This window comes from Mytilus edulis, chromosome 9 (genome assembly GCF_963676685.1).
Source record: "Mytilus edulis chromosome 9, xbMytEdul2.2, whole genome shotgun sequence".
Taxonomy (NCBI): Eukaryota; Metazoa; Mollusca; class Bivalvia; order Mytilida; family Mytilidae; genus Mytilus; species Mytilus edulis.
In genome coordinates, this window is record NC_092352.1 from 661,887 (window position 1) to 773,515 (window position 111,629).

At 33.8% G+C, this 111,629-nt stretch overlaps 1 protein-coding gene across 2 annotated transcripts; it reads left to right on the top strand.

Annotated features, from left to right (window-relative positions):
* Window positions 1-8,845: 8,845 nt before the first annotated feature.
* On the top strand, window positions 8,846-99,070 carry LOC139487452 (polycystin-1-like protein 2). Of its 2 annotated transcripts, XM_071272242.1 has the most exons (25): window positions 8,846-9,614; window positions 14,561-14,719; window positions 16,743-16,904; window positions 17,394-17,570; window positions 29,514-31,104; window positions 31,709-31,890; window positions 61,098-61,271; window positions 65,391-65,534; window positions 74,851-74,975; window positions 75,293-75,445; window positions 76,072-76,230; window positions 76,488-76,625; window positions 78,586-78,688; window positions 79,450-79,685; window positions 80,201-80,431; window positions 81,417-81,864; window positions 82,808-82,953; window positions 83,512-83,742; window positions 86,009-86,179; window positions 87,137-87,297; window positions 88,378-89,023; window positions 93,773-93,905; window positions 94,721-94,974; window positions 96,589-96,763; window positions 97,547-99,070. In XM_071272242.1, exons 1-25 carry the CDS (start codon window positions 9,350-9,352, stop codon window positions 98,965-98,967), a joined length of 7,785 nt encoding a protein of 2,594 aa, XP_071128343.1. In that variant the 5' UTR covers window positions 8,846-9,349; the 3' UTR covers window positions 98,968-99,070. The 2 variants fall into 2 exon arrangements, with proteins under 2 accessions (XP_071128343.1, XP_071128344.1); XM_071272243.1 differs by lacking the exons at window positions 8,846-9,614; window positions 14,561-14,719; window positions 16,743-16,904; window positions 17,394-17,570 and adding an exon at window positions 17,859-17,935.
* Window positions 99,071-111,629: the final 12,559 nt, after the last annotated feature.

The following is a 111,629-nucleotide window of genomic DNA, read 5'->3' on the forward strand; positions in this document are numbered from 1 at the left end:
CGTTTACCAAATTCTGATGAGCGTATAAATACCATAGTGATTTTTTTAGTGTTCAACATGTTAGTTTCTGTTTTCGAATGCCGCGGACATCTTTGTTTTTAATCAACATGCTTTTAAAAGATGAAAGTTAAATATTCATGGATAAAAAGTAATCCCTCTAGGTAAAAAACTGAATACATATTTTTCAAACTTGTCCAAAAATGACAGAGGGAAATGAGGCTAATTTTGTCGGTTTTAGCAGGCTCCAAATAGAAATATTGAGAACGACTTTTTGCTTGTAATCTATATCCGACCTGTACTTTTTATCAATTCTGCTTCAAGTTTTGCATTTGGTAATACTTTTTTTAAATGATAATGTCTTGTATTGCCCCTTTATTGGTACCCTTTAGACTTTTATAAGTTCCACTTTGTCGTTAGAACCGGGGACAATAGAGCGGGATTCCACTAACTTTCGGGCAAAAAAAGATATGAAAAATAAAATATGGAAACAAAAGAGGAAATTTTATCCTAGACTTCTAAGACTAAACAAAGGTTCTTTTTCTAGTCAACTCCTACGTCACTTTTTCAGTTTAATTTGTTGGTAAAAACAAAATGTTGTTGAGATGCTACAGCTCTTGAGCTTATAATTTGGTTTATATCCTAATTTTAATTTTTAGCATTGTCTTTCTCATAAATCTGGAACCACGTGGTTGACGTATTCTACATTACCAATAAGAAACTCAAAGATCAAATTTTTAGACACATTATGAAAGTGTCTGATAAATACTTTCATATTATTTTCTATATTCCATGATGGCTGTTTTAAGCTTGACCTGTATACACACAAATGTCTGACCTTAAGCCATGATGTTAATTATGTATGTCTACCTGTGATGAAAGTCGCAGAAAGCGCCGGGAGGAAGCGAGACATATAGGAATTGCGTTTACGGCGACAGTTATTTTGATAGGAACTACTTGCGAATGCTTAGTCCGCTTCTGTGTATGTTACATTTTAATGTTGTGTCGTGGTTCTCCTCTTATATTTAATGCGTTCCCCTCAGTTTTAGTTTGTTACCCCAATTTTGTTTTATGCCATAGATTTACGAGTTTTGAACAGCGGTATACTACTGTTGCCTTTATATAAAACTGTCTGTCAGTTTGTCGACCGCCATTTTTGACCCGGTCCACTAGATTATTGTCCAGCGACTGAATTGAAGCCATTTTGCTGTCCATTATGTTGCCTGTTTCTGATTTTTTTGCCGAAAGACGAGACATTTCTCTGTGTCAATTGTCTATTTTAATTTGTCATTGCGCTGTTATCTCAATTGTCCATGGCGTTGTCAGTTTATTTTCGATTTATGAGTTTGACTGTCCCTCTGGTATTTTTCGTCCCTCTTTTACATGCAAATATGGGTTGTAGAAATTCGGAACTATGTAAATATGTTTGGGTTATTTTATGAAAGCGTGCCCCATTTAAGTGTCCAAGGTTGTCAAAGAAATCAATTTGAATGATACGAAAATATTTTCTCATTTCTGTAACAAATAGATATAGGAAGATGTAGTATGAGTGCCAATAAGACAACTCTCCATCCAAGTCACACTTTATAAAAGTAAACCATTAGATCCTTGACTGACATCGAACATTAAGCTATAAAGGACACCCCAAAAAATACTAGTGCTTGTGAAACTATTCAAACGGGAAAATCAACAGTCTAATTTATATAAAAAACGAGAAACGAGAAACACTTATGAACCACTTCAACAAACGAAAACTACTGAACATGTATGTTTTGCCCGATAAATTTTAAAATCTAATATCGTAAAGCACCGTCAGTATAATATCATCCGTTATAAATGGAAATACGTAAACCACTGTTATATAAATGAAAAAGTCTTGTAATTAATGGATTCACGCACAAATTCTGCATGGAGTGACCCCTTAAATTTAATTAAACTCTATTCGGTAGCCATGGGTATTTCTTGTGGGCAAACAAAAAAATTAAATAAAGGTTTCGTTGAATTGTTTTATTGGAAGAACCCGTAAATTGCGGATTTACATGAATGGAATAATCGGTTACCCTGAAGTGTTTTAATTGTAAGCTATTGATCACCTAGGTTTTATCAATTTATTTTCCATGCTCGAATAAAAAAAAACAATTTCATAAACATTGGATTATAGTGGGGAAACTGTCATTTTGAATTGTTTCGCATTTTGTCATGACAGGGTCCTTTACACATGTTTCGGCTTACCTTACGGTATTGGGTTTGCTTATGGTAAAAGGCCATACGATGACCTAAAATTGTGTATTGTTGTCTCATTGGCTACCTGTACCTGGACAAACTGAGTAAGAACACTGACATCCAAAACTGAAATGTCAATTTGTAACATTTCTGTGTGTAATTTCATTTATCAAAACTAGGATTTTCCAAGTGAAAACGATATCATTGACTTTACCACATGTTATTTCACCTTGCCTCAATGGTGATACAACCCTGTGACTGTTCCCAGTTATCATGAGTTCGACCGCTGAAACTTTATTCCGTGTTCCAATTCATGCAGTCAAAATGTAGGTAACCGTATCATTAAACTTCCAATATACTGTCTCTGCATGCATGGTGTTTTCGTCTCGATGGCAATGGTTGAGGGTTCGATCTTTTCTCAGATCATGGAAGTATTATATTGTGATATCGGATCCATGCTCAGATTAAAACCAAAAACTTGAACACTGGTTATTGTTGCTTTTCTGATAAGCACATGACATTTAGGACTACACATCTTGTACAGGCACGTTAAAACAAGGCTCAGCATGTTGGTGTAGTACATAACAGGCCGGTTCATATTTGTTTATCACATTACTGAGCACGTTCTGGTCCCGAATATATGCCACCCATTGTCATCTTAAATATCAACGAGACAGCAACCGAGCAACACAGATATGGAAAGGACATAAAAGTACAATGGACCTGTATATAATTACATTTAACCTGATCATAATAATTTAAATCGAATGAAACTTGAAATCAGCGATCAATCAAGAATTAACCCTTTACGGTGCGTGAAACCATTACAATCGCCATGGTAATTGCATAATTATAAATGCAGTTAAAGAAATCGTATGATCTCGTATGGAGTTAATGTATTTCTCTAAGAAATATTTTGAAAACCTTTTAAATTGACTGACAATATATTGGACTGTGTATTTCAGAACATCACATTCTGAATAAATTGAAATTTCTCAGTAGGTTGCATTACAGACGACAAAAGTAACGACATGAGTTGCATTCAATTTCCTGTAAATGTAAATGTGAATTTAATTAGTCTATTTCAATTAATTCATTATTCAGTTTATCTCTAATGCACTTATATATATATCATCATATAACATCATTAAGAAAGCTACATGTTTTACAAAAATTGCTAAAGCAACCCTTTTAGACATGATTTTAATGAATCATGACTGTGATTTTAAAAAGATATTTAATTTTGGCACTGGAATTAGTGATGTGCACAACTTTATATCTGTGCAGTTAAATTGTGATTTACCTATAAGTTTACCAAAAAAGAAGATATGCAGAAGCTTTAAGAATTTTGATGCTTCAAATTTTTTAAATGATTTAGAAAATCAGCATTTTGATATATCTGAATTTGATAAGGTAAATACAGCATATGATAATTTTAGCAAAAGTTTCATTGAGGAAGCTGACAAACACGCACCTTTTAAGGAAAGGAAATGTTTTCCAAATCAGGTACCATATATGAATGCAGAGCTTAAAAGTGCCATTTATAAGAAAAAAATGTTGTATAATAAATTTAAAAATATACCTTTTCCTTTTCCCCTATTGATCAAGACTTTGTTGAGAAACGTATACGTAAAATTAATGTTTAAAAAGCCACTGGTATAGATGGTATCTCACCTAAATTACTGCATTTTGCTAAACCTGCTATTGTAAAACCCCTTACAGATATTGTTAATTTGTCATTATCATCATCGACCTTCCCTGACTGTCTTAAGGAAGCTCAAGTTGCACCTATTCACAAAAATAATAGTGTTTTAGAAAAGGGAAATTATAGACCGGTGAGTGTATTACCGGCTATTTCTAAAATTTTTGAAAATGCCATAGAAGTACAATTAGTACAGTACTTTGATAAAATCTTCAGTCTTTTTTTGGCAGCTTTTAGATCTGGTTTTGGATGTCAGTCAACTTTATTAAGAGTAATTGAAGATTGGAAATTAGCCTTACAGAGGCGGATTTAGGGGGGGGGGCCCAGGGGGCCCGCCCCCCCCCCCCCCCCTTTTTGGGAAAAAATTTGGTTGCTTATATAGGAAATCACTGAAGCGTGACTGGAGCGGGCCCCCTCTTAGGTCAGTCAGTGGGCCCCCACTTATGAAAATTTCTGGATCCGCCACTGCCTTAGATCAAAATAAATACCTTACTTCTAAATAAATTACTATATTGATAGGTCTTTCAATTCTCACGGTAATCTTTTTTCCCGATAGGTCAAATTGGTTGTGCAATGTTTTGAGTTATCCTTTGATATATACTTTTGGTGTGACTATAACTGAAATTTGCACAGCTGTATTGGCACATTTTTAATCTGATCTGTTAAGACTGAGTGTTAGGCTGAGTACTTTCAATATACCATCCCCTTTAGAAGATGATGTAACAGCGCAACGAAGCTACAAACTGTCGGCATAAAATCTAAGAACATAACTCGACTCTTCAAATTGACACGAAGCATGCTAAAAAAAGCTCAATTGACACGAAGCATGCTAAAAAAAACTCAAATGACACTAAGCATGCTAAAAAAAGCTCAAATCGTGTTCTTTGGTTGATTTAAGTTGCTACCTGTGAAACCTAGGGAAACTTGTACATATAGGCTCCAGATAAAATATAGTATAAACAGATTTACTTATTCGATTGAATTTGACAGAAAAAATAAAATCACAAAACAAATAACTAAATAAATACCCCCTCACCCAACACACACACTGTTCACTCTTAGAGGAGTTAGAATACAGTGGGTGCAGCCATTTTTAAAAGAGCATTGATCGTCAAAATGTAACGGGGGTTCAACCCCCGCACACTTGAATCGGCCACTGATACAACAATCTCTCAACTACCCACTTAACGGAAAAGAAAAATGTGTCCGATGACTTGCCAACCAACATAACCGAATCGAGCCACTGAAAATAGAAAATATTGTTAAAATACATGTTGTTCTCTACTATCTTGAAAACCGCTATGAAAAGAATAATCATACAGAGACAAAATTGTTGACAATGATGAGATCTACCTATTGTTAATTCACATCAAAACTGTCAGACGTCATCTTATAGGAGTAATTGCTCTTAAATAAATAACAGTTTTTTTTTTACCTCTGTTTTTTTTTTAATTTTGCTTGTTATCTTGAAAATGATAATTGATAGAAACTTTGAGTAACTAAAATAATTAACACGACAGGATCTACAAATAAATTATTATTTCCAAATCGTCGAACGAATCCTTATTGGAGAGATTGCCCTTAAATACAGATTTTATGATTTTATTCCGTGTGTTTTCCTTAAATATATATAAAAAAAACGATAAAAGATAGGTAGACGCTAAATATACGCAAAAATGGTCAGCAATATAATTTCTGCAAACAAGTCAACATATCAAAATCGTCTGACGACCTCTATAATTGGAGGTTTAGGCGTTAATGACAATTTTACAATATATTTGTGCTTTTTTTGCATTATATCAAGAAAAAACCCTATAATAGATAGTAAGAATTTGAATAAGTTTATAAGATCAGCAAGACAAGATCTACAAATAAGTTTCGGACCAAACGAGTCATTTTACTCCTATTTGGAGTCATTGCTCTTTGATAATGATATGTCCAGTTTCTCTTATCTTAATTGAAAGCTAGACTATTGTTACTGTAGATAGATAGCCACTTTAAATAACAAAAATTATCTTCTAGACTATAGATATAGGAAGATGTGTTATGAGTGCCAATGAGACAACTCTCCATCCAAATAAAAATTTATAAAAGTAAACCATTATAGGTCAATGTACGGCCTTCAACATGAGCTCACACCAAACAACAAGCTACAAAGGGCCCCACCAATTACTAGTGTAATACCATTCAAACAGGAAAACAAACGGTCTAATCTATATAAAAAAAACTGCAAATAAATCAAATGTTTCCGTAATCAGTCGACAACTTGAGTTATTACTCTTGACGATTTGGGCCAATATTTTACATGTTTTTTCTATTATCTTAAAAACTCTAACAAATAGATAGACACTTTAAATATCCAATATTATCACCAAGACAAGATCTACAGATAGGTGATTATTTTTGCAAAAATCGTTAGTAAACACTTTATAGGAGTTTAAATAACATTAACACCATGTTTTGTGTATTCACGGGGTGAAAAGTAAGATAGTGATATATTGATTGTTGGTTGTTTAACGTCCAGTAGCAAATATTTGATGCATGTTCAGGACGAAAATGAGATAGTGAGAAACTGCAAGATAAAGAAAGTATCAGCTTGTCAAGATCAACAAAAACATTGTTCTCATGGTTACATAGTGTCCATTGTTGAATATGCACGTTATAGATGCCTGTACCAAGCGAAATAATAAAAACTGACGTTAAGTTAAAGTTTGATCAAATATCTAAACTATCAAATATCAAAACGTAATTCAGAATTTGAAATTGTAACGGTTTGGTCAATTGGTGAAAATTTCAAAATTTCAAAATTTTTCAAATGTTTGATAAATAATTTCAAAAATCTAAAATTTGCAAACGTTTTTTAAAATATTGTTACATACCTTTTTTATGATTTAATTTAACACAAATCGTGTCACTCTGTATTGCTTTTTAGACAGTATCATCTGCAGTGTTGCTATTGTCTTGATTCGGAACCTTCCAATCCTTCTACCCAGCATTGTGTGGACAGTTAGTTTATTGACATCCGGTTTATGGTGGCACGGTAGTATTTCCTGGCCCATAAGGGATAGCCTTTTTAGAATTTTCACCACTTTCTAACACTGCAAAAAATTCTACATTCACGGTTAAGTGAAGAACTTTCATTTTACTATTCAGAAATAAATATGAATGTGTATCATGACCGTTTACTTTTTTTGCTATTTTTAAAAACCTACAGGTAAGGCCACTAGTACTTTTAGGTCTTTTATGTTGCAGTGAATACAAAATTTAAAAAAAATGTAGAAAATATCATGATACACATTCAAATTTATATTTAAATCAAATCAAACCTAAAATAAACATTTAAATACTAAATAATTCATCTGTCCAAATTAAGGGGAATTAACCTACACATCAAGGCACATCTATTACACAAGTCAGGAATACACATTATCGCTAATCCCGGCTTACCCGGCTGCTTGAACTTTTGACGTCAACAACAATTACTTTTCCATTGTCATGATTGTGGCGTCAGATATTTTGTTTTATGACGTTGACCAACATTTTACGGGAACATGTGTGATATCCAGCAATGGCGGACAAAAAGCGATAAGGTGTATATGACAGTTCTTGTCCATTGGTTTTTGATGCGTTTTGTTATTTGATTTTGCCATGTGATTATGGACTTTCCGAATTGGTTTTCCTCTAAGTTCAGTATTTTTGTGATTTTACTTTTTACTTTTTTTGCTATTTTTAAAAATCTAAGGCAACTATTAGTACTTTTATCATGCAGTGAATACACAATTTAAAAAAATTCTCAAAAATGCCTAAAAAACAAAGGATAAAATAAGAAAGTGTTATTTTGATTTATAAGACCCCTTGGCTTCCAGCCGATCATCAATTTGGGACATACATTCATAATAGACCATACCAGCTTCAAGAGAGCATACTAGATACATTTAATAGATTGACAGCTCAGAATATATAACATAAATTCCATTCTTTTTATTGTGCAATAAATCCAGTTACGTGCTGATAAGAGTTTAACTGCAGAGGCCACAGAGTTGGGAGGGGGGGAGGGCGTAATAGGTTTCCACACGCATTAGATTTAAATAGACCCTCTTCTTTATATGGCCATCAAATATTCCCCCTATGAACATGTCTGACATGTCTTTGTTACTCCACTGTACTGTCAATATTATTTAAGTAACATATTCATATGATATTAAGTAGCTTCACATTTATACATGTAACAAGTGTTTTGCTTCACATTTATACATGAAACAAGTGTTTTGCTTCACATTTATACATGTAACAAGTGTTTTGTTTCACATTTATACATGTAACAAGTGTTTTGTTTCACATTTATACATGTAACAAGTGTTTTGTTTCACATTTATACATGTAACAAGTGTTTTGCTTCACATTTATACATGTAACAAGTGTTTTGTTTCACATTTATACATGTAACAAGTGTTTTGTTTCACATTTATACATGTAACAAGTGTTTTGTTTCACATTTATACATGTAACAAGTGTTTTGCTTCACATTTATACATGAAACAAGTGTTTTGCTTCACATTTATACATGTAACAAGTGTTTTGTTTCACATTTATACATGTAACAAGTGTTTTGTTTCACATTTATACATGTAACAAGTGTTTTGCTTCACATTTATACATGTAACAAGTGTTTTGCTTCACATTTATACATGTAACAAGTGTTTTATGCTGTTTAATCATTAATTCTTGGTAGGATTCTTATTAGATTATTATTTGTATAATGCACACCCCCTTTTCCAAAATCAATATTACTAGGCTTGTTGCATGAAATCATGCCCAAATTTTCTGATAAGATTTTAAAAGGGATTTCGGGTCTCAGATTGCAAAAATCAGATGAAAAAGTAGTTGCTTAATTTTCAAGTTTTAATTTTATTTATAGATAAAAGTTATACAAGTATATCAACAAATATACATAGTACCACAAGAGAAGAAACCACTGAAAGCCACACATCTGAACTGACCAGTGCCACTGGTAGCTCATCAAAAGAAATATATGATACTACTGTTGCTGATAGCCTTATAAGTGAGTCTACAGTGACATATAGCATTAGCACAAGTGCAGACCATGCCACAAGTAGTCCTGATGAAGCAACCAGCAGTTATACTACAGATACGTACAGCATTAGCACAACTGAAGCCACAAGTAGTCCTGATAAAGCCACCAGCAGTTATACTACAGATACGTACAGCATTAGCACAAGTGAAGCCACAAGTAGTCCTGATGAAGCCACCAGCAGTTATACTACAGATACGTACAGCATTAGCACAAGTGAAGCCACAAGTAGTCCGGATGAAGCCACCAGCAGTTATACTACAGATACGTACAGCATTAGCACAAGTGAAGCCACAAGTAGTCCTGATGAAGCCACCAGCAGTTATACTACAGATATGTACAGCATTAGCACAAGTGAAGCCACAAATAGTCCTGATGAAGCCACCAGCAGTTATACTACAGATTTGTACAGCACTAGCACAAGTGAAGACCGTGCCACAGGTAGTACTAAGGATGCCACCAGCAGTTATACTACAGATACTTATAGTACTGTTGTTAGTGCAGATATTGCCATCAACTGCCCTACAACAACTGCCATCAACAGTTTTACTACAGATGTGTATCCCTCAACAACAGATGGTGTCAACACAACACACAATGGTAAGACATTCAAAGTTTAACCTTCCTTTTATGTGTATTTACATATGTTGACCTGTCCTATTTACATATCATATTCACTTCTTATTTGCATATAATCATCTACCCTGTTTCAGACATGGGGTTATCATAATCAGTAATCGTCATCAGCTGTAATCGATTATATTTTTCAATGTAATCCTATCTAATCAGTAATCATGCAATTTCTGATTACAAGTAATAGTTATGTAATCAATTACATTGCCAAAAACAGGTGTAATCATGATTACTTTCAGATTACTTTAAGATTACATTCATATGATAACGTGCTGATTACAAATCTTGTATACTGGTATATATGTAACACTCAGAAACGTGTCCTTCCCCCCAAACGTGTCCGATTCCCCCAAACGTGTCCACATTGACGTCACTGAACTGCAAAACATGTCTAGTTAAAAACATCGCCAAAGCGTGTGATTTCTATAAACGCCGAAACGTGTCCATTTCTCAACAAACCCCCAAACGTGTCCAATCCCAAAAACGTGTCCATATCAAGCGTTATTTGGTTATTGCTATTCCATTAACGTACACTAATTTTACCATTTCATTAAAAATATAGATAAGGTACTTTTTTAAACCGGCCGAAAAAAAAATGGGTAAAAGTTGGGGCGTCATTTCGGCTATGTCGTATGTAAATTGTAAGCAAACATGTTTAGTTAAACTGTACAGTTAACGGATGAAAGTGTCCCTTTCTCTGCACATTAAAATTTGTATGTTCTCTTTAAATATTGTCCCCCAAACGTGTCTATGTTGACGTCACTGAATTGCAAAAGATGTCTAGATCAAAACATCGCAAAAGCGTGTAATTTGTATAAACGCCCAAACGTGTCCATTTCTCAACTAACCCAAAACGGTAAACTGTACAGTTAACGGGTCAAAAAAGAGGGACGAAAGATACTAGAGGGACAGTCAAACTGATAAATCGAAAATTAACTGACAACGCCATGTCCCTTTCTCTGCACATTACAATTTATATCGTGAAACACCGGCAACTGGACAACCAACAGTCTCAAGTAAATTTGTACAGTACAAATGTAAACTGCAATTAAAAACTTGTAAACTTTGTTCTCTCTAAGATGCATGAAATACTGGCAACTGGACAATACGCAATCAACAATCTAAATATTAATTTAAACAGTATAGAACAGTAAAATCATTAAAACATGTATGTTCTCTCTAAATATGCATGAAATACTTGCAACTGGAAATACGCCACCAACAGTCTAAAGTTAATTTATACGACAAATGTAAAACTATTTCGCTCTAAATATGCATAGAGTACTTGCAACTGGAGAATACGCTATCAATAGTCCTGTAATCGTCAAAGTTGTGACTGAGTGCGGAAATATGAAGATAGATAGATAGTCTAGAAAGTTAATTTATACAGTACAAATTAAATTTGCAATTACGGTAATTACTAATAACCGGCGTTTTTTCATAACATTTATATTGATAAAAAGAATCTATAAAATCAATGCAAGAAATATTTGGCACTGGAAGTTATGTCTCTTGATCGTGTGTCTTTTATGATGCTGGAAACCTAAAATTTATGAAAAAACGGATAACCAGTTTATGATTTGATGAGTTTTTGAAATGCACACAAATTCAGATGGAGAACTAGTAACAAAAGTGAGAAAAAAAATGCTGCTTAACGCCCGCCATGCAATATTCGGATAAATATAAAAAGCATCATCGGAGTTTATAAGTACAAAATAATTTACAAAGTTACCGATTAATTCAACTCTATAATTATTCAGTGTAGGTTCGCTCTAAATGAGTATGAAATACTTGCAACTGAACAATAAGTAATTTCAGTCAAAAGATAATTAACAATTACAGATTAAATTTGGAATTATGATATTCATTTAAAACTTACATTCAATTAGCTAAAGCTAATAAATAAAAACTTTGTCACCTGTGTCCCCATCATAGAATTGCCGTAAAGTTAACGTTATCAGCGATTTTATTTAGGAGTTACATGTATTAACGCTAAAAGACGTGAGACGTTCTGGCTTAAATATTGGACACGTTTTGGCGAACAACATTTATCGGACACGTTTGGGGGTTGTGCATTTCGGACACGTTTGGGGAATATTGTACATTTCGGACACGTTTAGGGAGGAAAGACACGTTTGGGGGAATCGGACACGTTTGGGGGGAAGGACACGTTTGGGAGTGTTACATATATATAGGAAAATAGTATTTGATAGACAATATGAAAATGTAAAGCATGAATAAAAATATCATGGAACTAGTATTCACTATGATGGAACTTTGTTTAATGTGATAAATAGTAACATCTATAGAACAAGTTTTGTATAACCAAGTGTTTTATTTTGTTAACAGTTTACTAAAGGAATTTGCTTTCCAGTGTTTGTGAGATTGAGCTCTTATGATATAAGAGTATGTCTTGAAAGCATTTTTGTTCATTGATTGAACACTTCTGATAATAACTCCAATTTTAAATAAGTATGCCCAATATTTTTATAAAACTACAATGAAATTCAAAAGCAGAAAACATTTATTTCCAATTTGACTTTGAGGTTTGACATTCATGATCCCTTTTAATTCAAAATGGAATTTAAAATCATATTTCATTTTTTGACAATTTTAATAGATTTTGTTTTCCATGAATAATATATGTATTCAAAATTTTCAAACAAATTATGACAATTAACCAATTATAACTTTATTGATATTGCAATTAAGACAATAAAATTTTAATACCCAAGCTCACCTATTGTTTGTTAAAAAAATGAAAGTAGTGATTATCACCTGTAAAAACATTTATAGATGTGTCAATTATGTCCTCACAGACAATACAACTATACTTGACTGACTTGATTGATTTTTCATTATTTGTCCAGGTTTTTTGTGAATTGGGCAGTTGGTTAAATTTGTAGAAAAAACAAAATCTTTTACATAGAGAAAGGACACTTGTCTATAGCTATGTTATCAAATTACACATGTGCCACTGTACTTGTCTAAATTCTTTTAATTAAGAGTAATAAATTATGGCTTTAAAAAAAAACACCAAAATTTTCTTTTTCGTGAGGATAAAAAGTTATTAGATATTCTTCAATATTGCAATATACAATGTAATCATAAGTAATCACAAGTAATCATGATTACTTTAAAGAAAAGTAGTCTAATGTAATCAATTACATTGGAAATAAGGTGTAATACACCTTATCGCTATTTGTCAGCCATTACTGGATATTACACAGGTTCCCGTAAAAGTTTGACGTCATAAAACAAAATATCTGATGCCACAATGGAAAAGTGATTGTTGTTGACGTCATAAGTTCAAGTGGCCGGGTCAGCCGGGATTAGCGATAAGGTATATTGTAATGTAATCGATTACATTTTAAAGTAATCTACCCCATCCCTGCCCTGTTTACATATAATCATCTACCAAACGCCTAAAAAGTGTACAAAATAACACCAATAACAAAAAAAAAGGAAACATTAAATGTAAGCGACTCTATAAATTTTCAGATAACTAATATGCTCCATTAGCTTTATTGTGATGTAAAATGAATCATATCGATCTTTTCCGATTGTAAAATGAATCATATCGATCTTTTCCGATTGTAAAATGAATCATATCGATCTTTTCCGATTGTAAAATGAATCATATCAATCTTTTCCGATTGTAAAATGAATCATATCGATCTTTTCCGATTGTAAAATGTTGTAAAATAAATCATATAGATCTTTTCCGATTGTAAAATGAATCATATCAATCTTTTCCGATTGTAAAATGAATCATATCGATCTTTTCCGATTGTAAAATGAATCATATAGATCTTTTCCGATTGTAAAATGAATCATATCGATCTTTTCCGATTGTAAAATGAATCATATCGATCTTTTCCGATTGTAAAATGAATCATATCGATCTTTTCCGATTGTAAAATGAATCATATCAATCTTTTCCGATTGTAAAATGTTGTAAAATGAATCATATCGATCTTTTCCGATTGTAAAATGAATCATATCAATCTTTTCCGATTGTAAAATGAATCATATCGATCTTTTCCGATTGTAAAATGAATCATATAGATCTTTTCCGATTGTAAAATAAATCATATCAATCTTTTCCGATTGTAAAATGAATCATATCGATCTTTTCCGATTGTAAAATGAATCATATAGATCTTTTCCGATTGTAAAATGAATCATATCAATCTTTTCCGATTGTAAAATGAATCATATAGATCTTTTCCGATTGTAAAATGAATCATATCGATCTTTTCCGATTGTAAAATGAATCATATCAATCTTTTCCGATTGTAAAATGAATCATATCAATCTTTTCCGATTGTAAAATGTTGTAAAATGAATCATATAGATCTTTTCCGATTGTAAAATGAATCATATCGATCTTTTCCGATTGTAAAATGAATCATATCAATCTTTTCCGATTGTAAAATGAATCATATCGATCTTTTCCGATTGTAAAATGAATCATATCGATCTTTTCCGATTGTAAAATGAATCATATCGATCTTTTCCGATTATAAAACTATAACAATCTTGAAATTTATACAATAAAACAGTTAAAAATAACATCGTAGAGACGCTTGATATAATTCAAATATATATATATATATGAAATGCAATTTTTATTTGTAATCATGCAGCTTGTGTGTATCAGGGATATAAAGTTAGTGAAGGTATAAAAGAGGGACGAAAGATACCAGAGGGACAGTCAAACTCATAAATCAAAAATAAACTGACAATGCCATGGCTAAATAATAATAAAAAAAAAGACAAGAAAAGAGAAAGATATAAGTTTATATATTTTTGGAGTAAATTGAAAAAAAGTTGAGGTGTTGACTTTGTGTGTCACTTTGAATACATAATGTCTGAACAAAGTAACAGTTATTTGTAATTATTTTGTACAGGTGCAGTTGAAGGATATTGGCTAGAATGGAGTGTTTGGGGACCTTGTATGTACTATCCAGGATCAGTGGACTCTTGTGAGGGATATCGGTCTAGACAGAGACAGTTTAGTACAGGACACTGGACAGATGAAGAGTGTCAGACATGTTATTTTACAACTGGTAAACCTTTATTTATTTATGTCTGTCTAAGACGGGATGTATATTATGGTATACCCTTGTCCATCTGACGGTCCATCCGTAAACAGATCTTCATTTGTCTGTCTGTGATTTCTCTGTGTATTTTCAGTCCTAAATTATCAACTAAAAATCTTCAATTAATGTCATAAACTTGATTAAGTGACTGTTATTAATGTTCACACTTGTAATTTTGAAACAGTCTTTATCCTGTAGTGTTAAGAATTACAGTTGATGGTCAAAATTATGAAAAATCTGTCTAAATTCCTTCAGAAATTTACAATGAAATTTTGTCAGGAAGAATCTTAGGAAATTTCATGGAGGAATACACTATTTCATAATGATGTCTTGTCCTAGACATTATTTTATTATAAAATGTTGTTTGTGGACAATGTTTTACTATTGAAATTGTTCAGCAGATAATATTTCATGAGGGACGTTATTTTATGCTATGGTTCTGAACAAAGTTATTGTTAGTAGGATACAGGTACATACATTGTTTAACATGTTTAAGGTCAATTAAAACAGGTGCTTGATATTGTGAATAATTTATAGCTAAAAAAATCTCTTAATGTTATAAGACAAAATAGCATTTAAAACATTATATATAATGGAAGGACTTTATAGATTAGTGAGAAAACAATTGAGAGACTTATTGTTGAAAGGTATTTAAAAAGAGTGAGACTTTATCTAATAGACACTCCATGTGTAAAGCAAAATTATATTGGGGTGAAATTTGATCCGGTGGAAAAAATATCACAGTAGTTCTTGTTATTTTTTTATCCGGAGGAAAATATTTCCCAAGGATATTTTTTCCTTTGCCGTGAAATTCTATCTAAACTATTTAAACTATTGAATAGTTGTTAAAAAAATCTTAATCTTTACAAATACTATGAAATAATAATCATGATAATAATGTATTTGAATTAAAGCTAAATTGTTAAAAAAAAATGTATTATTATGGGAAATAATTTCACAAATTATCATTGAAAATAATATCCTGAAATTTTCAAGTAAATATCATTCTTTTAAAAAGACAATTATTATGAAACATATGAAAGAAAACCAGAAGTAATTTCAAAGATCATAATTGTGAAATAATATCATGATTAATTTAATATAAATAAAATAAGGTTAGTGAAATACAGGTAAAAGTGAGTTGTTTTCAGATCTCAATACAAATATAAATTAAAAAGTAAAGGTAAAAATATAGTTGCATTATTATTGTAAACAGTTATGGAAGAATTTGAGTATGATGATATTTTTAACTATATAAATAGTTTTGTCTGGAGACAAAGATAATAGTTTTGTCTGGGGACAAAGATGTAGTTGTTGATTATATTGAAATTAGATAAATCATAGCATAAAAATATATTGGAACACAAGCAATTTCAATAGCTGGATAGTATTTACCTGTGAAATATTATCTGTATTATTTAATCATACTTTAGGTCATCTTTTTATATAAATGAATATAAAAAATAAGATTCAAGGAAAAATTTCACTATGAAATAGATTCAGGAATATAATAATGTCTTTAAAATATAAATTACTCATTATTACCTCCCTTTGATTGATAAATAATACAAATTTGTTCTACCTTTGTGAAACATTTATAATTATAGTCGGGTATATATTGATTATGAGTAACTTACATAGTAGTCAATGGGACTTCATTTCACAAGGTTCTGTGAAATATGGAACGGAAAATATACACTGGTACATACTATCTGCATAACACAGATAGATTTTCACTCCTCTGGAAACAATCTACCTGTGAAATACCATGTCTGGAAACAAATTACTGTGACAAATTCTCCCCAGGATAAAATATGGTTCTGAACTAACTTGCAGCATATTACTTAGCTTTATCTAAACTTTTAATATTATTGTCTTGGTTGGTTGGCACTGAGAAGGATTTTACATTGTGATTTTAAGATTTCACTAGCAAGAACAATAGTTTACTTTGTGGAAAATCATCTAATATCTTTAATTTAATTCTTTGTAGAAAAAATAAATGGGAATTATTCGACCTGGACAGAATGGGAGGACTGTTCCATTAATTGTAAAGGGAAATCTAGTAGATACAGAACATGTGATAACCCTTCACCGTGTAATGGGGGCAGGAATTGCAGCGTTCTTGGTGTAGATACACTCACAAAGGACTGTGGTATGTTGATAGCCGACCATATTTACACTTCAATTATATGTTGCTAGTGTTTTGATTACTCTCCTCTATAGAATGGATACTATGCTGCCTACAAATTATAGATACATGTATAAGAAGATGTGGTATGTTTTGATATAAGAAGATTTGGTATGTTTTGATATTAGAAGATTTGGTATGTTTTGATATTAGAAGATTTGGTATGTTTTGATATAAGAAGATTTGGTATGTTTTGATATAAGAAGATATAAGAAGATTTGGTATGTTTTGATATAAGAAGATATAAAAAGATTTGGTATGTTTTGATATTAGTCCATATCAAAATTGTACTTTGTTGAACATTTAAATCATTGGTTCACTTGAAAAAAAAAGCAGTTGATCTTCTTTGAAAACAGAGTCCATGTAATGAGTGTATTTGTGGAGCATTGTTCAATTTGTAAATTGACTATTTAGGAAGCATGGTACAGTAATTCAATCACTGATATTTTTCAGGTCTAGTGGATGGTGGCTGGTCTACTTGGGGAGAATGGTCTACCTGTTTACCAGAGAATATTACATCTATTTACGGTATTGGGAATCATACAAGATCACGTAACTGTTCTGATCCTGAACCTGTCTGTTCCGGAGAACCTTGTGAGGGAACCGCAAATGAAACTGGTTTATGTACAGGTAACCTAGCTATTAGAGAGAACCTTGTGAGGGAAACGCTAATGAAACTGGTTTATGTACAGGTAACATAGCTATTAGAGAGAACCTTGTGAGGAAATCGCAAATGAAACTGGTTTATGTACAGGTAACATAGTTATTAGAGAGAACCTTGTGAGGGAATGGCTAATGAAACTGGTTTATATACAGGTAACATAGCTTTTAGAGAGAACCTTGTATGGGAATCGCTAATGAAACTGGTTTATGTACAGGTAACATAGCTATTAGAGAGAACCTTGTGAGGGAATCACGTAACTGTTCTGATCCTGAACCTGTCTGTTCCGGAGAACCTTGTGAGGGAACCGCAAATGAAACTGGTTTATGTACAGGTAACCTAGCTATTAGAGAGAACCTTGTGAGGGAAACGCTAATGAAACTGGTTTATGTACAGGTAACATAGCTATTAGAGAGAACCTTGTGAGGAAATCGCTAATGAAACTGGTTTATGTACAGGTAACATAGCTATTAGAGAGAACCTTGTGAGGGAATCGCTAATGAAACTGGTTTATGTACAGGTAACATAGCTATTAGAGAGAACCTTGTAAGGGAATCGCAAATGAAACTGGTTTATGTACAGGTAACATAGATATATGAGAGAACCTTGTGAGGGAATCGCTAATGAAACTGGTTTATGTACAGGTAACATAGCTATTAGAGAGAACCTTTTAAGGGAATGGCTAATGAAACTGGTTTATGTACAGGTAACATAGCTATTAGAGAAAACCTTGTGAGGGAATGGCTAATGAAACTGGTTTATGTACAGGTAACATAGCTATTAGAGAGAACCTTGTTAGGGAATCGCAAATGAAACTGGTTTATGTACAGGTAACATAGCTTTTAGAGAGAACCTTGTGAGGGAATCGCTAATGAAACTGGTTTATGTACAGGTAACATAGCTATTAGAGAGAACCTTGTGAGGGAATCGCAAATGAAACTGGTTTATGTACAGGTAACATAGCTATTAGAGAGAACCTTGTGAGGGAATGGCTAATGAAACTGGTTTATGTACAGGTAACATAGCTATTAGAGAAAACCTTGTGAGGGAATGGCTAATGAAACTGGTTTATGTACAGGTAACATAGCTATTAGAGAGAACCTTGTGAGGGAATCGCAAATGAAACTGGTTTATATACAGGTAACATAGCTTTTAGAGAGAACCTTGTATGGGAATCGCTAATGAAACTGGTGTATGTACAGGTAACATAGCTATTAGAGAGAACCTTGTGAAGGAATCGCAAATGAAACTGGTTTATGTACAGGTAACATAGATATTAGAGAGAACCTTGTGAGGGAATGGCTAATGAAACTGGTTTATGTACAGGTAACATAGCTATTAGAGAGAACCTTGTGAGGGAATTGCTAATGAAACTGGTTTATGTACAGGTAACATAGCTATTAGAGAAAACCTTGTGAGGGAATGGCTAATGAAACTGATTTATGTACAGGTAACATATCTATTAGAGAGAACCTTGTGAGGGAATCGCTAATGAAACTGGTTTATGTACAGGTAGCATAGCTATTAGAGAGAACCTTGTGAGGGAATTGCTAATGAAACTGGTTTATGTACAGGTAACATAGCTATTAGAGAGAACCTTGTGAGGGAATCGCTAATGAAACTGGTTTATGTACAGGTAACATAGCTATTAGAGAGAACCTTGTGAGGGAATCGCTAATGAAACTGGTTTATGTACAGGTAACATAGCTATTAGAGAGAACCTTGTGGGGGAATCGCTAATGAAACTGGTTTATGTACAGGTAACATAGCTTTTAGAGAGAACCTTGTGAGGGAATCGCTAATGAAACTGGTTTATGTACAGGTAACATAGCTATTAGAGAGAACCTTGTGAGGGAATTGCTAATGAAACTGGTTTATGTACAGGTAGCATAGCTATTAGAGAGAACCTTGTGAGGGAATGGCTAATGAAACTGGTTTATGTACAGGTAACATAGCTATTAGAGAAAACCTTGTATGGGAATGGCTAATGAAACTGGTTTATGTACAGGTAACATAGCTATTAGAGAGAACCTTGTGAGGGAATCGCTAATGAAACTGGTTTATGTACAGGTAACATAGATATTAGAGAAAACCTTGTATGGGAATGGCTAATGAAACTGGTTTATGTACAGGTAATATAGCTATAAGAGAGAACCTTGTGAGGGAATCGCTAATGAAACTGGTTTATGTACAGGTAACATAGCTATTAGAGAAAACCTTGTGAGGGAATGGCTAATGAAACTGGTTTATGTACAGGTAACATAGCTATTAGAGAGAACCTTGTGAGGGAATCGCAAATGAAACTGGTTTATATACAGGTAACATAGCTTTTAGAGAGAACCTTGTGAGGGAATCGCAAATGAAACTGGTTTATATACAGGTAACATAGCTTTTAGAGAGAACCTTGTGAGGGAATCGCTAATGAAACTGGTTTATGTACAGGTAACAGCTATTAGAGAGAACCTTGTGAGGGAATCGCTAATGAAACTGATTTATGTACAGGTAACATAGATATTAGAGAGAACCTTGTGAGGGAATTGCTAATGAAACTGGTTTATGTACAGGTAACATAGCTAATAGAGAGAACCTTGTGAGGGAATCGCTAATGAAACTGGTTTATGTACAGGTAACATAGCTATTAGAGAGAACCTTTTGAGGGAATGGCTAATGAAACTGGTTTATGTACAGGTAACATAGCTATTAGAGAAAATCTTGTGAGGGAATGGCTAATGAAACTGGTTTATGTACAGGTAACATAGCTATTAGAGAGAACCTTGTTAGGGAATTGCAAATGAAACTGGTTTATGTACAGGTAACATAGCTTTTAGAGAGAACCTTGTGAGGGAATCGCAAATGAAACTGGTTTATGTACAGGTAACATAGCTATTAGAGAGAACCTTGTGAGGGAATCGCAAATGAAACTGGTTTATGTACAGGTAACATAGCTATTAGAGAGAACCTTGCGAGGGAATGGCTAATGAAACTGGTTTATGTACAGGTAACATAGCTATTAGAGAAAACCTTGTGAGGGAATGGCTAATGAAACTGGTTTATGTACAGGTAACATAGCTATTAGAGAAAACCTTGTGAGGGAATCGCAAATGAAACTGGTTTATATACAGGTAACATAGCTTTTAGAGAGAACCTTGTGAGGGAATCGCTAATGAAACTGGTGTATGTACAGGTAACATAGCTATTAGAGAGAACCTTGTGAAGGAATCGCAAATGAAACTGGTTTATGTACAGGTAACATAGATATTAGAGAGAACCTTGTGAGGGAATTGCTAATGAAACTGGTTTATGTACAGGTAACATAGCTATTAGAGAGAACCTTTTGAGGGAATGGCTAATGAAACTGGTTTATGTACAGGTAACATAGCTATTAGAGAAAATCTTGTGAGGGAATGGCTAATGAAACTGGTTTATGTACAGGTAACATAGCTATTAGAGAGAACCTTGTTAGGGAATCGCAAATGAAACTGGTTTATGTACAGGTAACATAGCTATTAGAGAGAACCTTGTGAGGGAATCGCAAATGAAACTGGTTTATGTACAGGTAACATAGGTATTAGAGAGAACCATGTGAGGGAATCGCAAATGAAACTGGTTTATGTACAGGTAACATAGCTATTAGAGAGAACCTTGCGAGGGAATGGCTAATGAAACTGGTTTATGTACAGGTAACATAGCTATTAGAGAAAACCTTGTGAGGGAATGGCTAATGAAACTGGTTTATGTACAGGTAACATAGCTATTAGAGAGAACCTTGTGAGGGATCGCAAATGAAACTGGTTTATATACAGGTAACATAGCTTTTAGAGAGAACCTTGTGAGGGAATGGCTAATGAAACTGTTGTATGTACAGGTAACATAGCTATTAGAGAGAACCTTGTGAAGGAATCGCAAATGAAACTGGTTTATGTACAGGTAACATAGATATTAGAGAGAACCTTGTGAGGGAACGGCTAATGAAACTGGTTTATGTACAGGTAACATAGCTATTAGAGAGAACCTTGTGAGGGAATGGCTAATGCAATTGGTTTATGTACAGGTAACATAGCTATTAGAGAAAACCTTGTGAGGGAATGGCTAATGAAACTGATTTATGTACAGGTAACATAGCTATTAGAGAGAACCTTGTTAGGGAATCGCTAATGAAACTGGTTTATGTACAGGTAACATAGCTATTAGACAGAACCTTGTGAGGGAATGGCTAATGAAACTGATTTATGTACAGGTAACATAGCTATTAGAGAGAACCTTGTGAGGGAATCGCTAATGAAACTGGTTTATGTACAGGTAACATAGCTATTAGAGAGAACCTTGTGAGGGAATGGCTAATGAAACTGGTTTATGTACAGGTAACATAGCTATTAGAGAAAACCTTGTGAGGGAATGGCTAATGAAACTGGTTTATGTACAGGTAACATAGCTATTAGAGAAAACCTTGTGAGGGAATGGCTAATGAAACTGATTTATGTACAGGTAACATAGCTGTTAGAGAGAACCTTGTGAGGGAATCGCTAATGAAACTGGTTTATGTACAGGTAACATAGCTATTAGAGAGAACCTTGTGAGGGAATTGCTAATGAAACTGATTTATGTACAGGTAACATAGCTATTAGAGAGAACCTTGTGAGGGAATGGCTAATGAAACTGATTTATGTACAGGTAACATAGCTATTAGAGAGAACCTTGTGAGGGAATCGCTAATGAAACTGGTTTATGTACAGGTAACATAGCTATTAGAGAGAACCTTGTGAGGGAATCGCTAATGAAACTGGTTTATGTACAGGTAACATAGCTATTAGAGAAAACCTTGTGAGGGAATGGCTAATGAAACTGGTTTATGTACAGGTAACATAGCTATTAGAGAGAACCTTGTGGGGGAATTGCTAATGAAACTGGTTTATGTACAGGTAACATAGCTTTTAGAGAGAACCTTGTGAGGGAATCACAAATGAAACTGGTTTATGTACAGGTAACATAGGTATTAGAGAACACCATGTGAGGGAATCGCAAATGAAACTGGTTTATGTACAGGTAACATAGCTATTAGAGAGAACCTTGCGAGGGAATGGCTAATGAAACTGGTTTATGTACAGGTAACATAGCTATTAGAGAAAACCTTGTAAGGGAATGGCTAATGAAACTGGTTTATGTACAGGTAACATAGCTATTAGAGAGAACCTTGTGGGGGAATCGCAAATGAAACTGGTTTATATACAGGTAACATAGCTTTTAGAGAGAACCTTGTGAGGGAATGGCTAATGAAACTGGTGTATGTACAGGTAACATAGCTATTAGAGAGAACCTTGTGAAGGAATCGCAAATGAAACTGGTTTATGTACAGGTAACATAGATATTAGAGAGAACCTTGTGAGGGAACGGCTAATGAAACTGGTTTATGTACAGGTAACATAGCTATTAGAGAGAACCTTGTGAGGGAATGGCTAATGCAATTGGTTTATGTACAGGTAACATAGCTATTAGAGAAAACCTTGTGAGGGAATGGCTAATGAAACTGATTTATGTACAGGTAACATAGCTATTAGAGAGAACCTTGTTAGGGAATCGCTTATGAAACTGGTTTATGTACAGGTAACATAGCTATTAGACAGAACCTTGTGAGGGAATTGCTAATGAAACTGATTTATGTACAGGTAACATAGATATTAGAGAGAACCTTGTGAGGGAATGGCTAATGAAACTGATTTATGTACAGGTAACATAGCTATTAGAGAGAACCTTGTGAGGGAATCGCTAATGAAACTGGTTTATGTACAGGTAACATAGATATTAGAGAGAACCTTGTGAGGGAATCGCTTATGAAACTGGTTTATGTACAGGTAACATAGCTATTAGAGAAAACCTTGTGAGGGAATGGCTAATGAAACTGATTTATGTACAGGTAACATAGCTATTAGAGAGAACCTTGTGAGGGAATCGCTAATGAAACTGGTTTATGTACAGGTAACATAGCTATTAGAGAGAACCTTGTGAGGGAATTGCTAATGAAACTGATTTATGTACAGGTAACATAGATATTAGAGAGAACCTTGTGAGGGAATGGCTAATGAAACTGATTTATGTACAGGTAACATAGCTATTAGAGAGAACCTTGTGAGGGAATCGCTAATGAAACTGGTTTATGTACAGGTAACATAGCTATTAGAGAGAACCTTGTGAGGGAATGGCTAATGAAACTGGTTTATGTACAGGTAACATAGCTATTAGAGAAAACCTTGTGAGGGAATGGCTAATGAAACTGGTTTATGTACAGGTAACATAGCTATTAGAGAGAACCTTGTGAGGGAATCGCAAATGAAACTGGTTTATGTACAGGTAACATAGCTTTTAGAGAGAACCTTGTGAGGGAATCGCTAATGAAACTGGTTTATGTACAGGTAACAGCTATTAGAGAGAACCTTGTGAGGGAATCACTAATGAAACTGGTTTATGTACAGGTAACATAGATATTAGAGAGAACCTTGTGAGGGAATCACTAATGAAACTGGTTTATGTACAGGTAACATAGATATTAGAGAGAACCTTGTGAGGGAATCGCTAATGAAACTGGTTTATGTACAGGTAACATAGCTATTAGAGAGAACCTTGTGAGGGAATGGCTAATGAAACTGGTTTATGTACAGGTAACATAGCTATTAGAGAGAACCTTGTGGGGGAATGGCTAATGAAACTGGTTTATGTACAGGTAACATTGCTTTTAGAGAAAACCTTGTGAGGGAATCGCTAATGAAACTGGTTTATGTACAGGTAACATAGCTATTAGAGAGAACCTTGTGAGGGAATCGCTAATGAAACTGGTTTATGTACAGGTAGCATAGCTATTAGAGAGAACCTTGTGAGGGAATGGCTAATGAAACTGGTTTATGTACAGGTAACATAGCTATTAGAGAAAACCTTGTATGGGAATGGCTAATGAAACTGGTTTATGTACAGGTAACATAGCTATTAGAGAGAACCTTCTGAGGGAATCGCTAATGAAACTGGTTTATGTACAGGTAACATAGCTATTAGAGAGAACCTTGTGAGGGAATCGCTAATGAAACTGGTTTATGTACAGGTAACATAGATATTAGAGAGAACCTTGTGAGGGAATCGCTAATGAAACTGGTTTATGTACAGGTAACATAGCTATTAGAGAGAACCTTGTGAGGGAATCGCTAATGAAATTGGTTTATGTACAGGTAACATAGCTATTAAAGAGAACCTTGTAAGGGAATCGCAAATGAAACTGGTTTATGTACAGGTAACATAGATATTAGAGAGAACCTTGTGAGGGAATCGCTAATGAAACTGGTTTATGTACAGGTAACATAGCTATTAGAGAGAACCTTTTGAGGGAATGGCTAATGAAACTGGTTTATGTACAGGTAACATAGCTATTAGAGAAAACCTTGTGAGGGAATGGCTAATGAAACTGGTTTATGTACAGGTAACATAGCTATTAGAGAGAACCTTGTTAGGGAATCGCAAATGAAACTGGGTTATGTACAGGTAACATAGCTTTTAGAGAGAACCTTGTGAGGGAATCGCAAATGAAACTGGTTTATGTACAGGTAACATAGCTATTAGAGAGAACTTTGTGAGGGAATCGCAAATGAAACTGGTTTATGTACAGGTAACATAGCTATCAGAGAGAACCGTGCGAGGGAATGGCTAATGAAACTGGTTTATGTACAGGTAACATAGCTATTAGAGAAAACCTTGTGAGGGAATGGCTAATGAAACTGGTTTATGTACAGGTAACATAGCTATTAAAGAGAACCTTGTGAGGGAATGGCTAATGAAACTGGTTTATGTACAGGTAACATAGCTATTAGAGAGAACCTTGTGAGGGAATGGCTAATGAAACTGGTTTATGTACAGGTAACATAGCTATTAAAGAGAACCTTGTGAGGGAATGGCTGATGAAACTGGTGTATGTACAGGTAACATAGCTATTAGAGAGAACCTTGTGAGGGAATGGCTAATGAAACTGGTTTATGTACAGGTAACATAGCTATTAGAGAGAACCTTGTGAGGGAATGGCTAATGAAACTGGTTTATGTACAGGTAACATAGCTATTAAAGAGAACCTTGTGAGGGAATGGCTAATGAAACTGGTTTATGTACAGGTAACATAGCTATTAGAGAGAACCTTGTGAGGGAATGGCTAATGAAACTGGTTTATGTACAGGTAACATAGCTATTAAAGAGAACCTTGTGAGGGAATGGCTAATGAAACTGGTTTATGTACAGGTAACATAGCTATTAGAGAGAACCTTGTGAGGGAATGGTTAATGAAACTGGTTTATGTACAGGTGAGAGAACCTTGTGAGGGAGTAGCAAATGAAACTGGTTTATGTACAGGTAATATAGCTTTTAGAGAGAACCTTGTGAGGGAATGCCTAATGAAACTGGTTTATGTACAGGTAACATAGCTATTAGAGAGAACCTTGTGAGGGAGTCGCAAATGAAACTGGTTTATGTACAGGTAATATAGCTTTTAGAGAGAACCTTGTGAGGGAATGGCTAATGAAACTGGTTTATGTACAGGTAACATATCTATTAGAGAGAACCTTGTGAGGGAATAGCTAATGAAACTGGTTTATGTACAGGTAACATAGCTATTAGAGAGAACCTTGTCAGGGAATCGCTAATGAAACTGGTTTATGTACAGGTAACATAGCTATTAGAGAGAACCTTGTGAGGGAATGGCTAATGAAACTGGTTTATGTACAGGTAACATAGCTATAATAAAAGACATCAAACCAACAACACCTGTTATCCCAGAAAGACATATGTTACAGCTTATCACATGATATACACGTGCAAATCTCTCTATCTATAATTCTTTAAACTAACAAGTAGAATATCCAATATAATAGATAGAGGAGAAAAGAATCAAAACAATAAAACCAGGAGATTTCAGCTTGACAAATAGAACACCCTTTTTATTGGGAATTGTCTAGCCAGTGATGTTTTTGTTTGGTTTCATTTATGCCACCATGTGTAACTAGAAATACTTTTGTTTGATTTCATTTATGCCACCATATTTACCAGCAATGATTTTGTTTGATTTCATTTATGCCACCATATTTACCAGCAATGATTTTGCTTGATTTCATTTATGCCAACATGTTAAATCAGCAATTTTTATTGCAAAAATAAAAAAAAAAATTTGTAAAGGGGTATCACGTTGTCTTCATCAGCGTCGTCAGGAGACAGATGGTTTTGGTATAATAACTTTAGTATAAGCAAATAGAAATAAAAAAAAAATTTGACACAAGGTTTATAACCACTTAAGGAAGGTTTGGATTGATTTTGAGGGTCATGGTCCCAAATGTTTAGGAATTGGGGAAAAGGGGCTCAAATAAGTTTTTCTGTATTTTCCAGACAATACCTTGTGTTAAAGTGTATTAATCTGTGTGAAAGTGTATTAATCTGTCTTAAAGTATACCACAAGTGTCCAAACAACAAAGGGATGTTTAGGATTTACTATTTGGAGATATGGCTCAAACTATATAGGAATTAGAGGCAAAAATAGGGGGAAATAAGCTTTTTTCTGGTTAAAGGACAATTAAGAAGATGATTTAAAAGCAGTCTAAGGGAGGTAATCCAATCCCAATTAATATAATAAAACAACAATGTTTGATTACCTCCCGTACACTGGTTGTAAATTATGTATTAAACAATGATGATTGTCTTTAGTTGATTATGCTTTAGATGTCAATTTGTTTTTAAAAGTTACTATTTATTAATATTAATTTTAGCCATGACTATTTATGTTGTTTTGTATTTTAAGATGTATGATGTAGATTCAGATTCAATATTTTATTATAGTCTCACCACATACAAACATAAAATGAGATTCACATACATAGATTTAAAACATTAAAACATTTGCATTGCATGTACCAATCTTAAAAAGATTTATGAGAGACTTTTAAGATATACATTGTACTATATACATATAAGGGCGTTTTTCAATAAAAGCGTTCCTTTCAGACCTAAAAAAAATGGAAAATCAACTAGTCTAAAATTTATTTTCAAGAGTTATTTTAAATACCTCTATTATAGACCTGTTTGTAAACAAAAAGTGCAATCTTAAATACTTTTTAAAATTATATTATTTTCATAATTTGTGTACTGCTTCTAAACACACATATTTTTGTAATTTTAAATGTTTCCTATAGACATTCCAGTTTGTTTACTTTATATACTAGAAAAATCTCATTTTTTTCTGAATTTGAGAACCATTTTTTATCGATAAATATTAGACAGTACTTCACATATGAAGGTACAACTCATGTTACGTAGTGGACATTTTGATGCGTTTCGTAGTTGACAAAACTGTTTCGTAGTGGACAAAAAGTTTCGTAGTTGACATCAACCCTATTCTATGTTAATAAAAACATAATAAAAATTACATGAAACTAACCTTTGTTATTTGCTTTGCACGAATATAATTGAAAAAAGAGTAAAAAAAGACTGCATGGTAGTGGTAGTGTCCACTACGAAACGTTTTTCTCCCAAACTTGTTTCATAGGTGCCCGTTTCGTAGGGGACGTATTCACATGTTTTATTTTTTTCTCACAACCCCAATATTGCAATAGTAACAAGACTGACTGTATTCATCAAAGCGTTATTAAGCTGTACACTGAAATTTTTTTCATAATTTTAAAACCAGTTACTGAAGGAGATTTGACCCGTTTCATAGTGGACATTTACAAAAATACGGTATCACTCTAGTCCATTTGATGTGCTCAATTTTTCTTACCAACAGTTTAATTGCCGTTATAAAAGCATCACTTCTTTTGTAAGACCCTAATGTTTATATCTCTTGCAAACAAAAAATTACATTGATTTTATAAAACTGTTTATAAGCAAGTTTTAATGACTTCGTTTCGTAGTGGACATCGTGTTAGAGACACACCTTTTAAAATAAAAAATCCTATGTTAAAAGCTGTTTATTAAAATATGTTGGCTCTAAACATACTTTTGAATTATTAAAAAACTTACATTAAGTCAAATTAATATTTATTTCTACATTTTTTTACGATATTTGAGAGTATGAATGTTGAACAGGCGGTCTAGGGACATGCCATTTTGGTTGTTTTGGACCATTCAGGAATCAACATCTTATCAATCCCTCTAAAAAATAAACTGTTTCTTTGCTTAAAAATGTTAAAAAAATTCAATGTACTGACTGCACAAAAAATTACTTGCAAAGATCAAACACATTTTTTTTAAAGTGGCTGGGACAAGAAAGTACGTTTTTATTGAAAAACACAATATACATTTTTACTAAATGATAGTAAAACATTTGTATTTAAAAGGGTAGTTATGGTTGCTCACTATATTAGAAATTTGAATTTAAATTTGAATTTATCTCGAGGAAATGAGTTATTTTTTTGGAATAAGGAAAAGAGAAAGGTGGAAAAAAATGGGGGTACTATTTTTTCTCATTTTAAATTTCAGAAATTAAAAAAAGATATTTCTTTAAATATTTTTTTATGGGGGTTTATATTCAACAGCATAGTGCATTGCACAATAGCAAAATTTTTTAATACAAATTCAATTCATATTACCAATTATTAAGTTCTTTGACTACAGTTATTCTGTGGCAGAAACCTATATTATGTGTCAAATATTTTTAAGTTTCAAGCGTGAATATTGTTGGCATTTTGGCGCCAACTTTTTAGGGTTAGACTCATGCGGTCGTATTCAGCTGTGCTCAGCAAGGCAATTTATTTTCTTTGATTTCAATTATGCCACCATATTAAACCAGCAATGTTTTTGTTTGATTTCATTTATGCCACTATATTTAACCAGCGTTATTTTTTTGTTTGGTTTCATTTATGCCACCATATTTAATAATTTAACCAGCTATGTTTTCATTTCAGTGATACCTCCTTGTCTGACTAGTGAAGTGTTTGATCAGAATTATTTGTCCGAAGATTCCCCTATGGTTGTTTACACATCGGCTAAGGTTATTATTGAAGCACTGGCTCAGAACTTATGTTTTACCAATACATCAATATTCTATTCATGGGAGCTATTTAAAAGAATAACCGATAATAACAGTACAGTCACAGAGATCAAAGAAAATCGTACCAGTAGCTCTTTTTATTTTTCACTCCAGCCACATGACCTTAAACCCGGGTTATATCGTTTACATGTCAAGATCGGTTATCCTGAAGACTTCACACACTGGATGGGCGAATCTATGTATCTAAAAATAGAGCATCCACCACCAAACACGTTCATTAAAGGAGGAACAGGCAGATATATTGGTGAAGGTTCCGTGACCTTGGATGGAAAGTCAAGGTCATACAGTTTGAAGAATGGACCCGGGGATCCATCAGGTCTTGTTTTTGATTGGGCGTGCTTGAACTTTGTCACATACGACATTTACAAACTACTTAGTTTCAAGATTGATCCGTTGTTTGTATTTCTTGAACAGCAAAATGTGGAGAAATGGTACGACACAGATTTCTTACAAGAAGTTAATGAGAAATTAAACAAAATAAACGCTTCATCTTTATATACGCATGTACAATCCCTGGATAATGCTACTGGGAAGTTAGCTGATGATTACAATGTAACTATACGAGAAAGATATAAAACAAGTTACGTAGCAGGTCAGGACGATGGTTCATCAAGATATGATTCATATGTCAATGCTAACTATACAAATTATTATTACTATGTTATAGAAACCAGACCATTTCAGGATTTCTTCCATATTAAATATATGAAAGAACTGTACAAAGATGCTCAACCAAAGATATTCAAGGAGATAATTCTACCAGATGATAACGAGGTAGTTAGGGATGAGTATAGTGAGCTAGTAAATGACCTTTTCTATGAGGGGTCTTTATTTGTGGAACACTTAATGGATTTTCTTGACCTTCTTTCAGATAGTTATTTTACAATGTTAAGCCTTTACAACTTTGAAGGTGTACCTATAGAAGATTTGACAATTAATTCACCATTTCTTATAGTCCTAGATGATTGGTTAAGAACATTTAAAGATATTCGTGATGACCTTGAGCTGATGAATTCTTCCATTAATACGTATGCATCTCATGTTGATATAATGGAGAAGGGGTTACAACTAACAGATTATATCACAATGGACGACTTTCTTCAGTTGTATATAACGAAAACAGAGAACAAATTTGAACATTTCTACCTTGACTTTTTGAGGGACTTTTACAATATTATATTACGTATAAACCAAGTGGATTGGAATAGGTTAGAAATGATAGAGAAAAACTATACGAATTGGCTGTATGGTTTAGTGGATGACAATCGATGTTCCCAATTTAGTCCTAAGACTGATGGTTATGCTGAGTTACAGGTACAGAAACAGGACGTGATTAATGGAGTTGGTTATCTTATATACCTGCGAGCCTACTTTGAAGGATCATATGGATACTTTGTACAGCATGCTCAGACTATAGATGGAGATCCACCAGAGCTTGAATTAGAGTAAGTTCTTAAGGATTTAAAAATTTGATTAATTAATTATTCGTTTTTGGCTTTGAGATAGCTTTTAATTACTGCAAGTGCTTTAAGTTTTTAAGGCATAAGTTTTACCCTTGTCTGAATGTTTGTCTGTCTGTCTGTATGTCTTCATGTATGTACGTTCTAAGGTCCTAAAGTTGGTCTCTGTTCTCTTATTTAATTTGTATCAACCAAATGTTGTAAAACTTATACACAATGCTAACTACCACAAAACACAGATCAAGTATGAATTTTGGTGGTGTCATTTAAACTGTTTTAGAGTTATGTCTCTTTACCAATGGAACAATTGCTGAATTTTTCGTCTCTGTTCTCTAACTAAGTTAGCCTCAACCAAATGTTATGAAACTTATACACAATGCTAACTACCACAAAACACTGGTCAAGAGTCAATTTTGGTGGCGTCACTTTGACTGTACTAGACTTATGCCCCTTAACAAATGTCTTTTATGTATTCTAATTTTAGTTTGCCTCAACCAGGGATTTTCTTGGGTCTACTTATTTTGTATGTATATAGGTTGATTGTTGATTTTGAAAATATATTAATAAAAATTGTCTAATTAAATTTAAGATGTCGTCTAAACTGTATGAAGAAAACCGCAACAACTTCTATACTGTCTCTGGTAGCAGTTTGTCCATCTTGTACAATGTCAGAACTGACTGATGCCAAGTTCTTATGGAATTTTAAACATTTCCCGATTGATACAAGGAAAGTGGCAGATTATCCTAACTGGCAAGACATGATGTTATCAGGTTAGTGTGATAAGATGGAAGATCAGTGATCATTCATTTTAATAGGAAAGCTTGTCACATGTATAAATTCAGCTTATGTTCATTGTTGAAGGAGAAACATTGATCTTTAGCTGCCAACATTAAATTAAGAATGGAAATGGGGAATGTGTCAAAGAGACAACAACTGGACCATAGGAAAAACAACAAGAGAAGGTCACCAACAAGTCTTCAATGTAGCAAAAAATTCCTGCATCCAGAGGCGTCCTTCAGCTAGTCCCTAAACAAATATATACTAGTTCAGTGATAATGAACACCATACTAATTTCCAAATTGTACACAAGAAACTAAAATTAAAATAATACAAGACTAACAAAGGCCAGTCTGGCTCATGACTTGGGACAGGTGCAAAAATGCGGCGGGTTAAACATGTTATGAGATCTCAACCTTCCCCCTATACCTCTAGCCAATGTAGAAAAGTAAACGCACAACAATACGCACATTTGAAATTCAGTTCAAGAGAAGTCTGAGTCTGATGTCAGAAGATGTAACCAAAGAAAATAAACAAAATGATAATAATACATGAATAACAACAGACTACTAGCAATCAACTGACATGCCAGCTCCAGACCAATTAAACTGATTGAAAGATTATGATTTCATCATATGAATATCAGGCACAATCCTTCCCGTTAGGGGTTTAGTACCATACCATGTTAGGGGTTTAGTACCATACCATCATAACATATATGAGAAGAACATAACCCATGTCATGCCAACAACTGTTTTTTGAATAAATGTGTTTAGTTCGGATGCAAAGACCATATAAGTAAATCAATATTAACGCCAAAATTTGCAATCTTTAATGACCTGACAACAGTATCGTAACTATTTTCCTTCTTAATAAGTCTATTTAAAGGTTTTGTTAGTTTTTGAGGTGAATACTGACATTTTTGTGCTTTATAAAGAATATTTCCATAAAAAATTGGATTTGAAATACCTGAACGTATAAGAAGTCTGCATGTTGAGCTATATTTACGAATGATGTCCTTATACCGATGATAAAATTTAGAAAATGTTTTGACTAGTTTGTGATATCGAAAACCCTGGTGTAATAATTTTTCAGTAATACATAAATTTCTCTCGTTAAAATCTAAAACATTGTTACATACACAAGCGAATCGTACAAGTTGAGATATATAAACACCGTAAGATGGTGACAAGGGAACGTCACCATCTAAAAATGGATAATTAACGATAGGAAATGAAAAATCATCTCTTTTATCATAAATTTTAGTATAAAGCTTTCCGTTAGTGATATAGAGGAAAGGGCAGTGGTCATTGTTAGTATTAGCTTTATTTAAAGTAAGTTCAACAGGATATACAATTTCTTTAGTATACATACTGAAGTCGTCATTATGGAAGCCAAAATATCAAGTATTATTAAATTTGTTTATCAGATGTTGTTTTGGTGGGTCTTTGCTGATTTTTGTCATTAATTCATAGCAATACAAAAACAGGTCCGCTATAAGTGGTGCACAATTAGTCCTGATTTGAATTCCAATAACCTGACAATATACAGAATCTTCAAAGCGAACAAAAATGTTATCTAGTAAAAATTCAAGGGCATGCATATATAGTATCAAAACATGTCCAATTGACATAGTTTTTTTGTTTATTGCTACTAAAAAATTACCTAAAAGAGTTTGAACATATATATTCACATTCTGACTTTTTAAATGCCCAATTTAATTAGGTGTGTGATTTTTTTAATGAGAATGTTAGGCAATGTGGTATACAGGGTAGAAAAATCAAAACTTTGAACAGATTCAAGATCACATGTATTATTTGGTCCCTGGTCAATAGTAATGTCTCATTGTTAACAAGTATAAATATGTTACTAATATGTCTACAGTATCAGTATAATCTTTCTCACAGTTCCAGCATTAGAATTTAACAACATTTTTAAAGGATTGGCTTTTTAAATAATTTTCAACCAATATTCCCATTTTTGCCTATGAAAATAAAAGGCAATGACCAACACAGATGGACAGACAATTATGTGTTGTTACACCACTGTCCCATGTCTGGGGTGTTTCTGATGCCCACAAACATTTATAACTATATGTGCCTGTCCCAAGTCAGGAGACCAAATAACATACTGTACTTGTTTTTTTATTATTGTGTTTGAACAAAATAGGCTGTAAATTTTCTAGTTAAATTGTTTCACATTTTTTATGTTTGAAACTTTTGTAGCTAATGCATGGGGTATAGGTTTTGTTAATTGTTCAAAGCTGTATGGTGAACTTTAGGTGCTAATTGATTTCAACATCAGTTGGTTTGTGGTGGATAGTTGCTTTGCTGGCAATCATACTATACCTCCTTGTTTTATATAATTTGTCTAAATAACTGCCCAACACATATATATATATCCTTTACTATAGATAATTGAGCTGATCTGTAACAATAACATTTCCATGCCTTATATATCATGTACTGTATTACGACGCTAGATTAAAACTGACGAGGAAAGGTAACACCCGGCCACCGAAAGCTTTATTATTTGTGTAGCCAAGGTGGTTGTGTGGTCTAGCGCACCGTATACAGTGCAGGCGATTTGGTGTCACGATATCTCAGTAGCATGGGTTCGAATCCTGGTGTAGGAAGAACAAAAATTTTGCGAAAGCAGATTTACAGATCTAACATTGTTGGGTCGATGTTTAGACGAGTTGTATATACATAGTGTACACAGCCATGTATTACCATCATTGCTGGTGATCCGATGGATAAATCTGTTGTAGAGTTGTCACTGACTCAGACGTACTTATAAATATAATTATTTTCTGTGACTGTATCTTGCAATAATTTGTAGGATCCTTTACTTTTTCGGCCACCGAAAGCTTTATTATTTGTGAAGCCAAAGTGGCTGTGTGGTCTAGCGCACCGGACACAGTGCAGGCGATTTGGTGTCACGATATCTCATTAGCATGGGTTCGAATCCCGGCGAGGGAAGAACAAAAAATTTGCGAAAGTTTTACATGCACACGTATAAAAATTGCGGTTTTTATCCAACGCAATCATAGGTTTGAACGTAGTTTTCAATTTAGACTCGTTTATATTTTTTTCGTTTGGGCTTGTATCATATTTTCCCTCCGGTTTATATGATCTGTTCATCCTATATGGACTCTTAAAATTCAAGAGTCTATCTAAAAATGAGGGTACATTTTATATGGCCCTCCAAGTAACGTTTCGATCCCTAACATCACTGAAGAGACATTTATTGTCGAAATCCGGATCTGGTGTACAAAAAAGATATTAACACCTTATGTTTGTGGCATAACATCATGGCCACAAGTTAATTGTTTTCTGTTTAGTATTAAATTTATATTAAGATCCATTTTGTTACATCTTTTGATCAATTTTATTTGGCAATCGCCAATGGCAGTCAGCAGGGTTAAAGAACATCAGTTGTTCGACCTGTTTATAGTCAAATGTGTTTTGTTTAAATATACTTCTTCACTTTTTTGGTCTTTTGGAAAATGTTGTAAAATTGTGCTGTATTTAGACCCTTCTACAACAAAATTTGTTTTACATGCACACGTATAAAAATTGCGGTTTTTATCCAACACAATCATAGGTTTGAACGTAGTTTTCAATTTAGACTCGTATATATATATGTATATATATATAACAAGTCTAAAAGGTTACAACATCACCAAAAACACAATAAAACGAACAATATGTTAGATATTTCGGATAACAGATATCCTTCCTTGGTAATTGCACGATGACAAATGAATCATGTCAATTCAAATTAAGACTCTATCAAAATCTTGAAATTTATATAATTTAAGCGAACGCTGGAACAATTTTAAAATTTCCAAACACGGCGCAAAGACTACAAAGATATGCCAAAATAAAAATAGTTATTTACGATGTAATTGGCACAACTCTAAATTCCCAAAGGTGGTGACAGTTGAGATGTTAAACAACTGCGTGGAAATACAAGTCCCAATAAACAGTCCTGACCAATCTAAGCTGGTATAATATTTAAAATATGACAACGGTAGAGCAATTTCAACAGAGACTGCGTATTTAAACATCCCAAAAATATAGTAATTTGATGATAAGAAAAATGAGTAATAAATTTTTACTAAGGTATAAAGTAGTAGAACGTGGCTGCGTATTTACACATCCCTGCAAACTGTAATTAAAGCTAGTATAATTAAAAAATTCCTGAAAAGTGTAAGAGTCCAGTACGGAAGCTGGAGTTATTAGACACAAGTGATGGCAAGAATTAGTGATGGTAAGGAAAATGAGTGACTCTTCTATGTTTTTTCATTAATGCCCTCTGGGGAAACTGTCCTGAGCTTTCTTATCCAAAAACTTTCCCGAGCAAGTCTGTTGGCCTTTGACCAATCCTCGTTGTGATCTATGATGGTGATAGTAAGTTTTTTAAGATCAGCTTGGGCATGCCCATGTGATCTTAAAAGACGACTTACTGGGAGGTCGGGCTTGCAGGTGTAGTCACTATGATGACCATTCATGCGTTTGTTGAATGGCTGTTCTGTCTCGTCAACATACTGCATGCCACATTGACACTGAAAAATGTATACAACATTCTGGGTTTTGCAAGTTACATTACAAAATATTGTGTACACAGACCCAGTGGAGTGGCAAGTAAATGTTTGAGTATTACCGCAAACATTATAATTACCGAGGAAGGATATCTGTTATCCGAAATATCTAACATATTGTTCCTTTTATTGTGTTTTTGGTGATGTTGTACCCTTTTAGACTTGTTATATATTATATTTTGTAGTGTACTGAATCGTGTTTATATGATCCATCGCCCCGTAAGATTTATCATTGACTATTTATTCAGTCATTTAATATATATATATTAGTCAAATGCGTTTTGTTTAAATATACTTTTTCACTTTTTTGGTCTTTTGGAAAATGTTGTTTTTGCTGTATTTAGACCCTTCTACAAGGAAATTTGTTTTACATGCACAAGTATAAAAATTGCGATTTTTATCCAAAGCAATCATAGGTTTGAACGTAGTTTTCAATTTAGACTCGTTTATATATATATATATATATATATATATACAACTCGTCTAAACATCAACCCAACAATGTTAGATCTGTAAATTTGCTTTCGCAAATTTTTGGTTCTTCCCTCGCCGGGATTCGAACCCATGCTACTGTGATATCGTGACACCAAATCGCCTGCACTGCAGCCGTCCCGCTAGACCACACGACCACCTGGGCTCTAAAAAAGAGCTTTCGCTGGCCGTGTGTTACCTTTCCTCGTCAGTTTTAATCTAGCGGCGTACTACAGTACATGATATATAAGGCATGAAGATGTTATTGTTACAGATCAGCTAAATTATCTATAGTAAAGGATCCTACAAATTAATGTAATATACAGTCACAGAAAATAATTATATTTATAAGTACGTCTGAGTCAGTGACAACTCTACAACAGATGTATCCATCGGATCGCCATCAATGATGGTGATACATGGCTGTGTACATAATGTATATACAACTCGTCTAAACATCAACCCAACAATGTTAGATCTGTAAATTTGCTTTCGCAAATTTTTGGTTCTTCCCTCGCCGGGATTCGAACCCATGCTACTGTGATATCGTGACACCAAATCGCCTGCACTGCAGCCGTCCCGCTAGACCACACGACCACCTGGGCTCTAAAAAAGAGCTTTCGCTGGCCGTGTGTTACCTTTCCTCGTCAGTTTTAATCTAGCGGCGTACTACAGTACATGATATATAAGGCATGAAGATGTTATTGTTACAGATCAGCTAAATTATCTATAGTAAAGGATCCTACAAATTAATGTAATATACAGTCACAGAAAATAATTATATTTATAAGTACGTCTGAGTCAGTGACAACTCTACAACAGATGTATCCATCGGATCGCCATCAATGATGGTGATACATGGCTGTGTACATAATGTATATACAACTCGTCTAAACATCAACCCAACAATGTTAGATCTGTAAATTTGCTTTCGCAAATTTTTGGTTCTTCCCTCGCCGGGATTCGAACCCATGCTACTGTGATATCGTGACACCAAATCGCCTGCACTGCAGCCGTCCCGCTAGACTACACGACCACCTGGGCTCTAAAAAAGAGCTTTCGCTGGCCGTGTGTTACCTTTCCTCGTCAGTTTTAATCTAGCGGCGTACTACAGTACATGATATATAAGGCATGAAGATGTTATTGTTACAGATCAGCTAAATTATCTATAGTAAAGGATCCTACAAATTAATGTAATATACAGTCACAGAAAATAATTATATTTATAAGTACGTCTGAGTCAGTGACAACTCTACAACAGATGTATCCATCGGATCGCCATCAATGATGGTGATACATGGCTGTGTACATAATGTATATACAACTCGTCTAAACATCAACCCAACAATGTTAGATCTGTAAATTTGCTTTCGCAAATTTTTGGTTCTTCCCTCGCCGGGATTCGAACCCATGCTACTGTGATATCGTGACACCAAATCGCCTGCACTGCAGCCGTCCCGCTAGACCACACGACCACCTGGGCTCTAAAAAAGAGCTTTCGCTGGCCGTGTGTTACCTTTCCTCGTCAGTTTTAATCTAGCGGCGTACTACAGTACATGATATATAAGGCATGAAGATGTTATTGTTACAGATCAGCTAAATTATCTATAGTAAAGGATCCTACAAATTAATGTAATATACAGTCACAGAAAATAATTATATTTATAAGTACGTCTGAGTCAGTGACAACTCTACAACAGATGTATCCATCGGATCGCCATCAATGACTCAGACGTACTTATAAATATAATTATTTTCTGTGACTGTATCTTACATTAATTTGTAGGATCCTTTACTATAGATAATTTAGCTGATCTGTAACAATAACATCTCCATGCCTTATATATCATGTACTGCAGTACGCCGCTAGATTAAAACTGATGTGGAAAGGTAACACACGGCCAGCGAAAGCTCTTTTTTTGAGAGCCCAGGTGGTCGTGTGGTCTAGCGGGACGGCTGCAGTGCAGGCGATTTGGTGTCACGATATCACAGTAGCATGGGTTCGAATCCCGGCGAGGGAAGAACCAAAAATTTGCGAAAGCAAATTTACAGATCTAACATTGTTGGGTTGATGTTTAGACGAGTATATATATATATATATATATATATATATATATATATATATAGATTGCCTAACAATGTTATTTTAACACACTATTTAATATGTAAATATAAGAATGTTTAAAATATTTACAAAATGATGAAAATAAACGTAATATTTCGCTAGACCAACTAGCTTTATCAAGCGTGCATCTATCCAGGTGAAATCGGATGTAGATGATAAGAAACTTTTGCACCTCGACGTCTATGTTGCACTGAACTGCCTTCTAAATAAGAAAATTTTGCAGCTCAATGTCTATGACCTCTTGCATTAAGCTGCTTTGAAAATAAGAAAATTTTGCAGCTCAATGTACATGTTGCACTTGGATTTAGCTACCTTAAAAATACATAATTGGTAGTTGAAGTTAGCAACGTCCATTGGCCAATATTACGGGATAAAAAGGACGATGCTTTGTTTTAAATTATTCTTTATCTTTCCTGTATCTTTTTTCGTCTTTTTCGTTAAGACCATCAGGTTCTAAAGTGTGGAGTTGGTGGATCCATTCAAGATACAACTGATTATCTCAAGAAAATGGAAAGCCTCAATCCTTTACCAAGCAATACTATACTTGCATCCATGGACGTGTCTTCTTTATATACCAACATTCCACAAGACGAAGGAATAGCAGCCTGTGAAGAGTCATGGAACACTCGTAGTGAAAAAAATCCTCCTACTGAGTGCCTTGTTACACTTCTGAAACCAGTACTGGAGAATAACAACTTCTTTTTCAATGAAAAACACTATCTCCAGATAGACGGTACTAGTATGGGCACAAAAATGGCCCCATCATATGCCAACATATTTATGGGCCAACTTGAAAAACGCCTCTTGGCTAGTGCTCCATATCAGCCCTTATCATGGTTCCGATTCATTGACGGATATTGATTTCAAATGGACAGATTCACAAGAACATCTTAATGAATTTCTAGAACACTGCAACTCTTTCCACCATTCAATAGAATTAACATATGAATCATCTATGGAGAAAATAAACTTCCTCGATACTACGAGTTACATCAAGAACGGAACCATTATAACGGACCTCCATACCAAACAAACAGACAAACATCAATTCCTTTCTCCTAAAAGTTGCCATCCTAAACACTGCTCCCGTGGTATCCCATTCAGCCAGGCATTGCGAATCAAGAGAATATGCTCTACTGAAAATACGAAAAATACTAAACTTGGACAACTTCGGAAACATCTAGTTGTTCGAGGATACAATAACAACATCATTGATAGCGCTTTCGAAAGAGCAAACAAAACTAGTCGCCAAGAACTTCTTGAGTACAAAGATAAGAATAAAGCAGCTTACAGAACACCCCTGGTACTCACTTACCATCCTGATTTTAAAAATGTGTCATCCATTGTTCAGAAGCATTGGAAAATTATAGAAAATGATTTAAATCTAAAAAAAGTATTTTCTTCACCACCAGTGAGTCATGGCCTTCAGAAGACCTAAAAACATCCGTGACAAATTAGTGACATCTGTATTTGCAAAGCAGCCTAATCCATCGCCCGGTTGCTACAAACAATGTGGTCGAAGGAATTGTTTGTGTTGTAAAGCTGCCAATACAAGCAGTTCTTTCATCAGCTCCGTAACTAAACAAAATTATACCATCTACTCTAATTCCAACTGTAAAACAGAGAACTCAATTTATATATTAACATGTGACACTTGTGGCATTCAGTATGTTGGAGAAACAATGGACAAATTTAATATTCGGCTTAATAACCATCGTTCATCGTACAAAACCAACAAAAACTGTCCTCTCACAAGACATCTTCGTTCAACGAGACATCCTTTTGATAATGTCACTTTCCAAATTATAGAAGTCAACACCGAATGGGACACCACAGCGAGAAGGAGAAGAGAAAACTTTTGGATCCACCAACTCCACACTTTAGAACCTGATGGTCTTAACGAAAAAGACGAAAAAAGATACAGGAAAGATAAAGAATAATTTAAAACAAAGCATCGTCCTTTTTATCCCGTAATATTGGCCAATGGACGTTGCTAACTTCAACTACCAATTATGTATTTTTAAGGTAGCTAAATCCAAGTGCAACATGTACATTGAGCTGCAAAATTTTCTTATTTTCAAAGCAGCTAAATGCAAGAGGTCATAGACATTGAGCTGCAAAATTTTCTTATTTAAAAGGCAGTTCAGTGCAACATAGACGTTGAGCTGCAAAAGTTTCTTATCATCTACATCCGATTTCACCTGGATAGATGCACGCTTGATAAAGCTAGTTGGTCTAGCGAAATATTGCGTTTATTTTCATCATTTTGTAAATATTTTAAACATTCTTATATTTACATTCTAAATAGTGTGTTAAAATTACATTGTTAGGCAATCTATAATTTTATTTGTGTAATTGAATTAATCTCTGTACTGATTAATCCACACTCCCATAGATTTGTATGTCATGTGCTGCTATTTATAGGCACTTATATATATATATATATCAATAGTGTAATACAACATGCTTCCAATAATTTCATTCTGTATACAAAACTCATATATATTGAGGTTCATTGTCTTGTTGACAGAGTCCAAAAGCAAGACATAGGTATGCTGTTTCAGGCGGCGGCTTCAACAATGCATTAGCTTCTGATTAGGTCTAGTTTATGGTGAACCACTAGTAATAAGTCAATAATATTTGGTATGCAATTGTATTAGTATTGGCACATCTCTTTCTATGGAGATTACTTGTCTCCGCCACCTCATTTATGGTATATTGACTTTTGAACTTTAGCTTAGTTGTCATGTATTAGTTTACAAGTAGGTCAGTTTATGGGGAACCACTAGTGGTAAGTGTATGATAATTGCTATGCAGTTGTATAAGCATTAGCATATCTCATTTATGGTCTATTGACTTTGGAACTTTTGCTTAGTTTACATGTATTAGTTTGTGTTTAGGTTTGTTTTTAGGGAACTTTTTCTGATAAGTCAATGGTATTTGGTATGCAGTTGTATTAGCATTGGCACATCTCATTTCTATGGAGATTGTTTTAAAGCCATGTACCTTCAGTCATGGTTCATTGACTTTGAATATTTGCAAAACTTATATGTTATAGTGTTGCTATTTTAATTTCAATATTTGCATTTTTGAAATTACAAAAAAGCAAGACATCTCTGTGATAACAGTTTATTTTATATCTATCAATAGTTTAATACAACATGCTTCTAACAATTTCATTCACTATACAGTACAGGTAAAATATTTACAAATGTATTAATAAATGTAAATATACACAGCTTTAGACATTGATAAAGTATACCAAAGTTTACTACATTAACCTTAAATACAAGTCATCCAGAGTCTGTATATTAAAAAAAACCTTTGAAAACAAGAAAGTTACATCTTTATAGTAACTGACAGCTCATTCATGTACTACATCTATTTATTTTTTAATTACCTTGGTTTCGACAAATGAATTACTTTTACGTCAAAAGAAGAAGCCAGAACTTATTTAGATGACCCTACTCCCCAAGACATTATGTTCCTTTGTACTTTGCTTATTTAAAAGGGCATGGTCTTTTCACAATGCTAGTTAGGCCAATTAAAATTAATTGGTAGATTTTCATCCCCGCCCGCCCCAATTTTTTTTATTTTGAAAAATGTTCGATTTCCGGATTTGTTCATCTCCGTTTCCGGTAACCGTCAAAAAATGTGTTTCCTTCAAAACTTTCTGTTTCAAATTTCGAAATAAAAATTAAAAAATAAAATCCTCCCACCCGCCCCATTTTTTCAAAAATTTGGATGAAAATCTACTAATTAATTTTAGTTGGCCTTACAGTGGTCAAGGGGAGATAATTTTGATATCTATTAGAGTATTTAAGTTAACTAATTATCTGATTTTCCAAGTTGCAGGCCTTTATCGAGGTTTATCACATGATTACTTAAACATAGTTTTGAAACTAGAAAACAAAAAATTGCAAAATAAATTTACCAAATTGAAACCCCTAGATAAAGGTTTTTGTTCTTGTCTTTATATAGATTGGAGTTATCTCTCTTTCACCCAGCTAGCTCTCTCACAAATTGTTAAATATATACATAATATGTGGAAGCAGGACAAATCGCCCCACTGGCAAATCGCCCCACACTCAATCGCCCCACTTTTTCACCAACTCGCCCCACTTTAAAAAAACCGCCCCAAACTGATTCACCAAATCACCCCACATGTGACATATAATACAGATACATAACATCCCGCCCCCCAAAAAAAATTTCCCAAATTTTATAAAATGGTGTATGTGTTTGTTCCATATACAATTTACAGAAAAAGAGAAAATATAATATAAATTCAAACTTCATAATCACTTCCTTATAAGACTAAAATCATCGTTAACGGGATAACATCTTTTTCCATAAGTGGGGCGAGTTGGCATTACAAATTTCATCCTGGTTAATAATATATTTATCTAGATTTTACCGTTTTCTCTTAAGTAGGGCGAGTTTGCAGGAGTAATATTAACGGGATTTAACCCATATACAACGGGATAACATCTTTTTCCATAAGTGGGGCGAGTTGGCATTTCAAAATTCATCCTGGTTAATAATATATTTATCTAGATTTTACCGTTTTCCATTAAGTGGGGCGAGTTGGCAGGAGTAATATTAACGGGATTTAACACTTTTCACAAGTGGGGCGATTTTTTAACCCATATACAACGGGACAACATCTTTTTCCATAAGTGGGACGAGTTGGCATTTCAAAATTCATCCTGGTTAATAATATATTTATCTAGATTTTACCGTTTTCCATTAAGTGGGGCGAGTTGGCAGGAGTAATATTAATGGGATTTAACACATTTCACAAGTGGGGCGATTTTTTAACCCATATACAACGGGATAACATCTTTTTCCATAAGTGGGGTGAGTTGGCATTTCAAAATTCATCCTGGTTAATAATATATTTATCTAGATTTTACCGTTTTCCATTAAGTGGGGCGAGTTGGCAGGAGTAATATTAACGGGATTTAACACATTTCACAAGTAGGGCGATTTTTTAAAAAGTGGGGCGATTTGGTAAACCAGTTTGGGGCGTTTTTTTTTTAAGTGGGGCGAGTAGGTTAAAAAGTGGGGCAATTTGCCAGTGGGGCGATTTGCCAGTGGGGCGATTTGTCATGGATTCTAATATGTCATGTAATTTTAATCATAAAAATATGTATAATGAATGTGTTAGTCTAAAATCATGTATATACATGTTTGTGTACTATTTTTAACCGGATTTTTGTGACAAAAATGTTGGTTATTGATTTGGGGATGTATGGCGGGTGGCCGGGCAGTCGGGCAGGCGGTCAGTACAGCGCCAACCAAATGTCCGTGCATTTTTTCATGAACCGTTCAACCAAAGCTTTTAAAATTTAAATATGTTGTTACTGACAACAAAATGAAGGTCAAGTTTAATAAGGGTGCAATCAACAGTTTTTTTCTACAACGTCACATTTTAAGGGACCATGCATAAGTGACCCTTGGTTGTGGACTGATTAATAAAGATACTTGTATAAAACTAGATATCACTGGAATCAGAATGTTCTCTAGTTTATAATGAAATAAAAATAATGTGTACTTTTAATATATTAAAAATATTCCATCCAATGACCATGGGGGAAAAAAGGTCCAATTTGAACATAAAAAACTTGAAACCAGGCCATGTGCACACCCATGAAGACATGATCCATGCACATTTTACATAATCAAAACTGTATGAAATTTGTAGGTTTTTACCTGGCCTTTCAGAAAAATCTTGATTCAGAGTACGGTTTCCTGCTCCGAAAAGAGCTACAGTGGCTGCAAATAAGTTTTCAATTTTCACTGCCAAAAAAACAGGATGTTTACAGTGTTGTCTCCCCTCAAAACATGTAAAGTTAATACAATTTTTAAAATTATTTCAATCATTCAACCTGTTTTAATTGAAACCCTTACCAAAAAGTGCTAACATGTTGCACATAAGTTGCACATAAGATGCTCACGTTAGAAACTAACATGATTGCACACGAGTTTTTTAACATGCAAATTAGGTGAGCATTTTGTGAGCAAAAAAATTGCACATATGAAACTAACCTAATTTGCATGTTAAAAACCTCACGTGCAACTGCTCATATGAGCTTTTGTTTCACATGTGCATTTTATTAGATTGCTCATATGAGCAGTTGCTAACATGTTGCACACGTGAATACTATAGTTGACCAAAACAAAATGGCTGCTTTAAAAAAGGAATATTTTTCAAATTTAAATGAAAATCTTAAATAATTCAGTTGAAAATAAAATAACTGATACATCATGTTAAAAGAGTTATTCTTTAATTATTGTCAGTTAATTATGATTTTCATATCATTTTTTTTTTTTTTATTTAAACAATAATCATGATCATGACTAAAAACATAACATTACATTATAAAACTAATAGAGGGACTTGCAAGTTTAGTACACAATGATTGTCTTTGATTAATAAGTACTGTATTTCAAAAAGTTTAAAAGGAAAAATCTTTATACATGTAGTACTTATTTTGAAGCAACCTGTATATATATTCCCATAAAGGACTTTAAATTGTAATATATTTCAAAATCTGACACAAAAATGAAAATAATGAAATAGAAATGATAACTTACAAATAATTAACCACAGCCACACTGGTTTTATCAGATTTCAACAATGCCTTTCTTCAAATAGCACAATATAGGAGTTAACATTTTCCATTTCCATCTACCTTCATTTATTGCATGCTTTTCATGAATTTGAATTTACAGGAAGTACATTACTGGGCATGTCATTTTGAAAAAGCTCATATGAGCAATGATGTAGGTTTGTTTTGAATGGTTAGAAGAATGGAAAAACTTTTCAAAGTACAAAACTAACATTAAACTAACATGGATGATAAAAGCTCACCTGAGGTTTGAATTGCACCTGTGAGCATTATGTTAGATTTTTGTGGGCACATATGAACTACCAGACTGCACATATGAGCAACCTGATTAGCATACAATTCTTACTTGCATCTCATGTGAAACTTATGTGCTTTTGTTAGTAATTTCTGTACGGGAAGCTAATTAACTAATTTTTACAATCAAATACAAAAAACATGATACTTTTTCACCAATTGAGTAAATAAACAGGGGTTTCCCTCCATGGTTATTTTTAGTCGGGGCATAACCCCTAGTCTGTTTATAGCACCATAATGACGATTTTTACTTTTACCGTTCAGGAGTTATGGTTCTTGAAAGATTGAAAAATGGCATTTCCAGTCGTGTCCGTGCATTTATGCATGAACTGTTCTACCAAAACTTCCCAAATTTTAATATGTTGGTACTGATGACAAAATAGAGGTCAAGTTCAATAATGACAATTTTGACTTTTACCGTTCAGGAGTTATGGTTCTTGAAAGATTGAGAAATGGCGTTTCCATTCATGTTGTTGCATTTACTCATGAACCATTCAACCTAAGCATTTCAAATTTTAATATGCTGATACTGATTACAAAATGGAGGTCAAATTTGATATTGACTATTTTCACTTTCACCGTTCATCAGTTATGGTTCTTGTGATATTGGCAGGACACAAATAAATGTTAATAAATCTGGTTTGCTGTCGTTGTGACAGCCTCTTGTTCTTGTTTGTAATTGCTATGCCCTTATGAACCCTTTAATTAGGAAATAAAAGGATTTGAATAACGCCAATCAAAAAAGTAAATTCATGGACAAATCCTCTAACAGTTCATCTAATAGAATTGTCAAATAACTCTTGCATTATATATTATCTCTCTACAGAATACAAAGTTATAGTAATATTAAACAAAGTCAAATATTTACAAAACAGTAGAATTATATATTACAATGTGTCCTTGTATTTTAAATTTTTCAATTTTTAACCTTTGAAAGTATTGAAGATTATTATTCATAAGGCAAAAATGGGAGACACAATTAATTTATAAATCTAAGTTTTAAAAAATGTACTAATTTTAATAAAGTTTTTGAATACTTCAACAATTAAAAAAGAAAAATCCCAATAAGACAATATGCAAGGTTTTCTTACAAATTCAATGTTTATAAGTTATATGTTCAACACCTTACACCATGTTTTCGACTGTTTGAATTTGTCTTTGTGAAAATTAGTGTTCACGAACAGTTCTGTATTAAACATGTTAATTTTTACATACAAGATATATATATTATATAATCTCAAGTAAATCAAGTAAAAACATATCAAAGAAAAAGTAAAGATAGCCCTATTAACACAGGGGCAGACAACTCGTAATTTGTATATCTTCATCATTGCGTATGAACAATGGGTGATTTAAAGGGTGCATACACTTGCTTCCAACCTTAAGGATGCAGTGTTGTCGATTATTTTTTAGCATCTCAGGAACTCTTACCAAATTTCACATATTTTCACACTCGTAATTTTTTACCTGATTTTTCAGATCATTGTCAGATCTCATGCATGTTAAAATACAACACAATATATGAAAGAAACTCAAATCTAGCTTTAATGACAGACAAATATATGTAGGACTCTAAAGTGCGATGGGGACGCTAAAGTACGTTAGTCACGCTAAAGTGCCAGAATTTTAACCCATTTTAGCGAAAATTAAAATTGTCAAGGCCCATTTTAGCGAAATATTTTTAACCCTTTTTAAAAAAAAAATAATATATAATAAATTAAAAAATGTTTAATAGACTCAAGACAGCACAATATAAAACAATATAAAACATTTCCATTAAAATACAACACTAATAGACTCAAGACAGCATAACATAAAACAATATAAAACATGTCCATTAAAATACAGCACTAATAGACTCAAGACAGCACAACATAAAACAATATAAAACTTTTCAATTAAAATAAAGCACTGAAGGTCTAAAAGGTTAAATCAAATGTTAAAAGTTTGTTATAGACCTAGAGAATGTCTTTCAATACTTTGTCTATCCTATATTGGAATCTTTCAAATTAAACTTTTTTTTCCTTTGTTCGTTTCAACAACTTGTATTTCCATGATGAAAATATAAACAACTTAAGCATTAAACCAATATAAATTACTGTTCATGGTATATATAATAAGGTGAGCATTATTAAATGTATATATATATATTAAATGGGCTCTAATGTCGGCACTCAAATATCCCCTAGTAGTTTTATTTTTTCGCTCAAATGTCCTGCGCCCATTAATTTAAACCTAACCGTGCTTTTTCGGCTAAAGCAAAGGTGTTTTAGTTTGGTAGCTGGAAGAAGAACTTGTATCCTGCTGTCGACCGTTTTACTATAGGCCTATAGATACAAGTAGTATCTTATTGATATCCTTTATCCTGCTTTTATGGGAAGCGAAGGGATGCATTTGAATCATTGTTTATGCTGCAGTTTATTTTTCGGTTGCCGTTAAAATGTTGTTGATTTTATTGAAAAGTAACGTCGGCAAGGTACATGTTTTGATGCATGAATCATAACTTGTCGGCTAAAACATTTGACATGGATGTGTAGTCGCTACAAAAAAGGCGAAAATTAAGCTCGGCAAATAATGCCTTTTCTCTTGCATTTAAATTAAACTAATAATTGTTACATATTCTGACAATAATCAAATTTTTTCATCAGTAAATTAAAAACGACGAGTGTAAGGGGAGGTGTTCCAATAAGTGTGAACGGCAAAATACACCAACTATAACAATATTTAATACGGCCGAATTGTCAAAAATTCATTTACAAGAAATATAGTATTCTGTTGACACCTAAATTACCTTTTTTTTAAGCAAATATTACAGTCTTTTAAAATCATTCACTTAAAACTACTGTTAAATTATAATGCCTTTCATATATGGTATACTACCTTTGTTGAGAATATTATGCAAATGTTAACGTTATGTTTCCCGTATTTACGTCTTATGTTTATGACGTTACTTTGTACCTTTGTATGGGCGCCTTCGATATAGATTTTGAGCATAAAAGTAACACAACGCAAAGTATTGAGTTTTAGTCGTTTATTACAATACATTTTGGTGCCGTGACGCCATGGAAAGTAAACTGAAAGCGGTGAGAGCAGGCCATAAAAGTGCTGTAACAAGACTTTTGAGAAAAACGGAAGAAGAGCAGGATTTGGAGATAGAAGAAAGTACAGAATTATTAGAAACACTTTCGCAAAAACAGAAGATTATTAGTGCTTTGAATGAAGAAATTCTTAATTTAACAAAGGATGAGGATGTTGAGGATGAAATTCTACAGACAGATGAGTATAAATTCTTTCTGAATACAAAAATAAGACACATTCGTAAAAAATACTCAAATTCGCCAACTTCAAATATTACCACCTTACCTAATCTGAGTAATCAATCAACGGAAAATACAAATCAGCATAGTTCAGTAGAAAATACGTATAGCTCTGTTCAACAACAAATGTACCATGTTCCGCCCAACGTTACGCAAAATCACCAACTTCCGAAACTCACCTTACCTACATTTACAGGAGAAACACTCATGTGGCAAACTTTTTGGGACTCGTTCGAATCATCTGTACACTATAATCCCACACTCACTGACATACAGAAGTTCACATATTTGAAATCGCAACTTAGTAATGAAGCCGCTCGATGTATTGATGGACTACCGCTCACAAATAATAATTATACGGAAGCTATAAAATTGTTAAAAGAACGTTTTGGTCAGCCACACAAAATCACGAATGCCTACATGCAAGCCCTGTTAGACCTTCCCGCACCACAATACAACCTTATTAGCCTCCGTAATTATTACGACAAACAAGAAGCATATATAAGAGGCCTAGAATCGTTAGGCAGATCGGGAGATTCATATGGCGCACTGCTCATCCCAATCATCTTGAATAAGCTACCGTCAGCTGTAAGACAAAACTTAGCCAGAGGAAACGGAACCGATAATTGGGAATTAAAAGGATTAAGATATGGGATATTGAAAGAAATCACAATTTTAGAAGCCGGAGAGAAACGCACCGATGTATTTATTGACACCTTACCGTCTACAGCGTCATTTTTGACTATCGCCAATAATAGAGACTACACGCAAATACAAGATAGATTTGAAACCGATGAAGTAAATGAACATTTACCGTCTATAGCGTCATTATTGACAAGCGCCGATACGAGAGATTACCCGCGAACACAAGATAGATTAGATTACCGCCAAAGCACAAACATTCGTCATAAACCTTGTATTTATTGCAACGATATACACGACCCCGCAAAATGCTTAAAAGTTCCAGATTATGAACACCGGATAACAATTATTAAACACAAGCACTTATGCTTCAATTGCTTGGGATTGCACCGCGCATGTGAATGTAGATCTCAATTTCGTTGCAGATTCTGTAACAAGAATCACCATACTAGTATATGTACCCAAAATACCGACAGATCGTACTTTGATAAAACCGCTAATGTAAGTAGATATGATACGTCAGTTAACGCCGTAGTCAACAATGAAATTGTTGCCACTGCCACAAGTTTTCATTCGTCCACGATGCAATCCCGTTCTAGCATATTATTGAAAACCGCCGTAGCACCCGTTTGGAGTGAACATCAAGGAATGAACACGAATATATTTTTCGATGAAGGAGCACAGCGTTCTTTCGTTACCGAGGAATTAGCTTCAACACTAGATATTAAGACAGAAGGTACCGAAGTAATTAATCTTTCGACATTTGGAAATACAAGCACTAAAGTTCAAAACTTACCAAAAGCAATTATATATGTTGAACCAATAGAAGGAGAGAAAATACCCATTGAAGTTTTAGTAGTTCCTACTATAGCAAGTCCGATCACAAATTATAGTGCAAATAAAACACGAGATTGCAAACATCTAGAAGGATTAAGATTAGCACACCCAATCACGAACGACAACAATTTTAGTATATCTTTACTGATAGGTACTGATTTTTACTGGGATTTTATAGAAGATACCGTTATCAGAGGAAAAGGTCCGACAGCTGTTAAATCTAAACTTGGTTACCTGTTGTCTGGTTCGACATCACCAGATGTGAATCGTAAATCGGGAGCAGTAGGAATGGCCAGCATTTTAGCAAATCAGAAACCGGAAGAGTTTAAAGTAGAGTCACTAGGAGAAGTCGATACACAACATGATGAAGAAAATATGTACCAAAAAACATCAGTAGAATTTCATGAAAATAGATACGTACCAAAGTTGCCCTGGAAACATGATCACGATTCCTTACTAAAAAAAGTAATTACAAAACAGAGAACTGATAACGTTAGAGAGTTACATAAAAAGGGTAGAGACAACACAATCAACATCCGTTTCGGAGTTATTGGGCAAGTTCGTGAAGAAAAACCACGAACTCGGTGGAAAAAAGCAATTTTCCCAGATCGTCAAACTTTATCCGCTAGAGATCAACGAAGAGGAACTACCAAATACCGCAGATGAGACGAATGAAGTTGATACCAGAAGAACAGTGCCTCTGCGAAAGGCAGCTATGCGTGCAAAGGAGAACATTAAATCTTGGACAAATTCTTAGAAGACATTAATTGTGTGTCCGTTTTTCAAATCGTTATAGAGACTGTTAATTTTTAATTTTATCATAGTGACAGTAACTGCCCATCATATTTTAAATCATATTTTTTCGTTTCAATTTTGGACATTTAAAGATTATTTGAATTTTATACAAAGATATACTTTTGCGGCCCCCCAGTATGTTTAGAATATGTTTATGTTATCTCATACTAGTAGACAAATTAAATTTTACCAAGAATTTGCCCTCGTAATCACAAATGAAACCTGAAGACTCATTATGTTTAAGATAAAAACAATTTGAATGTTTCAGTCCATCATTTTCACTCATCAGTATCTTACTCTTCTGTCCATCTTTTGATATTACTATTATTCTATGATTGAAAGGGTCTGCTACAAAAATGTTACCATAAGTATCTGTACTGAGTCCTCTTAGTTCTGTTACCTCTAAATCCGGTGTATATCGCCAGATCTGTTTACCTGATTCATCATAGCAACATACTGCTTCACCAGCATTGTCACTATAGATTACTCTGTCATTACAGTAAACAAGGTTATGCAGGGTCGCATCACTCTCAACTTGTATTGTCTTCAGTTGTTTTCCTTCCAAGTCTATAATACGGATTTCATCTCTACCAAAACCTACAGCCAGAGAATTATTGCAGAATGATAAACCCTGGCATCCTTTGTCTAATGTGATAACCTTGGTAACTGTTTCTTTCTCCATATTGAAGAACTTAATGTATTTGTCATAATACATAGGATAAGTTAAGGCAATGGTATACTGATTAATCTGTGTAACACACCTCGCTTCACCAGGTATAGGTAATTGTTTCTGTAGTTTGCCATCAGACGAAAGTAGATGAACTTTACCATACCATTCCACTAGTATAACTCTTCCATCCATTAGACAAATTATGTCACTAGTCCTCCTATTTATGTTGATCTCAAACTTTGTCTCAATATTCATGGTCATGTTCTCTATGTTGGATTGTTCAGGTAATGGTACTAATTTTAGTTCCTTTCTCACACTAGTGTCTATATTAATGGCTACTTTTGTCTTTTTAACAGTGACTTCTCCCAAGGATTCTAATGATTCTAACTTGCTCAGTACCTTTTCTATCTCATCATTTTGCTTCATTTTGATGTCAACTTCTTTGGTCCTCTCATCATTTTCCAGATCTTCAACATATCTTTGACATTGATGTACTTGTTGTTCAATCTGATGTATACCAAGAAATGATTGTAGTTTAGAAGTATGTGTTGTGACAGTTTGTAAATGTTCTTTTAATTCTTTCAAGTTTTTCTTTTCCCTTTCAATTTCAGAAATGAAATCAGTTGCCTTAGATTTTTCCTGATTCCAAATAATATCTGTTTCTTGGCATAACTTCTTCTCCAGGTGGTCTAAATGTTTGTTTATTTCCTGTCTAATTCCTTTAATTGATTGCTTTATACTAACACACTGATTTTCTCCTCTTTTGATGTTTTTGGATTTGTTGTTGATTAATGTTCCCAATAGATTTAAGATAGAATTTATGTTTGTTTCTACAGATTCCTTGGAATTTTCAATTTTTGTTTTCTCCACGATACCTGCTAAACTTTTTATTCCCGTACATTTTGAATGGCTGGTGGAAATACATTCATCACAACAAGGCATTAAATGACCGGGGCAGTACAAAATGAGGTCTTGACCATGTTTGTCACATTCTGGTTTGATAGCTTGGCTAGGTTTACTGGATGCCATGACCTGAACAAATAAAAAAAAATAACATTCTTAGTATAGTCAACATTGGCCAGTTAGACCCAGAGTTGTAAAAACCACAAGTCATTTAACTTGCTTCAAGGTTCAGTTCACTCCATTGGGTCAGTTTAAAGACCTAAACATGTACAAATCACATGTTATAAATATAAAGAAAAGAAGATGTGGTATGATTTCCAATGAGACAACTCTCCACAAGAGACCAAAATGACACAGAAATTAGTAACTGTAGGTCACCGTACGGCCTTCAACAATGAGCAAAGCCCATACCGAATAGTCAACTATAAAAGGCATAAGCATAAGTTTGACAGAATAATCATAGACACAATTGGGCAAAATCCCCTTATTTAAGGCAAAAAGGGGGGTGGGGTGTAAGAAAAAAAGGTAAATTTTAAACGAAAAATATAGTTATCTTACTTGGCGAAAAAAATAATAAAGTGGCGAAAAATATATTGTTTTGGCGAAAGAGGTGGCGAAAAAAATAATTGACCCAGGGGAAACCCTGATTTTGGTACACTGTCCACATGGGTAAGTTAGCTAAATTATATTTGTGACACTTGATGATTGACCCCTCACAATCAATTACTGTAGAAAAGAAGACTTCTATTGTGTCAATAACTAGGTAACTAAGACAATTTACCTTGAATTATTATCTTGTTGTACATAATAATTAACTTAAAGTAAAGTAAATGTAAAATAGAGAATGGAAAGCTTGTCCAGCTTTAGTCAGTATGTTTGACCTCCACACCAGAATTCAATGTCACAGTATACCAGTGTATATGTAACAGCCACTATGTTCTGTCAGTTACTTTGTTCCGGCGGAACTTTTCAACTAGTTATTTTGTTCCGATGGAACTTTCCATCTAGTCGTTTTATTCCGAGTGCAGTTGAAAAGTTCCGGAAAAACGTACAGTACCTGGCCAAAAGTATTCGTCACCTTCATTTTTTTGCTATCTATTCATAAATAAACACATTTTAAAAAAAATTGTTTTGAGGGCATTTATGGTTTTGATTAACAAGGCCTTAAAAGACGTAGAATTGTCTAAATAGATATAGGAAGATGTGGTGTGAGTGCCAATGAGACAACTCTCCATACAAATAACAATTTAAAAAGTAAACAATTATAGGTTAAAGTACGGCCTTCAACACGGAGCCTTAGCTCACACCGAACAACAAGCATAAAGTATGTTTTTTTTAATTGGTAATAGTTTTGTCCTCAGGTGTTTTTGTTTTCTCATGATATCATATGAACACATACAATAAATTTTTATACGCCCGTCTTTTAGACGGGACGTAGTATGGTATACCGTTGTCCGTCCGTCCGTCTGTCCGTCCGTCCGTCTGTCCATCCGTCGTCCACACTTCAGACGATAACTCAAAAACACTTTCACCAATTTCCATGAAACTTTGGTGAATTGTTTATATCTATTGACGTAAGTTCCCTTTCGTGTAATTTTAATTTCAGATTTTAAGTTTTGGATTTATGGGCCTTTATTCATAAAAAAAGGGGGGATTTTCAACACTTCAGACAATAACTCAAAAAGGCTTTCACCAATGTCCATGAAACTTTGGTGAATTGTTTATATCTATTGATGTAAACTCCCTTTCAATTTTTATAAATTTCAGATTTTAAGTTTTGGATTAATGGGGCTTTATTCATAAAAAAAGGGGGATTTTTAACACTTCGGACAATATCTCAAAAAGGCTTTCACCAATGTCCATGAACCTTTGGTGAATTGTTTATATATATTGATGTAAGCTCCCTTTCAATTTTTATAAATTTCAGATTCTAAGTTTTGGATTTATTCATAAAAAAAGGGGGATTTTCAACACTTCGGACAATAACTCAAAAAGGCTTTCACCAATGTCCATGAAACTTTGGTGAATTGTTTATATCTATTGATGTAAGCTCCCTTTCAATTTTTATAAATTTCAGATTTTAAGTTTTGGATTTATGGGGCTTTATTCATAAAAAAAGGGGGATTTTTAACACTTCGGACAATAACTCAAAAAGGCTTTCACCAATGTCCATGAAACTTTGGTGAATTGTTTATATCTATTGATGTAAAAAATAATACTTAATAAAATCTGATGAAAACATAAAATTTGTAAAATCTTTAGTTCAATTTAAAACATTAAATTTCTTGTAAAAAATAGGTTCCATGAATGTCATATGTTTGTACTATTACTGAATGGTTGCAAGGATGAAAGCACATTAGCAGTCCCTGAGATATATCTAAGCTATGGATAAAAATAAAATACTGATTTTGCATATAGGATGTTTTACTCTTGTTAAAATTGGTTGCAATTGAAATCACAAATGATACCTTAGCATTGCAGCTTTTTTATAGAGTTCGGTTTCCGTGGAAGGGTTGAGCGCAATAAAAAATGTTATAAAACATAACTAGTCTACAATAGCACATAATAAGTAAACAAGTGACAACATGAAAATCCTAACATGTGACTAAATATTCCTTAAATGTTAAAGGGTGTCATTTTATGAAAAAAATAAGGAAATCAAGTCTCCTAAACATTTATCAATATGATCATCTTGTGAATATTCTAAACAATAAAAAGGTAATAATCATTATCCCCCATATTAAGCACCATTTGAACAACTTTTGCATACATCTTTGTATAATTTAGTATGGATTCCTCACTGTGTTCAACAGAATCTAACTATGAGCAATATACCCCAAGAAAATTACCTTCTTTCAAACTACTATAAAATTTGGAAATCAGCCATAGAATTACTAAAACCCATAATCATATATCACTTTCCTTATATTGCATTGAAGACTTCTATGTTATATGCCAATGTTAATGATATTTGTTTTTTATGCTAAATATTGAAAAGCTGAACTAGGTTTAATCATCAGTGTCTTCTTCACTGTAATCACTGTCCTCATCATCAGAAAAATCCTCATTTTCATTCTCAGAAGAGGCCTCCTCATCATCAATGAAATCTTTATCTTCATCATCAATGAAATCCTTACTTTCATCACCTACTTCCTCAATTAGATCATAACTTTCAGTAGAGTCACTTTCACCATCTTCACTCTCCCTGTTATCTTCTTGCTGCTCCTCATTGTCATTGTAGTCTTTTTTGCCATTTTTATACGCCCGTCGTCAATGAAATCCTTACTTTCATCACCTACTTCCTCATTTAGATCATAACTTTCAGTAGAGTCACTTTCACCATCTTCACTTTCCCTGTTATCTTCTTGCTGCTCCTCATTGTCATTGTAGTCTTTTTTGCCATTTTTATACGCCCGTCGTCTTTCAAACAACGGGCGTATTATGCGCTAAAGCGCAGCCCTTTATTATAATTTAATTTGGTAGAATATATTATAGCGAATTTCTGAACAGAAAATAATATTTTGTGTTTATCTTGTGAAAAAATAAAAATGATCGACAAAACAATATTTAACCAAATAAACAAATAAACCTCTGACAATTCTGCTTCTATTGGTACCAAGTTGCTTAAAATCAAACCAAAAATGACCCCAAAATGTTTTTTTTTTTTTTAAAGTAGTTTTATATACAATATATAGGAAAAAATCTCAAGTGACAAATACTTTGGCCACACTCTGTAGCTAGTTAAAAAGTCCCGGAACTATGTAGCTAGTTGAATAGTTCCGGCGGAACAGAACAACTAGTTACTTCATTCCGAATATACCATATTTCGTTCTTTTTGTAGAAAGAGGGGGTGAATGAGTATCAGTATATATAAGAGCAAATCATTAATTTACAAGAATACACAACACACTGAAAGGGGTTTCTTTGGGGACAAATATGAAAAAAGGGACATGGAACTTTATTTTTGGGTAAATAATGAAAATGTATTTAAATTTTGATGTACTGACGGGGCAGAACAAACTCACCCAGGAAAATTTTAGTTGTATTTCATAGCTCACATAAAACGGAATAAGTTGCATTATCATGCAAATATCTAGTATTCATAGTACACCCAAGAGAGGGAAGATAAGTTAACCCCCCTCCCCCCCCCCCTTTCCTTGTTTGTTAGTTCCAGTTTTGACCAAGATGAAGAACAAAGAAACTAGTTTATAAGTTACTCTGGAACTTAAAGACCAATCTATCAATCATTATTATGTGACTCGGATCTTTAAATTGATTGAGGGTTGTCAGTTTTCCTACTTAAGGTGGCTTCCTGGACACTCTGGCTTCTTCCACCTATAAAAACTGACCTCCACATCATAGCACAATAGTGTTAAAGACCAATCTATCAATCATTATTATGTGAACTGTTTAATAGATACATATATATGCCAGTAACATTATCTAAGGGAAATAATTATCATAGGAATATTACCCCTCATTTCACTTTGTACAATATTCTCCAATGATATTACATTAACAATATTAGATGTACAAACACTTAATACCCAAAATAAAAATATAAATTGTACCTGTTGATTTACAGCAGATTCCAACGAGTATGAAGCTACGGGTAGATTCTTTGGTTAGCTTCCTTGTTAGCTCAACCATGAAATGATTATTACCTCAAAGTTGGGAGGAGCATAGCACCAATTCATCACCCAATGAAAACACTCATATCAATGGCCTGTGTATAATATGTATGTTTCATACAAACAGGTTTCCCTAAACAACTTTGCAAATTAAATTTCATTTCTTATAGTTTTTCATTGAATTAAAAAATTCTATGTATTACAATAAATTAGAAGCGGAGTTACGGTTTATGTTTTGTTCAAGGATGATGTACCCTTGTGTTGATTCAATGCTAAACAAATGGAATTTTTATAGAAAATCCACAGCATTTCCTTTGCACTTTCATAGTTGACAATTTAGTACTTGATATATGGAGGATTTTTTGCAAGCAGTGCTAGCAATGATTTCATTAAAACAAGTTTATAAATTTAGATATTGGTTTAAACAAATATATATATATGGACCAATTCAAGTACACCTTCTAGGGTGCGCTCGAATTTCGTGACTTCGGACGATTTTTTTTAATTTACATTAACGGTTGTCTAGGACTTTTTGTAAACAATAAACGCTAGCACATCATAGAAAATCAAGTGTCTGAGTAATCTATGCTTAAAATTTTATAACAAAAATATCTGTGGATTTTCTACAAAAATCTTGGTTTATTTGCCACAAAATCCCGTTTAACTTTTAAATGCAATAAAACTACAAATAATATTGCTTGATCGAAGTTTCCTTATTGTAAATGTACAAAATGGCCCATCTCTATTATTCATTATCTTTGCTGTTTTTATATTATTGCAGTTTGAAACATTCGTAATTCAAAGGCTACAGAAGAGGTCATTAACCTTATACATACACATAACTGTATTTATAAATGAACTGAGTAATTTTTTTTGAAATAAAATTGACAAATCAAACACACCTAGAACATGCGTGTGAATTAGCTTATAATTACTACTACATTTTAAATTTAGATTGAAAACTTATTTTTAAACTGACTTGTAAAACTAGTTTTACACTATTTAATTATGTCACTAGTTCTGATTGGTTCTCTGCTTAACTATTAACTCCACCCAAATGATTGTTGTACCTTACCTTATAAGGTCTAATAATTATTTCATGGTTGAGCTAGCAAGGAAGCTAACCAAAGAATCTACCTATAGCTTCATACTCGTTGGAATCTGCTGTAAGTAGATATCACTTTATCTGTTTGTATTTAATTTTACTTTCTTTTCTGTGTCTGTTCCCATAAATGTCTCTGTACCAGGAAGTTAATTAAGACAGGTTTATACCTGATCTAGGTAACCAGTAAACATTTAAATGACTGAGTTATGTCAAAATATGATATCTGATTATAATCATAGTTTAAAATAGATTTAAACGTATTTGCTAATGTTGTTTTTTTTGCTTTACAATAATTAAAAGTTCAAAATTTTTTCTTTTCTATTTATGTATTTAATTACATTTGAAATTTCTATTTAATAAATTTTTATTTTATTTTTACGCAGCCAAATGTTCAAAGTTTACTTATAAATTAAAAATAACTTGAATAATTTCACATAAAGGCAGAAACAGCAAAATTGATTAGCATTGCAACAAATATGAAAAAGGTCATGGTCAGATTAAAATTATTTTTGTAATTGAATACATTTGTAATTTTGACATAACTGGATGATTATCTTCAAAACTGTTATAGACCAATATATGTAAACAAGTAAAAGGATTAGTATTATAGGATCTATACTGAGCCAAAAAAGTTTAGCAACAAAAATGAGAAATTTTATTTTATTACAAAATCATAGCAACATATAATTTTAATGATAACAAAATGGAATTAGGACATGTCAGAAGCAACATGAATGTTTATCACTCACATTCATGAGGATATTCTTTGTATGGAGCTCGGGAGGGTCAAAATGCTGAAATGAGTATAGTGTTATTTAAAATCAATTTCTCAACCATGCCCTATGTGTACCAATGAAGGATTGGTAGGCACACCAGTAGCTGCCCTTAGTCAGTGAACTACTTTTGTGGCTGGGAAAAAACACTTGTCACGTGTTGACGTAAAGCGAAGGTAGCGCTCCTCCCTTGTCCCTTGGCAATATTTTTTTTTGATCTACGAGATATCGGCCTATCTTGTGCAGTTGCAATTTGTCGATATCTGTTTGTTAGTCTCTAAACTGTTGCCTTATGCACATTAAATCGAGCCACGATGTCAGCAACGCTCATTCAGGCATCAACCATTCAAAGAGCTGTCTGACGGTCATTTTCGGGTAGGCCTGGTTGACGCCCCATGCATTTTTTTTTAAGTTGTATGTGTTATTCTTACCAATGGTGTGTTTCTGAACGCTAGTGAAAAGAACATTTTTAATATCGTTTTAAAAGTACAGGTACAGAAGGTAAAACATCAATTACACGTGCAAAGCTGAAATAGGGCGAAATCATTCACCAGGAAAAAAGTACGACTGTTTTAAATTACAGGTAAAACTAAGGATTATATCAATGATATAAATAAAAAAAAAATTCCAGAAAGAACAAAAATTAAAAAAAAAAAAGTGTTGATAAACTTTCTTGGCTCAGTATATAAACATGATTTTATGACTAAAAATCAGGGGTTTTATTTCAACAAAAGTTATTTTTTAACTGATTTCATCTAAGCTGTATCATGACATATTTGTTGTATTATGAATTAAACTTTTTTTATGTATTCAAACTTTCAAATAATACCTAGAAACAAATGATAACAAGCAAAAATCACAGCAAAGATAAACAAATTTTGAGTCTCCTGTACTCACAATGTTGTTGTCTCCTGTATTCACAATGTTGTTGAATAGTAACCAAGACAGTTTCATGATACAGTCAGGCTAAGGTAAAATGTTCTCACACAAAGTTGGCATCACATTAACAATAACTTATAAACAAAGAATTTTCCAACTGTTTTCATCAATATTTTCCTTCTCATTATACAGTTGTTTGAATTTTCTTCTTATTTATGTATTTCCATATATTTGAATGTTTATTATAAACCATTGTTTAAAAAACGTTCTAGAGTTGGTTTTCCCGTTTGAATGGTTTTACACTAGTAATTTTGGGGCCCTTTATAGCTTGTTGTTCGGTGTGAGCCAAGGCTCCGTGTTGAAGGCCTTACTTTAACCTATAATGGTTTACCTTTTTAAATTGTTATTTTTATGGAGAGTTGTCTCATTGGCACTCACACCACATCTTCCTATATCTATAGACAAGCTATGCAAGACCCAACCATTTGAATAACTGATTATTTATTTTATTTAATAGATACTAATAACAGACGGTTTGTGATGAAAGCAGGACTGGCACAGAACCAAGGTTATATTATAGAGGCTACTATTACCTTGCCGGGTGGAAGATTGAGTAAGAGTATGTGGATTGTAACCACCGATTATCTCCCTTATGGAGGGTCTTGTCGTGTGGAACATAGTACTCATTTTGGTGAGTGATTTAATGTGGATTGTAACCACCGATTATCTCCCTTATGGAGGGTCTTGTCGTGTGGAACGTAGTACTCATTTTGGTGAGTGATTTAATGTGGATTGTAACTACTGATTATCTCCCTTACGGAGGGTCTTGTCGTGTGGAACGTAGTACTCATTTCGGTGAGTATTTTTATGTTGGTTGTCACTACAGATTATCTCCTTTATGGAGGGTCTTGTCGTGTGGAACGTAGTACTCATTTTGGTGAGTACTTAAAACATTATCTCCCTTATGGAGGGTCTTGTCGTGTGGAACGTAGTACTCATTTTGGTGAGTGATTTAATGTGGATTGTAACTACAGATTATCTCCCTTATGGAGGGTCTTGTCATGTGGAACGTAGTACTCATTTTGTTGAGTGATTTAATGTGGATTGTAACCACCGATTATCTCCCTTATGGAGGGTCTTGTTGTGTACTGGAACGTAGTACTCATTTTGTTGAGTGATTTAATGTGGATTGTAACCACCGATTATCTCCTTTATGGAGGGTCTTGTCGTGTGGAATGTAGTTCTCATTTTGGTGAGTACTTTAATGTTGGTTGTCACTATAGATTATCTTCCTTATGGAGGGTCTTGTCGTGTGGAATGTAGTTCTCATTTTGGTGAGTACTTTAATGTTGGTTGTCACTATAGATTATCTTCCTTATGGAGGGTCTTGTCGTGTGGAATGTAGTTCTCATTTTGGTGAGTACTTTAATGTTGGTTGTCACTATAGATTATCTTCCTTATGGAGGGTCTTGTCGTGTGGAATGTAGTTCTCATTTTGGTGAGTACTTTAATGTTGGTTGTCACTATAGATTATCTTCCTTATGGAGGGTCTTGTCATGTGGAATGTAGTTCTCATTTTAGTGAGTACTTTAATGTTGGTTGTCACTATAGATGATCTCCCTTATGGAGGATCTTGTGACATTGAAAGGAACATAGTTATAATTTTGGTGAGTACTTTAGTCTTGTTTTTCATTTGTCTAGTGAGTTATTACTCCAGTGTATATTTCTTATGGAGGGTTATTTGAACACATTTTTGTTTGTTAATACGTAAACTTAAATTATATTTTTAATGACAGATTATCAGACTTGTTGAGGGTTATAATTTTTGGACTAATTCAGTACAATGTATTGATTTATGGACTGCATTTCTATTAATTTTCAGTGTTTATACTAATTTATGGCCTAATTAAGAGTATCCTATGATCTGATGAAGTTAAACAATTAGGGATAGGTACAATTTACCTGAGATTAAACCCAGTTTTTGTTGGGGTCCGTGTTGCTTATTTTTCAGTTTTCTATGTGTTATTTTCTATTATTTGTCTGTTTGTCTTTCTGAATATTTTGGTCAGTGAAATTTGGACATTTGTTTTTGGAAAGTTTGCTCTAGCTTGCTATTGCTACTTTCCTTTTGCGTCGGCCTCAAACTTCCGGTTGACAGATTATCGCAATATATTCTGCTCCGAGATAGTGTAGTACTAGTGTTTGAGTTCTGATTCTTGGAAGATTCTTTTAAAATTTTGAGTAACTACTGTTTTGACTGAAAAGATTACAGCTTGAATAAAAAGAAATGAATATTCACCGACGATTCAGATGAATTTAACTTCATTTTAAAAATGAGTATTACAAACACTACTTCGCGGATCTGCCATGCGCTGTAGAGAAAATCACAAGAAATCTACGCGAGATTGCGTTTTCATTCATTCATGAATATTTCATGAATGAACATTTCCCCGCTCTACTTTTACCTGTTTACTATATGTACGTACGTAAACGTGGTAAAATCCCAAGTGTATCGAAAGAATCGGGAATGACTGATTAAAATGCGAGAACAAGTTGACATTTTGACCAAGCCGTCGGATAATTGAAAAGTGATAATGGTTTGTTTAAACAAAACACAGGTGAAAGAATATAAAATACTCGATAATTATATTATATGTCTAACGTCTCACGCCAAGGACGAGTAAAGGTAAAAATGACCGGCTTTAATAAAAAAAAAAAAAAAAAAAAAAAAAATGCATTGTTTTTGTCTAAACATCGATCGGAAGATTTTGATGCCAAAAATCATTTGAAAACTTAATTCCGTTATTTAAATACTAATTGTTTCACATTCCAATGTGGATATAAGGAACTTTACTCATTCAGCATGCTTAAGTGGATCAAACTGACAGCACAAAAACATTGACCCAACGTCAGTTCTTCAGTCTTCTTCCAATAATTTACATCATACCACTTCTGGTGTGTTATTGTAAATTCGTATCATATAGCATCCGTATTAAAAGCAACCGAGTCAGCATCCACTTCTTCGAATATTATAGCTCAGGGTATTAAGACAAGTTCTATAGAAATGATTATAAGGTTCATGATGTGTACCCTTTGGCTAAAATGGCTACATTTTCACCTCAAAATTTAGATAGATTACAGACAAACAGCGGCCTGTGCATCTGGAAAAGTTTTAAGGCATACCATGCCCTATTTTAATAGATTTCAATTGCTTTGTCACCCAAACACAGAGGCAATGATTACCGTAATATATCAAATGAATGGCTTAATAAAACAAAAATTCTCAAATGTTCTTAACTCATAAGACAATGCTTAATTTCACAACAGCAACTAAATGTGTTACAGGTTATAAGCACCTCTATGAATCTAGTGTATATAAACTTTTTATTCCTGTGGTCATACTGCTGTTGTTATGCTCCCACCGTATTGAGTTTTATCCTTGTTCTGCTGTAAGTATGTATGTCCTTCCCTTACTTGTACGTACATGTACCTCCGTACATCCCAAAATTCGTTTCTGTTCTCTTACTTTAGTTTGCCTTAACCAAATTGTATGAAACTTATACGCAATGCTTATAACCACAATTCACAAGTCAAGTTTGAATTTTGGTGGCGATAGTTATACCATTTTAGAGTTATGCCCCTTTACATATGTAAAAAATTGCTGACTATTTTCGTTTCAGTTATCTAACTTAAGTTCGCTCAACCAAATGTTATGAAATTTATACATTGTTAATACTTTTAACAATAAAACAAAGATCAATCTTGAATTTTGGTGGAGTAATTTTTACTGTAGGGTTGTGCCTCGTTTCAAATTGAACCAGATGCTACGGTGGGCACATCTTTATACGACCACAAAGGTCGAAACCCTAAACAGTTGGGGCAAGTATGGACACAACATTCAAGCTTGATATAGCTCTGAATTTGGATTGCGATCAAATTTTTGACATAATATATAGGTTTCTGACACAAAACAAATGTCAAGATCTAACAAATATATTGCGCAATACTGTGTAATTAGAATGTATACACAATGCTTATTACCCCATAACTCAGATCAAGTACACATTTTGGTAGCGTCATGCACATTTACAGTTCTTGAGTTGTGACCCTTTATAACATTAATGCTAGCGGGGGCATCATTTGTGTCCATGGACACGTTCCCTATTTTAGATAAAAGCCTTTAATATAAATTCACTTTCATTACATTTGTATTGATTTAAGTTACTGTAACTGTCTTATTTATAAAAAAGGATGTGGTATTTTTTGCAAAGAACCAATGCTATCCAAAAGAGTTCAAAGGACGAAAATGTATTAATAACTATAGGTCACCATATGTTCGTCAATAATGAGAAATATATGTACCATATACATGCAGAAAGCTATAAAAGGCCCCGATAGGAAACATGTGGAGCAATTCAAACAAAAAAAACTTACGTGTTAATTTACTAAAAACAAAAATTAAGGATCTAAACCAATAGAAAAATACTAATTCACAGGCCCTTGATGTTGACATGGCATGGGTACTTAAAAAGAAATTATCAGAGCTTTCTGTATATTTCAATATTTTAGATCTACAGTTTTAGGTTGCAATAGAAAATATCAAAACTTTTTATGACAAACATGAAAAAAGTGATTTTTGATAATTACTGACAAGACAATGGATTAGTTTAAAACATCCAAGCTGTGATGAAATACATTTTTGAAATAATACACGTCTATAACCTTTTTGGAATAATACACAGCTACAGTTGCAAACTTTCCAGAGGTGCTATCCAGCACTTTGATTAACAGAGCATACCTTGTTTTTCAGCTGATCAATGGCAAGTGACAGCTAGTGGTTGGAAAGATGAAGGATTTAGAGACAGAAGAGATAAAAGGATAGATTGGAAAGAACACCTTAACTATCGAATAGATCAGGTCAACTCTGAGGACTCATCTTTACTGTATTATGGGTGTAAGTAAGAATAGATCAGGTCAACTCTGAGGACTTATCTTTACTGTATTATGGGTGTAAGTAAGAATAGATCAGGTCAACTCTGAGGACTTATCTTTACTGTATTATGGGTGTAAGTAGGAATAGATCAGGTCAACTCTAAGGACTCATCTTTACTGTATTATGGGTGTAAGTATCAATAGATCAGGTCAACTCTGAGGACTCATCTTTACTGTATTATGGATGTAAGTATAGGAATAGATCAGGTCAACTCTGAGGACTCATCTTTACTGTATTATGGGTGTAAGTAAGAATAGATCAGGTGAACTCTGAGGACTCATCTTTACTGTATTATGGGTGTAAGTAGGAATAGATCAGGTCAACTCTGAGGACTTATCTTTACTGTATTATGGGTGTAAGTAGGAATAGATCAGGTCAACTCTGAGGACTTATCTTTACTGTATTATGGGTGTAAGTAAGAATAGATCAGGTCAACTCTGAGGACTCATCTTTACTGTATTATGGGTGTAAGTAGGAATAGATCAGGTCAACTCTGAGGACTCATCTTTACTGTATTATGGGTGTAAGTATCAATAGATCAGGTCAACTCTGAGGACTTATCTTTACTGTATTATGGGTGTAAGTAGGAATAGATCAGGTCAACTCTGAGGACTTATCTTTACTGTATTATGGCTGTAAGTAAGAATAGATCAGGTCAACTGTGAGGACTTATCTTTACTGTATTATGGGTGTAAGTAAGAATAGATCAGGTCAACTCTAAGGACTCATCTTTACTGTATTATGGGTGTAAGTAGGAATAGATCAGGTCAACTCTGAGGACTTATCTTTACTGTATTATGGGTGTAAGTAAGAATAGATCAGGTCAACTCTGAGGACTCATCTTTACTGTATTATGGTTGTAAGTAAGAATAGATCAGGTCAACTCTGAGGACTCATCTTTACTGTATTATGGGTGTAAGTAGGAATAGATCAGGTCAACTCTGAGGACTCATCTTTACTGTATTATGGTTGTAAGTAAGAATAGATCAGGTCAACTCTGAGGACTCATCTTTACTGTATTATGGGTGTAAGTAGGAATAGATCAGGTCAACTCTAAGGACTCATCTTTACTGTATTATGGGTGTAAGTATAGGAATAGGTGAGGTCAACTCTGAGGACTCATCTTTACTGTATTATGGGTGTAAGTAAGAATAGATCAGGTCAACTCTGAGGACTCATCTTTACTGTATTATGGGTGTAAGTAGGAATAGATCAGGTCAACTCTGAGGACTCATCTTTACTGTATTATGGGTGTAAGTAAGAATAGATCAGGTCAACTCTGAAGACTCATCTTTACTGTATTATGGGTGTAAGTAGGAATAGATCAGGTCAACTCTGAGGACTTATCTTTACTGTATTATGGGTGTAAGTAAGAATAGATCAGGTCAACTCTGAGGACTCATCTTTACTGTATTATGGGTGTAAGTAGGAATAGATCAGGTCAACTCTGAGGACTCATCTTTACTGTATTATGGGTGTAAGTAAGAATAGATCAGGTCAACTCTGAAGACTCATCTTTACTGTATTATGGCTGTAAGTAAGTATAGATCAGGTCAACTCTGAGGACTCATCTTTACTGTATTATGGGTGTAAGTAGGAATAGATCAGGTCAACTCTGAGGACTCATCTTTACTGTATTATGGGTGTAAGTAAGAATAGATCAGGTCAACTCTGAAGACTCATCTTTACTGTATTATGGGTGTAAGTAGGAATAGATCAGGTCAACTCTGAGGACTTATCTTTACTGTATTATGGGTGTAAGTAAGAATAGATCAGGTCAACTCTGAGGACTCATCTTTACTGTATTATGGGTGTAAGTAAGAATAGATCAGGTCAACTCTGAAGACTCATCTTTACTGTATTATGGCTGTAAGTAAGTATAGATCAGGTCAACTCTGAGGACTCATCTTTACTGTATTATGGTTGTAAGTAAGAATAGATCAGGTCAACTCTGAGGACTCATCTTTACTGTATTATGGGTGTAAGTAAGAATAGATCAGGTCAACTCTGAAGACTCATCTTTACTGTATTATGGGTGTAAGTAGGAATAGATCAGGTCAACTCTGAGGACTTATCTTTACTGTATTATGGGTGTAAGTAAGAATAGATCAGGTCAACTCTGAAGACTCATCTTTACTGTATTATGGGTGTAAGTATCAATAGATCAGGTCAACTCTGAGGACTTATCTTTACTGTATTATGGGTGTAAGTAAGAATAGATCAGGTCAACTCTGAGGACTCATCTTTACTGTATTATGGGTGTAAGTAAGAATAGATCAGGTCAACTCTGAGGGCTTATCTTTACTGTATTATGGGTGTAAGTAAGAATAGATCAGGTCAACTCTGAGGACTCATCTTTACTGTATTACGGCTGTAAGTAAGTATAGATCAGGTCAACTCTGAGGACTCATCTTTACTGTATTATGGGTGTAAGTAAGTATAGATCAGGTCAACTCTAAGGACTTATCTTTACTGTATTATGGGTGTAAGTAAGAATAGATCAGGTCAACTCTGAGGACTCATCTTTACTGTATTATGGGTGTAAGTAGGAATAGATCAGGTCAACTCTGAGGACTCATCTTTACTGTATTATGGGTGTAAGTAGGAATAGATCAGGTCAACTCTGAGGACTCATCTTTACTGTATTATGGGTGTAAGTAGGAATAGATCAGGTCAACTCTGAGGACTTATCTTTACTGTATTATGGGTGTAAGTAGGTATAGATCAGGTCAACTCTGAGGACTTATCTTTACTGTATTATGGCTGTAAGTAAGAATAGATCAGGTCAACTCTGAGGACTCATCTTTACTGTATTATGGGTGTAAGTAAGAATAGATCAGGTCAACTCTGAGGGCTTATCTTTACTGTATTATGGGTGTAAGTAAGAATAGATCAGGTCAACTCTGAGGACTCATCTTTACTGTATTATGGGTGTAAGTATCAATAGATCAGGTCAACTCTGAGGACTTATCTTTACTGTATTATGGGTGTAAGTAAGAATAGATCAGGTCAACTCTGAAGACTCATCTTTACTGTATTATGGGTGTAAGTAAGAATAGATCAGGTCAACTCTAAGGACTTATCTTTACTGTATTATGGGTGTAAGTATCAATAGATCAGGTCAACTCTAAGGACCTATCTTTACTGTATTATGGGTGTAAGTAAGAATAGATCAGGTCAACTCTGAGGACTTATCTTTACTGTATTATGGGTGTAAGTATAGGAATAGATCAGGTCAACTCTGAGGACTTATCTTTACTGTATTATGGGTGTAAGTAAGAATAGATCAGGTCAACTCTAAGGACTTATCTTTACTGTATTATGGGTGTAAGTAAGAATAGATCAGGTCAACTCTGAGGACTCATCTTTACTGTATTATGGCTGTAAGTAAGAATAGATCAGGTCAACTCTGAGGACTTATCTTTACTGTATTATGGGTGTAAGTAGGAATAGATCAGGTCAACTCTGAGGACTCATCTTTACTGTATTATGGGTGTAAGTAAGAATAGATCAGGTCAACTCTGAGGACTTATCTTTACTGTATTATGGGTGTAAGTATCAATAGATCAGGTCAACTCTGAGGACTCATCTTTACTGTATTATGGGTGTAAGTAAGAATAGATCAGGTCAACTCTAAGGACTTATCTTTACTGTATTATGGGTGTAAGTAGGAATAGATCAGGTCAACTCTGAGGACTCATCTTTACTGTATTATGGGTGTAAGTAAGAATAGATCAGGTTAACTCTGAGGACTCATCTTTACTGTATAATGGGTGTAAGTAAGAATAGATCAGGTCAACTCTAAGGACTTATCTTTACTGTATTATGGGTGTAAGTATCAATAGATCAGGTCAACTCTGAGGACTCATCTTTACTGTATTATGGGTGTAAGTAGGAATAGATCAGGTCAACTCTGAGGACTCATCTTTACTGTATTATGGGTGTAAGTAGGAATAGATCAGGTCAACTCTGAGGACTTATCTTTACTGTATTATGGGTGTAAGTAAAAATAGATCAGGTCAACTCTGAGGACTCATCTTTACTGTATTATGGGTGTAAGTAAGAATAGATCAGGTCAACTCTGAGGGCTTATCTTTACTGTATTATGGGTGTAAGTAAGAATAGATCAGGTCAACTCTGAGGGCTTATCTTTACTGTATTATGGGTGTAAGTATCAATAGATCAGGTCAACTCTGAGGACTCATCTTTACTGTATTATGGGTGTAAGTAAGAATAGATCAGGTCAACTCTGAGGACTTATCTTTACTGTATTATGGGTGTAAGTAAGAATAGATCAGGTCAACTCTGAGGACTCATCTTTACTGTATTATGGGTGTAAGTAGGAATAGATCAGGTCAACTCTGAGGACTCATCTTTACTGTATTATGGGTGTAAGTAGGTATAGATCAGGTCAACTCTAAGGACTCATCTTTACTGTATTATGGGTGTAAGTAGGTATAGATCAGGTCAACTCTGAGGACTCATCTTTACTGTATTATGGGTGTAAGTAAGAATAGATCAGGTTAACTCTGAGGACTCATCTTTACTGTATTATGGGTGTAAGTAAGAATAGATCAGGTCAACTCTGAGGGCTCATCTTTACTGTATTATGGGTGTAAGTAGGTATAGATCAGGTCAACTCTGAGGACTCATCTTTACTGTATTATGGGTGAAAGTAGGTATAGATCAGGTCAACTCTGAGGACTCATCTTTACTGTATTATGGGTGTAAGTAAGTATAGATGAGGTCAACTCTGAGGACTTATCTTTACTGTATTATGGATGTAAGTATAGGAATAGATCAGGTCAACTCTGAGGACTCATCTTTACTGTATTATGGCTGTAAGTAAGAATAGATCAGGTCAACTCTGAGGACTCATCTTTACTGTATTATGGGTGTAAGTAAGAATAGATCAGGTCAACTCTGAGGACTCATCTTTACTGTATTATGGGTGTAAGTAAGAATAGATCAGGTCAACTCTGAGGACTTATCTTTACTGTATTATCGGTTTAAAGTAGGAATAGATCAGGTCAACTCTAAGGACTCATCTTTACTGTATTATGGGTGTAAGTAAGTATAGATCAGGTCAACTCTGAGGACTTATCTTTACTGTATTATGGGTGTAAGTAAGAATAGATCAGGTCAACTCTGAAGACTCATCTTTACTGTATTATGGGTGTAAGTAGGAATAGATCAGGTCAACTCTGAGGACTTATCTTTACTGTATTATGGGTGTAAGTAAGAATAGATCAGGTCAACTCTGAGGACTTATCTTTACTGTATTATGGCTGTAAGTAAGAATAGATCAGGTCAACTCTGAGGACTTATCTTTACTGTTTTATGGGTGTAAGTAAGAATAGATCAGGTCAACTCTGAGGACTCATCTTTACTGTATTATGGGTGTAAGTAAGTATAGATCAGGTCAACTCTGAGGACTCATCTTTACTGTTTTATGGGTGTAAGTAAGAATAGATCAGGTCAACTCTGAGGACTCATCTTTACTGTATTATGGGTGTAAGTAAGTATAGATCAGGTCAACTCTGAGGACTTATCTTTACTGTATTATGGGTGTAAGTAAGAATAGATCAGGTCAACTCTGAGGACTCATCTTTACTGTATTATGGCTGTAAGTAGGAATAGATCAGGTCAACTCTGAGGACTCATCTTTACTGTATTATGGCTGTAAGTAAGAATAGATCAGGTCAACTCTGAGGACTCATCTTTACTGTATTATGGGTGTAAGTAAGAATAGATCAGGTCAACTCTGAGGACTCATCTTTACTGTATTATGGGTGTAAGTAGGTATAGATCAGGTCAACTCTGAGGACTCATCTTTACTGTATTATGGGTGTAAGTAAGAATAGATCAGGTCAACTCTGAGGGCTTATCTTTACTGTATTATGGCTGTAAGTAAGAATAGATCAGGTCAACTCTGAGGACTCATCTTTACTGTATTATGGGTGTAAGTAAGAATAGATCAGGTCAACTCTGAGGACTCATATTTACTGTATTATGGGTGCAAGTAAGAATAGATCAGGTCAACTCTGAGGGCTTATCTTTACTGTATTATGGCTGTAAGTAAGAATAGATCAGGTTAACTCTGAAGACTCATCTTTACTGTATTATGGCTGTAAGTAAGAATAGATCAGGTCAACTCTGAGGACTCATCTTTACTGTATTATGGGTGTAAGTAAGAATAGATCAGGTTAACTCTGAGGACTCATCTTTACTGTATTATGGGTGTAAGTAAGAATAGATCAGGTCAACTCTGAGGACTCATCTTTACTGTATTATGGGTGTAAGTAGGAATAGATCAGGTCAACTCTGAGGATTCATCTTTACTGTATTATGGGTGTAAGTATCAATAGATCAGGTCAACTCTGAGGACTCATCTTTACTGTATTATGGGTGTAAGTAGGAATAGATCAGGTCAACTCTGAGGATTCATCTTTACTGTATTATGGGTGTAAGTAGGTATAGATCAGGTCAACTCTGAGGACTCATCTTTACTGTATTATGGCTGTAAGTAAGTATAGATCAGGTCAACTCTGAGGACTCATCTTTACTGTATTATGGGTGTAAGTAAGAATAGATCAGGTCAACTCTGAGGACTTATCTTTACTGTATTATGGGTGTAAGTATCAATAGATCAGGTCAACTCTGAGGATTCATCTTTACTGTATTATGGCTGTAAGTAAGTATAGATCAGGTCAACTCTGAGGACTCATCTTTACTGTATTATGGGTGTAAGTAAGTATAGATCAGGTCAACTCTGAGGACTCATCTTTACTGTATTATGGGTGTAAGTAAGTATAGATGAGGTCAACTCTGAGGACTTATCTTTACTGTATTATGGGTGTAAGTATCAATAGATCAGGTCAACTCTGAGGACTCATCTTTACTGTATTATGGGTGTAAGTAAGAATAGATCAGGTCAACTCTGAAGACTCATCTTTACTGTATTATGGGTGTAAGTAGGTATAGATCAGGTCAACTCTGAGGACTTATCTTTACTGTATTATGGGTGTAAGTAAGAATAGATCAGGTCAACTCTGAGGACTCATCTTTACTGTATTATGGGTGTAAGTAGGTATAGATCAGGTCAACTCTGAGGACTCATCTTTACTGTATTATGGCTGTAAGTAAGAATAGATCAGGTCAACTCTGAGGACTCATCTTTACTGTATTATGGGTGTAAGTAGGTATAGATCAGGTCAACTCTGAGGACTCATCTTTACTGTATTATGGGTGTAAGTAAGAATAGATCAGGTCAACTCTAAGGACTCATCTTTACTGTATTATGGGTGTAAGTAGGTATAGATCAGGTCAACTCTGAGGACTCATCTTTACTGTATTATGGATGTAAGTAAGAATAGATCAGGTCAACTCTGAGGACTTATCTTTACTGTATTATGGGTGTAAGTAGGAATAGATCAGGTCAACTCTGAGGACTCATCTTTACTGTATTATGGGTGTAAGTAAGAATAGATCAGGTCAACTCTGAGGACTTATCTTTACTGTATTATGGCTGTAAGTAAGAATAGATCAGGTCAACTCTGAGGACTCATCTTTACTGTATTATGGGTGTAAGTAAGAATAGATCAGGTCAACTCTGAGGACTCATCTTTACTGTATTATGGGTGTAAGTAAGAATAGATCAGGTCAACTCTGAGGACTTATCTTTACTGTATTACGGCTGTAAGTAAGTATAGATCAGGTCAACTCTGAGGACTCATCTTTACTGTATTATGGGTGTAAGTAAGAATAGATCAGGTCAACTCTGAGGACTCATCTTTACTGTATTATGGGTGTAAGTATCAATAGATCATGTCAACTCTGAGGACTCATCTTTACTGTATTATGGGTGTAAGTATCAATAGATCAGGTCAACTCTGAGGACTTATCTTTACTGTATTATGGGTGTAAGTATCAATAGATCAGGTCAACTCTGAGGACTTATCTTTACTGTATTATGGGTGTAAGTATCAATAGATCAGGTCAACTCTGAGGACTTATCTTTACTGTATTATGGGTGTAAGTATCAATAGATCAGGTCAACTCTGAGGACTTATCTTTACTGTATTATGGGTGTAAGTATCAATAGATCAGGTCAACTCTGAGGACTTATCTTTACTGTATTATGGGTGTAAGTAGGTATAGATCAGGTCAACTCTGAGGACTCATTTTTACTGTATTATGGGTGTAAGTAGGAATAGATCAGGTCAACTCTGAGGACTTATCTTTACTGTATTATGGGTGTAAGTAGCAAACACAGAGAACCCCAGTTCATTTACTGGAGCCCACAGAGGTGACTCCCAAGATCAACCAGAACACTTCCAAGAGTGCCTAAAATCCCTCCAAAGACCACATTAACAATGAGAAAGGAAATGGGGAATGTGTCAAAGCGACAACAACCCGACCATAGAGCAGACAACAGCTGAAGGCCACCAATGGGTCTTCAGTGTAGCGAGAAACTCCCGCATTCGTAGGCGTCTTTCAGCTGGCCTCTTAAAAAATATTAATACTAGTTCAGTGATAATGGACGTCATACTTAACTCCGAATTATACACAAGAAACTAAAATTAAAAATCATACAAGACTAACAAAGGCCGGAGGCTCCTGACTTTGGACAGGCGCAAAAATGAGGGAGGGTTAAACATGTTTATGAGATCTCAACCCTCCCCCTATACCTCTAGCCAATTTAGAAAAGTAAACACACAACATTACGCACATTAAAATTCAGTCCAAGAGAAGTCTGAGTCTGGTGTCAGAAGATGTAACAAAAGATAATAAACAAACTGACAATACATAAATAACAACAGACTACTAGCAGTTAACTGACATGCCAGCTCCAGACCTCAATTAAACTGATTGAAAGATTATGTCTTCATTATATGAATATCAGGCACAATCCCTCCTGTTAGGGGTTTAGTAATATAGATCATCCAAAGAGCATCAAAGTTCATTCCCAAGCTAAGATTACCTGAGACGACTTTGTTTATCACCTGAGATCACTGCAAAGAGCTCGAGAGATAACTCTTAAGATCATACAAGATGACTCCCAATATCAATCTAGTGACTCCAAAGACACTGAAGTTTGATTATTTCTGTGTTATGTGTTGTGTTTTGTAATTTGTATCTTCTTACATTTACATGCTCTGTCTTTCTTTTTAATGTTGTTTTTACTCCAAACTTCACTGGTATTTTCATTGTTTTCCTATTTTTGTGATATGTTTTGTGTTTTAAGCTCATGAGATCTATGATTTGATATTTCTAGATGAAGCAGTCAGCCATATAAAGATAAAACCTGGTTTAGAAGTTGACCTTTACACAGTTACGTTAGAAATACAGATTTACGATATATTTAAAGATTATGCTACATGTACTTTACAGATTTATAATGTAAGTAGAGCTACAAGGTGAAAAATGAAATTTAAAGAGATAAATTTCTAAATAGTTTAAAAAATTTAAGCTGCATAATTAAATAAGCATTATATGTTCCAAAATCAGGTTTGCCTCAACTCTGACATTCTCTTGTTATGACATTATTTATTATTAAAATGCTGATTAAGAGTAGAAATATAAAGGTGGACCTGTCAACATAGGTTTTTACTTAAGTCGACAAACCCAGGGACTTTCTATAGTATAGAAAGTCCCTGGGTTTCTACAATTATAGAATAATGACTCAGATTAATCTAAATAACTTCTTACTATTTCAGCTAAGACCTCCTGTTGCAGATGCAGGTAACATCGAGGATATTTCAGCTTACATCAAAGACTCAAATACGGATATAGAATATTATTACCAAACAGGAAGTTATAAACTGGTGGCAATGAATACTGAGGTGGCAGGGGCCACTGTTACTAATTTGGTTAGTATCTATACAGAAAAGGTAGCTATGGGTGGCAATGAATACTGAGGTGGCAGGGGCCACTGTTACTAATTCGGTTAGTATCTTTACAGAAAAGGTAGCTATGGGTGGCAAAGAATACTGAGGTGGCAGGGGCCACTGTTACTAATTTGGTTAGTATCTCCACAGAAAAGGTAGTTATAAACTGGTGGCAAGGAATACTGAAGTGGCGGGAGCCACTGTTACTAATTTGGTTAGTGTCACTACATAAAAGGCAGTTATAAACTAGAGGCAATGAATACTGAAGTGGCAGAAGCCACTGTTACTCATTTGGTTTGTGTCACTACAGAAAAATTAGTTGGCAATGAAACTGAAGTGGCTGAAGCCATCTTCAGATACTGTTAACAATTTACAACTGCATTACAATTTCTAAAATTCCTGAAATTCAATCTATATTATATATATAAAGGTTGATGTTAACAAATAATATAATGTCCATGCATACAACACAATTAGTGAAACAGTTTACCACATTTGATATTTGATAGGTTGATAAAATTTCCCCTGTTTCCCCACTGTTAGATAACAGTGATTTTGTCAAATTCAATCTATTTTAGCCTAAAGGTTGTAATATTCTATGTTTACAGCACGTCCCAGTCACAGCTGTAGATGTTTACCCCAGTGACTGGGTCAATCTTGGATACCAGGAACAGTCTGACGGTACCACAAGACAGTACAATTTTGATGAATTGTGGGAAATCTATCAGAATCCACCACAAGAAGACTCCACTGATGTTATACAACATGTGGGTAAAACAAATCATACTAAAAAGCTCTTATTTGGCTCAACATTGAAAGGACATTATAAAGTAACATACTTGATTGAAACATGGCTAGATGAAAAGCATTTCATTGAGCATTGTCAAAATGAATTACAGTCCTCCATTCTGTCAATAATTGTTTTTTTTCTGAAAGTTTACGACATTTTTTATTTTTTAAAATGTAAGAAATATAAAACTGGCTATAAATTATTGAATTCACAATACATACAAATATTTTACAGGCCTTGTATAATTTCTCTTATACACTTGATAAAGTATCAACTGAAATGGAGGCTAATTCTATAACCAACATACGACAAATAGTAACCAGTCTGGGAACAGTCATAGAAAACAAGGATTATGTCATCAACTCATCGGCCGTAAGTAGAAAATGTCTTACACTGTTAAATCATTCAAGTCACTATAGGTGCACTCTATTACCCATGTAAACCAACATACGACAAATAGTAACCAGTCTGGGAACAGTTATAGAAAACAAGGATTATGTCATCAACTCATAGGCTGTAAGTAGAAAATGTCTTACATTGTTAAATCCTTCAAGTCACTTTAGGTGCACTCTATTACCCATGTAAACCAACATACGACAAATAGTAACCAGCCTGGGACCAGTCATAGAAAACAAGGATTATGTTTTCAACTCATTGGTCGTAAGTAGAAAATGTCTTACACTGTTAATTCCGTCACTATAGGTGCACTCTATTACCCATGTAAACCAACATACGACAAATAGTTACCAGTCTGGGACCAGTCATAGAAAACAAGGATTATGTTTTCAACTCATCGGCTGTAAGTAGAAAATGTCTTACACTATTAAATCCTTTAAGTCACTATATGTGCACTCCATTACCCATGTAAACCAACATTTGACAAATAGTAACCAGTCTGGACCAGTCATAGAAAACAAGGATTATGTCATCAACTCTTTGGCCGTAAGTAGAAAATGTCTTACATTGTTAAATCCTTCAAGTCACTATATGTGCACTCTATTACCCATGTAAACCAACATTTGACAAATACTAACCAGTCTGGGACCAGTCATAGAAAACAAGGATTATGTCATCAACTCATCGGCTGTAAGTAGAAAATGTCTTACACTGTTAAATCCTTCAAGTCACAATAGGTGCACTCTATTACCCATGTAAACCAACATTTGACAAATAGTAACCAGTCTGGACCAGTCATAGAAAACAAGGATTATGTCATCAACTCTTTGGCCGTAAGTAGAAAATGTCTTACACTGTTAGATCCTTCAAGTCACTATAGGTGCACTCCATTACCCATGTAAACCAACATTTGACAAATAGTAACCAGTCTGGACCAGTCATAGAAAACAAGGATTATGTCATCAACACTTTGGCCGTAAGTAGAAAATGTCTTACACTGTTAAATCATTCAAGTCACTATAGGTGCACTCTATTACCCATGTAAACCAACATACGACAAATAGTAACCAGTCTGCGAACAGTCATAGAAAACAAGGATTATGTCATCAACTCATCGGCTGTAAGTAGAAAATGTCTTACACTGTTAGATCCTTCAAGTCACTATAGGTGCACTCCATTACCCATGTAAACCAACATTTGACAAATAGTAACCAGTCTGGACCAGTCATAGAAAACAAGGATTATGTCATCAACTCTTTGGCCGTAAGTAGAAAATGTCTTACACTGTTAAATCCTTCAAGTCACTATAGGTGCACTCTATTACCCATGTAAACCAACATACGACAAATAGTAACCAGTGTGCGAACAGTCATAGAAAACAAGGATTATGTCATCAACTCATCGGCTGTAAGTAGAAAATGTCTTACACTGTTAAATCCTTTAAGTCACAATAGGTGCACTCTATTACCCATGTAAACCAACATTTGACAAATACTAACCAGTCTGCGAACAGTCATAGAAAACAAGGATTATGTCATCAACTCATCAGCCGTAAGTAGAAAATGTCTTACACTGTTAAATCCCTCGAGTCACTATAGTTGCACTCTTTTACCACGTAAACCGACATTTGTCAAATACTACCGAAATAGTAAATCCTTCAAAACAATTATCGTAGGTTCACTCTATTTCTGGTGTTATTAAAAAAATGATGGTCATTCAGATCTTTGCAGTAAGTACAATTAAGGAAATCACTCAACAAAGGTGTGCTCTATTACACACTTATAAAATAGATAACAAAAGAGGAACTGTAAATGATTTATATCAATATTTGTTTACACCACACCAATAAGTAAACAAAATATATCATATGCTTAGACTTACCTTTTTTCTTTCATGAATGTTTTTTTTTCTCAAAAATCTGTTTGCTTTGTTTCAGTCCAAGGCCTTTGAGGGAAATAGAAGGTTAATTGATAAATTCATCAACTTAAGTTCGACTGACGCTTATCCAAAGTATGAAGATTATATCTCAACATCTGAAGGTATGTGGTTTGTTACAATATAAATTCCACTGATGCTTATCCAAAGTCTGAAGATTATATCTCAACATCTGAAGGTATGTAGGTTTGTTACAATATAAGTTCCACTGATGCTTATCCCATGCATGAAGATTATATTTCAACATCTGAAGGTATGTGGTTTTACACCCTAAATACAAACCATTTGTTTTAACATTTTTGGGATTGTAAACTGTTGTAAAAAATCTAGAAAGTTTTCAGACATTAAACAAGAAGCATGAGAAACATCATATGTTTAGCATCTATATTCTTGTATACATTGTTAAAGAGCCTTTTGGGTTAATTTCAGTTAACATCAAACCAAATATATAAAGGGGGTGGGGGATGTCAGAGGGGTTCTGATCCCGAAATCCCAGGCTTAAAAAACGGAAATCCTGACGTCTTGAAATTCGAAAAAAAGAAATCCCAGATCCCAAAAGGGTCAATCCCGAAATCCCAAGCTTAAAAACACGATCCTGACGTCCCAAAAAAAGATCCTACCCCCTCCCCATATATAGCTTTGTAAGAAATGTAATAATTACAATCAAATGTATTTTATTTATGCCCACATAAAACATGTCTAATATAACAGTTGCTTTTAGTTAACTAAAGGAAATGTTATTAAATTAGTTTATTATTCACTGTAAACTATTTTAGCTTTTGATGAAAGATTCAGAATCTCTGTCTAGAAAGGTCTTTACAAGTTGATTGATTTTTTAAAAGTATATAAAGCTCCTATGTTTCAGGAATAATAAGAGTATTAAGTAATGCTTTAAATGGAATCTTACCAGACTTGTCAGCAGACGTGCCATCGTCAATAGATATATATAGTCTACAACAGGATCTGTCCTTCAAACAACAGTTTGCTAAGAATGAAACAAATGGCACAGATATGGTTGACATGACAACGATGGAGAGAGCCTACATAGCAACACAAATAGCTCTGAAAAAACAACTTAAATTAGAGGACAAAAGTCAAGATGTAAGTTTTAAGATTATTGGTTTCCATGACAAAAAAGTAAAATAATACAAATACAAATTTCTGTAATCATATGGCAAAATCAAAAGTTCAAACACATCAAACCAATATAGATAACAACTGTCATATTGGTGACTTGGACAGGCATTTTCTTATGTAGAAAATGGTGGATTAAATCAGGTTTTATGGCTAGCTAAACCTCTAACTTATATGACAGTTGCATTAAATTCCATTATTTTGTAAACAGTGTGTAAACAAATCAAACAGACATAATATGTAAAAATCTCAAAAATTGGGGTACAGCAGTCAACATATAATGCTTTATAGATTTGGTATATTCAAACCACTTTTCTGGATTCACTTTTATCAGAAAGGCTCAAACTCAAATATTAGATAGGATGTATAATAACATACGTTTCAACAAATGAAAATATTAATTCGTAGGTACAAAATGAGACCCCAGTAATATTTCAATCCTTAACATCACCAAGGACTATATTAGAAATGTTATTTTGTAGGTACAAAATGAGACCCCAGGAATATTCCAATCGTTGACTTCCCTGGGGACTATATTAGAAATGTTGAATCACAGGAAACAGTTACCAGTCTATGTGAAGAAAGAGGGTATTAGTACCAGTATGGATAACAAGACTATTCCAGATATATTGAAGGATGGCATTTCTCAGGACTCAGTCGACTTACAATTCACTACATCTAGTATTGATATTGCTGAGGAACAGAAAGTTCAGGTTTGGGCAAATACACAATTGTCAAGTTATTTTCTTTTTATGTACCTCTCAAACAAATGTTGGCAATATGCAAATCAGTCTGTATATTTGTCCAAATTAATGCTTAATACATAAAACTTTGTATAAATAAAATCCTAAAATGAAGATGTTCAAGGAGAAGATTTATATTCAATAAGTACATAAGGGAGGCAACTCCTCCTACATGCTTAGTTAGACGTTCCTCAAACTTTTGTACATATGAATTTCTACCATGATGCGCAAATATATGTAGGGCATCAAAGAGTTATGACCTTTTGCACTAATAAGAATATTTATTACTATTTAAAAGTTGATACAACTCCTCTTACATGCTTGATTTTTCCCAATAGTTTGATATTTGTAGAACTTTGTACATTGTGAGCGACTCATTTGAGGATGTTCATACCAGAGTTTTGTCCCTTGTCACTTACATTTTTGGATATGTGGATACAAATAATCTAATACTCTATCAGGTGTTTATGAAAATTATACATTGTGATAATATGGAGTTGTAGAATAGCATTGAATGCATGTGAATAGATTTGTTTCTTAAAAAAATATAGAACTAACCTTTATGTTCATGAAAAGTAGAAAAAAGATGAATACAACGAAAGCTTTAAACATCATAGGTATTCATAGAGTTATTCCTTTAAGTTAGTTGTGCTTTACTTAGGTTTTCATCAGTGGATTAATCATTAAGAATTTTGAATACTTATCATAGTTGTCTCCCATTTTTTTTATTTTTTTTTTTTATCTTGGAAAGCAAATATTTTTAGAAGAAAAACTTACAAACACCAGCAGGATGTCACTTATATTGTCAGTAATTTACTTTTGAATTGTGTCTTGTTATAGTTTGAAGTCTATATCCAGTCGTACAGTAAACCAATCTGATCCTCCATTTCAATAACCAGATCTAGAGCCCCCCTATCAAATTATCTATTCTAACTTTAGATACTATCTATTACAGATAACAGTATTTGAGAACAATCCATTTTCCTGGGATAAAACAGAGTCTAAATTTATTTCCTCTAAGACCGTCTCTGTGTCAATAAGCAATGGTGAAAACATGGTCGTACCTTCTATACTCAAGTTCCAAAATTCTGTGGGGTCATCTAATGGTCTGACAGTCCAGATAGCCATCCCCTCCGATGGAGATTTTAGTCAGGAGATCATGTATAAGATGTATTGGAGGAACCCCGAGGACAGTATCATAGTGGGTATAGATAAAGCAGATAGTTCTCTCCAACATATTGTTTATGTACAGAAAGATGTACATCCCTCTGAGACGGTGTATGATTTAAAGAAGACGGTAGACTCTGGACATTGGGCGTCTACTGAATCATTTAGTGTGTTAATTAGTGGAGGAGTATACAATGAGGCAGCTCTAGTTTATATCGGGATATTTATAACCTCAGGTTTGTACACTTAATGGATGGAGGTTCAGTATCAGATAATTTATGGATGATTTTATAAGCTAATGGTAAACCTGAGCATTAGGTAAGGACTGGTATATGGCTTTACAAAAGGTCAATGTTTGGACTGGTATATGGCTTTACAAAAGGTCAATATTTGGACTGGTATATGGCTTTACAAAAGGTCAATATTTGGACTGGTATATGGCTTTACAAAAGGTCAATGTTTGGACTGGTATATGGCTTTACAAAAGGTCAATGTTTGGACTGGTATATGGCTTTACAAAACGTCAATGTTTGGACTGGTATATGGCTTTACAAAAGGTCAATATTTGGACTGGTATATGGCTTTACAAAAGGTCAATGTTTGGACTGGTATATGGCTTTACAAAACGTCAATGTTTGGACTGGTATATGGCTTTACAAAAGGTCAATATTTGGACTGATATATATAACTTCACAAAATGTTACGGTTTTGAAAATCTTTCAATGAAATGCAAATTGATAAGACAGTGATATATTATGTTTTATATCATAGATTGTAGATCATGTATGGTGTTAAATGTCAATTTCTACACTATTGTGCTATTTCATGGTGGTCATTATTTATTGGTGGAGAAAGCTTGAGTGCCCTGAGAAAACTACTGATCTTTTGTAGGAAAACTGACAATCCTAATCAATTAAGATTGGAGTTAAGTGCACCTGCCCCATGCATGATTCGAACTCACAGCCTCAGTGCTGACTGGCGAGTGATACAGTAGTTAGACTACTTATACCACTTGGCCACTGAAGCCCCATCTGATGTAAAAACATGCATCTGACATACAAAATTAAAAACCATGTTGTTTCATATTGTTCCTTGATTTTTTATTTTTAAAAATAATGATTCAATACACAACAACATAAGTCATTTGATTTAGGTTTTCCCCTTTCGTTCTATTTTTAGACAATAATTCTACTGCAACATCCAGAAAGAGAAGGTCAGCCCTGTTGCAAAATACTACTGTTATAGAATATTCTGTCTTGGCTACTACAACAGGGTGTCGTGTGTGGGACGATGTGGCACAACAATGGGAGAAAACATCTTGTCAGGTAGGTAGAGATAACTTATAACAGGGTGTCGTGTGTGGGACGATGTGGCACAACAATGGGAGAAAACATCTTGTCAGGTAGGTAGAGATAACTTATAACAGGGTGTCGTGTGTGGGACGATGTGGCACAACAATGGGAGAAAACATCTTGTCAGGTAGGTAGAGATAACTTATAACAGGGTGTCGTGTGTGGGACCATGTGGCACAGCAATGGGAGAAAACATCTTGTCAGGTAGGTAGCGATAAGACAAATATAAAAGAACACCTCATTTCAAGTAAGTAGGATACAGATCAACCATTTTATACTAGCTCTGAAAAAAATGGAATTTAATTCATCTACAAAACATCGATTAAAAAAAAAGGTGAATAGGTTATTCCTTTTGAACATCTATTAAATATTTACTCCCACAGAAGAAAATTAAGACATAAAATTATGGTTTCTGAAATATCCTTCATATTGGGATTTCATATAGTATGCTTGCATGGTTATATTTCAAGTTTTAACTAAATGCAATTTGTGAATATAATATAATATATTTTTTTCTGTCTGTAATTTCAGCCTTCACCAGAGTCAACAGTAAATGAGACTGTCTGTTTATGTAGTAATCCACCAGGGAATAACTTTGCCACAACGTTCTACGTGCCACCAAACACCATTGACTTCGGTTCAGTGTTCTCTAAGTTTGAAATCAGTAACTCAGCTGTATTGTTCACTGTAATCAGCATTATAGTCTTGTTTCTTCTGGTATCTATCTGGGCTGTCAGACAGGACAAAAAAGATCCAGAAAAGGTAAGGTATTCAAGGCTTTAACAATACTTAAATAATGATTTCAAAAGGAAACAAATCTTAGTAACATATTGCTGTTCCTAAAGATTGGCCAACTGTTGGCCAGGAGATTTTTTCTAAAAATGGGAGATTTGACCCAACTGTCTAGAGACTGTGGTATTTTAAGGGAAATTTCCTAAGTTAGAAAAAAAAGTTGGAGGAAGGTATCTGGAGTGCTGACACTTATCTTGAGAGTTGCCACTTATCTTGAGAGTTGACACATATCTTGAGAGTTGTCATGTATCTTGAGAGTTGATACATATCTGAAGTATTGACACTTGTCTTGAGAGTTGATACATATCTGAAGTATTGACACTTGTCTTGAGAGTTGACATGTATCTTGAGAGTTGACAAGTATCTTGAGAGTTGACACATATCTTGAGAGTTGACATGTACCTTGAGAATTGTCATATATCTTGAGAGTTGCCACTTATCTTGAGAGTTGCCACTTATCTTGAAAGTTGACACATGTCAGGAGTGATGTCACTTATCCTGAGAGTTGATACATATTTTGAGAGTTGTCATATATCTTAAGAGTTGACATCTATCTTAAGAGTTAACATGTATCTTGAGAGTTGACATGTACCTTGAGAATTGTCATATATCTTGAGAGTTGCCACTTATCTTGAGAGTTGCCACTTATCTTGAAAGTTGACACATATCTTGAGAGTTGATACATATCTGGAGTATAGATCTGTCTTAAGAGTTGACACTTATCTTGAGAGTTGACAAGTATCTTGAGAGTTGACACATATCTTGAGAGATGACACATAATTTGATAGTTGTCATATATGTTGAGAGTTGACACATGTCAGGAGTGATGACACTTATCTTGAGAGTTGTCATATATCTTAGGAGTTGACATGTATCTTGAGAGTTGTCATATATCTTGAGAGTTGACACATATCTTGAGAGTTGACATTTATCTTAAGAGTTGACATGTATCTTAAGAATTGACATGTACCTTGAGAGTTGTCATATATCTTGAGAGTTGAAACATATCTTGAGAGTTGTCATATATCTAAAGAGTTGACACATTTCTGGATTACAGACATGTATCTTAAGAGTTGACATGTATCTAGAGAGTTGACACATATCTTGAGAGTTGATACATATTTTGAGAGTTGATATATATCTGGAGTGTTGACACATATCTTGAGAGTTGATACATATTTTGAGAGTTGACATGTATCTTGAGATTTGATACATATCTGGAGTGTTGACACTTATCTTGAGAGTTGACACATATTTTGAGATTTGACATGTATCTTGAGAGTGGACATATTTTGAGAGTTGACATGTATATTGAGAGTTGATACATATTTTGAGTTGACACATAGTTTGATAGTTGTCATATATCTGGAGAGTTGACACATATCTGGAGTATTGACATCTGTCTTAAGAGTTGACACTTATCTTGAGAGTTGTCATATATCTTGAGAGTTGTCATATATTTTGAGAGTTGACACAGATCTTCAGAGTTGATATGTATCTTGAGAGTTGACACATATCTAAAAATATGACACATATCTTGAGAGTAGACATCTATTTTAAGAGTTGACATGTATCTTGAGAGTTGTCATGTACCTTGAAAGTTGTCATATATCTTGATAGTTGACACATATCTTGAGAGTTGTCATATATCTTGAGATTTAAATATTTCTAGAGTATTGACATGTATCTTAAGAGTTGACATGTATCTAGAGAATTGACACTTATCTTGAGAGTTGATACATATTTTGAGAGTTGATACTTATCTGGAGTGTTGACACTTATATTGAGAGTTGACACATATTTTGAGAGTTGACATGTATCTTGAGATTTGACATGTATCTTGAGAGTTGACACATGTATTGAGAGTTGACACATGTCTTGAGAGTTGACACATATCTTGAGAGTTGACACATATATCTGAAGAGTTGTCATACATATCAGGTATGTATCAGATATGACATTTATTTAGAAGGCTAAGGTTATATTGTCATTTATGTATGTGTTGCTCTGCATGCAGATTTTTGTGAAATCATAAATATAATTAGCATTGATGTCCATTTAAAAAAAGATCAATTTAACAAACGCATACAATAATTTCTGAATTCATAGTACATAAAAGTGATATGACAAGTAAAAGAAACATGAAAAATCTGCTTGTTAAAAACCAATAGCCCTTCAGGAGCTCATCAGGTACACAGTATTAAATAATTTTGCATTGTTTTTGTTTCTCTTGCAGTGGGCCATCTCCTATTTAGTTGACAATGCCCCGACAGATGAATATCTATATATGGTAACTGTATACACAGGATTGAATAGAAATGCATGGACTAAATCTAATGTCAGATTTGTGATTTCTGGGGAGAAAAAATCAACAGAGGTTAGATATCTGGATGATGGACAAAATAAGGTAATTTGTATGATATAATAGGGTTAAAAATAGAACATAGGGATAAAATGCAGTTTTTGGCTTATAACTCAAAAACTACAGCATTTAGAGCAAATCTGACATGGGGCAAAGTTGTTCAGGTCAACATCTATCTCCCCTGAAATTATCAGATGGATCGGACTACCTGTTGTGAGGTTGCTGCCCCTGAATTGGTAATTTTAAGAAAATTTTGCCATTTTTTTGTTATTATCTTGAATATTATTATAGATAGAGATAAACTGTAAACAGCAATAATGTACAGCAAAGTAAGACCTAAAATTAAGTCAACATGACCAAAATGGTCAATTGACCCCCTAAGGAGTTATTGTTCTTTATAGTCAATTTTTAACAATTTTCATAAAATTTGTAAATTTTTACTAACATTTTCCACTGAAACTACTGGGCCAAGTTCATTATAGATACAGATAATTGTAAGCAGCAAGAATGTTCAGTAAAGTAAGATGTACAAACACATCACCCTCACCAAAACACAATTTTGTCATAAATCCATCTGCGTCCTTTGTTTAATATTCACATAGACCAAGGTGAGCGACACAGGCTCTTTGTAGCCTCTAGTTTTATACATATTGTACCATAACCATAGTTTGCTTTATAATTGATTCATTGAAACCTTTACTTAATTGTTGGAATTTGTGAACATAAGATTAAATGCCCTCAAAATACCCCATTTTGCAACTGTTTACTTTCTGTATTGTTAGGTTTATTTCTCCATGATGTTTAAATCACATAAATTAGTGAAATATAAATTGTGTTGAGTATTTGAACGATTATTGTTTTTGGTTCTTATAGGATATTGCTGATAAATGTTCAGCTAAAGTAAAAGAAAGACTGTTTAGCATATAACTGGCTGATAATAATCAGATAAGTCATATATATTTACAAGGTTTGGACAAAGAACATAGTCATTTTATTTTACAGGGTTTTGGGATAGGCAGTACTAGGAGATTTGTAATGAGTGTTGCCCAACAAATACACAGTCCTGCATTCTTACAAATATGGCATGATAATTCCGGGAAAGGTGGTGCTGCGTCATGGTATCTAAATAAAGTCCTGTTAGAAGATGTACAGACAGAGGAAAGGTAATAATAAGACAGAAGTTGTTATTAGACTATTTTATAGGAATATATTGGTGAACAAATTCAACCAATTCACTCACAAACAAATAAAAGTGACTTGGTCCAGTTTATACACTAATAAATTCCTTTGAAAAGATGCCTAATCCTTATTATAATTCCTTTTAAATTGGAGACAACTCATGACCTCTATCACACGTAAATTGTATATTTTTGTCACTTAATTGACCTTGCAAAATGTAGTTCTGTCAACATTCTCTATTGAAAAATAAACAACATCAAGAGCCAAAACCAGAAGCCTTCTAGTCCAATTATTCCCTAATATGCAAATCATAAAACAATTATTGTTGTCATGACAACAGTAAAAATTTAAAGTGTGGTGTTGTGAGATGAGTTTTGGATATTCTAAATAGTAAACTTCCACTATGATGAGTTTTGGATATTCTAAATAGTAAACTTCCACTATGATGAGTTTTGGATATTCTAAATAGTAAACTTCCACTATGATGAGTTTTGGATATTCTAAATAGTAAACTTCCACTATGATGAGTTTTGGATATTCTAAATAGTAAACTTCCACTATGTGTTTGACACTTCATACTAATATATGCTTTAAGGAGAAAACAGTATTTATGTCTCCCATGCTTTAAAAGAAATTGTAACAAGACTTACCCTTAGGCCTTGTCTGTTTCCATGTAAGTTTGTGATTAGGCCACATATGGTTCAAAATTCCTGTTTTGGACATGTTACTTATTTTAACAAGTGACTGAACTTAAAACCATTAGGGTTGATTTGGAAAGTAGAGGACCATAGAATAAATATGCAATAACTAGGAAGTTATTAAATGTATTCAAAGTATTAAATTTTCAAAGAACTTATTGTGTGAAAAAAACATTTTTTTTTACCACAAAAGGATTTAAGGGGTGTGCTTATGGAAAAATGAATCTCACTTCATACCCTGAAAATTGAACCACATTTGTGAAAATGTCACAGCTTAATAATGAGCGTTGATAGTAAATGCTGACCCTTAGTTTGAATAAACAGATTATGTGAATAGACTATGATTATATAATAATTATATTTTAGATATCTGTTCCTGTGTAACGAGTGGCTGTCATTGGACCATGACGATGGTAAAATACAGATCATCATACCTGTGGTGGATACTAAAGACACCAAACAGTTTTCTTTTCTTTTCAACGAGCAGACACGAGAAAATACTACAGACAGCCATCTTTGGTTGTCAGTTGGACTCCGCCCAGAACCAAGTAATTTCTCTCGACTACAAAGATTGGCTTGCTGCCTGACACTCCTGTTCCTGACCATGATATCTAATGCTATGTTTTATGGCCAGGGTACAAAGTCCAGTCAGGTGTCATTAGGACCTTTGAACTTCAGTTTAGCTGGGATTTATATATCCTTCATCAGTTTGTTATTAACAATTCCAGTGATGTTGATGATAACATATTTATTTAGAAAATCTTGTCACTTGAGGAAAGACAAAGCCATGTCAGACATGGAGAGATTGACAATATCTAATGGAGGACATGATCGTACATTACCATGGGGATGTCAGATCATAGCCTGGGCTTTAGTTGTATCTGCTGTAGTCCTCTCTGGATTCTTTGTTATACTGTATAGTATGGAATGGGGCAAGACTAAGTCAGAAGAGTGGCTTCTGTGTTTCTTCCTCTCATTCTTTGAATCTATGTTTGTTATGGATCCATTAAAGGTAGGTCGTCATTGAATCTCAGACGTTGAATAAACAAGAGGCTCTCAAGAGCCTGAATCGCTCACCTGAATTTTTTTGGTTTAATCTCTCATCAATGATTATTTTGGCTTTTCAATTTATTTAAATGTTCTTTGAATCGTCCTATTTTCTTCAAAAGCAAAAAAAAATCATTTTCTCCTATGTTCTATTTTAGCCATAGGAGCTATGTTTCTTGACATACAAGGAAATGAAATATAAAATTTATACTAGATACTCTGAAACTCTGAAACTCATTTAGCCTAAGTTTGGCTGAAATTGATACAGCAGTTTCATAAGAGAAGATTTTTTAAAGTAAGTCAACATGATGAACAAATTGTGAAAAAAGTCTTTAAAGGGCAATAACTCCTAAAGAGGTCAATTGACAATTTTGGTCAAATTGACTTATTTGTAGATCTTACTTTGCTGATCATATTTGCTGTTTACAGTTTATCTTTATCTATAATAATATTCAAGATAATGACCAAAAACTGCAAAATTTCCTTAAAATTACCAATTAAGTGGCAGCAACCCAACAATTGGATGTTTGATTCATCTGAAAATTTCAGGGCTGATAGATATTGACCTAATGAACATTTTTACTCCATGTCAGATTTGCTCTTAATGCTTTCGTTTTTGAGATATAAGCCAAAAACTGCATTTGACCCCTATGTTCTATTTTAAGTAATGGCGGCCATGTTTTTTGACGGATCAAAAATCAAAGCACACACTTTGTGCAGGATAATCTAAGGAACAACCATGCTAAGTTTTAACCAAATCCATTCAGTAGTTTCAGAGGAGAAGATTTTTTAAAGTTAGCAAATATGATGAACAAATTGTGAAAAATTGTCATTAAAGGACAATAACCCCTTAAGGGGTCAATTGACAATTTTGGTCATATTAACTTATTTGTAGATCTTACTTTGCTGATCTTTTTTGCTGTTTACAGTTTATCTTTATCTATAATAATATTCAAGATAATGACCAAAAACTGCAAAATTTCCTTAAAATTACCAATTAAGTGGCAGCAACCCAACAATTGGATGTTTGATTCATCTGAAAATTTCAGGGCTGATAGATATTGACCTAATGAACATTTTTACTCCATGTCAGATTTGCTCTTAATGCTTTCGTTTTTGAGATATAAGCCAAAAACTGCATTTGACCCCTATGTTCTATTTTAAGTAACGGCGGCCATATTTTTTGACGGATCAAAAATCAAAGCACACACTTTGTGCAGGATAATCTAAGGAACAACCATGCTAAGTTTTAACCAAATCCATTCAGTAGTTTCAGAGGAGAAGATTTTTTAAAGTTAGCAAATATGATGAACAAATTGTGAAAAATTGTCATTAAAGGACAATAACCCCTTAAGGGGTCAATTGACAATTTTGGTCATATTAACTTATTTGTAGATCTTACTTTGCTGATCTTTTTTGCTGTTTACAGTTTATCTTTATCTATAATAATATTCAAGATAATGACCAAAAACTGCAAAATTTCCTTAAAATTACCAATTAAGTGGCAGCAACCCAACAATTGGATGTTTGATTCATCTGAAAATTTCAGGGCTGATAGATATTGACCTAATGAACATTTTTACTCCATGTCAGATTTGCTCTTAATGCTTTCGTTTTTGAGATATAAGCCAAAAACTGCATTTGACCCCTATGTTCTATTTTAAGTAACGGCGGCCATGTTTTTTGACGGATCAAAAATCAAAGCACACACTTTGTGCAGGATAATCTAAGGAACAACCATGCTAAGTTTTAACCAAATCCATTCAGTAGTTTCAGAGGAGAAGATTTTTTAAAGTTAGCAAATATGATGAACAAATTGTGAAAAATTGTCATTAAAGGACAATAACCCCTTAAGGGGTCAATTGACAATTTTGGTCATATTAACTTATTTGTAGATCTTACTTTGCTGATCTTTTTTGCTGTTTACAGTTTATCTTTATCTATAATAATATTCAAGATAATGACCAAAGACTGCAAAATTTCCTTAAAATTACCAATTAAGTGGCAGCAACCCAACAATTGGATGTTTGATTCATCTGAAAATTTCAGGGCTGATAGATATTGACCTAATGAACATTTTTACTCCATGTCAGATTTGCTCTTAATGCTTTCGTTTTTGAGATATAAGCCAAAAACTGCATTTGACCCCTATGTTCTATTTTAAGTAACGGCGGCCATGTTTTTTGACGGATCAAAAATCAAAGCACACACTTTGTGCAGGATAATCTAAGGAACAACCATGCTAAGTTTTAACCAAATCCATTCAGTAGTTTCAGAGGAGAAGATTTTTTAAAGTTAGCAAATATGATGAACAAATTGTGAAAAATTGTCATTAAAGGACAATAACCCCTTAAGGGGTCAATTGACAATTTTGGTCATATTAACTTATTTGTAGATCTTACTTTGCTGATCTTTTTTGCTGTTTACAGTTTATCTTTATCTATAATAATATTCAAGATAATGACCAAAAACTGCAAAATTTCCTTAAAATTACCAATTAAGTGGCAGCAACCCAACAATTGGATGTTTGATTCATCTGAAAATTTCAGGGCTGATAGATATTGACCTAATGAACATTTTTACTCCATGTCAGATTGCTCTTAATGCTTTCGTTTTTGAGATATAAGCCAAAAACTGCATTTGACCCCTATGTTCTATTTTAAGTAACGGCGGCCATGTTTTTTGACGGATCAAAAATCAAAGCACACACTTTGTGCAGGATAATCTAAGGAACAACCATGCTAAGTTTTAACCAAATCCATTCAGTAGTTTCAGAGGAGAAGATTTTTTAAAGTTAGCAAATATGATGAACAAATTGTGAAAAATTGTCATTAAAGGACAATAACCCCTTAAGGGGTCAATTGACAATTTTGGTCATATTAACTTATTTGTAGATCTTACTTTGCTGATCTTTTTTGCTGTTTACAGTTTATCTTTATCTATAATAATATTCAAGATAATGACCAAAAACTGCAAAATTTCCTTAAAATTACCAATTAAGTGGCAGCAACCCAACAATTGGATGTTTGATTCATCTGAAAATTTCAGGGCTGATAGATATTGACCTAATGAACATTTTTACTCCATGTCAGATTTGCTCTTAATGCTTTCGTTTTTGAGATATAAGCCAAAAACTGCATTTGACCCCTATGTTCTATTTTAAGTAACGGCGGCCATGTTTTTTGACGGATCAAAAATCAAAGCACACACTTTGTGCAGGATAATCTAAGGAACAACCATGCTAAGTTTTAACCAAATCCATTCAGTAGTTTCAGAGGAGAAGATTTTTTAAAGTTAGCAAATATGATGAACAAATTGTGAAAAATTGTCATTAAAGGACAATAACCCCTTAAGGGGTCAATTGACAATTTTGGTCATATTAACTTATTTGTAGATCTTACTTTGCTGATCTTTTTTGCTGTTTACAGTTTATCTTTATCTATAATAATATTCAAGATAATGACCAAAGACTGCAAAATTTCCTTAAAATTACCAATTAAGTGGCAGCAACCCAACAATTGGATGTTTGATTCATCTGAAAATTTCAGGGCTGATAGATATTGACCTAATGAACATTTTTACTACATGTCAGATTTGCTCTTAATGCTTTCGTTTTTGAGATATAAGCCAAAAACTGCATTTGACCCCTATGTTCTATTTTAAGTAACGGCGGCCATGTTTTTTGACGGATCAAAAATCAAAGCACACACTTTGTGCAGGATAATCTAAGGAACAACCATGCTAAGTTTTAACCAAATCCATTCAGTAGTTTCAGAGGAGAAGATTTTTTAAAGTTAGCAAATATGATGAACAAATTGTGAAAAATTGTCATTAAAGGACAATAACCCCTTAAGGGGTCAATTGACAATTTTGGTCATATTAACTTATTTGTAGATCTTACTTTGCTGATCTTTTTTGCTGTTTACAGTTTATCTTTATCTATAATAATATTCAAGATAATGACCAAAAACTGCAAAATTTCCTTAAAATTACCAATTAAGTGGCAGCAACCCAACAATGGTTTGTTTGATTCATTTGACGGATCAAAAATCGAAGCGCACATTTTGTGCAGGATATACTAAGGAACAATCATGTTAAGTTTCATTCAAATCCATTCAGTAGTTTCAGAGGAGAAGATGTTTGAAAAATTGTTAACGACGACAGACGACGACGACGACGTCGACGACGGCGGACGCCAAGTGATGAGAAAAGCTCACATGGCCTTTTAGGCCAGGTGAGCTAATAAAAGAGGGACGAAAGATACCAAAGGGACAGTCAAACTCATGAATCTAAAACAAACTGACAACGCCATGGCTAAATACTAAGGATTCATTTATTTTTGTGTGTACTGATTTTCATCGATTGAGAATAAATTGAATTTTTGTGGATGTCTTATTATGAGGTTTTGCCAAAGTCTGCAATTAAACCAACAGAAAATGTTCATTTTGTTGAACCTTTTAATTCTTTGTTCACATTTTAAACGCATTTAAATACATCAAAAACAACATTTTCCAAAAGACTAAAAAATAAAGTATATTTTGAACAAAACACATTTGACTAGCAGGTCAAACAACAGATGTTGTAGTTATTAAAATTTTGTTATAAAATCTGATAAAAAGTCTAATCCTTATGATACTATAATATGATCTTCAGAATTAAAAGTTAATCTTTCTGTTATGATTTGTTTTAAAACCTATTTCCCCCCTAATTTCAGATAATTGTGATAGCTACAGTTTTTGCCTACATCTCCAGAAGAGCAAAACCAGAGAAAAATGTTGTATACAACAAGGAATTATTACTGGAAGAAATCAAGAAGAAAGCATGTTCACCTGTGTCTTATTTTATTGGTATGGAAAAGTACTTTAACTGATAAAACATCCAATCTGGGTCTAATAGATAAATGTATTGAGTCCCAGATCTAATGCACTGCTTAATCTGGGGCTAATAGATAAATGTATTGAGTCCCAGATCTAATGCACTGCTTAACCTGGGGCTAATAGATAAATGTATTGAGTCCCAGATCTAATGCACTGCTTAATCTGGGGCTAATAGATAAATGTATTGAGTCCCAGATCTAATGCACTGCTTAATCTGGGGCTAATAGATAAATGTATTGAGTCCCAGATCTAATGCACTGCTTAATCTGGGGCTAATAGATAAATGTATTGAGTCCCAGATCTAATGCACTGCTTAATCTGAGGCTAATAGATAAATGTATTGAGTCCCAGATCTAATGCACTGCTTAATCTGGGGCTAATAGATAAATGTATTGAGTCCCAGATCTAATGCACTGCTTAATCTGGGGCTAATAGATAAATGTATTGAGTCCCAGATCTAATGCACTGCTTAAGTCTAGTAAAAATATTACAATATACGTTCTATAGAAGTGCTCCTTTACAAATCTAATTGTATATATGCAGTTTCAACAATTACTTATTATGCATAAATAAAAACTAACACTACAAAACAATAGACCGCTTTTGAGTTTGTTGCCTTTCCCTCCAAAACTTTGGTTTTAGTGAACATCATTTGTATGTTTATGAGCATCATCACATTCTTCACATTTTGAGAGAAAGGTGGAGAAAAAGTTACCTTTATTAAGTGTACACCTTTTTTATAAGTGGAAACCTGAAATGTTATGAATGTGAGCCTTTATTTGTAGATACCTTTAGGAAGGAGTCTTCTCCATTAAATCCAGAGATTGTTTCCAAACTGAAGGTACAGAGAAAGGCAGTATTAAAGGCCGAGCACATCTTTACAGAGTTAATACTGTATGCTGTATTTCTTACTGTCTTGTACCTGATCAGCTTCAGTAACCGTGATGTACAATGGTATTACTCCAAACAACATATTGAGCAACAATTGGTCATCAGTAACAAGGACGTTATATCATGGGACTCAATCAGGTTTGAAAATGTAAGATTTCTTAGTGTGTGGTAATAAAGTAACTGCTAAGCAAAAAGGATTTGTATACATATAAAATTCCTTTTTTATAACCACAATGTCGTCCTCTGTTCTTTGAGTTTGACTGTGACAACATCCAATGAAACTTATCACAGGCTTGTCACATAATTTGTACTTATGAAGAGCAATAAAATGAATACCACCAGTATATTTTGATCTGCTTACAAGTGAGAGATTTAGCTAGCTCTAAAACCATGTTCAATCCATCATTTTCTACTAAGAAAATGCCTGTACCAAGTCAGGATTTTGCCATTTGATTCGAGAATCTCCGTTTTGATTTTCTTTTGAGTTCAGTATTTTTGTGATTTTACTTTTACCCTCAAGACACCTGAGATCATCCTTAGTTTTTTGTGGGATTCACACGGTTCAGTCTTTAGTTTTCTTTATAGGTTGCACTTTGTAAATACAGCTGTTTCTCAAACAACGCCTCTTTTGGGGAGATATATGATATTCATAGAAAATTAATTTTGGTTACGTACTGGTTCCCAGTTATGATCTCTGTGTTTCATTTCATAGAGACATATCTTGGGAATGTTACCAGTAAATTACATATGCATATTGGTCATATTGAAATCTGTGGTAATCTTAAAGTCTGTTTAGAGGTAGTTAAGAAATTTAGTGTTCATTTAAACTCTTAGAAGTTCAGGGCATATAAACATTGAAAATATGCCACACATCCCTATATTTTGACCTTTGAAAAAATAGAAGTGCATATGAACTTTCCATTCTAGGATACAATTTTTTTCAAAACTTCATAGTAAAAATGGTACAGTTTTAGCTGTTAAAGGAGTTCCATAGTCAATATTTACAGAAATGCAGCTGTAGTGTTTTTTTAAATATGTTTGTGTTTTTGTTGACTTGTTTATTGTCATATGGTTAGTTTATTTTTAGACATGAGTTTTCATTGTCCCCTTGTTATCCTCCGACTCTTTTTACCTGCTTCTAAGTGGACAGTTTTCTAATATTGTCTTTGAAAAAAATAAGGGGTTAAATCTAAAACAAAAATAAAAAAATGAATAGATACTGATAAGTTAATTTGAAAGCTATTAACAAAAATAACTCTTTTCATTTTGAATTTTGAGACTGCATATGACAGAGAGTTTGACATTTAGTATTTACACTAACATTTGTTGAATGACAGCTTTTCATAAAAGATTTAAACCTGATAGAGAAATTGACAAAAAATAGTAATACTGACTTGTTGAATGAGGGCTTCAGACACATAGTATTCACCCTTATTGTTTTTAATGGAGTACTTGAAATTAGTAATAAATGTTGCTGGATGTGTGATTAACATAAAGTATTAGCACTAATTGTTACTGGATGAAGTGCTTGTTCTAATAGTATTCACACTGAAAACTTGGCCTATAGTATTAACATTAACTGCTGTTAATGAAGAATGTGACACAAAGTATTAACACTAATTGTTGGCAATCGAGAGCTTAACTATTTAAAATTTTCACCATGTGTTGACCTTGTGTGTTTTATGAGTTTATAATATCTGTTGTCTCATTTTCATATACCTTACACCATGATTCATTTAAAGTCAAGATTTTATAATTAAAGGTAAAATCAACTGCAGATTTTTACAGCTGGCTGAGTGATACACTGGTCCCCTTTGTGTTTCCTAAACAATCTTACTACGCACACAACCTGACAGCCTACTACAGACAATACCTACAGGACCAGGTCAACTTCAGATTAGGACCAATCAGATTACGGCAAGTTAGAGCTGCAAAAAGTAAGTTGTTCAAAATAGAACCAATCATTTAGTGAAGATTATGTACAAAGCTCTAGTTAGGATGAAAAAAAATCGTTGTTACAAAAGAGGGACGAAAGATACCAAAGGGACAGTCAAACTCATAAATCTAAAACAAACTGACAACACCATGGCTAAAAATGAAAAAGACAAACAAACAACAGCACACATGACACAACATAGAAAACTAAAGAATAAACAACACGAACCCCACCAAAAAACTAGGGGTGATCTCAGAAGATGACATGACACTCCCCTCTTGACAAATATAGTGAAAACTCTTTACTATGAACAACACTTGAAACACACATCAATCAAATTATTATTTATTAGTTATCATGCATCTACTGCAGTAGAATTGGTGCAATACATGTTATTTATGGGTTTGCTGCATTAGAATTGGTACAGATGATGTTAATCATCATATCCTGTAATAGAATTGGTACATATAAATTTATTTATGCATTTGCTGTTGTTAATTGATACAGTTAGTGTTATTTATGCATTTACTGCAGTGAATTGATACAGATAATGTTATTTATGCATTTGCTGTTGTAAATTGATACAGTTAGTGTTATTTATGCATTTGCTGCAGTGAATTGATACAGTATTTATGCATTTTCTAAAGTAGGATTGGTGCATATAATGCTATTGATGTGTCTGGTTTTAGTTAATAGTCATATTCAAATTAGGAAATTGATATAACTTGCTATACTAAATTTCACAACACTCCCCCTCGTTAATTGATTTTGTGTCTATTTTCAGTCAACTGTCCTGTACAGTTTTGGGACAATGATATAACTTGCTATGATAAATATTCACTGGTGAAAGAAGATGACAGAAGTTATTGTGTTGGTTGGGAGAGTGGACCATGTGTCAGAGATGAGGCTGTCTATAATTTAACATCAGCAGCATGGAAGTTTTCCTCGGCAGTAGATATCTGGGGACTGCCCACTACAGGTCAACATTCCACATATAGTGGTGGTGGATATTTAGCTGACTTTGGAGTTAACTTTGAAATATCTCGACAGATGTTGAATGACTTATACAAATATGTTTGGATTGATAGAAAAACTCGAGCTGTTTTTACAGAATTCACATTGTATAATGTTAATGAGAATTTATTTGTATATTTATCCTTTTTATGTGAGTTTCCCGAGGTTGGTGGAGTTTTACTCACTCCATCCATTCAATTTTTTAGACCCTACCAACATGTTGGTAGTTATGGCCTCCTCGTGTTTATCTGTGAGATTTTTATACTTTTGTCCTTCATTCTTTTTATGGTTAGAATGATTATTACCATTTGTAAAGAGCATGCCAAATTCTTGAAAGAGATGTGGAATGTTTTTGATTTATTCATAGTTATTTTATTTTTCATTGGTTTTATTATGTACGTGGGTAGATGTGTCATGATTAACAAAAGCATGGATGCTTTCCACAAAAATATATACAAATTTGTAAATTTTGGTCACCTAGCAACATGGGATGAAATGTTAAATGTTGTGATAGCAATGTTGATTTTTTTAACAACAATTCGTTTAATGAGAGTTTTAAATTATAGTACACGAGTTACACAATTGGCTACAGTTTTGTCACATGTTGCTAAGGATTTATTTGGTTGTTTAATATTGTTTTCCATTGTTTACATGGCATTTGTAGGGTTCGGCCATCTTATTTTTGGAAGACATTTAGTGACTTACAAAACACTGTTAGTGTCCGTGACAACCATTACTAATGCCATCATTGGTAAAAACAGTATTGATGATTTATTTATAACTGCTCCAGTTCTTGGACATATTTACTACTTCCTGTTTGTATTGTTTGTTATATGGATATTGATGACAATGTTGTGTGCCACACTTAACATGAGTATAAGGGAAGTTAGAAGGAAATCTGTAGCTCTGCCTACACCATACGGTATCCTTGACTTGACCTCTAACCTTTGTAATCAGGTCATAGCCTCTGTCTTTATGTTAAATCTTAAACACCATTCCGATTTGAAAGAGAACCAGCCAGTGGGGAAGTCATCTGGAGTATTTAATCACCAGACAAAAGACTTGGACCTAAAGGATCTTTTTATTGATGAGTTTAATCCATCACATAGCTTCCTCTACAACAAACCTAAAAAGACAAAAATTCTTCTTAATGCACCCCAATGTCATTACATTCACAAAACACAAATTTGAATTTAACATTTTTTTGTTTGAAATCAGTATGGTGACAAGTTTATAAAAAAGTATAACCAGTAATCCGGATTAACATCCAAGTGAAGGGGAATCTTAAATTGTAGTTGTAGAATTTTAGTTTGAAATCAGTATGGTGATAAGTTTATAAAAAAGTATAACCAGTAATCCTGATTAACATCCAAGTGAAGGAAAATCTTAAATTGTAGTTGAATGAGTCAATATGATGTGTATGTATATCACTCAATATATTCATTATATTTTAAAGTTATAATAAAAAAAGGTGAACATCTTCTTCATAATGATAAATGCATTAGTCTGAATTAGGAAAGACATCATTTCAGTAAAAATTGTCACTTTTTAAATTATTGACCTTAATTCATGATTTCATATGTGGCGCCACCCCTAGCCCATTGGAATTTAGATTGTAAAGAACGAACATGATATATAAAGAACATTTCATCAATCATATATGTGGGTGTAGGGTGACATCACTGCTAATTTAGCAGTAAACAAATTAATTTTTAGGACTTTTAGGGCCAAAATTAAGAGTTAGTGAACCAACTCTTTTGTGAAATATATCTGTTCTGGTTTATAGCATAAAAGTTAATAATCATGTATATTTTGTTATGTGTCTTGAATGAAAATTTAACTTGAAGACATAAAAATTTATCCATAAAGAAATTGTGATTGAATCAAACTTTACTTCTTCACTCATTTTTAACTGTTTTATATTGTATTAAAAACAATTAGAACAGTTGTAGACAAGTTTAATTATTCAGCAAAAATTAAGCTGCAAAAACTTTCAAATATAAGGTTAAAATACATGAAAATTTTAATCTATAAAAATCGCACATTCAGAACTAAAACATGAATAATTTAACCTTTAGAAACTTGTACATTAAGATCGAACATTGTTTTCATTTAAACTTTGTACAACAGTAATACACATTTAATTCAAACTTTAAAAGTACTTACTTATATACCAAGTGTTTGTTTTAATGACGGTAGCTAAATGTTTACATGTTATTGTTTGATACAAGAGGAGATAATTATGATATGTTTTTCTAAAAACAAGTTCAAGATTACTTTTTGTCTTTTAATCAAACTTCATGTTACACAGAAAATATTAGTTACAATATCTCATAACTAGTTCAATTACATTTTCAGTGTATTATAATACCTAATACTATCTTTGACCAAACTTATCAATATTACTAAAAAAAGTTCAAGGTCACTTTGAATATACTTACCATATGCTATTTGATATTCCAAAATAATAATAAACCACATGTACTTTATTTATTTATTGAAAATGGATAAATGAAAAGAATTGCTATTAACCATGTTAACTGCTATTTTAAATAAAGCATCATTAGCAAATAGTTTCTCATTGTGTTATTCCAATATTTGTTGTCCTTATTATTACTGTTCAGTATTGACCCTTATTTATGTGCAGCTGGCCTCAAAGGACACTTGAGCTTTTACCATCACTTGGGGTCTGTTGTTATCTTCCATCTGTCTTCAACTTTTAAAAAAATTCTCTGAAACTAATGTACCAAATGTTACTACACTTTACCTGTGACTGTTGGATGTGGCAGTTAATCAAGGGACTTCAGCTATCACCAAACATGACTGTTGTTCCTAAAAAAAGATAATAAATATAAAGTTCTATTTTTGATTTATATTTCAAAAACTAACACAGTAAAAGTAAAACTGTTGTGGATAAAAATTATCAACCCGTCAATGTCTTGTTATTTTCTACGAAATTTTCAGCCTAATCTAACAAAAAAAGGTAATCCCAGGAAGAGCACACGTTTACATCACAACATAGATGGCCTTCTTCTTATGAGCTCATGGCCATTGAGGAAAAGCTTTTATTAATCAGGTTGTACATCTCTCAATAGCCAATCCTCACACTGGTAGAGCAAAACCAGTCAGAAGCAGCTTTAAACACCTAGTCAGATATTGCTTCACCTTTTCTTATTCATTCGGGAAATTGAAGCCTAGAAGAATTAAACTTATCTTAAATAGTCAGCTATTCAAAACTAGTGACAGTAGCCTATGACATCAACCCTCTAGGTATTTGTGGTGATTATCAACATTGTTTATAGAGGAATGTCAGGTATTTGTTGTGATTAACAACATTGTTTCTGGAGGAATGTCAGGTATTTGTGGTGATTAACAACATTGTTTATGGAGGAATGTCAGGTATTTGTGGTGATTAACAACATTGTTTCTGGAGGAATGTCGGGTATTTGTGGTGATTGACAACATTGTTTATAGAGGAATGTCAGGTATTTGTGGTGATTAACAACATTGTTTATGGAGGAATGTCAGGTATTTGTGGTAATAGACAACATTGTATATGTAGGGATGTCGGGTATTTGTGGTAATAGACAACATTGTTTATATAGGGATGTCAGGTACTTGTGGTGATTAACAACATTGTTTATAGAGGAATGTCAGGTATTTGTGGTGATTGACAACATTGTTTATGGAGGAATGTCAGATATTTGTGGTGAGGAATGTCAGATATTTGTGGTAATTAACAACACTGTTTATGAAGGAATGTCAGGTATTTGTGGTGATTAACAACATTGTTTATTGAGGAATGTCAGGTATTTGTGGTGATTGACAACATTGTTTATGGAGGAATGTCAGGTACTTGTGGTGATTAACATCATTGTTTATATAGGGATGTCAGGTATTTGTGGTGATTGACAACACTGTTTATAGAGGAATGTCCAGTATATGTGGTGATTGACAACATTGTTTATAGAGAAATGTCAGGTATTTGTGGGGATTAACAACATTGTTTATGGAGGAATGTCAGGTATTTGTGGGGATTAACAACATTGTTTATATAGGGATGTCGGGTATTTGTTGTGATTAACAACATTGTTTATAGAGGAATGTCAGGTATTTGTGGTGATTGACATCATTGTTTATAAAGAAATGTCAGGTATTTGTGGTGTTTAACAACATTGTTTATAGAGGAATGTCAGTGGTGATTAGCAACATTGTTTATAGAGGAATATCAGGTATTTGTGGTGATTAACAACATTGTTTATGGAGGAATGTCAAATATTTGTGGTGATTGACAACATTGTTTATGGAGGAATGTCAGGTATTTGTGGGGATTAACAACATTATTTATAGAGGAATGTCAGGTATTTGTGGTGATTAGCAACATTGTTTATAGAGGAATGTCAGGTATTTGTGGTGATTAACAACATTGTTTATGGAGGAATGTCAGATATTTGTGGGGATTAACAACATTGTTTTTAGAGGAATGTCAGGTATTTGTGGTGATTGACAACACTGTTTATAGAGGAATGTCAGGTATTTGTGGTGATTAACAACATTGTTTATCGAGGAATGTCAGATATTTGTGGTGATTAACAACATTGTTTATAGAGGAATGTCAGGTATTTGTGGTGATTGACAACACTGTTTATAGAGGAATGTCAGGTATTTGTGGTGATTAACAACATTGTTTATGGAGGAAAGTCAGGTATTTGTGGTGATTGACAACATTGTTTATGGAGGAATGTCAGGTATTTGTGGTGATTAACAACATTGTTTATGGAGGAATGTCAGGTATTTGTGGTGATTGACAACATTGTTTATGGAGGAATGTCAGGTATTTGTGGTGATTGACATTATTGTTTATAGAGGAATGTCAGGTATTTGTGGTGATTAACAACATTGTTTATATAGTAATGTCAGGAATTTGTGGTGATTAACAACATTGTTTATAGAGGAATGTCAGGTATTTGTGGTGATTGACAACATTGTTTTTAGAGGAATGTCAGGTATTTGTGGTGATTGACAACATTGTTTATAGAGAAATTTCAGGTATTTGTGACGATTAACAACATTGTTTATGTAGTAATGTCAGGTATTTGTGGTGATTGACAACATTGTTTAAATAGAAATTTCAGGTATTTGTTACGATTAACAACATTGTTTATGTAGGAATGTAAGGTATTTGTTGTCATTAACATCATTGTTTATGGAGGAATGTCAGGTATTTGTGGTGATTAACAACATTGTTTATGTAGCAATGTCAGGTATTTGTTGTGATTAACATCATTGTTTATGAAGGAATATCAGGTATTTGTGGTGATTGACAACATTGTTTATAGAGGAATGTCAGGTATTTGTGGTGATTGACAACATTGTCTATAGAGGTATGACAGGTATTTGTGGTGATTAACAACATTGTTTATAGAGGAATGACAGGTATTTGTGGTGATTAACAACATTGTTAAGGGAGGAATGTCCGGTATTTGTGGTGATTAACAACATTGGTTATGGAGGGATGTCAGGTATTTGTGGTGATTAACATCATTGTTTATAGAGGAATGTCAGGTATTTGTGGTGATTGACAACATTGTTTATACAGAAATGTCAGGTATTTGTAGTGATTAACAACATTGTTTATGAAGAAATGTCAGGTATTTGTGGTGATTAACAACATTGTTAAGGGAGGAATGTCAGGTATTTGTGGATATATACATCATTGTTCATGTAGGAATGTCAGGTATTTGTGGGGATTAACATCATTGTTTATGTAGGAATGTCAGGTATTTGTGGTGATTAACAACATTGTTTATAGAGGAATGTCAGGTATTTGTGGTAATAGACAACATTGTTTATGGGGGAATGTCAGGTATTTGTGGTGATCAACAACATTGTTTATGGAGTAATGTCAGGTATTTGTGGTGATTAACAACATTGTTTATGGAGGAATGTCAGGTATTTGTGGTGATAAACAACATTGTTTATAGAGGAATGTCAGGTATTTGTGGTGATTGACAACATTGTTTATAGAGAAATTTCAGGTATTTGTGACGATTAACAACATTGTTTATGGAGGAATGTCAGGTTTTTGTGGTGATAAACAACATTGTTTATAGAGGAATGTCAGGTATTTGTGGTGATTGACAACATTGTTTATGTAGGAATGTCAGGTATTTGTTGTGATTAACAACATTGTTTATGGAGGAATGTCAGGTATTTGTGGTGATTAACAACACTGTTTATGTAGGAATGTCAGGTATTTGTTGTGATTAACATCATTGTTTATGGAGGAATGTCAGGTATTTGTGGTGATTAACAACATTGTTTTAAGAGGAATGTCAGGCATTTGTGGTAATTAACAACATTGTTTTTAGAGGAATGTCAGGTATTTGTTGTGATTAACAACATTGTTTATGTAGGAATGTCAGGTATTTGTGGTGATTAACAACATTGTTAATGTAGGAATGTCAGGTATTTGTGGTGATTAACATCATTGTTTTTAGAGGAATGTCAGGTATTTGTGGTGATTAACAACTTTCTTTTTAGAGGAATGTCAGGTATTTGTGGTGATTGCAACATTGTTTATGGAGTAATGTCAGGTATTTGTGGGGATTAACAACATTGTTTATAGAGGAATGTCAGGTATTTGTGGTGATTGACAACATTGTTTATAGAGGAATGTCAGGTATTTGTGGTGATTGACAACATTGTTTATAGAGGAATGTCAGGTATTTGTGGTGATTGACAACATTGTTTATAGAGGAATGTCAGGTATTTGTGGTGATTAACAACATTGTTTATAGAGGAATGTCAGTTATTTGTGGGGATTAGCAACACTGTTTATAGAGGAATGTCAGGTATTTGTGGTGATTGACAACATTGTTTATATAGTAATGTCAGGTATTTGTGGTGATTGACATCATTGTTTATGGAGGAATTACAGGTATTTGTGGTGATTAACAACATTGTTTATGAAGAAATGTCAGGTATTTGTGGTGATTAACAACATTGTTTATGAAGAAATGTCAGGTATTTGTGGTGATTAACAACATTGTTTATAGAGGAATGTCAGGTATTTGTGGTGATTAACAACATTGTTTATGGAGGAATTTCAGGTATATGTGGTGATTAACAACATTGTTTATATAGTAATGTCAGGTATTTGTGGTGATTTACAACATTGTTTATAAAGAAATGACAGGTATTTGTGGTGATTAACATCATTATTTATGTAGGATTGTCAGGTATTTGTGGTGATTTACAACATTGTTTATAAAGAAATGACAGGTATTTGTGGTGATTAACATCATTGGTTATGTAGGAGTGTCAGGTATTTGTGGTGATTGACAACATTGTTTATGTAGGAATGTCAGGTATTTGTGGTGATTTACAACATTGTTTATAAAGAAATGACAGGTATTTGTGGTGATTAACATCATTGTTTATATAGTAATGTCAGGTATTTGTTGTGATTAACATCATTGTTTATGGAGTAATGTCAGGTATTTGTGGTGATTGACAACTATGTTTATGTAGGAATGTCAGGTATTTGATGTGATTAACATCATTGTTTATGGAGTAATGTCAGGTATTTGTGGTGATTAACAACATTGTTTATAGAAGAATGACAGGTATTTGTGGTGATTAACAACATTGCTTATGGAGGAATGTCAGGTATTTGTGGTGATTAACAACAATGTTTATGTAGCGATGTCAGGTATTTGTGGTGATTAACACATTGTTTATGGAGGAATGTCAGGTATTTGTGATGATTAACAACAATGTTTATGGAGGAATGTCAGGTATTTGTGATGATTAACAACATTGTTTATAGAGGAATGTCAGGTATTTGTGGTGATTAACAACATTGTTTATGGAGGAATGCCAGGTATTTGTGGTAATAGACAACATTGTTTATGTAGGGATGTCAGATATTTGTGGTGATTAATAATATTGTTTATGTAGGGATGTCAGGTATTTGGAGTGATTGACATCATTTATTTGATTTATTGTTTGAAGCAATGGCATATTAGTTATCTTTTCTCTACATTGATTTTTGAGGAAAACAATATTTAACGTTAGCAAAAGATCGTGTTCTCCTTGGGACTGTTTACTGTTTTTTTGTTCATTTAAGTGTTTCTGTTGTGTCGTTGGTTGTCGAAATGTACTATATTGTATTGTTTATTTGTGTTATTGTCTGCCCTAAATGTTTTTGCATTTATTTGTACAGTATACCGGTCATTTCAGTCTTATATTTAACATTGCCATAAAAATGCAAGGTTTGGTTAGCCAAAAAATCCAGGCTATGTTTTTCTAAAAATGTCCTGTACCAAGTGAGGAAAAATACCGTTGTTATATTATTGTTCGTGTATGTGTGTATTACAAATTAGTGTTGTGTTTCGGTTGTGTCGTAGTTCTCCTCTTATATTTGATGTTTTTCCCTCGGTTTTAGTCTGTAACCTAGATTTTGTTTTTTTCTCAATCGATTTATGAATTTCGAACAGCGGTATACAACTGTTGCCTTTATTTACCATGTAAACAACCTTAAAATATTGCAATGGTTGTGACATAGGTACCTCTGATGTCTTAACCCAAGATAACCCATAAATTAAAGCAAACAAGATTAGGGGACGACCATTTGATATTCTGTCGGGGGGGGGGGGGGGGGGGCAGGAGGATTAACTTAGCCTTAATAATCACAAAAATAAATAGTTTGTTCTGTGGTAGTTTGAAAATAAATTACCTAACTTGCAATGTATTGACAATAAATAACTCAGCAGGTCTAATCTTAAGTATGAGCTCGAGATGGCACCAGATTCTTCATAAATTCATCTTTTTAAAATCGGGAAACACTTCCCATTTTTTTTAATAATTAAAAGTATAAATATACTAAAAAATGTCTGAAAATTGGTTTCATTTGACTTGAGGTATATTGTCTCAGGAAAACTTTCCTCACTATTATTTTAACAGGGCAAATGTCTTATGTAGGAAACGTAAAAACCAAACGCTTGTCTCCATATCAAATCGTGGAGCAAGTTCTGTTTTCCCTCAGACATAGCCCTGATCAATGTTTCTTATTTATTTGTCTTTTGTTCATTGATTGCCCTTCTGTATTCTGTAAGGGTTGCATTGCTTTTGTAATTTAGTAATTTTGTTATGAACTTGATCATGAGTTTTAAAAAAATAGCAGCCACAGACTGTGAATTCCATTTTTGCTTTATCATGCACATTGGTCTTTTGGTGTTGTCCCTAGAAACTTAAGTCTTACACTATATAGCTGCTTGGGCCTTCTTCAGTGGCTCCAAAACCCATTAAAAAAATTTTGCCTCGCTCCGCTCAGCCAATTTTTCTACCAATACTTTTAAAAGAGGCTAGTTACAACCTAACTTTAATACTATGTATATATGCAATACATGTATACGTAGTTGGGAATATAAAAGATTCATTTCTGCAGAGGATGATGATAAATTCTGATTAAATGGTACATAATGAGTTAATTATACATGTATTATTTATAATTAACAAATCATTTAAAAATTGCATGTTTTCGAATATCAAAAATATATAGTTGTGAAAATGAATAATCATGGCAGTCCCTTGCTTTAATGAAAATGAAAAATCTTGCTTCAATAGTGCAAAAAATAATATAGTAGATATTAACAGAAAGGAATTTATTTAAGAATTTTTCATTATCTAGGCCATAGTAAATACAGTTTCAAAGGATAAATGATATTGTTTGCTGTTACCTTCCAATTTTAACCAATCTGAAATGATGTATTTTTCTTTAATAACTATAAAATAAAGCATTTTTTTAAGAAAAAAAAATCCTTTCTGTTACCAACTCTGTCCTTTTGCCGTTGTCCTGTTACTCGCGATTCTTTCATGTTACTGACATCTCTGAATATATTTTAGTATATTTCTAAACCTTTTGTATTTACAAATGCTAAAATCAATAATTGGCATTTGATTAACTATTGCAGAATATACTGACTATACTGGTAAACCACAAATAGTGTCTTAAAATAATTCCTTATTCCCATTATAAACTTTTTTTACCAAAATGAATCAATTTCAAAGAGTTTCTAATGGGAATAAGGAATAATTTTAAGACACTATTTTAGACAGGAAAGAACTGGTTTTTTTTGTTTGTACCACATTTAACAATTGTTTGAATAACAGACAACAGTTCCTAGATTCCCAATATGTGTTCTTCGATTTGCGCTATTAAAATACCGGGTCTAAATGTGTGTTTTTTTTTATTGCCAAAAATGAGACATTTTCAGATATTCTGTATCTTTATCGTTACGTCGAAGGTACCAATACTTTTACTGGCTTTTACTCGACGGGAGAGAGAGTGCCTATTGACGGCGTTGGAGAGCTATTTGAAAATCTCAACTGACTTGGCGCACACTATTGCTTCTTCCAGTTGGTTCCAATGAATCACAGTCTTGACAAAGAATGAGTTTTTAAATTGCTGATTTTTAGAGTTTCAATTGCCTTTGAGTTGGTTTTTACTGAGTTCTTAACTATGTTTGTGCTCTCAAAGACTACAATGCGTGTCGGTTTGATTGTCCTTTTGGTTTTGCGTTTTACCAAAAATTTGTTTGATAGCTGGGACCAAACCCTCAACCACTTTCTACAGAAATACCAGTCGTTGGCTTGTTCTTCTGGACTGTAGGTTTTTTTTTAAGCTTCAGCACTGTTAGCATTTTGGTGACCGATCCTTCTTCTCTTGATTTATAGCTATAGTCCCCTGTGATGAATCGGGCTGCTCTTCTTTGGATTCTTTCTAATTGGTTGATGTTTTTTGGTCCCATACAATTGCCCCATATTCCATCGTAGATCTCATCTTCTTCTTCTTTTTCTTTTCTGTATCTTCCTCCTGCTAATGAGGAGCACATCCAAACGGATTATAAGAATTATTTGGCTTATATTACACGGGCACAAATATCAATATTGAATGTGAGGCTTATGTTGCACGGCACAATATAATCCATTTTAAAAGTATTCCACATAGAATGTTATTTTAAAACGTCTATCAAAAAACTATTGACAGGTTTAAATGTTAATATATACAGACTAAAGATTTCAGACTGATATCTTTAAAAGCTAAAAAGATATCATATAAATGGTTTTGTAATCAGCACAACACAGCAAGACAAGGCCACTAATATTTGCTACTGTCATTCTAGCAAGCAAGCCAAGCCACACAGATTAAGCCATTCAATAATGCTATAGTTAAGCATGCTAAAGTCCAAGCACACAGATGATATTAAAACGATAGCTATTGATTAGTCACTATGGTTAATACAGAGTATATATGTGTTCACTGTTGTTAATCTGAGTTCATTGCGTTTAGACGCTTCACATGCATATCATAGCACATTTTACGAGATGTTGACTCTATATTGTTCATAAACTCTACATCATAAGGTAGATATTCTCCAGTGAGTTTCCTAAAGTCTGTTATCAACTGGCATATAATGTCTCTATCACGGAACTTGCTATTCCACTGGGAGCTTCCAATTTTGTTCACTATCTCTTGCTTGATGGTTCCATAGTGTTTTCTTCAAGAACAGGACATCTTGAATTAAAATGTATAAGGTTTTCTTCCTCAATCCTGCAAATGGGGCAGACTGAGTCAGCATTTTCTATTTGAAATTTTGCCTTATTAGCTTGAAGCATGTAAGTTCCAGTAAGAATTCTTGCCTTAATTATTGCCCTTTTGGTTTCTCCTGGTAGATTCAGAGCTGTATTCCACACTGCATGAGTTTCTCCAATATTTATAGAGTTAATATCCAAACGATGAAGAGTTGAATTTTGAGAGATTTCTTTTTTTATCCATTCTTGCCAAAATTTTATGATTGCAGATCTTGTTGTATGTTTCCAGTTAATTTTAGTTGGTGTGTTTTCCAAAAGATCTTCTATAGTAGGCAGATTATATTTATTTAGAATAGAGTCAGTTCTTTCTAGAACAGTTCCTTGATTTGCTTGTAGACGTTATTGTCGTATTAAAATTTCTTTTAGGTTTTGATTTTCTGATGTAAAAATGGAATGAAGAAGACTCAATTGACGTTTGTGAAGCTCAGCTTCAAGTGGAAGGGCACCAAGTAATGCAAAAATTGCCACTGAGGCTGTTCTGACAGGCAAAGATTGAATGTTTCTCAGGAACGTTGTATGGAAGTCGCTGAATGCTTTTAATTTCCTTGCATTTAGCGGAAGGACCTCTAAACTGTAAAGGAGACGAGGCAATATATATATTCTGTATATATTGTAGGACACACGTGGGTTCAGACTATTTGTTCCATGAACGCCTGTTTTCACCAGCGAATAAGATGTTCTTCGTGCCAGACTTATCCTTTTATCAACATTTAACATATTCTCATTTTTGGAAGATCTTGTTAATCCAAGATGAGTAGCTTTATCTGGTGTTGTTATTTCACCACTAGTGAAATGTATGCTGTTTTCTTGCAGTCTTTTGGGCAGAATCTTAGATTGCGTCTAAGGAAGCCTAGTGTAGATTGTGTATATAGATATTGTCTCAGATACAGTTATAATGTCGAACCAAATATATCTTTTGTCTGGTCTTACATCAACACTGTTAAAATACGGAACCTTACCTTACCTTTGTATCTTTACCCCCTTCAAAGGAGAACCACACAGTTTCTGTGTGTTGAACAGGTGCTTTGGGTGGCGGTGCTCATTATTTACATTGGTGCTGTGTCTGTGGGTCCCATCACCATAATATATCCATGAATTTTTTGGATCATCCTTGCACCATTATGTACATTATTTACATATATGAATATCACTAAAGATAATGTTTGCAATCCGCAACAACACCTCCCAACATTTTAAAATTCATGTATGTTATGATTAAAAGTTTATGGCGATTCATACTGGTCCATTTTGGCACCAACTTTTTAGGGTTGGACATATGCAGTCATATTCAGCTGCACTTAGCGAAGCAATTTATTTTCTTTGATTTCATTTTTTGCCACCATATTTAACCAGCAATGTTTTGTTTGGTTTCATTTATGCCACCATATTTAGCCAACGTTATTTTTTTGTTTGATATTATTTATTAACCAGCAATGTTTTCATTTCAGTGATACCTCCTTGTCTGACCAGTGAAGTGTTTGATCAGAATTATTTGGTGGAAGATTCCCCTATGTTTGTTTACACATCGGCTAAGGTTATTATTGAAGCACTGGCTCAGAACTTATGTTTTACTAATACATCAATATTTTATTCGTGGGAGCTATTTAAAAGAATGACGGATAATAACAGTACAGTCACAGAGATCAAAGAAAACCGTACCAGTAGCTCTTTTTATTTTTCTCTCAAACCACATGACCTTAAACCCGGGTTATATCGTTTACATGTCAAGATCGGTTATCCCGAAGACTTCACACACTGGATTGGTGAATCGATGTATCTAAAAATAGAACATCCTCCATCAAACACGTTTATTAAAGGGGGAACAGTCAGATATATTGGTGAAGGATCTGTGACCTTGGATGGAAAGTCAGGGTCATACAGTTTGAAAAATGGACCTGGAGATCCATCAGGTCTTGTTTTTGATTGGGCGTGCTTGAACTTTGTCACAAACGACATTTACAAACTACTTAGTTTCAAGATTGATCCGTTGTTTGTATTTCTTGAACAGCAAAATGTGGAGAAATGGTACAATTCAGATTTCTTACAAGAAGTAAATGAGAAGTTAAACAGAATTAACGCTTCAACTTTATATACACATGTACAATCCCTTGATAATGCTACTGGGAAATTAACTGATGATTACAATGTAACTATACGAGAAAGATATAAGACAAGTTACGTAGCAGATCAGGACG

Bases quoted from the DNA above. Each gene is read 5' to 3' on its own strand.
- LOC139487452 (XM_071272242.1), top strand. From the start codon at position 9,350: ATGTACAGCATTAGCACAAGTGAAGCCACAAATAGTCCTGATGAAGCC. The intron at 31,891-61,097 runs GTTAGTGTGATA...TTTATTTAATAG, and splicing joins GCAAGACATGATGTTATCAG to ATACTAATAACAGACGGTTT. The intron at 76,626-78,585 runs GTAAGTAGAAAA...GCTTTGTTTCAG, and splicing joins ATGTCATCAACTCATCGGCC to TCCAAGGCCTTTGAGGGAAA.